General features: G+C 41.2%; 1 protein-coding gene and 3 long non-coding RNA genes across 15 annotated transcripts in view; 3 read left to right on the forward strand and 1 right to left on the reverse strand.

The window, feature by feature from the left end:
* Positions 1–758, forward strand: part of LOC147753440 (uncharacterized) — a 3173-nt gene extending 2415 nt beyond the window's left edge. Inside the window, exon 2 of the long non-coding RNA XR_015311244.1 lies at positions 1–758. This exon is cut by the window's left edge and continues 1132 nt beyond it. This is a non-coding gene — a long non-coding RNA (uncharacterized LOC147753440).
* An 18685-nt stretch (positions 759–19443) lies between these two features.
* LOC111260886 (uncharacterized) lies at positions 19444–112972 on the forward strand. 11 transcript variants are annotated; one of them, XR_015311245.1, is made up of 4 exons: positions 19483–21998; positions 27576–27825; positions 28152–28213; positions 112839–112972. It is a non-coding gene; the product is annotated as an uncharacterized LOC111260886 (long non-coding RNA). The 11 variants fall into 11 exon arrangements; XR_015311252.1 differs by lacking the exons at positions 27576–27825; positions 28152–28213 and adding an exon at positions 44264–44841 and having other exon boundaries at positions 19482–21998; XR_015311251.1 differs by lacking the exons at positions 27576–27825; positions 28152–28213 and adding an exon at positions 105691–105738 and having other exon boundaries at positions 19487–21998.
* LOC111260887 (uncharacterized) lies at positions 75368–78248 on the reverse strand. 2 transcript variants are annotated; one of them, XR_015311255.1, is made up of 2 exons: positions 77462–78248; positions 75368–75832 (listed from the first exon to the last, which is right to left on the reverse strand). It is a non-coding gene; the product is annotated as an uncharacterized LOC111260887 (long non-coding RNA). The 2 variants fall into 2 exon arrangements; XR_002680601.2 differs by lacking the exon at positions 77462–78248 and adding an exon at positions 77361–77449.
* Positions 98818–103997, forward strand: Set8 (SET domain containing 8). Its single transcript, XM_022833965.2, has 3 exons — positions 98818–99868; positions 100046–101449; positions 102284–103997. The coding sequence occupies exons 2-3, from the start codon at positions 100407–100409 to the stop codon at positions 102561–102563; spliced, it is 1323 nt and encodes a 440-aa protein (XP_022689700.1). The 5' UTR covers positions 98818–99868; positions 100046–100406; the 3' UTR covers positions 102564–103997.
* Positions 112973–138943: the final 25971 nt, after the last annotated feature.

The following is a 138943-nucleotide window of genomic DNA, read 5'->3' on the forward strand; positions in this document are numbered from 1 at the left end:
ATCTCAATTAGTACTTTTGTTAGTCTAAGAACAATCGAAAAACTTTTTTCTGCCCCACGGAATATAGAACCCCGTTAGAACCATTCGACATTTCGTGCATAAATTTTGCGCTATTAGAAATACGACTTGCTGGAGTTAGCCTAATCTCTTAGGTCGTCAGAGCCTAGAGAATAGCACAGAAGGTTCAATGCATAATGAACTGGATAAGCAAGGGTATTCAGCTTTTATATTAGGACAACGCCAATGCGCAATTCGTAAAGTTTGCAGATCGAATATTGTAGTATATTAATTAATCTACTATCCTATTGTATTTTTTTCAAATGTAATTATTATTAATTCAATTTAATAACACAATAAAATAATTAAATTTAATTAAGATTTAAATATATTAAAATACAATTTAGAAGTCTTATTTAAACTGCCCGTCTCTGTGCGGTGTCATTGGAGCAAGGTAAACCTACCACCTCACGTCATAGCCGTCTCAGTCCGGTGTTCACGAACTTACAATGCCTGCATTTATAAGTAATGCACCAGTAACATTTCACTCGGTACTTTATTTTGTTATTACGGAAGTCGTACCTTAACGCTCAGAAGTAGACTGTTGACAAACGGATATCGGTATTACTACGGTGTTACGGTAAAAGAGTAAAGGCAGGCTACAACAATTGAATTTGCGTGCTAATTTGATGATTATGTAGATTTAGCCACTATAGATGATACGGTCCTCTGGTAAATATATATTTCGTGTGTTTGAATAAGTCTAACGGATCGTTTTTTGCGAGTGCTTTGCTTGAAACGCAAAGCTTTTTTAAAAACAATATGTTAATTATGATTAATAGTATGTAAGCATTATGTAGTAGAGTAGCAGTATTATGTATGATAAACATGATTGTTAATGACTGATAATTATAAGTTAGTTTTTCGTTTTCAATCAGGCTAGAGGATACGATTTATAAACGCCTTTTGCTGTTGAAGCCTGATCCGGCTTACCGTATTAACATGTGGCTGACGCAAAGTGGAGAGGCGATTATATTCGCGAGTATTTTCGAGTTTGCAGATCTACGGACTCCTCACCGAGAAGAGGGAGTCGAGAAGTAAAAAAAAAATCAGCTAACACCTGATTTGCATATGCCACAATGCAGTCCCAGGAGCTTTTGCTGGATATAATTAATAACGTTATTAGGAAAACTCTTGAATGTAACATCGTTTTCATTTATTTTCTGTTGAAGATCAATTATGCGCTTCCCTCAGATGGAACAGTGATACTATACAGTTTTCTAGTTACCTACGAGGCTAATAAAGGCCAACAGATGGTACGAAGTGAAGCGCTAGTTTGTGTTTTGAAGTTGTATGACAAGGGACTACGTTTGTATGCATAGTTATATCCGGCTTTAAATTATCCGTAATATTTATTGTGATTATAAGAACACGTCACGTCTGGTTTCCGGAACAACGCTAGCGCAAACCTAAATGTGTTTAAAGTGTGAATTACGGTGCCCATCCGTTCAACAAAAATCGATGGGTCGTTTATATGCTAGGGATAGTCGACAAGCCGCGGCTTTCCATGCCCACAAAATAGACCTCGATCAACTCGTAACTTAATATATGCAGTTCCAAATATGGACAGTTCAGTTGCCTTTCAAGTGTTCTTGAACACTTTCGGAGTAAATTACGACGATGCCCCTTTATCCAAGACTAAGATAGCAGCTTTATTTAAGAGGCCTGTGGTATTTTTTTCACGCAGTATCTACAAAAGCCTGTGTTGTTTCACATCGTAAGCTCTATTATCTGGTAGCTTATGATAATTCCCTAGAGACCAATCATTTTAGTCTAGTTAAAAAATCGGGCATTGCTAAGATCACCCAACTACATAGAGCACACGACAAGTGCGACTAAATAGAGCTACGAACTTCAGTAATGCCTAAACACGTAAGGGACCCCACCAAACCTGTTGATTGCTTTTTTACTCGAGGGGACGATTTTTTAGAAATCGATGTCCTCGTTTTCTCCAGTTTATAATTTCATTGCAAAACTTTGCTACCGTACCGTATGAGATGATCCACACAAGCTGCACTATCTAAAACCAAGAAATAGTTATATTTACCCATACGAATTTAACGAATATGTCACATGTTATCTTGCTCGAATATCAGCCTTGCGGATTTAATTTGTCGGCAGCTAAAGATCACAGTCGAACATTTCCCAAAAGTATATGTTGGCAGATAGGTGTATAGGTAAGTGAAATACTTTCGTAGTTGGCCCTATTCGAATTTCAATTTTTACGCGCCCAATCAGATGTTTACTTACAGAACTCATCAGGCATATCAGAAAGAAAATGTTGTTCAAAAAGTACACTAAAACGAGTATTGCAGAAGCCGGCGAAAATAATATCAATTATTATTATTATTAAGACCACCCCTTATAACGAACTTTATGCAACAAGCGATTTTCAAGCAGATGTTATAGGAACAACTAAACAGCGTTAGCTATTCTATTTCAAAACGGCATCGAGCGTGACCGTCGTGTGTCTACGTTGGTTATTAAAAAGCCGTCCATTTGCGCCGCTCTTAATATCATCAAACGTAACGCAGAGGTAGTTCAAGGAAGTTGCGTATTTAATTAACAACGCTCAATACACTCAGTTTTTACATTTTTCACTGCCCTCACTAATATTCATCAGGCTCAGCTATAGACTAAACAAAATAACCAGCAAATTTCGAAACGCTATTTGAACAAGTGAATTGCATTAAAAGTACGTACAAGGGAAAAAGAAAGAAGATTCAGGATCACAACGTTACGTGACGTTAAAGCCAAGGTCCGCGGAGAATCGGATATTGATCAAATGAGTAGAAAGTTGAACCAGTGCGTAGTAGAGCACAAAGCGAAAATAGGAGACAGAACTATTCCAAATCATTGTAAAAAGCACAACGCGTCTCAACCTATATTTAAGGAAACGAAAACAATTAATTGACATCCTAACGAACGTAAGAAACGATACATTCGAAACTTGCTACGTCAGGCCAGCATCCCATTGGTCATTATTTAGCATGAAAGAATTAACGAGTGGGCGGGCATGGTACATACGCTAAGTTTTCAACGGGAAGCAAGAAAATGCGGCCGAGTAGGTAACCGGCTGTCGGTGAAGGGGATGAAGTGTTCTGAGCAGACTATTGGCGTAGATGGACGATAGGAACTGTCGATATAACCGCGTCCTAAGCCGGGAACCGTCTGTTAAGCGGTTGAGGGGTGAAAAGGCTTGTCCATATCCGGAATGTGGCAGAAGTTCGTTCGGCTTTAAAATAATACTACGTTATATGGTACAGTTAATTTTTCGTGGATGAAATTTCTCCTGCGGTTTACGATACATTGAAGCATACCTTCATTAATGAGTTACACGCATTATGGTGAATAGAGTAGTCACCGCAGCTTCTATTCACAAAGCTGAAAGATGACTGTGTATCACAGGAAGCATCGATCTATATATAATTTGACAGTAGAGTCTGAAGATTTCCCGCAGGAAGCTGTCGGAGAATTTTATTTGCATCTTCTCAGAACTTCGAGATAGGCAGTTCTGATTCATTGAAGAAGCATGAGTCAGCTCCCTAACAGGAAAGAAGCAAGACGAAGATAAGTGAACATGGTCGAGGATGCTTTACGATATCTGATAATTAATGTAATTTTCATTCGATTTATCTGTAGTTCGAGTAACTATATTGATAACAGGAATGGCGTAACTTGTTAGATATCACTAAAACTGTGTAAAAATGGGGTAAACATTTGTGATCAAAAAATGTGTTAATTTATATCGACAACTTGTGATTGATTCCTTTTCAGATTCTGGATTAACCTGCACCTTAAAAATACCCTAAAGAGAAATTATTTTTTATAGATATATTTACTAGTTTTAGGAGCACCTAGTATGTAATGATAAACATGAATATATTGAAACATATTATGATATATGTAATAATAAATAAATGGAAAGTAGGGCGCGGCAATCAGTGATTTTGAAATATGGCGGGAACAGTGCTTGCTTGTTTCTCTTATTTCCGTATTTGAATAATTAAGTCATTTCATATTGCTGAAATCATATTTGCAATAGGTTTCCAGAACCATAACCGTCTAAAGCACTTCCCCACAGCGTGCAGTGGAAGTCTAGCCGAAAGTTCTAGCCGAAATAAAAATGGCGAATCCCAAAAATATTAATGCCATGATGACCGTCTAAAGTTTCTACAAACAACTATAGTAGATTTAAATGAGAATCCGACATAAATATAAACACATAAGAGCTAGCGATTGAGTTGGCTTGCCATATTAAGCGAAAATCGACTACATAAGGTGTTTGCTTTTTTTTGAGTGTTCGATAGTATATCATCTCTCTATATCCAATACCCTTGTTTTGTTTGGTTTCCGGCGTTACGGCTGATTTGATGCCTAGAATGAAAACACGGATAGCCTATACATGGATATGCATGCTGCAGTATTTATTAGCAGACGTCTTAATTGAATAACATGAAAACTACGTAGATTGACAGCATATAAAAACCACTACTTCGTTTTGATGATACAGGTTAATAGGAAGATGGCAATCTTGACGGGAATACCTTGAAAATGATACCAGCAAAAATAACTCGTGTGTAATCTCCGTACAGTCTTGGGAGCTTTAAGCAATTAAAAGCTCGCAGTACATTGCGCTTTTAAGTACCCCCACAAAAAAATTCCAGCGGAGTAATGTCAACGTGATAATCTAAGGGGCCATTCGGCGTCACAACACCTTGAGCAGATTAATCCTCTAATAATGCGACTACACTAATAATTAGGTGAAGAGCTGTACCGTCCTATTACAACTACACCTCTTGCAAACATTTTTCATTTTATAAACAATTTGGTGAGTATGAACATCTTAGATCATCTCCTGCTATCGAACAAGATTCACAGTTTCTCCAAAGGAAAGACAAAATAATGCCTTTGGCCCACAGGCCGCATCAGACGTAAACTTTTTTGTGAATGGCGAGAGGGATCTTCGGTCTACGGACAGTGGACAATTTTAAGGGAAGTATCTGTGCCATAATTTCAGAGGTAGGACTACATGTACACAAAAAAAACGGCTAAAAATTGAACGAAACAAAATATTGCCATAAAGAGAGTTAAATAAATATAAAATACGTAATAATAGATTAATAGATAGAAAATAGGCAGGAATAAAATAGATAAATAAAGAAAAAAAGTTATTAATGCGGTATTTAAGTAAAATTTCAAATACATATAATATGAATATATATAATCTTTAACTCAAAAACATACCATGCATCTGCGTTCACCGCTTGTGTGATTTGGGTCGTCACGGCTTGTTTTTCAAATGAAAATTTTATTTCTACTTCCCATTTTGTCAGTCATTTTCCAACCTACCCATCTCTCTTAACCTTTTATAACTACGTCTTTCCAGCCCTTCTCAGTTCTATTTCGAGATCTGATCACTGAGCCTCAGTTTCCCTCAATTCACCATCAACACCGAAATCGTTGATACTATGCCATTGCCATTGTCGCTATTAAAACATTTGCTGAAGCCGTGAAAGCTACGTATAGTCATCGGCAGAGGTTCTACTGTAGCCATAAATACAGCAGTAGCGACAACAGAACGGTCACTACATTATTAGTGCTGGTGTCGGCATGAGCTACAAACATTCATTCGTTTGAGCTAGTCGTGACGTCTGTGGTAATAATATTTTGTCACCGGTACGGCTGCTGCGACAGGAGCGCTCGCAGTGACGACGTCTCTGACTTACGAGACATGAAAACCTTTATAACTCTTCCATTGCAGCCCCTGATTGATTCCGATGATAACGCTTGTTACCTCAGCTCACTCTAATAAACGGGAAAAAAGCTCCGAAGTAAAGTGTTGGTGTAATTCCCGTAAATATACATTCAGTTAGAATCTTGAGTGTCAGCGCAGAAACGAAAGCATCTATAAGTACTTGTTTCAGACTAGACTAAAACTTTATTGAAATCTTGAACGATGATGACATTTGAAAAAGTATGCCATCTTTAGTAAAGGGTATTTGCGGATTTTTGCCTCCGTTTCATTGAAAACTAAAATATCTAATTGTATATGAAGAAAAACTGTAAAGTAACATATCGAGCGAAAAGCCACCTTTGGAAAAGGCAAACTCTGATTTTGTCGCTCTGTTCTGTTCATGAATCCTACCAAAAACTGCTGAATCAATAAGATGATCGAGGTTTGCTCTGCATATCCGGTGCAGTATGTTGATCTCTACATTGTTTAGACCGTGGCACCGTTTCTCAGTGCTCTCCATATTTTGACGCTCGTTCTTCACAGGAAAAAGTACGGTTATGGCGAAGATCTTCTCTTTAAAGGTATGAGGTAATACATTTACGCATGACCGGTATCTTGTTTTCAAATCGATTTGATAGGGCCCGAATATGGAGAGAGTTGAAACCGCCTTTTGGTGGTATAGAGCACGCTAGGACCCACCAAACCTCTACACTCTTTTTTATTATTCCAAAAGTCTGGAACCGTTTTGAAACATTACTTCAGACTCGAAAGTAGGAAAGCGGTGCTTCTATTAATTCACTTTTTGCGTCTTGCACCTCTTGGTGCTTTTCTTCAAGCCTATCCTTGATCTTTCAAGTTATTAATTCTTTGGCAGCTCCTGTGTAAATTGAACGTCCTTAACTATAATCGAAGATGAGCCTCACAGCACTTCTCGGCGCTTTTCTTAAAAGGCTTCACAAGGCAAATGGTGTGGTGCGCTCCACGTATTTCATCTGACGTGTACGCATACGTTATGCTGCATTTTTTTTTTTATCTCTACGATATCTAGGTCTGGTATTATATATGTCCAGTTAATACCCGCGTGGCATAGTAGGTAGTGTCACCATTGTGTAGCGTTGTACCATTGTAGTGTCACCATTGCAGGCTCACAGGTCCGAGACTAGGATCCTACTCCAGTTCTCCTGCTTACTTATCATTGTTTGTTATGACCAATTTTCTTGCTAGTTTAGTTACTATTCTGGCCGTCGATAGATATTGTTATGCTTTTTTTTCTGTCAGAATATCCTGGAGTAACATCTTAGCTCACAGCGTAGATCATAGTAAAGGTACCCACGGCAGTTTCAGGACGCACATAATCTTTGTGGTCCACCTATATTTTAACTTAGCCTTCATTGCAGTACACTGTTTTAGCTTTCGCGATTTAATACTCTGCGTACGGCGTGCCCTTAGCTGTTATAAAAAAAATATTGCATTCCGTTTATATATATTTCAAGCATATGTCCACTCAACCTACTTATATTTGATCTACTATACTCGAGCTATTGATTAGTTCAACAATGACAAAACTCGGTGACTGAAGAGTCAACGAACATCAATCAGTCCACTCTATCGCAACACAAATTATTTGCGATCTGGATCTGGAGGTTGACAGGTGCGGTGAAAACAGTGTTAGAAGAATCACTATGCATAGGGCAATTATTATTATTACTGTCGAGCATATTCAAAACCAAGCGAACCCCTTAAATAAAGTAATTTACTTTGTTACTCGTAAAAAAATGTACGTAGAGCTCGCCTCATTAGGCAACTGCGAAAGAAAACGCGAGATATCTTAAATGATCTAACCGGTTTCATTAATTATAATAACCTACACATACGATACTGTCCATTATTGTCCACGGCGGAGTTTGAAAAGAAGGCATACTTATTATGGCAAACTGGAGACGAAGTACGATCGCCATGGCGGTTTAAGTAAATCTACTAGCTCTCCTTCAAATGAAATGTTTGTTTGCATTGATGGTGCTTACCTTTACGAGTGACTATTAGTCTCTATAGAGGTTTCGCCGCTGTCATGTGAATGGTACCGGACGAGATTGAGCTCGTTCATCTATACCACCTCGTCTGAGCTCTTGCTCAGTTTCGTCAATTTCCGTACCGCGTTCCAACCAATACAGTACTGCGCCTCGTCTGCTATTTTGCCCATCATCTTTTTTCTTATTTCTCTCCAATTTTATAGGTGATAGATCTAAGCAACCATTTCTTGTTAGTGGACCATCGGCGTTCTTGAGCCAGACTTTTGTTTGTGGGACCATTGTCCCATGTCGCTTTATCGCTTAAAGGTCGCTTATGGGATTCACCGCTTTCGGTACGATAATCTAGGACAATCTGAATGTTTCATTGTGAGAATAGTGCTGACTTGCTTGTAATATCTGGGGCTGATCTGCAAATTATAATACCATATTGTTTGCCATGACGAATTTCTTGACTACTAAAATTTTCGATAACTTCATTCAAAAGGTATCAACAAATCTCTGAGCTAGATCGCTTGACTAGAAATGGAATTGTCTGATGCTTATAGGTTCACAACGGATTACGATAAACAAAAAGGTATTCTGTGAAGCCTTGGTAGTTTTCATATTGGCAGCCGGATTCATAAATTGTCTGGCCGCTAGGATAATGCCTTCACTCGATAATGCAGACATAGCATATGTTGACTCATAGTTTCTAATTGGAAAGCATTAGCTGATTGTCTAATATGCAATACCTTAAGCCTAAGGAACACGTTTGCTTCGGATCTGATTAAGCTGCTTCACATCAATGTGTTATTACTGGCAATTTCATCTGTAGCATTGACATTGTCCATTAGTGCTGTCATCGTACCAGTATAGCTTCTACGTCCGCTGACTACTGAAAGGTGTTACCGGATAATCTAACATCTAAGGACGAATGTGTAAGAAGGGACTTGAAGGTAATCAGGAAAAAGGACCCTCACTCCTGCGTTGCGTAAGCCGACAAAAAGGTTAACGGTTTACAGAAGCTTGTTTCACACCGCCTGAGCTACCGTTTTGTTTTTATATACACGAGCAAATGCCTTAAAGGAAATGTGATTGTCGTAGCCCTAACCAGCTCGAAACCGGTAAACACAAAGTAACCGAAATAATTGTGACTTCGTTTGTGATAGACTTCAGCATAAAGGTATCTGTCGTTCGCTAACCATAACACAATTCCAAAAATTGAATAGCTTTTCGATGATTTTTGCTTAATGTCGGATGCGGTTCCGTTATTGTTTTAGTTTGGAATTACACAAATAATGTCGGAACCTCTTTATTTAATATACTTTCAATTTTTTATAGACGATAGACGATCAAGACATTATAGAAAGCTCACAGTTGTTCCACTTATAAAAAAATATGTCCAGTGTAGATAAAGGACCTAATCTTGCGTTGCGTGTAATTATGCTTATGAAGCCATTCATGAGCGTAAAGTTAATCATCTCTTATTTAAAATCCATACTATTTTTGCCCGTTAATTAGATTTTTCGTGGCCAACTTATGAACACGTTTTATCCTATTGGTATTTCCAACAGCTCTTAGCAGGGAAATTGTCTGGAGTTTTTTGTCTTTCTTTATTGCGTAAGTTATTGCAGATTTTCTATATCTCTATTACCTTTACATATATACCTGTGGTTCCAAAGCTCCTTGGCCATACCGAAAAACCCAGTCGTTTCAGCCTATAGCGTTTCAATTTGACTCTTTCTTAGGATCGATAATGCTGTATAACATCAGGCACTTATTTTGGAATTAAATTTTCGCTGCAGTTCATAAGAGAAGTGGTTTCACCATTTATATAAGTATCTGGACGGTTTTTCACTAGTATGCCCCGTTACTACCTGGGAAAGTAACTTCAGCTGCTACAAATCCCGTTTGATAGATGCTGGCAGCGTTCCCTTTACCAAAAAAAGGGGCGAAACAAATAGATGGTTTTTGTTCGTTTGAACGTGTCATTCGTTGAGGGCTATTTTTACCCGCAAAACGGCAAGTATAGATGACGGTGTTGCAGTACCGGCATCGGGTATAACTTCTTTTCCTTATAAATAGAGATAATATGAAGTTTTTATACCTGGCCCTGATGGCAGCGGCACGAGGCAGACGACTCGTGAAGCAGTTAGCGATAATCAATTTACGCCGGGTACGGGAGGAAGCTATCATCTTATGTGAAGCATAAACATCATTTAGGCGTCTGGATCATACGATTCAATATGACTAGACACTTTCCAACAAGCTACTGGACGAAAAACGGGTAGATAGACGGAAATTATTACGCAACTAACTCACATAATTGGATATAACTGTTGGATAATTATATAACCATAAGGTAGGCGTTATTTTCTTGTGCGACTGGAGTTTCTTAGGCAATGCGCGAGTACCGACCACTCAATAAATGCCTATAATAATACAAACTAATATAAATTCGAAGTGAGTCGTTAAATTTTTTGATACGAACCGGTATTTCTTAATAAATTTGTAGAAATGACACACTCTGTAAGATCGTTTCATTGTTACAGATATTACAAATAAGGTTATCTTTAATCTTTTATAGTAGCGTGTCTTATAGCTTTGAAGAGCAAAATCATAGGAGCGGCTTGTGTGCAATCCACCTTTTTTCCAATTTTTTTGTAGACCCAAAAAGTTTATAAAAGACAGTTATTCTAACAAAATACATCTGTTTTTAGGATTCTTATCATCGTGACAATCTTGTCTACATAATCGCACCGGAATCGGTCAACAAATATATATGTTACAGTGGGTAAGATTGGCCAAAAACAGAGTCTGCTTAGGAAGTCTAACCTATTTATTACACAAGCTGGTACCCCATGTGGCTTCGTCTTGGTGAAATTCTCATTTGAAGATCCAGTTGGCCAGGTGTGCCGTTTTCAGAAGCAAATGATTCTGATCCCAATGGAGTGGAAAGTAGCTGTTATTATAGTTACTACTATGATGATACATACGTATATATATGTGTGTGTGTATGTTAGTTGAATGTTTTTTTGTACAGGAAGTCTTTGGTTGATTTCAATATCAAAAAGGGGTACGCCAGTAATCTGCTGTAGATGTTTTCTATCAGTATCTAAACCGCTTTCTTATTTCGCTCTGGTACCCTTAAGACCTTATTCTAATAACAACAACAACTATTATTATCAAATAGTGTAGCATATTGGCAGATTGTTCTAAACGTACCAGTATATGGTCGATTTCAACGTATCAATATATTTTCGATCAATCTATGAACAAAAAAACACAAAGATAGTGCTAGCGGAAGAAAAGGAATTAAGTTTGGATTATTTAGCGTAGTACGTTTGTACAAGGCTTTGTACATCGTGAACTGCCGTCACAAAAAAGCGAAACGTCTCATGCTGCAATGAGGTCCCGCCACGAAAATTTGAAATTAGGCTAACGCATTTCAGCTGTTGCCAATAGTTTTGGATGTGCAGTTAATCGAAAAAGCGTTTATTACGTTTTGTGGCTATATGTGATAGGTATGAACGTTTTCTCAGATCCTGTTATACAGGCTAACACGACCGATCGTGGAAATTACGTCGGCTGGTAGACCAACTGTATAGCGTCCACTGAATGCTTACCTTATTGCTACATACACTTGTTTCAACTGAAATGGCATAAGTAGATAATAAGCATTACAGGTAGCAGCGATGCAGTGATAGAGGTACATACAGAATATTTGTTAAGAGCGATTCGTTCACTGAACTAGAGAAGCAGTTATTTGCAAATGACAAAAAAAAACATACAACAATATCATGATTAGGCATATAGATCCGTTCAATTGTTTCTGATGGCTACATGTCGGACAAAAAGCAATAATAATAGATTTGAACGGTAAGTTCTAAGTTGACAAGTCTACGAATTTCGATTTGGATAGTTGATAGATACATTATTTTAAATGTATTCAAAGGCCAATAGGTGTGCATACGTGTGAAACATCACCACTTGTTGTCTGGTCAGGTTTTTAGGGACATTACCTCTATTGTTGTGGTTGTTGCGACTTGCGGCATGTTACAAAAACGGAATCGTCATGATCATTATACTAAAATTATCAGCTTTTAGATTTCAATCGTAAAAATATAGCGCGTATGATAAAATCAAGTGAGTGATTTTCCAAAATTGCCTTTTGTTAGAATAATGTAAGTCCGTGTTAATATTCCAGGTTTCAGTGCATCACCAAATTCGCTCGTTTGACATTGGTGACAAAGGAACGAAGATCTCAACACGTTTCAACGTAAGTATGGTCTACAACAAATATGTCTACTTGTTGCAGACCATACTGGCCAGTCAGATCGTAGTCATCCGAAATTTCAACACACGTTAAATTTCAATTGAAAGTATATAAACCACTAACATAACCAAGATACAAAACTTCCGCACTCAGTAATTTTGCTACGTCATAATTAAATGGCCATGGCACGTGTCATGTATTAGAACATCTTTTTTATGCTTATATCAATCACCCATGCTATAACATTGGCCTAAGTTGAAAACTTTCGAAAGTAATAGAGGTAAATTTTAAATGGATCCACTTGAATACGGGTGCTTTAAATACTAACACAGATCATTACAAAATTAAATTCAATTAGGTTCTAAACCGTGAACTTTGAATGACGAGTGGCGTTTGGTGTTACCACTAGTTGTATTGCGTTTCTTTAGTATCGTTATAAATACGTTCAACATTTATTGAGTAATGCTAAAATCAAACTGTAAGAATTTTTGTTCCCAGTCATAACTGGAGGAAAAGTTGCTATTGTTTGAGCAGAAAAAGGTGGGGACGCTGATGATATCTATGCGGAACTTGAAAGCATTGCTTCTCTTGACGTTGATTTGCACAAGTTGGCAAGCCGGAAGAAGCTAACATCTACCTCTATATATATATATATATATATATTAGTGCAGTGTATTTACTCATCTGTTTATAATATTTTTTTACAACTCGGGCACGTTTATCCGGCCGTATATTCTTATCCTGCGGCCAGTGTTCTGTAGCATCCAGTGGCTCCAACTTCACGCTGAGCTGTACAAACTTCTTCTCGATCTCCTCGTGTGCGTGTCGGGTAAAGTTACTTTGGTTCTAAAGGCGACTGGCGGATTCTTAATCTTTGGCGTCCGATGCCATCGGGACCGTACCAGACCTCTCGCCATTTCAAAACACATCCTTTTAACCTAGTTGTGCTCGCTGTCATCGCAATTCTGCTCGATAAGGTCGATCCTCACCCTCCTACAGCGATAGGTTGCAGATCCTTGTTGACGGAGCAAGAACGGGCTCACTTCGAGGCTTTCTCGCGCAAGTCGGCATACATTACAGCCATGTACGTACTCACGTTTTCTAATCCATATCTGCCTACCTCGAAGATAGCACTCTGTCGGCCGTCATATGATTTGGTCAACCTCCGGGTGGCCCCGACGACACGTTAGAACCCATCAAAGTTTCAGCTAATTTCAACAGGAGTGATCGTGATCTCCTCAGACTGGGGAGAGAAATAATGTCATCGTTGAAGGTGAACCCATTGCCGCTATATTACCGCCGCCTACCTACCAAGGACTCACTAGCTCATGCGTGATGATCAGTGTACTGACGGTGTTTTTTTATGTCAAGCACATGCGGCAGAGAATCCGTATGTTGGCCATCAAGTTTCACAGGGTTAACACATCTAAGGCATGTTATTGTGGTTCGTCTGGCCTTAACAGCCGCGACCGGTGGGGACCGCGGGTGAATTTGCCCCTCTCGAAAAAGCGGCAGATGTTTTCTCAGTTTTTCTTGGCGTATAGTCTTAAGCCATTCAAATTAAGTCAACGTAGAAATTACCTCTAGCTGTTCGCGAAAGTAGTCAATTTTGCATTTCTTCGAAAGTTAGCCAGAGATACAAATAACTCAAATTTCGTACCGACTTATCCGGCAGTATTTGTTTAGTACACACGAATCACTCGAATGCCTTTTCGTTCATCCTATAGCAGAAAACGAAGTCAAAACGCTCGAGCAACTCTATGTTCTTTGGAAGAAAGTAGTTGTAGAGCCATTTATTGAAGTCGTCCCATATTGTCTCATCCCAGGCACGCAAGTCAAACTACACGCGATATGGTCACGCTTTCCGTATCATCTGATTAGTCGACGAACTGCAGCATTCACTTTGGCTTTTCAACACCCTTGATCAATTCCTTGGCCTGGCCTTGTCGAACGGTTAAACGAATTTCGGATTATTTTGGAGGAGAGCTTTCGAGAAATTTTGCTTTGAGAACCTACCTTGTGTTATTACCCACGATCTCAAAATTATAGCATACGCAGGCTCTCTTGTTTAGATACATCATACAGCCCGATCGCTTAGTCATCTTTGCATTTAATACTTTACAATCACCCCTTTCGCCCCGGATTCCTCGCACGTCTGTATTACCAGTTTAGCCGACTGTTGCGGGCATTCGATTGTCGCCTTTTTCAGCTCGTCCGCATGTCGGCCTTATCTCCCAAAGCCGCTATGAAATTGAAGCGCATCAATAACAACTTCGTTATGGCCAGCCGCTTACTGTAAACCTATGTGCATGTCTTTGATCTATACTATACTCTACTTCGTTCATTGTAACTCAACCAAACTTGTCAGGTCATAATTTTATTCCAAGTGGCTTTATGTCCTGTAGATGAAATGTTGAGCATTGTTTTGGGGAAGGTGCTTGCGTTTTGCACCCGTCTATTACCGATACAACGCCAGACGGGGGCTTCAACACATCTTCAAATGCTACCCGAGAAAAGTACCTACGGAAACTTTTGATATGCCGAGTTGTTAGCGGTAATAATAAATAAGCTTGGGTCTTTGCTTTACGTTCTGTCCAGTTTCAGTGTCAAGCAGCCCCAGACCCTGAACAATACTGGTGAGCTCCGCGTAGAACGTTTCATGAGCTGCAGTAACAAATTTGACGTAATTTACTGATTTAGCTGAAGTTATTAATTCAGCTACCCTTTGACATTGTTGACGATAAACATAACCATATGTTTATCATTGTTTTTCGTTGTATTAAGTTCTGGTGTGGTACTACACTATTCAAACATCTGCACGTTGTTTCAGAGGCCGAGTCTGTCTGCTTCGGAAGGAACCACTCAATAAGTCTGTTCTTGAAATTGAAAAATCCCAGACTTCGGTACTTGCCAACTCATGTCATACGTGAATCGATACGCTGCCTGGAAACTACCTGATTGGATGGCTACCATCACTGTTTAAAACCTGCACCTGAGCTGTTCAAATTCTGCGAACTATTAGGCCGACATAGCTTGACCTCCGACAGCTTTTTCCAATCCGACAGGGGTTCAAGGGCTCAAGGGTCGCTACACCCAAAAAATGAAAGCGGAAGTTTACACTGGAGCGTTCTAAAGCCACTGGCTTTACGGTTGCATAGCTGCAGATGTCTTTTAATTGTAAAATACATAGAATATTCCGTTCATATGCACATCTTAGGCTGTTGAAAATGAATCATGCACACATTGAAATTGAACAGCTTTTAAACTAACAGAGTAAATTTGGCTGGTAAGCACCTTCCGGCGATTTCTTATTGAAAGGCGGTCGAGTTTAGCCCAGGAGAAATTAGTCCAGAAGGGAAACAGAGTCTTCAAGACGCTCACTTTTGCCCCATTGTTACGAGGTATGACTAATTAGATTTTACCCGAAACATTAATTCTAGATGAGGACACATGTATATAACACTTTTACTCGATATTCATCGATTGTTAACAAAACGTATCCCTATTATATTAAACACCATGCGGAGTTTTTACCTTTAAAACCGCATGCCTCACTCGAAATTGAAAATTAGATATATGATCCATTGCGTTTCGATTAAGCTCATTGAGAGAGCTCGATTGGAATCCAGAAATACTGTTACATAGATGTCTTTGATTTTCATTATCAGATAGGCATACATAAATAGGCATCATCAGCTTAGACATACATTGATATTAGATATAGATATTTTCATGCAGAAAATTGTTATTCCAGTGTTATGTAAGTGAAACAGTTAACATATTCAGCTGTTTTGGCCTGAAAAACCCAACACAATTGTTGCTTTCCTTCAGGCCGGAATATCTCTTGCAGCTTGAAGAATACCTATAGCATTTTGCTCAGCTTATCGAAGTTTACCCATAGGTATAAAAAATTGACCCCAACAAAATGGTGCTTCGCAAAGAGGGTACATTTTAAATATTCTGCTATGCTTCTCACTAAGTTTTATAAAAAATATGTACACAAAAAGAGTGTAATCGAAACGTTCGTCTGCTACGAATTTGCAATTAACATTTATTAGAAGTTCGCTCGAAAATGCACTCAAAGATAGCTTGAGAGACATGTTCACTGCACCTTCACATTGGCAAAACGACCCCCTTCCTCCCCCCTCAATGCTTTTAACCACTTCCACGCAGTAATAACATGTTTATATGTAGGGGTATTATTGTAGTGTCGAATGTTCACTGAGCTCGTCGTAATCCATCGATTGGCGTCAAGAAAGAAAGAAAAGTTTTCACTCTTCGAGGAGAGTACCTTTCAGCTTAAAAAGTAGGGCTTGAGCATATCAACATATATAGCATTCTTATTCAAATTTAGGCTGGTATTTAAAATCTACATGTAAACATTCGACCATTACTTTCTTAGTGAAAAAAATTATTTGTCGAAAATTTCACCGAACTACAGCTCGGCTCAATTGCAGCACCTTCTCACAGGCCTGTCGAAGAGAGAGAGAAAAAAACGAACAATTTTCCCAAATTAACATTACGCTCAGTGGGACGCAACCCTCCCCCCCACTTCCCAAGAAAAAGTATTCATTCAATTAGCCCTATCTCAGGCACGGCTCTTCTCAAAATGCACTCTCGCGACCCAGAAAGTTAGACCAATCCGACTACTCCAAGGATCCAACAGATGCGTAGTTCTACTACTACGACCTAGTAGATATACGGTCAGATAGATAGGTAGATATGTAAGCAGATCAACCGAATTAGGTATAATTGTTTACCTTAATTATCTGCGCCGCGAGCGCGTAAAACGGTATAATGCCGTATGTGTCAAACAGGGAACTTTTTTCTTTGAAGGAAATAAAGGTATCGGCTTTACATAAGAATAACGAAAAACTTCTTATGATACCTGCCGTTGGATATGCGTTGACTATCAACTCTTATTTTCCGTATGCAGTCCCTCCAAATAAGCGAATATTTACATGCCATTTTGCAACGCAAAGCTCGAAAAATAAAAGTAAAAATCTAGCTGGCTCTACTATATTCAGTTCATCGAGAGATCTTACATAATTATACGCCTGCCGCAGTCAAGATGGACATCTAGGTGCATGTCGGTGCTGGCATTACAACAGACAGATATCCTCATCTAGTTGTCCCTCCGCAGGTCAAATGGAGGTCAATTTTTAAGTGAGTAAACCGTAACTAATTATCCGACATAGTAACTATTATATTTCAGACGTAAATCAATAGTGTCTTTTCAGCTTGTACACAAAGCTCTGTGTGGGGAATTTCGAATAGACTTACTTTTATAATATACAAGCAAACACTGCTCGCAGCAGAAACACAAAGTTTGAATGTGTTATACCCTTGTTGTTGTTAAGGCTTCGTATGCGTTGCTTTAAAGAAACGAAATCAAGGTTATTTTTCGATTCGTGAAGCCTTTTAGGAAAAATCGAGAATTATTTATTGATTCGAGGATGAATTGGCATAGTAAAGTATAAATGTGAGGGAATGCATTACCAGTTTCAGAGCAATAACAAAGATTAGCCTTTTTGAGTCAAAGGCTTACATAGGCATGATCTACTCTCCAAATAAAGTTCAACATATTGCGGCAGCTTTATGCAATGATGTGCCTTTGAACAGGGCACACCGCGTTAAAATATTCCACAGGGTATTCCGCACCGACTCGTCACTGTGTTTTAGGCCGATTGAAAAAAACAAAGCGTCTTTAATCTCTCGTCGTTAGGTTCTGTTATATACTCCGTTATCGAAAGGATCATTATAGTTGTGAAATCGTTGAGATATCTTTTAGACTTAAACTAGGACACTCATTGCTTAACTAGTGCTTAATAATATTTCAATTACGTCAGGCATAATTTCGCCTATTACTTCCCAGATATCTGTTACAAGCTGTTAAACTGGCTCAAAATGGAAACAAACAACAGAACGTGTATTTGGTCCTTCGTCAGTTCCCTATTATACAAACATAGTCTAAGAGGTCTGAATATCTACCGATGCATGCTACCTTGTTTAACACTCTACATTATTAAATATTATACGCCAACAGAACGCGTTCACAGTCTCCAAATGTTTAACAAGGGATGAAAACCGGACGAAGGAACAATGTCATATCAGAATGGCTTTCATATATGGGGCCGGTTCTATATAGCATTTATCGAAAGAGCACAGTCTGTGCCCTCTATGTGAATCAGGCCAAGATACGTACTGATAAATGCTGTCTCACGATATTCAGGTATTATTTTGAGCAACGAATTAAGAAAAAAGCGGGAGCAGACAGTGCGACCAAGAAGCTGTTTAGAAATAGAACAGGTCGATTTTAGGTTTTACACTTTACCAGGAACCTACGTGTGCGGGTCGATTCTGGCAGTCATCGAAATCGAACTGTATGTATACACAAACTTGAATACGCTGCCCTCTTTTTCCTCTGTTTGGCTTCTCCCTCTTCCCGCCGTTTTCTTTGAACAAGGTTCTTAAAAGCCTTGTGACATTTCTTTTCCGTCCGTCTGGTGGCCTGGTCACCAGATATCCTCTTCTAGGCGGCAGTGCATCGCTGCTGCCATGATCATCTACACTTCTCTCAGCTGATTTTTTCAGCTTCGTTTTTACTTTCTGCCTTGATCTTTTAGGGCTGAAGTTTCCCTTCCGCTTCATTTACCTCTACGCCAGCCTTAGTCTCGACGATGCCCGAACACGCTCACGTCTAGCAGCCTCACTATTTCCTTGTCTATATGTACGCTCGTCTGCACGTTGTCTGCTTCCTCATTCTCCTCAACACCCGTTCATGTCCCGTTTCTTAGTTGCCGTTTTCCGTTTCCGCGCGTTACTGCTATCAACGTTCTGCAGCTGCCCCGTCCGCTTCCAGCTCGACTTCCACTTCCCTGCGTCGTTTCTGTCAGGCCCCTCACCCTCGCTGACCATCGAACGGGCTACCGAAGCGCTAGCATGGGCGTCGCAAATGACCAGGCCCCCCTAGTCATGTCTGCCTGTTTCCAGCTTTTCCTATTTTCTCTCTTTCTATATCCCTCGCTGTTTCGGGCTTTCTCCGCGCGGGGTATGGTAGGGCCATAGGACGGCAGCGACGACTGCGACGGCGCGATAGTTAAGGGTTTCCCTAGCAGCAGCAACCGCCCTAGCTGCCGACAATTGACCGCCCTCGCCCGTTTTGAGGGCCCGTACCTCTGCAACCAGCATTATGTGCCGTCACCGACTGACGCCAACAACGCCGATTTACCGTCATTTACTCGTCTAACTAATTCATCTTGACTAACATGCCCAGGGGGCGCCACCGTACGTGCCGGTATAACAGCGCGCTGGTCGCGGCGAGGGGACGGAGGCCTTGGATGAAGCCTATCTTTCCCCGCCAGTGTCTACTCTTTCCCTTTCTCCCTCTTCCCCTCATACTCTTTCTGTTTCGGCCTCAGCGACGTCGTCATCGGCGACTGCTGCCGCCGCTCCCGCCTGACTGGCTGATGGCTGGTTGGTGGTCGGTGTCCGGTGCATTTCGTGTCTGGCCTAGCTAGCCTGGCCGACTGCGTTGTCCTGCTCCTGCCCCGTGCTGGAGCAGCTGATTAATACTGCTGAAGGCCCGCGCCGGTATGTTGCTGTTGATTCGCAGCTGGCCGCGCGCTGTCGTTTAGGTGCAGTCGCTATTGACAATCGTTATTGAGTAGGCATTGTTAACTTTGGTTGATTCGCTGGTGGGTCGGTCGGCTGCTGCTCACGACGCGGACGTTTGCCGTCGTCGTAATAGCCGTGTCGTCGTTGTAGCGCGCTGTGGGCAGCTTCCCTCTGCTGCGGCGTCTCTCCTCTTCCCGGTATGTTGCCAACGGGATGACTTACTGCTGCCGGCAATTGACCAAACTATAAACGAGACAGGGCAACAACAACAGTAGTAAGACCAGCAGCAGCGTTAGAGCAGCGCGACGAACAAAAAGGCAAACAACAGCGCCGCCGCCGCCGCCGCTGCCGCCTTTGGCGATGACGACGGTGAACGTCCATGGCGTCTTTTTCACCATTGCTATTGCATATACGATCGTATCGTTCAGCGTCGTCCGTAACTATTCATGTGGACGAGTGAGGAGTACCTCGTTGGTATGTGGGTTCACTCCGCACAACAGCGCGATCATCGCTACTATCACGCCGGCTGTTGATGCAAAGCGAGAAATACAGTGAACTAGACCAGAGTGGTAAGTGAGTGAGCGAGCGACGGTTTGCTGTTGTCGTCTGTCGTTCCGTCTATTGGCAACGACAACGGCAACGCTACTGCCGCCGGCACCGTCATCCTGTGTCGTCTGTGTTTGCTCTTAGATTCGTCTGTTCGTCGCCTGTGTCCGTCTGCCTGTTCCCTCCTGTGAGAGGCAGATAACCGCCGGCGACTGTTATCATCACCATCATCAGGGCCGTAGCGCTACCGCTGTCGCCGGTGTCAGAGCTAGCGACATCAATAGCCGTCGCCGATGCCATCATCGCGCTGGACTCAAATGAACTGAGAATAATAATAAAAACAACAACGGCAGCGGCTCGCCGCCGGATAATCGGTATCTACATTGATGAAGGTGGCAGTCTCGTATCAAAAAATCTGGAAATAAACACAAGAACAGCAGGAGGATCAACTGAGAGAGAAATAGAGGGCAGGCAAGTGAATCAATAAGGGCAACTTACCGCTGTAGCGGCAACAGAAACACGAATTGCTATTACCGCTACGAAGGCGACTTGTAAGCAACCACTGCTATCTTCGCACAGATGAGGCAACAGTTGCAGACTGCGCGGCCGAGCCCGCGATCGTCACCGTAGGGACGACACTGCCGCAATAGGCTTCATTGTTGCCGTTATACCGCAGCGTATCGTCGTCACAGCGTTAATAGGAGGTTACCGGCACTGTAGTGACGGTGCTGCCGCCGCAGCCACTTGGGGTGCTACAAGTGGTGGCAGCAGCAGCAGCAGCATCGATTGGAATATTAAGAATAGTCCTCTAACAGCATTTCACAGCAATCAGCGGTCAGTCGCTGATGGCGTAGCGACACCCAACGGTAAACGCGGTGATAGTTACGACGTGCGAGGCGAAAACGCATAAGGGAAAAGTGGTGCTTTACTACCAACAACAATAACAAATTTTAATAATAACCAAAAAAAAGAATGGTTGGTCAGTCGATGTTGTTGGTAACGTGACATATGAAAGGATTGCCATGGGCGCCGGTTAGAGTTGCGAGCAAACAAGAGACGTGCTCCGTTCGACAGATTTGCGTGTGAGACAAAAGGGCTTTAGCAGTGTTTCATGATAGCGGTTCAAGCTGAAGATTGAAGCATAGAAGAATAGAGCTTACTTGACATCGCGTGTTTACCATCGCTGTACCGTTAGTAGTAGTCAAGCATGCGCACCTATAGAAAAGCATGAGCGTTTACGTGAACGGGACTGCGACTTACGGACGACACGAGGCCCGATATCAACAACAAAAACAGCCTAGATTGTTACTTATTAAGCTAGCTTACTCTCTAGTTGTTCTCATTGAAAGTGCATGCGCGTTCGCGTCGGTCCGCTTGGCGCGCGGCCGACACCCCGCGAAATCTTCGGTCGAGCCTGCTCGATCGATGGAAGAAACCACATAATCGTCGTCATATGGTGACCATTAGTTATTGTCATCGTCGTCGTTGCTGTTGTTGCAACGGGTGAATGACACAGGTAGACAGAAATATTATTCTCGCCACGATTAGCAGCTCCGGATACTACTCACAGATGGGATGAAAGCCCTGCGTTCTATTGATTGATTAGTGATTGGAAGAACGATACTCGTTATTGTGTTGGTAATTATGTCATAATTAGATGCAACACGTTTCGCTGTGCTTGTGGATGTGTGGGATTGTTCGATTGCAGCTTGAATAGCGCGCGTATCCAGATATTTTTCGGCGGCGCTCCAACAAGGTGAGTTGGACAGTGAAAACTATCATATCAACTGAGTTAAATATCTGTGCATTTATTCTGTACATCACGGAACGATGAGCGTCACACGGTTTATATGTGTACATATATAACCGAAGGGCATCTAATAAAGGAGAGAAGGGCAAAGCTATATATGATCACTATGAAAAATTACGATGCTTTTTTCTTGTCTTATTGAAAGTTATCACGATTAGTTAGATGGATAATGACTTGTGGAACAATGCAAGTAAGATGCGTGTCCCATTACTTTGTCTGTGGTCCAACGACATCTGGGGCCATCGTATACGTGCTTCGGACAGATGCTATATATAAATTGATACGGTGTATCAACGTGCTCGTTTTTCCCACTAGGGGGGTGCCCTTCCCCTGTGATTGGCCAGTTAAGTGACTATCGCAGCGCCCAGTGATCGCCGCTACATGCATCTGCATACATGTATAAGTTCAAAAATGGCGAGCTTTTGCTCTTGTGCGACTTCGTTTGTGTGCATACCTCAATCATATGGATACATAGACACGATCACAAATCCCTTCTCGCCGATTTAGTCTGGGGGGATGGTTGTGAACGGTCTTGCCTCTACTGGAGTCGTCAGCGACACCGTCGTCGGCCCACTGTGACGTCAGAGCGGCTTGACGGTCGCGCGGAATGTCATCGTTTTTGTCGTCGTCATCGTCGTCGAATGAATCCATCCGTTATCGGCGAATTACGAAGCAAAGGCAACATAAATGCAATGTCGATTAGCCAATCGACCAAGCGCTGCACTGTTTACGGTGCTGCACTAGGCGAGAGCGACATGTGGCGGCCGCATGACTTACGTACTACCGTGGCGATGGCGGCAGCGGTAACTGGTATTGCACGCTGTGGAGGTTGACTACGAGAATCGGAGGTGTTGGACGGACGTGGCTTCTCTTTGCCAGCCGTTAGCCCTTTCTTTTGGGGTGATGACGCAACGTAACTTGCAAATAGTGAAACGCTAGAACAGAAGATAAAACTGGTATGCAACATTTTCTCCTATGGAAGGGATGTCGAAAAGCGGAAATGGCCTGTGGTTTAGCGGAGATAGAAAGCTCAGGTAGCTAGCTAATATGGCGCGCTTTTTCGGACAGACCTGATTTTGATATTTGGTCGAAGCAAAACTGAAAAGCAGGAAAAGCTCCTTAAAACTAACTGAAGCCTTTTTTGTTTCTTCTTTAGGAGCTATATGTCTATTTATTTATGGATTTAATGAGGTCTGAAGTACAGCTCTGGTCGAAAGTTTGACTTTTTCATATTTGTATTTACATTACGGCGGCGGCAATGATGGCGGCACATTAGAGATATGGACCGTTCGCTGTCCCGGCGAATATTGAGACCCTCGTTACAAAATTTAGCCAAGCGATAAGTTCTGCCTAAGCGATGATGGTGAGGAAACAGTACATTTTGTAACCTTGAGATAGATTGATGAAGAAAATCTATGGCCATATAGGTAGTTCGATTAGTATAATTTATCATTGATTGAGAGACACGTTCGGTAGTTTGTTCACAACAGCACCGCTGGCCCGTAATTGAATTAGCAAATATAAACGGAATATAAAAGTCTCCGACTTTCATCTTTTAACCAGGCCAACAGAAAGGGAAAAATAACCTTGAATATTTTCGAAAACATTCGAATGGAGGAGCTGCAATTCATTCAAGAGGCAAGGAGGACAAAAATAACGAGGAATTCCGAAGCCTTATGGTTCTTTAGGCCATTCTAGGTGTACGTATACGAACTAATACGATCTGTATGCTATTGATATCAGTTGGTGATGTTAGCATGCCATTATGTTGGCTAATCTGTTTGCGTGTATATGTATATATTCGTATGTCAATGAATTGATGATATGAGGCGCTGTTGCTACTGATCCGTTTTTCGGTGACTAAAACGATGAAAAAGGCCACGTTCAAGCATGAGCTTATGCTTTTTTCAACCCGTTTATCTCGAGTAAACGGCCATTCCCAGAACGCTGCCATCTACGATATCAGAAACACTAGTAAAAATTGCAGGTGCTGCCGAACTCAACGGAGGCGTGCAGCAGAAGCGATTGCTCTCAATGCACTTGGGCCTCATTAAGGACCTTCGAGGTCAGTGTCCTGATCATGGCCCGTTTAAGGGCGTCGTTGACAGGACAGTGCACAGGAAGGAAGGGCAGTGCAACAGTCCACGAGACCATGCAAGTACCAGCAATAACAACAATGGCCATTGCTATGATGGTAACAGTGTTCCTATATAATGGGCTGAGCGTGGTGAAGTAATTAAAAAACGAGTGCCTTAGCCTATTTTTATGTTACAATGATGATAATACCAATAGAATTAACATCCGGATAGGTGAAATCGTTGTCAAGAAGGCGTGGCTATGACAAGAGAGCAAAGGCACCAGTGGCCGAGAGGAAGGAGTGCAGCGTCCACTGTGTCCATGCGATCAAAGATCGACAATGTTCTATCCAAAACTACATCCGCTAAGCACCTCTGTAAACGTCGTCGCAGAAAACTCGTGTATTCGTTTCTCGTCGCATATTTCATCGCGATAGCTGTCTTTCCCTCATATGTCTTTCTTAGCTCTTGCATTTCTCGTTAGAGAAACCAGAAAGCGGTGTGTGTCGTCCGGCTGCCTGATCGATCTAACTAGCTGGTTATTATGCTTTACCTCTCCCCCTAGATCTTCTTCTCGATTTGCGTTCCTGTCTCTCCGTACGGTTCCCTGTACAATTGGCAATGTCTGTTGCGTGCGAAAAACAAGAGAAACTGCATACGTTTATTTGTTCGCAGCATGGAAAGGCGACCTTGGACGGTAGTTGTCGCAGCTGTAGCTCTGCTGGCGGTTACACGTACAAGGATGAGTAAGGCGGCTGACGACTAGATTGTTGCTGGGCGCGAGTCGGAAGCTTCATGTGCTCCCCCGCTATTCCGAGCTCTTGTTTTCTTCCCGAGCTTCCTTGTGGACCGATGCAATAATGCTAATGACAGTAAGGATGGTGCTAGCAAGAGTGCGCCTGCCGCTACCGCTAACAGCCGCAATAATATAAGTAGTAGTCAACCGTTGTCAAAGACTCCGGTTTGTTTCCTTTGGGTGGTTAGGTTTCGACGCGCCCGTCGCTCGGCTGGCAAGCATCGTTAGCCGTGGTTCCCCGTGAACCCACAGTTCGTACGTCTACAGTCACGACTACTATTACGGCAATAGTCGTTTAGTCTCTACGGTGCATAGCGACAGCCGACCGAGAAAAAACGCTGAACGTAGCTGATCAAGGCGAGCGCCAGAAGACTTAGTACGGCCATCCGGGCCATTCAGTGGCGCCGCTTTAGTCGTGTCGTAGGCCGCGACTGATAGTTGACGGCAGCGACGCCTATAGCAGTGGAGGAAGCGACGATGCCAATGAGTCTGCGGCAATTAAGGAAACCTAAGGACTGACTAGTATCATCTAGAGCAGATATCAAGGCCAATACTCAACAAACAAACGAGCGTCTTTGCCATCAGCACCAGTCGCCCCCAGAAACGATACAAGTGCGACAACTACCCAGGAGCGACGATTTAAGAACACAGTCAGCGCAAGGTGCAATAACAAACAGCAGTCCATATTCGCTCATGCATGCACATGAAGATGCACCCGAAGACAAACGCGTACGATAGCCAAACCAGAATAGTTAGTAGGCCATTGGGCCGAACGTAGGCCTTAGAGACACAAACTGGCGTGACCGAGCATACGGACTACAGTAACGCCTTTCTGGCGAATGGCCAATTGAGCGGCGGCGGATGACGCCGATGCTTTCCGGACGTTGCATATGCTCCTGTGGCTACGTCTTCTTTAACAGAGATGAGCAAATAGAAGAGGGAAGCAAGGGTACCTGCTATCAGAAGACGTAGCATCATATAGATACAACATCGAAACTAACGATAAGCATGGAGCAAGCAGTGGGACTCATAATAATAAAAATAGCAGCACAAGTAGTATTTCGTTCACTTGTCGTTGCGGCTTGATCTTGCTCTTCTTATTTTTCTAAGATATTCAAGATGGTAACATGGGCAATTATATTGTGTGTACTTGTACTACACACTTCTATTATGTTTCGACCAAACTATCTTGAAAGGCGAATTTAGTAAAGGGGTGTATTATAAATAAATATTTCAGCTTGGTTTCAATTTGACATGAATCTTTTATTGATAGTATCATGCCTTTGTAATCCTGAGTCAAACGGACGCATATAAAAATTGGAATGTGCCTTTGACAGATGCAGTGGGGCAAGCCAAGTAGTTAACGGTGATTTGGACCGTAAACGTTTTTATCATGCAATTATCTTAAAATGCCGGAACGGGCAAATGACGACATCGTATTAGGTTAGAGTATAATAATATGACCTAAAATATGTTCATCCTAGATTTTCTCGAGAAAGGTATCGTGTGAACTTCGTGTAGAGATGCTTCTCGGTATTAGTTTTTATAATGCGTTTATTCAGGACACCTTCGCTTGTATAAACAATGACTTGCTGCTATAAACACAGCTTCACTCTTCTAGTTCTAGATTTTCTGCGTTAAAAAGAGAGCGAAAGTTGCAGATCCATTGACACTCTCTTCTAGAGTCAATCTAGATCCGAAGGATCGCTCCTGTCCGGTATCCTTACTAGCGTCAGCATCCAAATGACATGCTTCTTAATCAACCGGTAGCATGGCGTCGAAAATCCGAAACGTTACATCAAAGCTGCCAATAACTCAGCAAATGGGACACTTGAAGATATGTATATATTCATCCATTAGATACGCAAAACGAGTCCAACGAAGCCGTTGAAAAGTCACGGCCGAATCTGGGTTTTTGGGAGTCTTACCCAAAATCGCTGCCCTATCAAACGTTTGTGTCAACTAACACAGTCCCTCATAGTAAACAACCCTCTAAACACCTAGGTCGACTTATGGCTTTAGACACATATCGGATATCTGCCGTAAAGCCTTCTTTCTTAAGCAGATTCACACTGGCTGTATTAATGGATTCGCTATACAACAACGTCATGTTTTCCTTTTTGTATCGTAGCAGTAAAAATTATTTTAAGTTAAGAAATTATTTTAAGTGCCAAACACCAGCATATGACAGCCAATATTGTACTGATTCGACGCACGGCGCTGTCAAGGCAATACCGACTCACGATTACCGAAAGTAAATTAAATGTTTTGTATCATGGACATTAACGTGATAGTGATGACCCTGCCACCATAATGTATTTATAATGAAAAAAAAAATTATCATTTGTAACTGCTAATCAAAATTTAGAATTTTTTGTTTTTTGTAGCTCAGTACAAGCACTATTCACCAACTCTCTTTTGTTAGGCCTTAGAACGAAATGTCTTGATTTATTGTTACCTCGTCTCGCCCTATTTCGGTCTGTATCAACGTGACTGTTCCTATGGCATCCGTAACAGAATAGAAGAGGGACAGTTCAATAGAATCGATCATGACTAGGTCATTTGGTCCATAAGTGATTTGGTGGCGCGTCATTGAAGCGTAAGACAAATTACAATTTCTGCTGCTATAATTATTTGATCGCTTTGCAATAGGGCGTCCAGTCGTATTGGTTTTGACACGGGGAACGCCCCAATGTAGCGGAGTTTCGACACGTGTAGTTCCAGCTAAGTGGACAATAGGGATTGAATAATGATCAATTAACGACGATCATATGTATATAATGGGTGTGACGGGAGTCAAGCTGCACGCAGGTCTCCATCCGATTGGCCAGCTAGTATCAGACCCATTGGACTTGCTTAAGTTTGATCGAGTGATACGATCAGCGGATGGGAACAGATTATGGTAAGAGATGAACTGATCAATTATCGTTTGCGTCAATGTTCATAAAATAATATACTACAGATATTATTCGGTAGATCCGTCTGGCTGTTGAAGTTTATGAGGTCTGTGTCGCTATGAAGAGACCAATGCAATTGATATGGACACGTAAATACAACCGAGTAATAATTACTAATGTGTATAGCAACGATATAGCAAGATCGAACTGGGTCAATCACATACGTTTCTGTTTTGAAAAAAAATTACTAGTGGGTCTCGGTGACGAGTTGTACATGGATCCTAGTCTTGGTATTGCCGTGCATTTGTAACTATGAATCCTCCTTTTTCAGGTCTCTGTGCACCCATTTACATAACATCAGACAGACTGTTGTCGTTTACTGCTATTTTAGAGGTAAAAGCCCAGTACGTTTTGTATCACATGAGAGTTAGTTTTCGTTTGTGTTTTTCCATTCCTCTATGAGGATTACACGTTAAAGCTAACTAGTTTATTTAACAACGAGGAAAATAATTGGGTACAAATGCTTCATAGCTCGGAACAGACTGCTCTGGATTCGGATACAAAATAGTCGTTCGAAAGTTGTTGAGGTATGCTGTTATTACGGAGCATAAAAACGAATCTATGTAAAAGCAACATAGAGAATCTTCTGATATATAACGCCATTATTAGGGAATGAAATGCACTTTGTCTCCATAGCAACTAGTATTATTATATTTTTACGTACGTAATAAGGTGCTCATATATATAGGCTTATATATATATGTATATATATATAGCTGATTCATTATGCGACAATACTGGTTGGTGGAGATACTGGTTACGTCATGAATGATTGTTTGGTTCTAAATTGTACGAGCTCAGACTGAAATGAACACAGCTTAGTGAACCCTCCATGACTGAACTTCGCTAGAGATGTAAGTACTATATACGCATTTACCCTTGGGTGAAGAAACTTCAACTTGCGCGCCGACATTTATTTCAAATGTGTGAGAGAAGGAAATATGCTATAGGGAAGGTACCTTTGCCGTACACAGCATAAATAGCAGGCCACTTCGATATGTCTGAATGCCTGCTCTTTCCCGGTTTACTCAATGTCGGAAGGCTCAACGGATAATGGACAGAAGCTTACGATCGCTGTGGGGCGGGGCAATGCTGGTAGCTCGACAGATAGGATCAAGTTGCATTATACCGGACGTAAGCAGCAAGTTTAGTGGGGCGTCGCAACAGCACTCGCCGGACCAGACGTAGGACTTGCCCCTTCTTCTGTGACCTACTACTCGGCACTTGGACATATAAACAGTTTAGGTATAACGATGTCTTTCAGCCTCTCGAGATGGAGCCGATTCCATAGACAGAACGAGACCAAAGAAGAAAAAGCGAAAGGATGAGAAAGAGAAAACAATAAGCGCATGAGGCGTTAATTAATTAACGTCTCAATACGTTGAAATCGATTAGTCTTGGGTACTGGCGGTAACGATCGGGGCAGATAAGAGGATGAAAGATCGATCGGCTGAACGTTAGTTGCAAAGCGTGCAAAAGTATTAAGGGCACGATGGCAAACCCCTTCTACCTTGGCAATATCTCATCTGAGGGAACAGCCTAAATGGAAGGTGTCGATGAAATGTCAGAAAAATCGGCCCCAGAAGAAAATTCTAATAGCATTCTGTAACTACTCTTCTGTAGGGGTAGCACATGGAAGGATCTCTCATAGCGCATCAATGATGCTATAAGAACGGAAAACGACTGAAAAGCTACAGGCCATGTGTAAATAGTTTGATGTGAGTACCAATCAAAGAGAAGAGTACCGCAAACGAAGGAAACTTTGGCAAGAAATGTCTATACACAAAGAGAACTTGTGCCGTGGTTCGCCAGTTCATTGGATTCGTCTATGGCACCTCTTAATATTAGCTTTGCCGCGCCGTACTATACAGCAACGCTGTTGTTTGGTGCGTTTCAGGAACCGTTTTACAGCCAAGGCATTTTTTCAAATGGTGTTGTGCGCTCGGGCCCATTTGAGCTCCAAAGTACAACAACGAGCATGTAGGGATTGAGCGTGTCCAATATATATGTATATATATATATATATATATATATATATATAATACATTAGAAACAAACATTTTTTTTGTTTTTCATCTACGCACCTCATTACATCCTATTCTGGCCGAGCGAATCAGTCGCGTCCCATTTTTGAATTATCTCTTTCTATAAAGTAGCGACCCAGTGCTTAAAAACATTTTTAGCAAAGGCGTACAAATAAAAGCTATGTAGCCCACATATATATCCCTGCATTTATGTTACTCTACTCCTCTTTCAAGTTATCCTACATTACCACAACAAAAAGCGAAATTCCGCCATTTTGTAACAATAATAGCGGTCTATTATCATATTTACACCGCCGCCCTGACCCATTGATATTGACATATTCTATAGAATGATTGTCGGTAAGCGGAGCTGACATAAGCAGACAATGATACGCGTTGGGGCAAAACGGACAGACAGCCCGTAGACATCCTATATAAACGATCACGATAGACGGTGGTCCGCTTCACGTCGATACAACGCTATGATCTCAGTAGCGCAATGATTCCTATTTTAGGTGTTGTCCTGACATGTTACTAACTAAATAACCTGCGAGAGAGTTTTCCTTTGCCTGATTATTCAGGTGTTTCCTATGTTCAGTATGTTTCCTTTTGATTCAACATATTTTTGCCTCGTTTTTACAATCGACCACTAGCTCGTTCGGTCGACTGTCTACAACGTTACCGCTAACTAGTGCAATGCTCACTATCGGCCTTTAGCTTACGTTGCGTTTGTAGATTTGCGAAAGACCGCCTCCTCGGACCATGCGAGCGATCACAAATCGCAGGAGACTCATTCAGTATTTACGATACGCATGTAGTTTCCTACAAGGTCCGCGATAGCGTTGGCGAAGGTGAGGTTTAACAGAGTGGCACAGGCGTACAGACTGAATTGAACGGGCAGAAAATGTAAATGAGAGCAAATTGTGACCCTTGTACGATTATGATAGCCAAAAAACGGCACATAACGGTAATCACCCATCAAATTTTGGACTAGATCTTTTTCTTCTTCTTAGAGATAATTTACTGTCACCTCAGATTCACCTTAATCAATCGCTCACCAGCTATTCATGAACGCAGCCACTCCATATTGACTATGCGGCGAATAGTTTGTATGGGAATTTCAAAAAACAAAATTAAAAAAGAACATTTAAAATTACGAGCAAAAAACGGTCGCTCGATGCGGAACGATATTTCTATTCTACAATAGTTGAAGGAGCTCGGTACAAACTATGCACACACATACACACTTTGGGTTGTTCACAAAGCTACACTTTTGGTAATTCTTAAGCTATAGTAAGAACAATAATAATTTTAACTTTCATAGTTATTAAAGTGCTGTTACAGTTATCAGTCAATAGCATTATGTTAACAAAGGAGGTTCTGCACAAACAAATCAGCACTGACACTGAGCCATAATGAAATCTGTAAAAAAAAAATAATTGAATTAGGCAGGTTTATGGACCATCGTGTGCGCGCTGAACTGACCTTAGAACGCGGTGCGCACCGTATAAAACAGGAAATCAATTATTTAGATAAAAATGAACAAACAACGTCAGCCATTACGAAATAGAGTCGCTAACAAGCGCCTTCGGAGACAAGAGACATCAACTGTGCTATTATCCTGCAACCTGCCATATTGGAAGTTGTTGTTCTTCTAAGAAGCGTATTTTTAGAAACAAGCTGAGAACAACTCTGTCTCACAGTAAAAAAGAATCTTTACTATAAACTTGAGACAATTTTTAAGTCAACTTCTACGATTTGTATGTCTGATTTGTTATCGTTTAGAATCTTCCCGTATTTCAAGAGAGCCTCAACTAAAATGTGGGCCTGATGGGTTTATAATCGTGGCTTCGCGACACTGGGCTATAGATGTCTATATATAGCGCGATAGCGAATCTGATGCGGCAATTGAGGCCTTGAAAATAAAAGCTAAACCGCTCACATGAGGTGCACAAGTGTGGCGCGGTACAAAGGAAGGAAGATTATAAAGTATTTAAAATTACATTGTATCTAAGATTTTTGAGCGTGACTACAAACTTATATTTTATTTACGTTTTTTATTGTTCATTATCGGTAAGGATAAACTTAAGATGAAACTGCGGCACGTGTCTACAACGTTATTTCTCAACATACCCTTCATTGGAACCTGAGATAAGCATATTTGCTAATTTAAATGAAGCAATGACGATTTCTTTATCGTCGAGTAATGGAAAAATCTTCTCACAGGATCAAGTAGCACAGAACAAATTACAGAAGCACACAATGTACGAAAATCGTCATTGGTTTTGCATTAATTGCACGAGTTTATATATATATATATATCTATCTATTGCCGCTGCTAATGTTGAACAGTAAATCTGCGGACAAGTGTATAAATTTTTGCCCGACGTTATCTTTGTGAGTACCTATATATTTAGTATAGCAGCAGACCAGCTGATACAAGTGAACGCAGAGGCACAAGTGGATTATCGTTGTTAAGATCCAGAAGAACAATTCTCCTTGAATGGTTCGTCTTTACTTGGTCGGGGGTCATCTTTCTATCGGTATTAAACTTCTTTTTCCTGTCTAGTTTCCCGCGTAAAAACATGATCCCTATCAATAAGCAATAGCATGTTACAGATGCAGAAGCATCTCGTTCTCTTGTGTGTCGTTTTGAGCCACTCTCCCGCAGATGAGCTGGAATATATCGAACATCTATGGCCACAGTTTACCGACGGTGAAATGACATATACGGGTGGCTGATATACATACCCATAGCCATGCCGATACTTCATTATCATAACTAATATTTACAGGGAAAATACTGCCATCACTAGCAAAGCTACCGCTGGCGTAATCGTCGAATCGTGTAAATAAAAATCCGTCGATTCCTTCTACTACTTCTACCATTGCCGTTCCTCGGGATGCTTCTGTTTTTGCTTTCTTCAATTTTCCGCTCGGCTCATTTCTGCCGTTCTCAATGGCCGCGTTCCTACTGCTATCATCTCCTTAACCATTGTGTTTTGGCCTTTATCGTATGCAACTAAGCGGAGCGAAACGATAGCGCAGTTAACGCTAAAATCTTTCGCTGATCAGCCTCGAAATGTCTACAACGACAACAATGGCTGCTAATAGTCGTGGATTCTAGCAGGATTTCAACATAGGATAAAAATTCGTTTAGTGCGAAGATAGTAATAGAAAAAAAGTAAAAGGAAAACAACAGATGAAGGCGGAGCGATGAAGTATCATGGCAAGCGAAGTAGGTGCATGTTACCATGCACGTGTCTATCGCGTCTGTATAAATAGTGGAAAGGGAGGTTAATATACGTTCGAACACAGTTGTCGCTGTTGGCTAGTGTTAAATGCGATCTATAATAGGGCCTTGCAGGATATGATATGAGATACGTAACAGGAGAGTGCAAAACACATTTTCATAGACTTGCTTATAAACGCGAACTGAAGATTGGGAGTTCTGTCTCTTTCAAAACATCGTTGCTTTGTCGTTGATTTTTATATGCCGACCTCAAGATCACGCTCGGAAGCGTTAGAATTGGAATTCACGCAGAGATTGGCTTAATCTTCATTAGTACTGACAAGTTGACTTTGACTCCAATACGGTTGAACGTGCTCGATTATTCTAGGTACTACTGACCAGAAGCAATTACTGTTTAGGTATTAACGATGTTATAGATCCCCACTCAAGAAAACGTAGTACCTAGCATATATGTGTATGCATTCGTATACTATGTTATACGGTCTTGGACTCTGGGGTGAAATAGCAAAAATCATCGGTTCGCTGCTCGGTGAACGGTCCATTACTTTTAACTCTACCGGGATTGAACTTCAGCACAAGACCCGATTTGGGTTCCATCTCCATCCAGCATTAGCGGTTTGCTGTTAGATCTAGTTACAGCTTCAGCAAGTACGAGGTACGGATCGCGTCTCCTATACAATAAATAGTAACCGAACGCATATGCTATGGCTGAACCCGATACAGTCTATCGGAAGAAGGTTGGCTATAGAACCGAGCTGAGCTTCGTTTGACATGAGATTTTAGTCCTTGCCCAATAGAAACAACCAGATCCCAAAGACCGGAAACGTCGTCTGCGGTATCAACTGCGAGAATTGCGAGCGGGCTTGGAAGGGGAACGAAATTGAAAGAAGGGCGTGTAGGAAAGGTTGTTTACACGGCGGAGTTTGGCCTGTTACAAAGAACTACACCAAGACAATTTGGCCTAACAAGGCGGCTTGCGTGTGTTTGTATTCGATGCTGACATAGTTGCAAAGTAGCGTATGCATGTAGTTACACGTTATGAGAAACGTATGTTTGTAACATACAGTACACGCGGCCGAAATGTTCTGTAACGGAGCACACCGACGAAACATCCTAATACTGCGTTGCCATATGGCAACAACATCAGCGACTGCAATACTACCTAGTAATTCGCAGAAGTAACCGTCACGTAACGATATGCTGGGTACGCATAATCTTCAAAAACGCAGAAATATAGATAGACAAATGGTAGCATTATAAAAAGGACGTTGGAGCGTGAGACAGGACAGGGCAGGGCAGGGCAGGGATCCTGAAACCTTCTTAAATATGATTTGATAATGGCGTTTGGTGGTCTATTTACCTGGCGAGCGATCCTTTTAAAGGAAATAGCCATTAGAATCTACTTCTGAGATAAGGGACATATGGCTGTATGATAGAATCCTATCAAATCAATCTGCGAGGAGTAGTGCTTGTGTCGAATGTATATGGATATACACTCCACTGTTTGTTGCAGTTTTAAAAAACTATCACAATTGGCTCGTGTCATCCATATTGCTAGATCACACACTTCTGTGAATGCGTCCGCATGTTCTTGAAGCCAGCAGTCATCACGGTCGCAAATAATATAAGCCATTTAGCCGGTTTGCGTTATACGACCGAGAAGAAGAATTTAGGGGTTAAGAACTGTGGGCTCACAGAAGGCTGTTGTGCCGTTTGCCCCGTCCATTTGCCCTGAACGTGCTCGATGCGTTGCGAGTGTTGTTTCTCTACGACGTGACGTTGTCTCGTAAATGTTACGACAATGTTTTGACATGAACACGATCCATTTCACTGAGCGCCGGAGTGCAACTGATTGACGCAGCAGAATTTCAAAAATTTCTGAATTGAGCATTAGCGCGGGCAGTTAGTGACGATGCGGCCGATGATAATTCAGTTGTTACTATTGGCGTAAAGGGTTTGCTTTAACTAATGTACCGATGTTCTTACTAGAGAGGCGCTCGTTACACTTGATCATTTTTATGTTTTTAGAAAATTATTATTAAAACTATGCCGGCGAGATGAAGAATCTATAATTTTTGGGCATTGAGTACAACAAGCTCTATATATATATAGGGTGGATGACTAAATTTCTTTTACCTCTAGTCACGGTGCAATAATATGTACACTATTGAGATGACAAATAATCTTAACTGTGCTATCATTTCAACTGCACAAACTCTCGCTTGACAGCTTCCCCGGCCCATGTGCAGATTATGCCTCGACCCTAGTCCTCTGCACATATTACCAGCAGGTATCGACATAATTATGGAACAGTTACAACAGAGAAGCGAAATGCATTCTACTTTACCTATAGGGTATATATATAGCGTCGGTGTTGTTTCATGGCCTTTCTCGTTCAGGTTAAGGACTTCATTTGACCGTCATATGGCTATACTGTCCTTGCGGCCTATTTGCAAACTGCCTTAACTTAAATATACATCGAATCAATGCTGCAGCTCGTTTGCGAGCCTAATTCAGCCAAATGGTCTAACAAAGCAGCACGAAACGATACAGTAAGAGTAACCGACATGATTCAATATCTATCAATGATGGCAGCAGCACGAACTTACTGCTATCAGAGCATACGAAGATAATTTCGCACGATAACTTAGCGTGCACACCCGCTGCTCACATTTGCCAGCACACGACTTGAGACACATTACAAATACAGGGACCGATAATACTTTATTGCAAATAGTTGAAAGGGTGATTTGAAGGCTATCTGTTGGTTAATTGTTCGTTGATCGGTCGGTGGCCCGTCGGCCGACTAGTTGACATTTCGATGTTTTTACAGGTCTATATGGTCACTCGTGCAAACGTCTAAAAAACTTCCTCTCTCTCACCACTCTGTTTATAATTTCCCTCCCTTTCCGTTTGACAATAGCAAGCACGAGCGGTAGAATATGGATAGTTCTCTTTCGATTCGTATGTTGCTACTCGTATTGTTGCTATTGTTGTTAGTGGAAACGTTCCATTGTAGTCGCATTAGGTTTATGGTACGTGTCCTCCTCAAAGGCTTACCTAATCGTCTATTTGCGGCCTTTGTTTTTTGACAGGGTTCAAGCACGGAAGTTGCACTAGCAGCACGACGTTGTCAGGCGTCAACGCATGCATTGCTTGTATCCATATCTCTTGGTCAATCAAACGGTTTGCCCCTGATCATCATAGCGCGTAAACGCTAAGCGATACGCTTGGAACCGCCTCCCTGCATACGCACAATTTTCACACGAACTACTTGTAACAACATCTCTCGACGCTTCTATTTTACGTGTGTGTGCGTGAGGGCCCGAAAAGCATACTCGGTTTCCGTACGTCATTCAATAGAGCCCATCTGTGCTAGCCTCTTCGTCTGTGCCCTTTGCTGCACCACCGTAGCAGCGAATTTACGTGCTACCGAGCTAGCTGGCTAGCTAGCTATCATATACGGAGACGCAGATGTAGTCAAAGCGATACTTCGTTGTCGAATGGCAGCCACTCAATTGGTTCAATTCATTGTTGTGACATTTCGTGAGAAAAAAACGGGTTTCTTTTTCATAAAACTATGTTTATCCACTATTTTGCATTTTTTTTTTCGATTTTGTTTTTCTTCTTGTTTGTTTCTAATCTCACAAGGTTCGTTTGTTGCATGTTATTCTTTGTTTCCGTCCATTTGATCGATTACGACTTTCGTTACCTTCTTCAGAAAAAAGGCCTTGCTAGTAGCAGTGGCCAGATTGATATCAACCTGTATTTTTTCATGGGCATGCTAGTTTGTTGTCTCGCTGACGTCGAAGATTGTCCTTCATAGTGGCGAGTGTCTCGTCTCGACACAACATTGATCACTATTACCTATCCATCTGCTATGCATCAATAGCGGTGGCATTACGTTACGCATGACAACATTCACAGGCACACGGCTACTGTCGATCGGCACAGAAAAAATGTAGATAACCGAACAATGATCGCAATCGATATTGTAGCTTTGATAGATTATGTTCATTGAAGAAATGGATCCTTCTTTTCCATTGCGTTCCTGCCAGCAACGTTCGACCGATACCACACAGCCGTCGGCGTTAAATCGAACCACCGAGGGTTATAATGAGAACTAGAGTGAATGTACCAGGCAATGATAGGGGTGGGGCGGGCGGCTAGGGACAACTGCGACCGGCTATTAATGGTTGGGGATGGCAACGGCAGCAGTAAAAAAGAGCCGTCGCACTCGACCCAAAGGTGTAAAAAACAGGCCATGCATTGTTCCTATTCGTTACTTGTGTGAAGCTCTAATCGTATAAATATATGATAGGGGTTTCACACGTTATTGATCTTACGAATGGCTTTGTGATGGGCTATGTGCGGACGACACAATGTTAGGGAAACAAATACATTGTAACTTTCAGCGTTTCGAAAAAATCCTACTCAAATAAGGAGCTAACACTATGGCGGTTAAATAGGTGGACTCAGGTAAGATAAAGCCGAAATCTTGCAGGCTTCTTGCAGGCAGACTGAAAGTTCTTAGCTTATGGTACTTCTGATAATGTCCATTCTCGATAAGGTGGGTGTTTATGTATGTATACGGCTGAGAGGTTGCACGTATTGAGCGATTAATTGTTCGACATAGTGGCTTTGTGTGAGAGTTGCCAGGACAAAAAGTGTTTTATCTTAAAGGCTTACTTAGCTTATTATCCTAGAATCGGTATATTATAAGGTGAAGAGATCGTCCTAAGTCATGCTGCATTACAAGGTCACAAAGATAGCGCTAATCTAAAACGTATCTTATTTTGACGAGTTCATGAGCACTTGCACCTTTCATCCGTTTACATAAATATGTAAGACGCAAAAAGTTCCCTCTCGTTTCCCCGATCGGTTTGTTTGTCTACACCCTAATCAGTCCGTCCTATGAAAGGCAGATGGTAGTCCGATAGAGCGGCATCTCGTTTGAGATTGACGACTGCCAGTCACTCGACTGGCGCAGAGGATTCAAGAAGCCTTTTAGCATTTCAGTATCTATAACATTGTTGTCTCTCGGCATGCCTTTACCTAGCCCCATGCGTCTAGGAGGACAAAAAGGGTTATTTCCTTTCCCATTACGCATAATTTGTTATGTCTTTAATTAATTATACGTGCGTATAAACCAGTTATATTTAACGTAGATAACTGTGCCTATTCTTCCTCTCTTATTGCTCTGATCATTCCTTTCAGCGTCGATTATAGATCTATCTGTCTCCGGATACTTTTTATTACAGCTTGGATGTTTTGTTGCTTACCGTTGTGGTTACATGGTCTTTCAAGCGACAAAATTTAGCCGAGAAGGCGAACGGCAAAACGCTGCAATGCCTGTTAGATTAGCGAAGCCTTTTTTTGCATTGAAAATTCCCTCGGAATAATAGCAGTGGCATGACTGTGTTAGTGATGGCGTCCTCTATCTGCATCACCGTACGGGTTGTCGCTGTAAGGATTCTGCTGGTGCCTATTGCAGCGGTAGGCGCGAAAGTCGTAGAGGGTAGGCCAAAATGAAAGCTATAATCGTGTTTCTAGTACCAGAGATGATAGTTAAGCTGTCCTGACGCTACAGTGAGTACAAAGTGCCGTTTGTACTGTGTTTCTGCTAACCACTGCTTGTCGCTGCCTACAGTGCCGTCCGCCTGTATAGCATTGACGTTTTTCTCTATCGATGCCTACGCTACATCTCACTAAATCAGAGCTGACACTGGAAACAGCCCCACTAAAGGCCTCATTTCTGGGTGCTCAGCATAGAGACGTCGGATAGCTTTAACAGCAGCAAAAACCATTGATCTGTCATTTTGACTTCGGAACAGCTGCCTAATTAATTCCATTGCCAGCAACTGATGCGCGACTACGACGATGGCGGCAACAGCAGCGATTGAAGTTACTTTATAGGCAGTCCATTATCATTACTGCTGGCTATCGATCTTTGCTTTACCGCTACTGAACTTTTTCAACTAGCCGTCAAAAAAAAAGGAAGCACTGCGACGAGCGGACGATGGCAAAAAGATGAATCACTCTGACGCTTGAGTGCTTCTGACATTGTCCGGAGAGTAGGGCTGGCAGCAAGGGCAAGTCAAACGATTCTCGACCTTCAGTCAGTCAGTCACTCGGTGATGGCGACGACGACTCAACGATCGTACGAGTAGAAGTCAGGAATTAACTCCGGAATAAACCCAGACGCGTCACTGTCAAAAGATGGCGACCACTAACATGGTAAACACACGGACAGATATACTGCAGCAGCAGTTGTGGCAAACGACTGAAGACAGTGCGATATAGAAATGAAAAACAGGAAGTGGGATCATTTCATATCGCAGATAACGTAACCTTCGTCCTGAGTAAATCACCCACTCAAGACGTACTAGAGCCTTAAACGGCAAACTCGATCTTTGGAACGTATGCTTGTCCTATTACGTACACTAGGGAAAGAGAAACACAGTGTTACAAGAACGGTTGCAATTATTATATAACAATAACAATGATTATATAGAAAAGTGGTAATTGCGCAATGTATGATCGAGGTAACATATTGCACAGTACTATCAATGTGCGTTACAAAACGAGAGATAACGCAAAATCAATATTGGTAGTACGTCTACACTGGAGTGATACACTGGCCTTGTTACAATTGAGGGGACGTACTCTCTGGTTAATATGAATTGAAACGTTTTACATTCTACTAGAGTAGCTGAGCAAAACGGGTCCAAGAAGGTTTAGGTAAAGCTGAAATGCTCTAGTCTATTTCCATTTACTTATGGATAAGATCTCTACTATGTATATATTCAGCTAATTTCTTATCCTGAACTTTGTTTATATTCTGGCAGCCAGAGCCCATAACATCGCTGTAGTGGTACAATGGCAACGTGTTTGTGTGTTAGCCTAGAAATACGTAAGTCGGTCCAGCATCGAAAACGGGCGTAGACAAATTTTGCTAAAAGCCAGCCGTCTGAAACGATGCTAAACGGCAACACAAACCGCAAAGTTGAAGCACTGATGTTGCTGGTTGCCACGAGCTTGCCTGCTAACCACTAGAAAGGTCTAATCTTTGCTTTGGCGTCCTGATTTCTGACCAGACTGTTTTCTTTTCTACTGAACATGTCGCGAAGCTATCCATAGCTCTATAGCATGATACGGTGTCGGTTTCTGCGCATTTGCGTACACTCTTACTCCTAGTATGTGTATGATAGTAACCTTGTTGTCAGTCTTGGATGGAGAATCTCAAAATATGCTGGTAGGTTCGTTAGTGCCTTTCTTCTTTCGTCTCGGCCGATTCGTTAAGCTCCTTTTTGTCTGTCTAATGGCTTTATGCGGCGTCCAGTCGAGCAGAAAACGACAGTCCTTGTAGTGACAGATATTCCTGTTTTCAATATCTTCGTCGTTATGCTTGTTGACATTCTTCTCGTTTCCGAAGACAGGAATAAACTGGTCATCAGTCTATTTACCGCTTGCAGGAACTCTTCCTGCCATTTTGCTTTTCGACCGGGACTGAGGAGGCCGTCTCGTCGAAGCGTGCCTTTCCAACATTTTCGCACTGTTTTAGTAACTTGTCTTAGTTCCCTCAACCACCTATTTCTTCAGTCAGCGCACGAATACTACAAAATGCTACCTGACGAAACGGCGCAGGCAAAGCCCTATCGAGACTAGGAATTTTCGTGGGTGCCCGATATTAGCGGTCCGAGTCCTCGTCAATCTTTGTTAACCTTTTCGAATGTCTGAGAGGGAGATTTCCTGAAATAAAGAAGTGGATCCGCAGTCATCCGCTTTTAGGCTGTGTGTGCTCCTTCGCGTTTTTTGGACCCTTGAATTTTTACCACCCGTGTCGGCGACTTCAAATAAAAATTAGTGAATTCGCAATATTGTTTATGTTCGTAACTGTTAGTAAAATCCGCTTGCAAAATTAGAGAAGTAAGTTGAAAACACAATCTTCGAGTGATCTGCATCTCGATTTGAAGTCGGGATCAAAACCAATGGCTAGAACATTTAATCAAGACGTTCGTGAGCTGTGCCTTCGTCGAGGCATGCAGTAGGTACACCTCATACAAGTGCTGTCTTTAAGCAGATGAAGCTTCTGGACACGATATCAATTTTTCCAAAGTTATCTCAATTTATGAAGTTTTTTCATTAGAAACTCATATGTATATATATACATATATATATTTGGAGACAAATTTTGTGGGCCAGCCGATTGAAGTATAAAGATGAATAAAGTGAATCATATGGATTATAGTTGTCGGATCTTTGCAAGGGTCAGCATCAAGGTCCCTATGGCAGTCGAGCCTCTATTTATGCTTAAACCATATCAAATGCTGCAATTGTTGATCTGGTATTACATGGAAACGGAATACCTTAAGGTGGCGGTAATTGTGATCGTCGATGAGTGTATGGTACTTCTTTTTTGAATGGTCAATCTCGGCTGGTTGACGCCCCATCCTGCTTCTCTGTCTGTTTGCGATAGTTTTGTCAGTGTTTGAAAAAGGCTTTGCGGCCGCGGAAGCTTCACTCGATGACGATCTTTTATTGGGCGAAAGTTTTTCTACAGCATCTTAATTAACTAAAATCACTGTGAAAGCGTTCGCAACATGAAAATACTTTGTTGAATTATTATATTTAAATTAATAGCATCCTAATAGGATAAAATAAATGAAAAACTAAAGATAAGAGTTGTTGACTCGGCAGGTATTGCGTTTACTGTGGGCTCAGTAAACGTAACACCTATCGGGTCACACAGTAAAATACCGTTTTATGAGAAATTTTTTCGATGAAAGTAAATTTCGTTGTTGTCGCATTATATGACTAGATAAATGTGAGGCGAAACAAGAACGAATACGTTCCTTCGGCAATCAATTGCGATTGGTTAATGTTATAGAATATGTTATTTTAACATTTAACGTATATTATACGTGTATCAGCTTCATCATTCAAGCAAAGATCATAGATTGCTTATTACCCGTCACTCTCTGACGCCAGCAATATCGATATATAACCGAAAGCGGTCATCGGACCCAATTCGTTGACGCTCTGGATTCGTTAAGCAGCTGGCTAGTAGCTCAAGCTGGACTCCTTCACAACGTTCACAGACAACGAGGCTATATCGCTACTTTTCTTCACTATCGATTTTCCAGGCTTCTCATCACGCCGACTGCACTACGCTTTTCAACGCTGAAAAAATCAACAATAATAACAACAACAGCAGCAGCGTTAACGGCGGCATCCTTTCGTTTCCCTGCCGCAGCTTCTAAGGACTATAACTGAGCGAATCCAAGGATTCAAGCTGTAGTTGTAGTGGTAGCAATAATGGCCATTCACAGCCACCGACTGATAGAGCGCCATTATTATTTTTAGCCTCTGCTGATCTCCTGGTTCCGCTTTGGCCTGTTTTTGTATGACGCATGTTTGGTTCATTGAGAATTGAAGAAGGTAACGACATGCAGGACTATTTTCGGTTTAACCGTTTCTACATATATATATCGCATAGATGTAGTACTTATATGTACATATAGTTATCGTAATCATATGACTGGTGAGGTAATACGCGAACTAGGCACCTGTTATATTTCCGGATTTAAATATATCATTATAAAGGTTATTTCAGTCAAATGGACGGTACGTTTAGCCATACCGGCTATTGATTCTGTATATAATATATATCGATATGGATATAATATGTAATCGTGTTGATAAGCAATGTTGTTAAAAGGGCATATAAAGGTCTGCGCGATGGCCATTTTAGCTTCTTTCGTTGCCAGCTCCACGTGGTCATAATAAAAACCCATCGTCCGTCCTGACGACATTTCCTTTTCGTCTTATTCCCATCTCTCTTATTCCCTCTATTTGTTTTGCATCCTTTAAATCAACCTCATTATGCGACGAAACATTTTCGAAAGAGCTCTGTTATAAGACAGATTGAAATGTCATTAGTGAGATTCAAGCGTACGCATACGCGGGACGAGGAGCTTCACGGTGGCTGTTACGGTCGTGTAATTTAGCCGCCGGTAGAACTTATGCACAGGTTGACAAATAACTTGAGGATAAGAGGGCTAATCAACTAGAAGAACAAGTTAAATATGTATTTTTCTATTCTTAGCCGTTGAAGGGCGTTCGTTAGCTAAAGAGACTCAGGATCTCATCTGTAGCCGTTTTTGTCGTAGATGCCGGAGGCCGCATGTTCACGAAACAATTCTAGACCTCTCAGAGTCGAACCCGAGGCCACTTGCTTCAGCTACAGCTACCGCGGTCATTGCTACTATTATTATTGTGACCGCCATCTATCGCCACCAAATGTAATGGAAACCGGGACGCAAAACGCATAAAGTAGAATTTCCATTTGATTTCACCCAGTTTATGTTTTCAAAGTTGGGTTTGTTTTCCTCAAAAGATCCTCTAGCGGCAGTTCACGTCTCCCGTCCCCCTGTCACTTTCTATTTCTAAGGAAGTGTGGCCCTCTCTGGTGGGTTGCCGGCTTGCCGCTTACTAGCTTTCCCCGCTCGAGGGTCAGTCCACGCTAGCAATCAACGTATGCATGCAGGCAAGCAAAAAAGCTATCTCCGAGGCGAGGAGTGGCAGGTGCGCGCTCATTCGCATGTGGGCGTATACAAACCCGTTTTAAATAGGTTGTTTTACCACTCATTCACTAGACTTCGGTGCTACTTGAAAAGATACTTCTCTTTCCGCTTCAGTCTGTCTTCGATTCTCCTCGCCCATTCTTTTAGCTGCTCTAACTGCAATTACCTGTGTTGCTGACGCGGCTCCGCTTTTTGTCTGAAGGCTCTCTCGATACAGCTTCATCTTACCTTGGCATCGCAGCTGTCTGTATCTATATTATCTTACTGCTGGGCCTTTTTATCCGCCATGACTAGCTCATCTAAAGCCGTCCGTAACAACGAAAGTTTAAGTTGCCCGGCCTCTACGAACTCGTAGCCACGCTCCTTTCTATCCCTTTCCACAGCGTCCCTTTCATTGGCCTTTTACGTGCTGCTGCTGCTGCACTTCTTATGCCATTGTCGTGACTTCATTCCCTCGAAACTTTCAAATCGTCAATCGTTTGCTAACCATCCGCTCTCGTTTTGCAATTGGGTTTCACAGTTGGGCCGATTCTCGGACTCTAAATGAATAAGAGCTCTGATTAGGCGCAGTTAGTTGTGCGATTATGCCGTTACGCGTTAGCAAATCGAGTTGCGTCACGTGGGTGCGATTTCGACGACAACAAGAACATGGCATCGATATCAAAGAGCACAAAGAAGAAGCGCCCAGCGTCGTCAGGGGAGAATACGTATATGTTCGATGAGTATGAAAGCAGCCAACTACGATTCACAAGCACGCATCAACTAGAATAAGAATCGGGAGATGAGGTGCGGGAAATAAAGCGAAGCGGCAAGGGGCTGCGTGTGTCCCTGCTCTCCTGGATGTCTGTGCAACACATGTGTTCTTTCTTTGCCTCACAAAGCCTTTAGCAGATACATACATTAAGGTGTCCATAATAATTTACTGGTTTTCTTAATTTTCGTACCAGCGGTAAACGCTGTCCCTATTTTCGTCATTGGCGTCATCGTCATTGGCGAAGAACCGTAATGGAACGTGGAACGGAAACCAATCAAAGAGCACACTGATTTGTGTATCCTCATTTACTGCTGTGACACCCACCCATTCTAACACCTACGAAAGTAAGTAACAAACGAAAAAAATGGCCATTATAATTTTAACTCACATATACACAGCTGTACTTTATGGAATGAACCAATGCATCGAACTCACGACTAGTTTGGCTTTCAGCCTACGACCATTCATTTGGAAACACCTATTCAGTAATCTAAGCTTACTGTTGTATTGCTTCTGGTCTTAGAGGATATCGTTTCGATTTTTAGCGGTAATACGCGCGAGCTCAATACATCTTCGCCAGAAGCAGTAAATCTTCAATCGCCTGTTGGTGCTAGTAAAAGGTTTTCGCTCGAGAAAACGGCTGTACAAGATCCTTACGTATGATCTTTACGCGGCGTAAACCCTACAACGTAAACGTACAACAAAGCTGAAACTGGAGATTTTTTTTTTAATATTCTATTTATTCATTTACGGTTTGTCGTTATTGAGATCGACGAAAACCTTACCGGATCATTTGGTGGGGATGATCAGATCTGTAATACAATGGTTACGTCACGTGTTTTTATTATAATTTTATAGTAATACCTGCTATAATTGGAGGATTTAGAAATTGATTAGCTCCTTTGATAATTTCAGCGCCTTATATAGCGTTTGACTCGAAGACGACGTTTACAGTTGTCCCAATGCATTCGGTCGTGGGACGTATTGATGAAAAATACGTTGTGCTGCGTTCAGGAAATCGTCGTAAGGGTTAACACTGGATCGAAATAGAAATTTCTCAGCGAAAGCTTTGACGCGTCCAATTCTAATCGAACGAAGTTTATTGTTTGTTTTAACTGATAGATTGAAGCTGCGATCTGAGCATCTAATGCCGTATAAAGCGTTCGTTTTTAGCGTTCCTACCGTTAGTAGCGGTGTTATATAGTGTCGATTAGGTAGTCAACAGTCGTATCTCTTTAATAAGTATATAGTAAAGCCAATTGTGTTCAATGGATAATTTTTCTGGATTTCTATAGTAACCTCTTATAGTAGTAGTAAATAGGCTTGACGTAGCTGATTAAAATAAAACGTTCACGGGATAGTTTGCTACGTGTAGGTAATGTATGTATGTACGTATGTAAAGATGCACGGAAACCGCCGGAGTGATATTTACAATTAGATCATACTCGTGAGATCTGTTCCAACGTTGAGCGTTATCAGCTGGGCGTTAGCTATTTACATGTCTGCTGTACTATCCTCTAAGTGCTGTTGTTTTATGGGTGAAACCGCATGAACATAACTAAGAGGGCACCGCCATTGTTGCTGCTATTGCTACTGCAATAACAGCCAAACTGTCGACTTCTGGTGAACAATTGGGCCAGTTTGGGTTAAACATTCACACAGAACTCCGCTGTATTCTATACAAGTCGCCATAATAAAAGCTGCAACGTATATAGGATCGTTCGTGCCGCGGCGTCGGCCGCCTAGTTTTTTTCTTACCATTACTCTCTCGCTGAAGTAATCCATGAAAATGCGCGAATCACACCGTCCGTGCGAGAGTCTGAGTCGCTGTTGATACTGTGTTCGGTGCCAGGCGACGATGCCTTTTGCCTTCAACGTTTGCCTACTTGCTGTACCTTACGTGTGATCATACACAATAGCAAAGCTAAACTATACTCAACGACTTGTTGCGTTGCCGTACCGACTCGCGTTGTGCGTCCTGTGGATAATAGTACGTCCGGATCAACAGGGACGGTTATAACGGCAGCTCCTCATTGACTACCGGTAGCGTTACTTCACTCCGTAGTCGAGAACGACGGTTCAGTTCTGTGTATTGATTGTAGGCATTATGCTGCCCGTGTTTTGAGATCCACTCCCGTTCGTACTCTCAAAGCTGTGGCCTGTGAGCCTCCTTGTTCGGTTCTATATTTTCCTTACAGTAATAATACGCTACATCATTCACTGGACGTGTCGTTTCTATGGGAGATTTTTACGAGACGACCTCTATTCCGTGTCGATGGGACAAATTTAGAAAGCATCAAAAACACATCGCCTCAAGTTCGCACGTCTATCAACATTCTTAAGTGAATCGGTAGCATATATATATATATATATATATATATATTGCCACACGCGGATAGACAGGCAAAGAAGCGCAAACTTACGCGATCGATCTATTCTATACCGCCAGCATTAGTACTGCTTCGATTCTCAGTCAGGTCGTGCACTTATTTATTTAACACTGACCGTGTTGCTGTCGCGGCCTTACACATTTCTTGCCGAGTTTGAATCCACTGGCTGACTGTGACTGATTGATTCTATCACAGCGACAGAAACGAGAGAAAGTTGTCTTCCTGTTCGTCTTGTCCTTGAGACACGCGTACGCACACATCACGGACGATGATGCTTCAGAGATGCCGCTGCCCCCTCCGGCAGCATAGACAGCGGACCTCTATAATGAGAGCCGAAAACAAGCGGTGTAAACAACGAGAAATTTGTGTTGGATTTATGCCAACACGATTACTATACTTCTCACCGACAGCATGGGTAATAGGGCTATAACATCAGTCTGGATCAGTGCTAAAAGACGTTAAAAACGCGGAATCGGCCGACGGAAGAGGGTGTCCGGCCTGATTAACATGGCCGAATTTTGATAATGAGCTTTTTAATGATAATGATTTTGTAATGAGCTTGCAGGGTACGCGTTCAGTATATATTCTGACGGTGTGTTGGATGATTACATTGAAACTTCTTCTCATCGCTCTACATGTAGTATGCTAATGTATGCTTGATTGAGTTAAAAAGCATTAGAACTGTGTGGCCTGGTATTTTTATAGAGTCTGTATGTTGTTTTTGCACGTTTCTTCACAAACGGATTAGGTCGGGCTACTAGGATCGCACTACTTGAAAGTAAAATAAGAAGCCAGACAGTGCGCTTCAACAATAGAATAACAACAGAGTACAGGATCACTGATTTCAACGGACATATTTCTTACTGTATTATAGTTATTAGCGAAACCTAAAGGAAACCTACGCGAGCCGGCGATGAAGGTTCCGGACCGTTGACGCAGCCCGTGTAGGAATATATTATTAGTATAGTAGCTTTTACTTTACATACCCTCCTTTTGAACTAGGAGAGTTCGTCATGTCGACACTGAATCTATGTTGCATTCGTTGACACACAGGCGGACGCTTTGATATACGACGGGATGTCTGATAACGAAGTTTGTTGTTCCGCCCTCCGAAGGTCAGTCTCACTGCCCTTATCTGTATAAATTGATTCTATTCTCTACATTAACATAGCCTATACCGATGTCGCCATTCCGTGACTTGTTACTACAGTGACTTAATATTTGTACTTGAAGTTCACTGGAGAATAGCCTGCTCTTCAAGTCGATCGACTACTGAGTACCAGATGTTGCCATAACTAAACAATAATCGTTTATTAATCTCCAATAAAATTGGAGGGATCTTTTTTTCTAGCCTTGAACTTTCTAAATTGGGCTCATTTTGTAAATAGCAATTTCGTAGCTTGTAAAATTCAATACTAGTCTATTCTAAATAAAATAGGCTTCAGTCCAATCTGCCTCGAAATGATGTGCAGGATTCTGAGAACAATGAGGGATGGAATGATCTATGTAAATAGTTCAGACTTTCCTATCATTGCTCAACTATGATTTCGCCCTAGCATGAAATAAAAATGTGCTACAACGTCCTATTAATATTACTATTCATCTTTGCGCGAGTGCTTAACAAAATTGTAACAAAAAATGGTGATTCAAACGAGTACGTGCTACATCAGATGTTTATTGGTATATATGTGTTTTTTTTTTAATTCTACTTAATGGACTCATTATCTAGAAATGACTATGTAATCGAGCTGCAGAAGCCTTAAATTTATCGGCGAACGATAAATGCCTAATTGCTTTATTAAGCGTATATCTGATGTTTATTAGCTAGTTATGCTTGAAATGTAAAGCTTTAAATATCGTACGTAAGAAGAGCGCAAGAAAAAAGGCTTATTTTTTCACAAGCCAGAGTAAACTGTTGCCTGCTATGAACACGAATATCTTCTCCTCTCTGACGATTGTTTATCTCTGTATATTTACAACTATTTCCTTTCAAATAGTGTCTCTACGTTTGTCCACCTGCAAGGACTGGTCGTATATTTAGCTGCAATCAACTTCGCCATTACGTACTTATGTTTCGGAACTTAAAGGTCCGCAGCAAAATGCTATCAGTGTCATCCTTCGAATTTGCACAGTAGTTAAATCTGCTCGGCAGTTAGCCTATGCCTTTAACACCCAAAGACGTGAGACTATCCCTTCATTTTTCTTGCCCGCCATCGCACTCTCTGAACACGGGATCAGTTCCATTCTACAGACATGAAGTAGAGCCCATAGGCTCGTCTAGCAGTTCGACAAAACATATGAACCAGTAGTTAATTTCGTGCACACGATGAAACGAATTCGGGTAAGGAAAAATGTTCTCAATCTATAGTACACGTACGTATAAACGTAAGATTCCAAAACGAAATACGGAAAAGTTTACGGAAAACATTTCGGAAACATCCTGTTTAGGCTGCTAGTAGATTTTAGCAGATGATGACTGAGTATTCCAGGGATGTAGGGAAATGATTCTAGTGCATCGCAGTTCAATGGAACGTCAGTCAAGAAGGGTTGACACGGCGCAGGTCTAGCCTGACCGTTGTGTCAAGCAGCGAGCCTTCCATCATGACCTTTTTTCCAACATTATAGTACCGTATTAAAGCTTTGTGGATTAGTGCTAAACGTAAATGACGCTGGAAATGAGATAATAGGTTGAGTAGAATAGGTTAAAGGGTAGGTAGTTTCAGGACAATGATAATATACAATAACAACAGCAATAGCCAAATATTGCCTTTCTTTAGCCTTTTGTTTTTTTGTCAATTTACGGTCAGACGTATACAAGTGGTAATATATTCACGAGCTATTGCACCATTAATGAGCACTAAAGTTAACACAATTTTGCTAATTAAGAAATGACACTGAAAAGAAAAGTTTTCTATTCGGACAGACTCCTATAAATCCTAATTATAATACGACGCGTGGACACAAGTAGGCCCGTGTTTTTCCCGCGTCACCTTTCAAATAATTCCAATGTCGTTAGAGGACCAAGCACCCGTCAAAATGATGAAGTATACTGATACCAGCGTATTTCATTTTCAGATACACTTGACTTAGTTACAGTTTCCCGTACCTCATTTTCGCATGCCGGTCTTAAAGTCTTAAGTATTTTAGGTATGTCGGTTTTAAGTGTTTTCGGTTGGCCAAAGCTAAGACTTCTGCCGTGAACGGTTAATCACAAAAATTCTGCAGAGTAACAGTAAATAATAGTATTTATTTAAAATTTAGTAAATTCTCTACCTGGTCTTTCGTATTCATGGCAATATCTTCATTCGGCCAACTCCTGCAGGCGCAATTTATCAGGGGGCTAAAAAAGCAACAAAATCCAATGAAAAGATCGCAACGATCTTAAACAATAATGGAGTAGAAAACAAAGAGGAGAAAAACGTCCTGATAACGGTGACAACTTTCAGTGAGGGCAGGAGCAGCAGCAAAAAAAAAGGTACGTACATTGACAGACACACATATTAGGCCTGCATAATAAAGTGAAGCGCACTTAGTTGACTAGTTTTCACGATTCTATGGACTGCGTTAGTGAAGGAATCGGTCTAGCTTAACGCTTCTTCGTAATCCCGAAAAATAAAATGAGCGTGGGGCAAAAAATACTGTGAAGTAGATGAAGCACAATAGCGGGGAAAATATTGACACAGCCGACGATAGCCTCGTATCGACAGCAATAACATTATTTGGGATAATTTTTTTTTACCGCAATTATCTTAAAAGGCACATAACACCAACTGAGGTTGGTCAGTGAGGGGCGCTTCTGTGATTCTACGATCATCTCACTGTGCCATACAATTACTATAAATACAAGTATTGCTTTGTTGCAGATCAACGAGCAGCAACCCTAAGCTTTAGTAAACACTACTCAACCCCATAGATAAGTAAACGAAACAAACTAGATGGTCTGGCATAGACGTGTGTGCGTCCAGCGAAGGAATCAAAAGCTGAAATGGGCAGAAATGCTCGTCCAGATGGTACATGACGAACGTACACCAAAAGAAAACTGAATAAAGCAGCTACGCCTGCGTTACTATTGATCTTTCAGTTGTCCAGTTGGACCGACCTGTTTTTCCAATGTTTGTGTCGAAAGGCATCGAAATACTGCAACAGCGATATATAGACACGTACAGCAGCACCGATCGCATAAGGGCACGATTATACTACTGTTCTATGATGTTTCTTCAATGTTGCCAGTTTAGCCTTTGATATTTTGGCTTCGCAGTGTTTTTTGTTCTGCCCAGAATTTCGACTCGAAATACTCTCTCATTATTTGAATGATGTCCACCACAACTACTCACGTCTATAGTACGCAATCGTATCTTTTAGACAACCCCCATGTATATATATATACATGTTTTGACATTTCTATGTTGCGGGGAACTTGAACGAAAGGTTACGAATTTATTTTGACGACGTAGTACCAAATCAACATCGGGCGTCATAAAAAGTTCGAGCAGTATTGTCCCACTGAAGAAAGCTCACGTGTATGTTTGCAACATGCGTGGAAATGGTTTATCTGTGCATTGGTCAATCTCTGTATTTCACGTACCATAATGCTCTTATTTTCAACTATAGCTCTACCTGTATACGCACGTGTGAAGCGCAAACCGTGAGGTATGGGGGGTATCCGAGCGCCATTCAATTAAGCATTAGTCAAGCCAAAGACTTCTTCCTTGTCTAGTTGATTTCTTCGGGTATGATGAACAGGTTTAATGGAACAGGCTACTAATAACTGAGTTACGAACCACGACGCTTCACTGGTTGCTCCACGAAGGGCTCGACACTCAAACCTAACCTGGAAATAATCATACAACACCTTTGAATTAGAGGCTGCCGCTATATTTACACCTGCAGCGCCATGTACGCGTTCTTCGTGAAGTGAAATTTGGAAGCCACCTTCTTCGTCGACAATGGCCACGTTACTCATACGAAACCTGCCGGTTGGCCTCACGGTGTGCCTTGTAGACCTGGTACAACAGATATCTCGATCTAGAAACAATTTGCTTCATGATCAGGCTACATTGAAGCTCTCGTTTAGTTGCGAAATTGTCGCGGTACCACATATACTTTACTCTTAATAATAAAAGTCTATTGGTACATCTGACCCTCAAATGCAAAGAGTCTACCAGCAGATATAAGGGCGGGTTGCTTTCACATGCATCTTACGCCAGCTTCAGGCTGCATCTCCGCAATGCTTAAACGTCAACATTACATTTTTCCATCATTAGGCCAAAATACAAGGTAAATAAATGGAAGGCAAGGTCAGGTAAAGAGGCCGAGATTTACTGCATCGAATTTTTCGGGCCGATCCTCAATTTCAATTTGCTGAGAAAGCTCTTCTTGTCCTTAACGAGTGAACGGATCAAGTTAGTCATTTGTTACCGCTTTCGATCGAGACTGCTACTTCTGTTATGGTTCCGGCGAACACGTCACTTTCTTTCTGGGAAGTTTGTGGATGGGAGAAGTTTAACTTTCTGCAGAAAGATATGGTAGCATGAGGCGATTCACTAATTTATTGATAGAAATGCCTGGGCGGCGCAACAGCAGTATTTGCAAGGAAGAAAATTCACAGCCGAGTACACCCTTTAGATTACTGAGAATTACGACATAACAGTTAGTACGAGCACTCTTGTCTTTAAGTGAGAAGAGGTAGATCAAGTTCAAGTGACCAGGGCTTGTAAGATGTATTATATAGGAATATAAGTGCCAGTCACTTAATTAACTAAGTCAATATTTTATAGAGCTGCTACGTAAGGACACGTCGATATAACTGAACTCAACTCCACGAAACGAAAACAAGACTCAAATTCTAGGTATGCATCTTCAATAAATTTTGAACTTTATCGCAGTGTAGCATTGAAATTAACAGGATCTAATTAAATAATTGTGTAATTTTTTTACTAAGAGCAAATTAGACTCGGCCTGGAAGTTAATTGACGGTTTTATGTCGGAAATTTAAACAAATCTTATGTTTTTATGATAACTTGAACAGCGAAACGTTTACAGGCAAATCATCTTTTATTTATATATGTTATATTTGGGTAAATAGTCTTCGAAGCCTAACTTGCTTCAACTTCTTTTCACAGACTTATTTTTTCAATAACATATTTTCGTTTTATTAACAATGGTAAGGAAGCTATTACATCCAAACGCTAGAAAGAAAATACAAACTATTTTCTGTATAGCGGGTCAATCGGAGTCAGCTTCATGATTTACTATAGGGAATATTAATCAAAAGCTTTCTTTTCTTTTTTTTTTTTTTATTATAAAACCACCGTATTATGAGATTTCATAGTAAGTAACGAAACCATTTAAACTTTAATTCGAATATAACTAAACATATAGCCACCGCACAAAACTTTATTAAAAATTAATTAAACCTTTTATAATAACCTTTAAATAAAAAATTAACTCAATTAAAAAAAAATGAAAAATTTATAGTACCTATATTTTAAAATAAACCGTAGATATTAACAATAAAAATATGATACTAATCGTATCGCTAGGGTACAATGTGTTATATGACACTTTGATTATTTCTTTGTTATTAAAAAAAAAGTTTCATATTAATTATTTCATAGAGAAATACCTTTTTCTCGGATTTTACTTCTCACCAATTTCTCAAACTATTTTATATCAAAATAAATAAATATTCGTTGACATAAATAATGGTACACTGTGTAGAAAAAGGCGGTCCTTTCATTGCGCGCTTATCGTTGGCTGTACTGCATCTGCCCTGTATGCCCACTTCTCTTGCGCGTCTTATAACGAACGGTTTACCCCCGCCCATTTTGTTGCTGCCGTTGCTAATTTAGTGAGTGGTAACAAGCTAAGGGTCATTTCTGACTTCTCCTTTCTTATTGATCGTGATCATTTGTAGGAGAGCGCAGAGGAGACGTCGATGGGAAAGGAAAACGCTAGAAGTTCAATGATTACCTAATATATCTACTTGCACTAAATCGGCATTGAAAACGATTTGTCTATTTCCTGTTGTTGTTACTATTGCTGTGTAAAGGTCGCCGTCGGTTATTTGGCTTACTGCCCTCTAACGACTCTTTGCCCGCTAACGATTGCTGGTCGTTATTATGCTATAGCTTTTGTTGAGGTCAGCGACTGATTCTTTTGCGGTCCTCATCGCGGCGGCAGCTGTGAATACGGATGCAGCAGTCGCAGTAAATGAAGCTGATACTGAACGACTTCGGCTTTACTCTCTGCTACTGCTTCGATACAAATAACATTATTTGTCTACAGTAAAAGCGTCTTTCATTCTTAGTCCAAATAGCCTTTACTGTTATCGCCGTTGTTTTATCATAACGCGCACCAGATTGGTACGACCTCGTCTGTTCTTTCTGGTGTCATTGTCATCACTCTCGAATTGTTCTGTTGTTAGCATTGCACCGCTGGGTCGGCTGAAGATCTGGCCGAAGTCCTAGTCTTCACGTTGTTCCAACCCAACTTGTTCCCATGCCCTTCACTAGCTAACATCGCAGTGTTGCTCGAACTACACAGATATAAAGAGGTGGGTAGAACAAACGTGTCTGGAAGGGCGGAATCGATTTTGAAGCACGTCTTGACGTAAAGTTAACAACACAGAAAGTCTTAAAAATGCACAAAGGTTGTAGCTCCTTCTGCTGCAAACACGACGCGTTTCTGTATGTATCGATTATATGCTTTCAAGCATTTGCTGACCAACAGACGATAGGCTTTCGTCTTTGGCAAGCTGTATTGCGACGAGGATAAGACATGTAACGCAGCGAAAAAAAAAAAAAGCATTTATTTTAATGCGTATATTGCAAAGAAAACTGATTGATTTATTTTTATCGCTTACTGTCCTATCTGATGAGAAACTAGATGTTGTTATACAAGAAAATCCTAGTGTTTAAAAAGATATAGATCCAACGATGTTGACTACATTAGAAACTGAACGAAAGTATTTGAGTAGATCTGCCATATGTTGAATTTAAATAGGGGCAGCTAATCTGTTACATGCGCCGTCAACAATTTGTTATACGTTCTGAGTGCCGTATACGTTGATGAGGGTGGTAGTCGTGTATTGTAATACAATGTTTTAATTTAAAAATTTATTAATTTTAATATCTAAGTGGTTAGCTTGACGCGTAATATCTCGATAGTTCTCATATATATTTATATAGAAAAATTATCCGTGTGTATAAGCTATGTACCAGAATACTTTTTCTGATGATAATATATATATTTTTTATATAGTATGTTGTTCTTTTATTCTTTCTCGATTTCAAGTGAGAAAGAATTTCTTTGATGATCTTAGAAGTATCAATCACGGTCTGGCTTGTTAGTTAGACAGGTTAAATTGAAGGTCAATGAGGCTCTGAAGTGGCAAATATTTTTCCTAGGTGATCGCCTGTACGAATATTGAAGGTCGATTGCAAACGGTACGTTGACTTAGCTTTGTGCTGACATCAATAGGTTAGCCTATTGTAATACCCACTAGTAAGCCATTTTCCCACACAGACATCTTGAACTGTGATAATTAACTAGTTAATGTTAAAAACGTGACATTTATGTGTATATTTCGAAAGCAAAGTGTGTTTGTTTGAAACTTCCCAGCACTCCATCAACATACCAATCGTCCATGATACGACAGGCATAAAATCAAGCTTATTCGCAGGACGTCTTAACTTGCTATTTGGACAAAGGCCAGAGAGGGCTAGTGCTTCTCTTAGAATTGCGCCCAAAATGCTAGTTTCTGCATTGTAAGCTGTCGAGCCTTCGCGCCAGGAGTTTTTAGAGGTCCCTCCTTGAACCTATCCGTACGTTATTGTAATTCGAAGTGAAACATTCTCCTAGCGTTTAAGTATGGTAGTACGAATTGTCCAGCGTGATGCCATTTGCCGCTTGCACATCAAGTCTTCGTAATGAAGACACATCCTTGCTGTTTGATACAGTCCGTGTCTGCTGTCCGTTACAGATCAATGTACGTAACTGTCACAACCTCGACGGTCGTCAACCGGTCCTGTTAGGAATGGCCACAGGAAGTGGTTAAATCACGTGAACCACATGGTGATTTTGAGATTACACCTATCAGCACAGATATACTTGGAACTCTTTGCTACTCTATGTTCGTTGTAACAAACCTAAAAAAAGTATTCTCTTCGGGAAAGATTGATCGGCCATTCCGTGTAATAATGTGCTATTGACGCTATGCTAAGGTTGCCATCGGATTTTCGAATTGATATATCTGCTCAGGCTGATGCTGCCATAGGACTCGTATATTTGAATAAGGCTTGTTTGAAACTTGAATATGGTGCTTTTTATTTTCACTGCGTAGTGGTCACAGATGACAATCGGATTGTTTTAATTCTTCTTTCGACTTGAACATATCTCGGTAGTATCATCGTTATGTTACATTGATCGACAGCACACCGTCATTTTATTACCACCTAATCAGTGATCTATACCTATTATATGTAGCCCGGAAGTTCTCGGACATTGAAAGGCAAAGGTTGTTAAGAATCCAGAGCATTCTTTAGCCAATGAATTTGTACTCTTGGGTTTCCGTTGGGGCATGGCCTTCTATAGTCAAATGTAATGAATCGGACGAACTGCAATGGTATTCCAACAAAATGTCTTCCAGTAACCTTCCTTTAAAGGGATATTCGCGGAATTATATCCGGGTTTAATAGCTCAATAGAAATTTCAGCAGTATATATCGACTTCGTTGGTTTGTCATTAGTTTTTTTCTGATGAACAAACTGCCATTCCGTCTGGTCTTTCTATTCCATAAAAAGCTAGATCCAGCTCCTATTTGTTCGCATGGAGTACCAGCTTAAATAAAACTCATTCTAATTTTTCTTACTGGTAGATAAGCCGCAAAGATGCAGACCAGAGATAACTTTTTTTTCGTTTGAAGGAGGACAATAGTCGAAAGAAAAATATGCCCTAGATCCTTGATAAGTCGTCTTTAGGTATTCCTACTAGTGAATCCTTTGACTCCATATATCCGTCATGAACACATACTGTATAGAATTGCATAGAATAGAGACCTTTATCGAGCACACGCTTCAACGTGTAATCGTTTAGCTATAGATTTTACTGTGTTTTTTTTTTTTACTAGTTCGTAGCATGGGCATTAACTATTAAGGTAATTCTACGAATGTAATGTAGACACCACAATTAAGCAGTCTATGGCTTTCAAGCCGATCACTGTTGTTACTTCGTTATTGTTATATCGCACGGAAGCAAAACATAGCGGTTGTCACATTAACGCGAGCAACACCGTGCGTCTCTGCTTGTGGAAATCGTAACAAAAGCAGCAGAGAAAAAATTGTCACGCAGGTTCGTGTAGTTCGTTCGTCATTCGTAGCAGCCGTAGTAGTAGTAGTAGTTCACGTTGTGGTACATCTATTCTGTAATGAAGTCAGGCACCTCGTTTAGCCCTTGACTATCAATTCCTGGTCTGAACCTACTCGCTGTTATTGATGTTTACGTCGATGTTGGTAAATTCCGACGTCAGTCAAGAATACCATAACAACGGTTATTTCAGTGAAGGATTATCGTCTGTCGATTGCTCATCATTAACTTATGCTATGCTAGTAGAAGCAACAAGGACTGGCTACAGAAAGGTTGTTGGAAGAATGCATGGGACAGGTCTCAGAGATCGGGCCGGAAAGTGACAACTCAATTTTTCTTTTCGGTTGCCTATCTGTTTTCATGCTAGTGATGTCTCGCAATCATCCAGATCGTCTGGGTAAACTATGGCCACCGATTTGGCGGTGGCTACATTTTCTTTCACAACTTAGAGAACTGTCCTCTCTATAACGTGCACCCTCTGTTACGCGTTTAACGGTTAGCGCCCTGTTGGCTGCTGTTCATAATTCTTAAAGCGACGACTTCGTCGAAGTTGCGTGTCGCCGGTTTCGGCTGCTAATCGGCGCCTACAGGCGAAAGCCAGGGTCCGTCGGTTCGTTTGTCTATCTGCTAAATTCTAAAGGGATATGTTTGACGGTGCGAAAGAAGAACACGCGAACAAGACCGGGCGTCGTCTAGCGCAACGTAACCGCCCCGCTGTTTATCGCTCTGTGCCTACGAAGTGTGTTTTTGTACTCGTCATGCCATGTTTAATCGCAAGACGATGATCTCGTTTTTGTCCAATGAGGGTGTGTGGGGTGAATAAGAGTTATATTGTTTTATGTCTCATCTTCTTTATAATCAGTTGTCTAATTACATGTTTTTTGAAAAATCCTTTTCGTAAAACAGCAGTAAATTTCATGTATCAAATGGAACTAGTGGCTCTTAAATGCTCATATGGCTTGAGTGCTCCACCTTCCCTGCAACAGCAACGTCAGATCTCTAACAGATACCATCAGAGCGAGGAACAAAATTGGACGAAAGTCCCAGACCATAGATTCAATACAACATTTTACTGTTGGTTTGTAGATAGGGAAGCTAGAAAAATGGTTGTAAACAATATTGCTATATAATAATAAATTACTAGTAAGTAATATTAATATACGGTAACTTACTAATTGTAATTAAACTAATATATAACACGAGCCGAGTGTGTCTAAAAGTGTGCACAGATCTAAAACATGAGCTAACCTAAGGTTGATGTAAAAGGGTTTCATCAATAGCTCACGTTAAAAAAAACGCAAAGCGTGTATATTTACTTTTGTAGCCTGCGAAATTAAGTTACAATTTTCAGTGATAAGTATTCTGGGGGAAAAAAGCCACTTAAATCAGCCAAATTTAATTGAACAAATCTATTCTTAATTTCCGCTTAAACATTTAGAAAGTACGGATGAAGCACACTACATATATGTTCTTTTCAAATTATGCGCCTGGTTATATAGTGTATATCTTTGTGACATCGACTGCAGATACGGACCATGGCGGTTTGGAATCGACGATTTACAAAGCTAACTGCGTCACTGTTGAAACATGTACGAAATGCTACTACCGAGTCGAATGATATACTATATAAATGCTAGATTGACGTAATGGTAAACAGCCACACAGAATATCACCGCTGTAATGATTGGACCGCAAGCAGGACAGTTCCCTTGACCCTTTTTTAAGGTCTTCCAGCGTCGAGTATTATCTAGAACACGAAACGCGTTCCATAGAGCGAAGATTATCTTTACGTGCCCAGCATATTAACCCACATTAGTTATATGTAAGCTCTGCAAAACACAGATATTAAGACAAGTGCGCTCACTTTCGTCATTTTTTTCTTTTGATAGTGTCGACTACTTACATTTACTGTAATACTCTATTTTACCAGGCATTCGGCAGGCCTTGAGTGAGGACGGCAACTTTTATTTGCAACAGGATAGAGCATTTGCACACTATCATCGTAACGTAAGGGCGTAATGAGAAGTTTCTAAACGATAGGTTCGACGAACAGATTCTACAGACTACCGTGCTCGTCCTATACCAGACAAAAACCGCTAGGAGATTTAAAAGCCCTTATTGAGCAAAGAATCATCAAGTAATATTCGTTGAATTTTATAAATTAATAGAACATCGTTGTCTTTAGTTTATTGACTAAAATGGCAATAAGTTCTAACATCTATGGCTAGAGGGAAAGTGGTAGTTTTTATGTAGCTTCTTTCGTAATTTGTCATTGTCATTCATTCATGTAAACGTAAACGTAAACGTAAGTTGTAATCGTTCAAACTGAGATACCGTATATTGCATTAGAAGTATGCGCTTTTCTCTATGACGTTGCTGAGCCCCTTGCGAACCCGCGGGTGACAAGTGAGTTGGTCCATCGAAAAAGCTGATTCTTGAAGAAATTAGTCAACTCACAGTATTAAATCCCTGTCCGCACCCTATGTTAACGGCCGCATATTTCTGTGGCCTTAGCTACGTTTTCAAATGGTTAGGAATACTTTTTTCTCCTGAAAACGCTAGCTGTGTAATTAAGCCCTAATGCATCGTGCACTGCTGACAGTGGTCATGTGGTGCTAAAATAGCAGAGGCTAACGCTCTGTAAAAGCGAAGCGCAATTACGTGTCGTTTTGCCTGTGACGACCCTTACACGTATGTATATTCATAATAAAAGGAATACGAAGAGTAGAAAGGGAACTCGCTGTTTCATATCATACTCGACGAATTTCTTGTTCCCTTTGTGCTACCCCTCTGTGTTAACCCTTTGACTAGAAGTCTGAAGCCTCTACTTTCTCCACTTGCTAGACTCGTTCTTCGTAATGACGAGGGCGCTGCTCTTGTCATGCTCTCTATGATTTTGTTTGTCGGTGCGGCCGGCCCTGGCCATTTTGACTTTAGGCTCTGTTCATATTGGTGCATAGATAGTAATTCGATGGGCACGCAAGCTATATCAGTGCCGTTAACCGCGTTAAAATAGCTGAGCCAACGGTGATGGCATGATAAGCGATAGGGTTTCGGGTAAAATCAGCCCGGGCATCGATATTCAGATATATAGATAGTACAAAACCGAATAGTGTATGCTGTCAATTATACATTGCGTGGCAGGGTGGGACATTAAGTCGGCTAGCGAAGAAGACGTCTGCTACGACCTAACCAACTTCACTTTACTAACCGGGGGTGAGCGGAGAACAGAAAGCAGTCAGGTCTAAAAGTGCTAAGTTCCTTAAGAGTAAAGAGAAACAAGTGGGTCGGCAGCCAAACCAACAAACACTATATCCCTAAGTGAAAAATAGAAAGCATCAGTCAGACAATTCTTTTCAAGTGAAAATTATAACAGTAACAGAAGACGGTAGCGAAGTATCCGTACGATTAAAAGCTTCGAACGGCATACATACCGTTTGCTCTTTGTTTTATTTAATGTGGTAAACTTTTCCTTCACACTTCTGTGTGTTCGGCGAAGTCCTCTATCACAGAATAGCTAGCACCGATGCTGCCTATAGCATAGGACGCGCGGGTGCGCGAACAACGGCCTAACGTAGCAATGGCTTCAAAGTAACCTTGTGGAATTTCTGTCTATCAATAAGATTGATTATTGTCTGTTCCCACTGCGAGGTAGTACGATTTTTAATGGGTGGAAACGATCGACTGACCCCGAAGGCTTAGTCAAGATAACCCAATCTTAACAGGGCCGAGCTCTATCATTATTGTGAGTGCCTGGTAATTTCCCTTAAACGATGGAAATGCGCCACTGGCAATCAAATTCGCATCATTTACGTCTATGCAGCACGTTGGGCCAGCGAATCGAGGTTCACTTTCATCATTGCACAGGTCGTCATATGGAGGAACGACTCCCACACGTATTTAACTAAGCAATTCGACCCTTAACAGGCTCATGGTGTCCGGACAGAATTCACTACAAATGTGAAAAGATTTTTGTACGACCAGATTTGAGCTAGCAGTATCGGCAAATATCGTACCGACGTTCCGGTGTTTGCACTATTTCGAAAATAACAGCTACTGTAACTAGCTAATCCGTTGTTTTTTTCGAGAAAAAAATAGTTTACTCACGTAGCAAACTCAACGAGACGCTAGACAGATATCTCTTTACGTCTTACTAATTAACTCATATTGTATGCACGAGCTATGATCGGAGAGGTTCTGCATGAAGGAATACAACTGCATGAAGACGTTGTCTCAATGCTGTTGAAAGTTAGCCTAGTATTTTTTTTTTTATATAGCTATTAGTTATGTAATCTTCTCGTTAGTCGTAGTGATATAATGCGAATTATAATTTCAATAGTAGCTATTATATATCATTTATTATCTTTATGCTCATAGTTTCAGACTATTCCGTAATTTATTGTTATTACCATCATCGTGATTATCATTTCCGAGCTAGCTGATTGAGCTTCAGGGAGCTAAGGATATATTAGATGCGACTCATACCAATTACTGGGCTGACTTCTTTTTATACTGGGGGATATCTAGATCATCATATTGTTACTATCCTGTAAAATAAAACGTAGAAAAAAATCGACATTTCACCAACTGCACGATAATTAAGCCACTATGCACAGGAAATTACACTCTATTTCAGTATTATTTGAGAAGAATCCTAATTTCTGTAAAAAGACGCATTTTTATCTCTGAAGGGTAATTCTAAAATGCAATGAACAATCCTTGCTAAGAAAGGACATGCTTCAGTTTTTTTTGTGTTTATTGCACTTTTAAGTAAGTAAGCAGCAAGTTGCTAATGAAGCCATATGACGGGGTCTTCTAGCTAGCTCTAAATAACATCAGCGAGTAGTCGAGACGTAAAATAGCTGAGCCAGTTAGCGCAGAAGATCACAGATGCGGGATCTAGTTGCGTAAACATCTTAATAATTTGTACATAACTATGGCAATATCACCGTTCCGGAATAGAGTCATCAGCGTGCATATGGTCTTAAATTTTAGCGTAAATATATATATATATGTATAAATACCTTTCATATGATGTCATCATCAGCATTTTTCTTTTCGCTTGTCCCTGGTACCATAAACAGCGCTTCCTTTAAACAATACTTCGAAGACTTTGCCAAGTCTACACTTGATGCGCAGTTATAAAGTCTTCAAAGAAAACGTTGGCTTTGATTTGTTTGGCTCTTACTATTATTATTATTATGGAAAGCTACCCTGGGCTGGGGTTTGCGATCCCATAAGCATTGCAAACGCTCCAAAAGTCATCTACGATTAAATAATAATCATTTGACTTTGAGCAGAGTAGTTAGCTTTGCATATTGTTTCAGCTAACTCTAGGAAGGTTTGGAAATATATCTCGAAAATAATATCATGATAAAGTGTGCGCCTAAAAGTAACATTCTAGTGCCTTACGTCCGGTACTTAAGCCGTTGGGCATCACTTCGGACGACCGACTTTGTTGACCTACGAATAGCCCAGTCTCAATAATGTATACTAGTTACTGAAAATCCGTTCTGATTAACATTCAAGTAAGTTTTTTTTTTGCCTAAAAATATTCTTGTTGGTAACTTATTATTGCTTAGCGTCGCAATATGCGTCGAGATATGTAACGCGATTATAGGCAGTCTCGACAGCTAAACGAAATCTGGTTCGTCATTTCTGGCCAAGTTGAAGGTAGTGAAAGGATACTTACTTTTATATTGAATTGCGTCTGCAATTTTAATATGGCCATCGCGATATGATCTATTGCATACAGAATGATGAAGACGCTCTGTTTCGCTGGCGTTTCAAATATAATTCGTTTGCCACTCGTCGTGCCCATTTTACCTTGCCACATAAATGAACTCGAATGTTTTCGATTTCAGCGTCCAGTGTAGCACTACGTATGAACGTTACATTGAATCGTTTAGTTAATAAGCTGTGCGTGCATGAATGAGCACGACTGACGCAATACGTCTACGGTATTTTGAGCATTACGTGGACAATATAAGATCAATGCCCTTTGAATATCCGTGAATTTTAAATCTGCTCTAAAGTGACCAGAAGAGCACGCGTCACAGTTGACACTCGTGCGAAGGTAGCAGTAAACATCTTGTCCAAATTTATCTAGAAATAGTAAGTTGGTTATAAAATAATTACCGCCGCCTATTTAAAATTTGTCGGCTGTTGACGGCCAAGTACTGTTAAAGGACTTTTTATAAAGGCCCACTTTGGGCTTGGACGACAAGGCTTGATATGTCGGGTATTCTCGACACTTACTTCCTTTCTAGCAGAGTCAACGAAACTTTTAAGAGCACATAGAATAAACGTGGCGTGTACGATAAAGAGTCAAAGCCTGACCGTACTACTGTGGCCTGCGAACTTCAAAAGAAGCCATCGCAGCCGATTTTTCAGGCTCGAGAATATTCGAAATAGTTATTAGATAAGCCTGTATAAAGCCTCGCTGTACAGAGGGGAACTTGGTGCATTGTCTCCACAGCCCTTTGACATCGACGTTGCTATTAAGTTCCTTTTTAATTCAACTTGAGACTCTGGACGCAAAGTAACATATCGTGATTGAGCTGACTCAATATACATTGGAGATGGAATCGTATTGTGTCACTTGTTAAGCCTGTGTTCGGCCAACATGTCGTGCGCTTTTTCAGCAAAAAGCTGACCATCCTATTGCTTCTTTTTACCTAGCGGTTAGAACGCGCACACTATTGCATAAGCCATTATTATTCTATTGTAGAGCTATTTTCAAAGATATCGATTGTTTTTTTAAAATTTTTATTTTATCTAGTCATGAATTAACTAGTCTTAATACTTTTTGTTACCATTGAACTCGCTCAAAATTGTTCAGCGGGTCGACAAAAATTTTGCACCTACTCAAAGTAATACGTTTCGTGTCATTCTTCGACGGACGGGATTCCATTAGCAAATGGTGATCTATGAATGAAACAGGTGTGGCTACCTGCCTATCATGATATCGTCCCCTGCTCTAGGAACACGTACTTGCATAAGTAGTTACATGAACGCGCTCGAACGACAGGGTCGTATGCATATTAATTAGATAGAAATTGTGCTGGCAAATGAGCATCTAAAATATCTACCTAGCTAAAGGGTACGAGCGAGGTGCTGCCTTACTATACGTTGACAGTGATTTTATAGAGGAAAAAAACAAAGCTGAAAAGATGACGTTTTTGCAAGCATCTCAAATTTAGTTGGCTAGCGATAATTCTCATATAGTCCTTGTGTTGAGGAGAAAGAAAGGTAGACAATCCAAGAGAACCTATTCCGGTCAACTTCCAACTTTGGCAGTATTTGTCACAGCCATAAATACTTGATTACCTCATCGTTAGTATTTAGAAGAAATCTAAGCACAGGATAAGCAGGTCGTAATACTATTGCCATGTTGAAATGTTACTTTGTATACTCTGTCCTGCGGATGATCCATCGCATTAATAATTTCGAAGCGTAAATGTGATGATTTCCGGTCCGCTGTAACTTAAACTCAGTATTTCAGACGTCAAAAATAGGACGTGTTCTAGTTAAGGCTTCTTAAGGCTTAGATGACTGAGCGTGATCTGTCTATCCAGGTTGTCTTCTCGTGTGAAATAACTGATGTGATACGTCGTCCAATATAAATGGTAAGTTATGGCTTTTCGGGTTCAAAGTATGAGTTAGATGTTTGATAAAGGCAAGGTAAACCTGTCGATTTTGGTACTTTTGACGCACTTTCCTGACGTCGCCGAAGTGAATGACTGCCTTCGAAGGCCTCACAAAAAGAGGAGGTTTTTTCGACTTTAGAAAGCACTTCTTCGTTCTTTGCCGTCCATAAACGCGCACATATCCAACATATAACAACAATAACAGTCAGCGTCCCGCTCGTGATAACGCTTATCAGGTCATTCGGACGTAAACTCACTCACATGCCCAAAGACTGACAGGTTCTCGCTTGAACCTTTGTGTTGTAACAATTGTGCTAAAAGACGGACCTAGGACTCGTACAGTGCACCAACATAGGCCAGCCTAAAAGGAGAAATTGATCTTCAAGCAAAATTTACGAAGCGGTTTTTGGAAATGGATGTTCCGAGCTGTCGCACTGTTGTCTGGCCTGTACAGTCCTGATTTAAAGATTATAGATAACGTACATCGTGCCCTATAAATGCTTTAGCCAATAGTCAACAGACCGAGCTTATGTGACTATTGCTAAACCATTACGATGGCTTCATATAGCGTTGTTGTTTCTTTGAAATCACGCCTTTCTTAGTACAGGGCTTTTCAAATGATATGTACAAATAGATTGCACGTCTCGTTCGAACACCTTTTGTTGAATGTAAATACTGTCCGCTGTGCTAGCAATTTTCACTGAAATCGAGCCATTTGTTATAGTTATTGTATAGATGCGGTAGCTTGTTGTCCATAGACGTGTACAATGGATGATATGAATATGCTGTGGTACAAGGTTGCTATTTTGCCATTGTATAAAAAAGCTCCATGTCCAGGCAGCTTTTTTTGGCAGCCTTACCAAACGTAACAGCACAACGTTTCAAACAAACCTAGCAAAAGCAGACGTCAACCTCGAAAGAATCCTTAGCGCTATATGGTCAACGTCTCAGTGTGATCCTCGAGGACCCACCAATAACCCCCCGATTATTAGGATTGAGCCGTAGTAACAATTTAGCCATGCGAAAGGTAGTGACAAAGTCACCTACTTATGCTATTTTATTTAATTTTCCAGTAGAATCTTGTCGAGAACGAAACATCAGCTTATAGATCCTTACCCCCCGTTTACCCCCCTGATAGCGACAGGTTGCTCAGATTGTCATAGCCTGACATTTCGTGTTGTCGTTCCGCTCGAGATCTGACCGACTTGTTCGACGGCTAATATCGCCTTCGACATAATATAAATACGATCACTTTATACATGTGTATAGATACAGACACTACAAGTATCAAATAAGCATAATGCTATCAGCCGCTACACTTGGGACTCTGGGGGGCGAAAAAATCGGCACTGTCTTTCACATTTTCGCAGTTGTCCGCTGACAAACTATGTGTTGTCGGGCGTGTATCCAAACACGGAAAAGCGACCTATCGGAATAAGCGGTGTTTTCCTAGTAGACAATCAGAGCAACGAAATTTCATTGCCACTCAACCAAGTTTGCACCTTCGAGAAGGTTGCCGGCTAACCCTCGCTAGAACGTCGAATGTTCGGTATGACGACGTTTGACAACTCTAAATCACCAATACCAGACAATAAGTACACCGTTTATGTACCCATTGTGACCATTCCATGACGCAAGTCACACGTCCTATAATTCAGCTTCACATGGAACGTCATAGAATCAGTAACAGTTGGTTGTTTTTGCTCGTATCATATGTTAAGTGAACGTGGATTGCTCGTTTATGGAAAAGCCGTCATGTTTGAATGCTTTCGATCAAATTCGGTAAAAATAATATAGGACAATAGCGTAAAGTCCTTATTTCGGTAAGTTTTTACGTGATTATTTAAAAAGTTCCGCCTCTGCGCTGATCCTGACAAATGCAACACTGTAACATATTGAGCCGACGCTAATAAATGACAACCTAACAAATGAGCAATTATAATGTAAACAAATAGTAAACAAATCCTCGGGCTGCCCGACAAAGAAAAACTTGACATCAGTCTCTCTCTCTTGAAAGAGGAATTGACATCAATCCACATGCTTCTCTCTCACAGACGATCTCTGTAGATCTATTTTTTCATTTCTAGAGTGCATCTCTAGATTATCTGGCGGATCGATAAGCCCGTGCCAGGACGAGGACGACACAAATTGTTCTGGTCGACCCTCCGACTTGTACTGGCGACTGTTATTGTCGGCAGATGAGAGAAATCGGAATTCATTATTAAACAGTAGGAAAAGGTTTCTACGCAAAAATTTCGCTCTGGTGCCGTAGAAGTGGCTGGTGAACGAAGGTCTCTAGTGAAATGGACTAGAGGAGTGAACGAATGATCTGACTAGCTGTATATAAAAAAAGCTCCCATGTACGTTTTGCTGATTTATGACGAGATTATTGAAAGCCCGCGTGAGATAATTCTCGCTAAAAGCATCCACACATCGATGTTTAGTTTTCCTTGTTTTCAAAGGCCTAAAATGACCACAAACAATGTATAACGATACAATACGAGAATGTATACGTTGCACCTTCCATTTCCACCAGTGTCGTCTGTCTGACTGACTGCCGCAAAGCGGCATTGGCTCACTTAGCGTCCACATGTTTTGCTTATTTTCACCAAATACTTTTATAGTTTCCTAAAATAATTAAAGAAATAACAGATATGGCAGCCGCCCGATGACGGTTCTATAGAATCTGGCTGAATTCATTGAAATCAAAGGAAATTAATAATATCTGCTCGTTAGACAACTATGCCGCCGTTCTTGCTGTGAATTCTATTGCGAAGTCCGTTCTATTCATGTGTATTTTTTATAACAAGCTTTGTATTAAAATAAGTCAAAATACCGTTATGCAAAGGACTATATAGGGTATTGGCATAGATATACATAGTCTGCCAAAGAAAATTTATGCATTTTTATTTGTGTATATCTTCATTATTATGGCAATTTTTTGACATTTTGCCTAAAATTTTCAATAATTTGCAGACTCCTTATAGATTATCTATCTCGCCTTCACTTGCCTGGGATTCCCCTATTTTTATCATAATCTTGCTGTTGTTATGATAGTGGATCCGCTTCTCAGTTCGTTTTTCTGTCTACACCGATAAAATAAGCCTAGATAGGCCTGGAAACAGGACATATGGTTTTGTCAATATGCAGCAGCAAAAATACAACAACAGCAGCAGCAGCAGCTGCTGCTGTTGTTGTTGTTGTTGTTATAGGATCAGCGTAATCGTGTTGTTACCATACAGATCTCAGGGTCCCAGTGACGACCGCTACCCCATCTCTGCCGCCATCTCTTCGAACGAAATTTGCGTTACGGAAGCAACTGTGGCACCGATCCGGCTATTGCAGGCTTAGCAGAAGCAGCCAATTAAATAGAGAGTGTGGATTACAACAACATGGAAGCACAGCTTATGCTAAACAAAACACAATGGTGTGAGACATAGCACAGACGCGAGATATGGCCTATCTAGCAGGGTAGACAGGTGTGGCGGTACAGGAAGACAAAGGCTGAGTCTAACCGACCACAGAGATGCGGCAAGCGAAAGAAAGGGACCCAAAGCAAACTGAACGATATAATAAGCGGTACTGCTTTCTTCAATCCAAGCATAGTCATGGGACGAACGACACTTGCGGATGTTGCTACAGTGCCGTCTAAGATGTTACGGCCTCACCAAAAATACTTCGCCTAGAGGTCAGTGTTATAAAAAAAGAAAAAAAAAACACCTAGGCTATGCGTTGTACCGCAGTGGCCGAGTGTGTTGTAAAAGACTGCAAATTTGCCTGCGTTTTTCGCGCTGCCTTCCTCCCTCCGTATTTTTATAACAGTAACAATAACAACAGTGGTACTACCACAGAAAACAACGAGGTCTACAACAACGTCAACGTAAATCTACGGACCTAGATAATGGCTATTGATATTTTTCATTAGCTGTTAAGAGTGGTTGACCTTCAAATGAAGACGCCACCTGAACGGAACGGGAAGAGCGCTGTCGACCGAGCTACACAACGAGGGCAAATCATACTTCTACAGGCATCACAATCACATATTACGCCTAAATCTAATGGAAACGTTGCCACTGGATGGCTTAACAATTAATAGATTTCCATCTGTTAACGTTCAAATTGGTACTGCCTTTTTTATTAGCGTAGTTCGGAGCGATGTTTTGACTGGTTGTGACAATGATGATGTTAAATTGAATCATCTGTCGGGAGATGGCGGCGCGACACGAGTGAGTGCCGACTTAGATAATGCCTGATGGTTTAACCACCGGACGTAAAATATAAAAACATTTCTAGCAAAGATAAGTAGTGGCTGTAATATCTCCTTCCTGTCGCACAGCGACTTTTTTTTTCGCGAGAAAAAAGAAATGAAGAACGGCAGGGAATGGAGAGTGCGCGATGGCCGGTTCCACCGTATGCCTATATTTTATGCACAATAGTTTGGAGAAAAATAGACGAAGGCCGCAAAAATCAAATGCTTTTTGGATAGGTCGTGTGGCGTTGAGCGTCGGATTGCTGATGATAACTTCTGAATGACGTATTGTTTTTATCGTAAAAATCGATACTGGGGATATTATCAATTATAATATTTACTCATACAAACATTCATGCATAGAAAAAAATCGCAGGAGTTTATTAGAGAATTGATGGTTTTATTAAGCAACGACAGATTTTTACAGGACCTTTTTGGGGATGATGGCATACTTCGTATGTCGTCACTTGTAGTCAAGTACTTACCGACTTACTTACTGGATGTGTACTGTATTTTTCATGGCGGATAAGAACACCGCATTATAGACTGTTTACTCGGGTAAACTACTATGGTTTGATTAAATTTTGGTTTGTTAACAAAAAAAATGCAATTACGCTCTGGTAATAGCTATTCGAAGAAAGACATTATCTAGTTATTATTAGTTACTAATCAAGTACTGATATAACTTGATTATTTTCTGTCAACTTACGTCATCTAATAAAAAACGATACTGGACAAGTACCTAATACTGCCGTAGACATACATGTTCCGTTCCGTTCCTCTCCTTTACGAGTTAAGCGTTTTACACTATGCAGAGTAAACAATTAGCGGTCTATGTAGGCGTCAGTCACTGGTAGGAAAGCAAGAGTAGTGTTTGTGGGGTAAAAGAGGTCACCTGAAGACGGCTATAATCCACTAAGAAGTACCTAAGGTTCATCATCATCAGATTCTCTTAGCACTAGCAGCAGTACGCGCTATCATCCTGTGCCAGTCTAATATTGGGCCACACTTTGCCGTACTAAGCGATCCTAAGCGAAACTGTTTACTGAAACAAGTCCGTTCGGTTATGTCCTAAAATGGATTATACATCCGAGACTATAGAGATAGAACTGTACTCAAATAGCACGGCCAATTGACAGATAATCACCTAGCAGGTCATTGTTCTACGGCTGCAAAGGCCGCTGTCGCTCCTGCTGCTGAAATTTTTACTTTCGTCTATCTATTATAGGAACATTATTAATGGCTCTCCGTGCCTGCTCTATCAGTTCGTTGCATACTTTTCTTTAAGCTATTTTTACCTTGCAGTGGACAAGGCCGCCGGAAAAACTCAACCTCAGCTCAGCGGGCAGAATCAACCCTTCATCGGTTTTAATGCTAAACAGGTTTTATTTAACGGTCCTAAATCATAGGTGATATTTTTCCTGACCTCGGTTGTGCGTAAAGCTACCTTGTCTTGTTTATCGCTTGGTGTGGCAGACCTGGCTTTCAGGTTTGGCAACAAGCAGAATAGGTTTTGTCCGACTTCTAAGCGTGTCATCATACAGGTAGGCACTTATATAGCTTCACTGAAAGACACGTGACTTCCACCCGAGAGTCTAGTATCCCTGCAGGTTTTAGTAAATAGGCCGATTTGCGTGGTCAGTATTCACTTTACAAGGTTTGTTTAGCTACCCTCAATTATATATAAATAGCCGCCAGATACTAATCCAATGTTACCCAACATGGCCTACGGGTAATATGTATATTCACATCCATTTTAAATGGGGCGTGATGAGAAACAAAAGTTATGTTAGTGGTTTAAGAACTTCGTCGCATCCCATAAGTATCGTGCCAGTACATAGCGGTGTATATAGTTAACTGTGGACTACATTTAATTTAAATACTAGGAATAAAATACTAAGCAACTTAGCAGTAAGGTAGCCCGAGATTACTGCTATCTTTTCAAAAGTCTAGCCTGTCCTTCTCCGATGCTCACCTCCTTTCGATAGACTAAGCTCTGAATCAGCGGCCACTCTTGATATATTGCTACTTTTATCTTTGAGCATGTCATATACGTTATCTAAGCTGCAGCATGATAATGCAATTGATCTTTTGATTTATTTACATACGAGACGCTACAATATATCAATTAGACTATATACAGTATGACAGGCAAAAGAAACCCATTTTCGAAATGTACATGTATTGTACATCTTTATAGTTTGGATTAGTATCCCAACTTCGGACCATATCACCTAGCAGTGTTATTGCTGACTTCATTTTAGCGAAATCACCTTAATCCGAATTCAGTGATTCCTAAGAAGCTACGAAGCCCCAGATAGCTTACGGACAGAAGCTTCTAAAGGAGTATATAGACAATCCACGATTAATTTAATTTCTGTTAAGCTTTTATTCCTCTGAAATTCGCGCTCTTCGCGAGCGTGGAATCATTTCAAGATTGCCTCCAAGCTTGCTGTTTCCAGACTTACTGTTATGTTTAAAAAAAAAAAAAAAAAAAAAAAGCATTTTCCCTTGTACTGTGTCTTTGATTTTAATTTTCTGTGAACAATCACAACATAACAGTTGTTCTCTAAGATATATAGTAGCACCTGTTTGCAGTACCCTATACACTTGTATGGCTAACCCCTCAGAATAACCCTCTTGGTCGGTTAATAACGGACTAAATCCAAGAGTTTGGTATCCATCATATTAAAAAAAAAAACAAAGCTTTGTCATTCATACTGCTTGAAGTTATTCTGTATGAATGTTATACTTTAACTGCAAGTTGCCACCGTGAAAGGGACCATCATTCGTGTAAATCATATTCCTATCCGCGTGGAGAAGTTGTCTCGTCTTGTAACCGGTGGAGTTCGTTTCCAATTCAAGGATTGGCAAAAAATCACTCTATTTGATTTAGAATCTGTTAGTTAACTAGACCACCCGACAAATTAAAGCTACCGAGTATAAGTTTTCATAAGGATAATCCATAGAACCGTGTGCGTCCTAAATGCGGTCCGTTTCGTCGACAATAGTATTTGCATTAGTCACATATACATATGCGATAAATTCTGATTAAAAAAAAAATTAAGATTTCATTATGTAGGGCAAGCGTGATAGCCTCCGCAGCGCAAAAAGTGTGCTTTAACACATATTAAATGACGACCATCAAGTGCACGAACAGTGCAGTCTTGGGTGCCACGGTTATACTAGTATATTTTAAACTGCGCATTAGAATATAGTTATTATATAATTATATTTAGAAAGTACTTGTCTAGCTAGCCGCTGTGTTATCGCTTAGAGCATACAGTATTGATGTAAGATCTGCAGTCAGTGACAAATACGCTGCCCATGATGAGAACGACAAAAGTCAACATGGCCTCCTGAAAGCAAACAAAGAAAATAAATGTTCCGATAGCGCTATCAAATGGCGACGGTCCACATATGATTATATTAGCGTGATCTTTTCGCCAGCTACGAGTTTTAGGCGCTAAGCGAGATAAAATTTATCGAATATTGTTACTATCGCTACTAGTATATTATAAGCGTAATTGAAAAAAAAAATTAAAAAAAGTACCATGAAATCGACTATTTTGTCGAATATTGGTTCATCTCATAGACACGTACCACGGTAACTATCAAGAGAAAGAGAATTCAGGTTTTTTTAAATAGTGCCTATGTGTGTCTGTGTGTGTGTGTTCGTGTCTGTCTGTGTCTGCGAGTGTGTGTGTTTGTGTGTCTCTGTCGGTGTAAGTGTCAGTGGGTGTGTGTGCGTGTGGGCGGGTGTGTGGATGCGATAGTTCCTGTCACATGCGCAAATCAGTCCCCCGATTCGATATGAGTGTTTATGACGATATTGAGATAATAATAGAAAATAAGAGCAAGGTTTGCATGTGTCTATATAAAGGTCACTGCAATCATCTCTATCGTACCTTCCTTTCTTTTTAACTGACTGGCTGCTGGACATACGTAGGATATATTATGTAGATATATACTTTGACCAAAGTAAATTGGGTCCTCTTTTGAAGTGCCTTACATTAAGTATGTAAGTTACCTCGAGCTAAGGACAATGTTCTTTATTATGCTTCTCATTTCTTCATTTTGTTGGGCTGGTGGCGTCTCGTAGGTATCAAGTTTGAGACAACTGCGGTATTGTCGCACAGATCCGCTATCGCCAGATACATACATGATGAGTCAATTATGACGGAGATAAATTGTTTTGATTCGAAAACAATTACAGGTGTTTATTTATAACCCAAGTTTTAAACTAAAATCTCCGTTTTCTGAACGAAGTCGTATGAAATCGCTCGATGTATAAATGACATCGTGGAACCGAAGGATTGGCTGTTCGTATGAGGTACTCGTAAACAAATGCTTTTTCTGCTCTGAGCTTAGCTGACTCGAAATCTCAGCTGCGTACTAAGATAATGTAATTAATATTGTGAAGATTCCTTTATTATTAAGCAATTATTTGAATAATCGACAAACTTCTATCGTTACGTTGGGAACAATGTCGGGTTTGAAAAGACTGAATATCACACCTTCAAATGAATAACAGTGCGTTACATTTACAAAGAGAATTCTGATCATTATCCACAATATTGTTATTTCTGTCATAATCCGATGTTTATTTCAGCTGAAAGGCGTGTAGACGTGCACGTCATAGAAACATCATACATATCTGCGGTCAAAAGGAAAATCGTTGTTAGATATCGACCTCTTGCCTCTGTTAAGCTCAATAATGGCTTGCTACCAATCTTCAAAACTGTGTTTTGCTATGAACACTACATGCAAAGAGTCAGTGAGCTGATACTAACCATAGAGAGGCAGAGAATGAAAAGCTCGGACGATCCGTTAAGGAAATCCACCGCTACGATATCTGAAAACAAGTTTCCGTTTAATAAGTTACCGAAGTTACGCTTTTGTTTTATAGGTAACATTACTTACATATGCGTTTCGTTTTAAAATTATTTATTTTATGAAATATTGCCGCTTTTATAGACTTTTTACTGATCATTTCAACTTTCTCTTGCTCAAATTTGCTTCTATCATTTTCTTGCGCTCCGTATAGTACAGATGAACGGTAGGCCCCGTCCGGGAGCAAGTTATGGATATAAACCTCAGAGTTTTTATTGCCCTCGAAACAGTTATGGCTTCGAATTGCGAATAGCAGAACGAGCAGACTTATGACCGATGATTTTATCCTAGCTTATCTGGCTTGCATTTGCTCCTGTCGATAAATTTGCCTTTTGGGTTGGTGTAACTGCTGCTTTAAGGGGGCAGCGGCGCTACTGGCAATGGTAGCAGCGTAGTAATTCATAACCTATGAATAGTCGACATACCTATATAAATATATCAAAATACCCCCTGACTTGAAAATACTCCACGGATTCCATGGGGGATACGCAAATGATATTCTGTTTCTATTCGTTTCGGAACGTCTGTCGTTTCTTATTCCAGGAAAGTTGCAAGATCATTGTTTTTTGCCCAGCAAGAACTCGCTTTAAATTAACATTTTGATATCAGGGTTAGTCAGGTCGACTTCTTCATAACGCGTCCTCACAGAAACCAGATACTTACGGGAAAAAAAACTGGAAGAATAAGCCCAAACAGAGTAAAGTACACAGCAAACCCGGTATGAAAAAATGGTAGAAGCACTATTTTGTAATTTGCGCTCTCACTGTGCCTGCTGCGTATCGATAGCACGACACATCTGTCGTGAGTGTAAAATATACCGTGGAATACAAGCGTGTCATTTCTCCTCCTATTTTCAGGTGGTCAGAATCTGCATTTTTTTTTTTTTTGCTACTTTTGTCCATCTGCTAGCAAACAAATGTTACTAATTGTTAATACGTGTGTCCGTATGTGTGATTACCGTGACGTGCTACAATACAATTCCTAGACTACTATTATAAATTTGCTTTCAGGCAAACATTTGATGAAAATACGCGATCCTTAAAAAGCGTGAAACGAAGCGATACCACAACTAGTAACTGACCACTAGCCGGTACTTTCAGTGGGTATCTATTGTACTGCTGGTCGATACAAGTCTATACAGTGGGTATCTATTGTACTGCTGGTCGATACAAGTCTATAGAGTCTTTCTGACGAGATTCGATTGAAATAAGTTACTGAATGAAAGTGTGCGTCAATCATTCATCGGTCGTCCCACACGTATCTATGCTATCGCAGAAGTTCCTTTATAAAAGGTAACGAAGACAAGTTCCCGAAAAGCTCTCCATACCGTCACACAAGAAAGCCGTTTTTATTTTTTTTTTTATTAAGCAACTGACAGATAATGCTAACAAATGCATACATCGGCATCGTAAAATAGTCTTTGTGTTCGGTAGGCCCAGATAGTAGAATCTAGTTATGGCAAGGAAAACATCGCACGGGCGGGCCCACATTCACATAATATACCCAAGTGTTGATATGTGAAACGTCGATACCCCCTAGCAGCTTTCGCAGCATCTCTGCTTGTATCTCTCGTTCAAGAATGTCTCCCATGGCTCATTGCCGTCCCCTTAATTTTTTGCCGTCGTCGACAACAAGTACTGATGGCCCTCTGTTGACAAGTATGCAATTTATGCTTGCACCTTCTTTCCTGATCTTCTTCCTGAGACTTCGATGAAGACGACACATACCTTCACTGTTCGCCCAATTTTTCGACGGAGGTCTGTCGTAATCGGTCCTCATGTGCGTGCCCCTGCGTGTAAGGCATATTTGTAATAATCGATGAAAACTAACAGCTATATTTTTGACAATACAGTTTTCTGATTGAAAGATTACTAAAAGAAAGGTTGAGCGACAAGAAATATAGTTAATTAATCTAAAAATTTATGACTAGGGCTGGTAGGTAGACGTGCGCACAGCCCGTAGTGATTGTTATGACGAGCAAGGATGGGAAGAATAATAGAAAGCTGAAGCAAGAACCAAGATAATTAATAGAAAAAGAAAACTGACGCCGTAAAAATGCTGTAATATACTTTCTTTCGCCTGTTACCCGTAGAGTTGAAGTTGTTATTGTTCTATGTTGGGCGGTTGGAGCTAGCTGAGCAGTCGCAGCCATCGCTGCACTAAACGAAGTTGCAACTCTCTGCTTATGCAAAAATTTCTTCTGTTGTTTTATCTCTGCAAGACTTTTCTCTATGATTCGGGTTATCCTGGTCGCATGTCTACCTCAATGGCATTACATGGCGTTTCACCTCACTTTGACGATCGATCAATGAGCGAGCGCTATGTGTCAGATCATCCGAATTTCAGCCGATAATGCGCAGTAGGGCCGTACTAGCAACGGCGATTGTGAAACTATTCTGAACGGTGATTATGTCAATTCATGACGAACCAACGATCTCATGATAGTGCGGTAGGGATGCGGTGTAATTGAGATAAGGGCTATTCCTGTAGCGGTGAGCGCCTCGCTGGCTAGCTGTTCATGGGCGACATCTTCATCCACTACTTAAACGCAACTCTAGGCAATTATATCCAGGCGTCGGAGTTTGTTTATTTGGTCGAGATCATCAACTATAATAAGTAGCAGTGATTTTCTCTGGGGCGTACATACAGACCGGCGCTGCCCTGCAACTTCACAGCCTACAGCTAGCTGAACCGGCAACAACCTGACCGGCAAGTATAAAGACATTTACTTCTTCAAAATAATGTCCCGTGAATTAAGGAGTCTTAGTTGCTCTTCCTTCGACCGCCAGTCGTTGCATTTCTTATCAGCTTCATTTTTACTAGTACTGCTGTCACTCCTTGAACGCTGATTCCTTACTAACTTCAATAGCTATTTTTACATTGCTACTGTTACAGACTGCGCATAGATCGACCAACATTTTTGTGGGCCGCTATGTTGATCCCTGGCCGCACGATGTAAGGGAATGTAATTCTAGCTAGTATTGAATACGGGCTCAGACATAACATGCGAACGCAGAGAAATTCGGCAACCGTAGACTTTACGCACGACAAACAAAAGAACTGGACGAAGAGCTATCGAGACAGATCCGGTACAACTCTGCATGAGCCTATTTCTGGCAAGCACAAAGAAAAGGGACGAGGTAAACCCAGAGGGCTTTCGAATATATTGGTGTTATATTATAATAGTGTGCTCTTCCGCCAGATACGAACGCGCTGGCTACAGTCAGTGTTACCTTGTTTCACTGAAGTACTACAAAGAAACGCTTGTAAGGAAGAACGAAAGCGCTGAAAAAACAAAAGGGGGAAAAGGTACTTACTGCTTGTACTACCTTTAGCTTTCATATTTATGTGTATGCTTGTGCGCACATTTACTGATGTCGTCCATGTTCTACTTGTATCAACCTGTGATAATACTTACTGTCCCTTTATATTCATCCGCGCTCCACTGGCCCATCATTCGATCTCACAGGTCTGTCAGCCGTCTGTCAGCGTATGTATATAGGTAATATGCGAAGAACTGTGCGATGTTAGCGTCAGCAGCTGCTGTGGCCGCAGTTTTCAAGCCTTACCGCGTCCCACTTTCTTTTTGTCTCAATCCCTTCCTTTTTAACGAGAGATTACTCCCTCTCACTTTCTCGGATATTTTTATCGACATGACTTCTTGACAATCACTTCTGCTGTCTTTGCGGTCGTTCTTACTATAGACTTTCTCTAACTGTTAGAAAGAACACCAAGATGGTTGTTTGGCCATCTTTTTTCGGTAGTAGTAGCCGTCGGTGGTGACATACGCTTGCAGGAACCTGGACTCGCAGAACAGCATCTTCTCTGTTATCGTTAGTTAATTTGTTTATTTATCTCTCAAGTGAAATACATTAAACTGACATTCAAGCAGGGGAACAGAAGTTGTTACGGACAGTGCAAGCTCCCGATAAAGACGTCGGAGCAAGTGCGCGCAAGAAATCCGAGCGATCGCTGTTTACTGTCTCTAGCTAACTCTCTCTCTCTCTATATATAAATGCGTCTATTCGCTTATCCCAGTTCAGGTCTTGCAGGCACTGACGCTATCGTAGGTGGATGGTAATTGCTCTGAGAGCTACTCCGTTTAGCGGGTCTACTTCTGTCGCTGGATCCCTATCATCTGGACACTGTAAGTGATGGTGTTTATTTGTACAAAGGATTGTGAGCGTTTGCTTTGCCATTGGCAAGCACCCACCATGAACAACAGCAGCAGCGTGTCGATGCTTTTTCCCTCGACGACAGGCCGATGTGTTAGCATTGTGGAGACGCCTGGTCTATACAGGCAACATACAATAGATTTGATCGAAAAGAATCAAGCAAGCAATAGAAGAAACAACACAAGAACTAAACCGAACGAAATTTCGAAAGTCCCAGCAGGACGAAAATTAGGTCGAACATAAACGGGTTAGGGTGGCTAGTGAAGCATCGGTGAAGTTCGTTGATTTGTGAATGAAAGCTGATGACGCGGACAGCTACTTCTATCACAAATACGATTAGTGGCTACAATCGAGAGTCAGGAGGCAGAGCATGGGGAAAAACAACAGAGAACAATGCGAACCCGCACGGATCTGCTGTTTCACTAAACAATCAAACAAATCGATTCAAATTCGGACATCGTTTTCGCAGAAATACGAACGGCTAACGTGACTGCCATTCCGCTCTTTTTTTGAGAGTGCGGAAACTAGGACGGTTAGAAACCAGCCAGAGGTCGGTGGTTTAAGCTCCACCAACAATATATACCTTACGACAAGTATAATTTGGATAATCTGAACTTCAGGGTAACCTAATTCAATAGTTGAAGTGAAATTATACACAGCGTCATCGAGCTTTTTAAATATTTTATCGATTCGGTCACTAAACACTGAGAACAAATATACGATAGTACCCTTTCTGGAGAAATATAGCCATTGAAACTTCTATGCACTTCGATTTCTGCAAATATTTACCATGATGATGATGTGACACCATATTGTTTAATAGATTGCCGGCAGTTGTTTAGTAAGTCGAAAAATCCGACTTAATAAACAGTGCGTCACCCGACAATGCGTTTTTGGGCAGAGATATCGTTCAGCGCTAAGAGACAACACTCGATGATCCTGTTTGGTAGAAATTATTGGACATTGATGGCAATACCGGCCAGAAAGGCCTAGAACGGAATAGCAGTTTGTTGTTAGTGCATTGATCTTCAGAACGTAAAGCAAACGGCTGAAAACCAGAGTAGATGACTATATTTCAGGATTCCAAACGGAAGAACGAGTTCCCGTGTGTAAAGAAAATTACATGAGGGAAACTGTGCATTGACTTGCACTGACAGGTCAACGTACTTCCTGCAGTGCTGAATGGAGTCATGCGTAAGCTGGGGCTCTTAGTTGCCAGATATATTAGTTATAACAAGATATTGCCCGAAAAGCGAAGAGTTAATGCCATTGCATTTCGAGCTCCTGAAGAACCTGGCTTGGCACACGGCGTAGTTGCCCCGACTATAAAGCACGACCTCATTGTTGAGCTTCAACCAAAACTTAGATCGAGACAGCGTTGAATTATGTCTTCAAGTACATTTTCGTTAAATCCGAATGATTTCAATTGCTTTCGCGCTTTAGAAAAGATGATAAACGGTGTTTCACTACCTGAATCACGGCATGATTTGTTCTATATAAGGCAGCATGGGTCAGCTAAGTAAAAAGCATATGTTCAACACTTCTGTTAAGCAGTTCACTGCGAGCGAGGTGTAGTTATGCTGTACCCAGACATGGATAGGTTTAAACTTGTTCTGCTGATATATGTATTTAGTCAATGAATAATTTTTTGTTCTGCGTTTGGAGAAGATATACAATGAAAAAACGTGACACTCGTTATAAATGCCAGGCTCACAGTGTTCTCATAATGTCATTCAGGGAGTATTGGCCATTTTTTCCCTGACGTTTAGTCAATTTACCAAAGCGTTCATGTATCGAGATAGGTGTTTGAGCCTAGAGCAACCATTATCCTAAATAAACTCCCTTTAGAACTAAATTTAGTCTTCGCCGTATACTCATCAACACTTAGTCTAAAGGTTTTTCTAAATCTAGGAACGAATTTTCATCCTTGTTCTAGCTATTCAAGATAAACTAATTGTTTTTTTCGGAGAGTGAAGGCTGCGAAAACGCCTACGTATATTACAAAACACGTTAGATAATTTAGCTCTTTTTCTCATGCTCACTATTTTTTTATAATTTGAGATCACCTGTTGCTGTAGCAGCGTGCTTCATGAAGTTAGCTATTCAATTTCAACTTAAATAGGAAAACAGAAACCAAAGTTGCGAAAGGGTTTCGTGTCTTCGAAGGCAAAGATTTTACCAGGGAGCAAAGGAATCACAAACTGGGTTTAAAGCGCACAGTCGAGAGCAATATCTGGCTGTGAGAGCCTAAAAGTCGTTTTACTCTGCTGCTGCTGCTGTGTCCAAAGACAGAATCACGTATGGTTATTGCGTGTTATTAATACAGTAAATCACAATGTACCCATCAGACTGCTAGGCCTACGCGACAAAAACAACGAAGTGGACGCAGGCTGTGTCCTACCAACGTTTGCTGCTAATCGATTAAACAACTGCGGCAATTTTTTCCCCACTTGCAGACACCCAGAGAAACAATACTAGTTTTAGAACGGCTTGCGTTACACACGCATACACACAAATGTTTCGCGCTATTTAGTGCTATAATAAACTGGACTTCTATTCTGTTGTTCGGCTTGCAATCGTTTCGCTCTGAAAAGCTCGCCCATCTAAAAAAAAAGAAATATCTCATCAAAAAAATAGCACGGGCTTCGAGACGGTTCGCAGATGGACAGTGTTTGTATATTATCGCAGAGGTACCAATTTTATTTTTTGGCCTCGGTGTGACGAGGCATTTAAGAACGCTGCGCCATTATGGTTCAAAAAGCATAGAGTGGGTAGCATTGACTACATTAAATGGTGATAGTGATTAAGTTTTTACATCCTCTGAATACTTTACGATACGGTTTGTGTGAGGCGAGATGGTAGTAATCTTGGTAACGCGCATTCGGATTCTATCAAAGCTGTATGTGTTCGATGTCTGCAAAATATTGGTGTGACCTTCATGTATTTACGATTTGTTGGGCTTTAAATGCAAAAGGTGTTTTTTTGTGCGGAACTATGTTGCAGGCTCTTTTGCGAAGAACTTCTGCGCCATATAGTATTGATACCAACATGACAGTAACTTATTGGCGAACAGCATGTCATGTACTTTTTATTTCGTATTGAAGAATTATGCCTGGATATATATCTTATGCAGTTATTTACCAACTTACGAGTGGTATACATTCTTTATGTACACTGATCTGCTATGATGATACGATGAATCTGACACCGCCTGCGCCAGACCTATACCTAATCCGGTCTTGATCAAAGGCTAAACCGGACCCTCGCGTTCCCCGTAAAACGAAATCCGTTGGAACTACGACACGTCTATATAATGTCAACATGTATATGTGCTGACTTTATATATACATATTCGGCGGAATTATAATATGATACGTCCCGGCAAATATATATTGAAGCGGGTTGGTTTATCATTGCGGTTGACCGGCAGAAACAAACACTTTATAACCACCGGCTCTGTGCTTTTCCAATGCACGTAACTCCATCACGTTGGCGCTGTTTAGACTTTCTTTTGATTTCTGCGGGCAAGTCTGATGGAACCCACGTAACATGAAGATAGTCCAGTGTGTGCGCGATGCTCCTACTAGCATGTACGATACGATTCTAGCATAAGGTCTTGCGTTACCCTGGTGTAGCGTAGCATAGAATACTGTAAGGAAGCTAGGTAGCTAAGGGTACTGATCTCGCCGTCCGAATATTACACAACACCCAAGAATACACTTGACACTCATATTTAACTCAACAACTAGTGGTTGTTAGGCACTCTGGAACTTACTAAAAGTATTTTCAGCATCCCTGTACATCCCTGGGCGAACTAGGCCGGCAAGTCGTCTTCTTTCGGGTAAGGAAGCTTGTGCAGCGTTCGTTTGAAGCTTTCATGTCCTCTTTGCACCAATTTTGAAGTAGAATCAAGCATAGGCCACTTTTGGCAAAATGTATTTCTATTGGCTCATTTTTTAAGCAAGTGGGCTCTTTCCAACAAGCCGCTTATACTTCCCAGTCTATCGCTTAAGCCGGATTCAGCCCCAGTCAGCGATCCTAATTAACCAACCGCTTAAGCAATCTTTCGACCATATCGTCACCCATTTCAACCCTGCCTCGAAAATAGATAAACTGGTTTAGCTTTATCATTTGCTGGTAAAAAAGAGCATTTTGTTTTCGTTTATTAATATATCTCTACTAAAGTATTTGACATAGCCCGGCCACGTTTATTCAACGCTATTTTCTAGGATTAAGCGGACCTAGTTTCCCCAGATCTAAAGAGCGAGATTTAAAATTAAATCTTACGTTATATTGTCAAGCATATAAGTCCCGAGGGATTTATGCATTTCCTGGCGCGGCTGTCGAGTGGGATTTCGTTGTGTGACTGGCGGGCTGCACGGCTTACGATGCCCAATGATATGGGCAGCACTTTACAACATTACTCCGTCACAGAAGGCCTACACAGTCAGGCCTCCTGCCACTTCGAAGTACGAGCTCTTGTTGTGGCACTACTCGTAATTACGACTGTGCACTTTCCTCTACTTAAGTGACCTCTGTTAATGTCAGTTTGTACATCGGTTGTCGTTGAAGTGGGAAGATACTTTTCTAGTTCTAGGTTTCACCCCAACCCACATATCACAGCCGCGTTTCACCCACGTGCTATATTGCATATTCCCCCCATACCGGAGAATAGCGCACCACTAGCCGTCGTACAATTTCGTCCATTCTTCCCTCTTTGACCGTTCATCCTTCCCTCCCTAAGCGTAATATCGTCGCCCACCAAAGACTGGTCAGTTGTGCATTGATTGAGGGTGGTATGTTCAACAGCCGTGCCCTTATAACCGCAACGTGCGGGGGTTGCGAATTTATATACCGCTTTTCCGAACCCATATAGGTGCTGGGTACGCCCTTGGGAGTTGGTGGCGGATGTTTCCGGCGTTTGTACCAAGAATACGCTGAAATGCAGTTTCGCGCTCGGCTCATTCAACACACACACAAACTGTCATGCCCCTAGTAAATGTCGTCTGGTATCGTCTGATCGGCCGACCATTCGCGATTCCCGCCCAAACACGCAAATTGTTTGTTTGATCCCTTCGGTAGGGTCTCGTCGAACTCTAATAATTGCGACGCCGTCGCGTCACCCATTAAACAAGTCTGGTTAGCAGCGTACCTCTTTCGCCAGTCATCCTACCGTTATAGTAGAACGAGCTGGGTTAGCTTAATCATCGGCCGGCAGGAACGAGCGTTTCGCCCTACGCATATATAGCCGTAGAGGTATATATATATATCATCCTGCCGTATCCTACAGGCATATGCAGCGAGACAAGCAATACAGTTTCAAACTTCTTGCATACAACAAACATCATGACCCAGTCCATAGTTTCAACGTTCGCCCACCCTGTTGGACATGTGTCAGAAACGCTGAAGCGTCTCTCACGGTTCAGAAGCTTTCTACGAAATTACAGTGAGACCATTTGTCGACTGAACGATGGTTTTCGACAGCATCCTGAGATTAATCGACGCCTATTGACACCACCTAACATAGTGGCGATGGCTGGCTTTCTCGGCTATTTTAGACGAGTTCACCTATCCATGCATGCGGCACGCATCCGGATTCGGCGACTTAAGCGGCTCTACACACAACACAGAGTTATTTATAGCGTGCTCACTACAACTTGATAGAGAAGCAGTTGAAAAAACATAAAAAAAAAAGGAATAGTACTAAGGTACATAGGACGATCTACCTGGTGGCTTACCACAATTTGCGACTTCGGCAAAATTTCTGATGCTGAGCGGCCATAGTAATTTCAGATTGTATCAACCGCGCTGCTTAGTGGCGTACGGTGAATGCTGGGCTATTGTTTAGGAAAGACCCAACTTCAAGCAATGACCATGGCGTGCATTCAGTGCTCGTTAATGGCTAACAGGCACTTCTGAGTTTTGCTTTACTTTTAACAATCTTATGTGTTTATGCATACATAATTTCCATCATTATATGCAATGGAAGAACGAATAACGGACCGACCGCTGTTATGGCATTGTGTCGTTTACGTGTAAACGTCTCTAATCGACCAGTGATATGAGGTGTATATAAACCGAGGTATATGAAGATTTTTAGGCTGAGTTATTAATCACGAAGCGATAGTATTGATACATACGTATATTATATTATAGGGGACATATTGGACATAATTTGAATTATAAGCATTGTCGCAGGTGCGGCCATATCTATACAGTGAAGGGGAAAGTCGCTGAAGAATTAACAGTCACCATAGTGTTGGCATGAAATATGGAACACTGTAATATATATAGAAAACGAAACTGGGTTTTCTTTTCAATTTTTGACGAATTTACTGCGGGGGCGAGATTACGTCCGACATAACTGACAGTTAGACTATTCACAAACAGGCACATAACACATGCATCAGAAACATATAGTTATTTTACGCGGGATTTGTCTCGGTGCGAAGAAACAAGGCCAAATTGACAATTTGAGCTTGGACTAGTCAGAATTAAATGGCTAAATACTTGGACACAGGAAGCTTACAATCCTTTGGCAATGTTTTTCTAAGCCTTCATCTAGTATGAATATTACCTAGCCGTTATTGACGCTATGATATCGAAACACGTATACGTGCAGCTGCGATAATATGTCGATTTTGCATATATCGACTCGGGTTTCGTTGCTCTGTAATAGCATCAGCAGCATCAGCTCGTACAATGTCTATTCGCAACGTTCTCCGAGCGGGGTAAATGCGCCTTCAAGATCGCGCTAGCTGTGGACCACACTGACAGGTCATGGGTCTCGACGCTCTATCTGCTACCCCTCCGTATGAGTCGCGCACTGTTGCCCGCATTGCTATTCGCTTGAGAAGTAACCACTGACTAGCGTGCTAGAAAGACACCCTAAAAGAAGCCGTCCCACGACTATCGGTCACTGAAACCGAATGCGAGCGAACCGGCAAATGGAAGTAAACGTCTAAAATTTAAATCGTCACCAAGTAGTCCTTACAATATATGATAGGATAGTACTTGACAAGTCGACCGACAGACATGTTTCGAGCGTAACAGATAGTTTCAATCCGCTACTGCAGTTAGTCAGGATTGGTCATATTGACGACGGTTCCGTCGAGACGCAACGAAATCTCATAGATGCATATGCATTTTCATTACTGTCCCTTGCAACGAGTGACGAAATGGCTAGAGTGTCTAAAAATATAAACCAAGAATGGACTTAAATCTGGCGTCCAGACCATGAAACACTTCCTGCAGCATTCGACCATGCCGATCCTGAACGGTTCCCTCTTCCGTTCTATCGGCTCCTGTTGGCTACGCGATGCGGTGTCACCACAGAGAGCATAACTGACCTGTCAGATTTCATATTTCGAGTAAGATGCTGACTCATTCAAAGCTTAGACTATAGCATACAGCACAGGGGGCACAAAAAGTTCAGCCAGCGACAAAGCGCATTTATTTAATTCGGATGAGATGTTTGATTTATTTTACAACACCCGTCCTTTTCTTTTTCTGTCTCTTAGGTTGAACGTAACGAACTTTTCTTGTTACCGATGGATCTTGTGGCTAACCAGCATCGCACAACTGTATTTCAATGGTTAGCTGCACATATCTATACATAGTTGGCATAAGCGATGGTCAGTGTCAAATTCTATTGGTTTAAACCGTAACGCTACCGCCGATGGTATCGTCTCATCTTCCTGCAAGTAGAACTCATTCCCTCTTCGTCTTTAACGGCCTGCGCCAGTTCGAACCAATTCTCTATGATAAAACGATAGATTGTCGTCTCCTGCGTCTTTTAGTCGATATTACAGCCAAACGCCTACCCGAACATCTGCACGAGATTGTCGATTTCGCTCACTCTGATTAGATTGAACTTCCTGCGAAGGCTATACAGGACGAAGGAAGAATATAGATACGAACGGAGGGAGACTCAGCGGTCTTTTTCTGCCCCGGTGCGCAACGAGCGATCTTACCTTAAAAGATTTAGACAATTAGTCACTGAGTATTTTGTTGCTTGTTCGAAATATTTGTTCTGCTTTGTTATGGACATCGTGCCATTTAACAGTCCGCTCTAACAATTGGTTTACTTTGAAGCCATCCAATCCGCTCTTGAAATGGATTCGCAGGTACGACCGCTATGCCAGGAAGAAAAGGGTACGTCTTCGACGAACGTGCACAGGAAAACAAATTACAAGCCATTTACCAAGCAAGATGCAGAAGCGAAAAACTGGCTCCTTACAGCCAATTACATAACCATATCCAAATTAGCGAACAAATTTGACACTAGCCTCCAACAACAGTTTCAGCCTTTTTCCTCCGCAACTCGACGATAGAGAGGAGAAATGAGAATTAAGACGCGAGAATTTACAGCAAAAAAAAAAACACCCAGGTATGAAATATAGCCGACTGGAAATCATGCTGCTAAAATGTACTAAAAATACTTTCCTAGACCTTAACGTGTTTATATTGCATATAGATGCCTTCATACGTGATCCTTGGTATCATAATTTTCTCAACATTACAGAAAAAGGTGCGTCGTTCTCGCAATTGAAAAAAATAATATTTTTTGCGAAAATTAGCTGTTATCCAGCCCAGCCGTTTTGCGCTCTGTAAGCCTCGCTAAAATTAAAGACTTCCTTTTTGCTCGAACTCGACGGGCTATGATACTGCTAATTTTTCTATAGTTCATGAAAAATCCAAACAAGTGTTTCAAAAGGTAAATCGGACGGTCGTTGATAGGTTTTAGGTTTAAGAAGCTTAAAAATTAATAAAACTAGCCTAAAATTATTTTTAATATGGGTAAATTTTTGATACAGAAATAAACAACTGGAAAGCAAAATAGAAACTAACTGTTAACTGTCGTCCACATATGCTTCAACAGTTAACCCTTCTGAGGCTTTTCGTTTCTCGGTGCCTTGCACGTTTAGGACTTCTTTCTGCTATTGCCTCAAAATGTCATTTTGTCGAAATTTGTTGTATGTAACGTACTTGAGCAACGCCTACTTGAATAAGGGGTTTAGGTTCTGAATTTAAGCTGTAACAGCGGTGAGTGACGGCTATCTTGAATAAACACAACACGAATATTCACAAATTACATTTTTCGCATATAGAAAAATTAATTGAGACATCTGTTTTTATCTAGAAACAATCTCATAAATGAGGCATCAGAGAGTCTCACCCTACTTACCCGTAAGACCCTTCTTTTTCTACTTGGGGTCGGGTCTGGTCTTGTCAATTGCACTTTTGTCATTGGAAAACTTAACTCATATCGGCATTATGTTATTACACTGCAGTAGCGTATTATTAACGCTATTTAAATACGTTTATATATCGTTGAGAATATGCTCTTACTTATTTAGCTGTGTCGTGGAGACTACTTTGTTTCCTGTTTTTGGAATAGCCGGCTTCCATGTGACACGTACGCATATGATCACTATACGAAGGACATAAATGTTATCTTCACTTTGGTTACGTTATACGTATTCATATTCACGTTGTATCTTATTTTTATTATCCCTATGTCTAAAAGAAAGAAGACCGGATGCGTCTAGGAAATCTACGCATTTACGATGTTAAAATTAGATAAAACGAAGATTCGATATACGCCACGATTATCTTAAATAAAACGCCGAGAGAGTGTATCTCGCCAAATTTACTTATTATTTCATCAAGACGTACGTGCGGTTGCGTTTGCATCGTCAAGCAATACCTTCACCTGACAAGTATTAACGATTACAAAGGGCTTAGTCAAATCTTTTCTGCTCCACAGGCGCTGCGCCCTTGTCACCTTTCGGACATTTGACGTAACGTTAAGATGACACCATTTCAAATGGAGTCCTTCTCTCAATATCTCCGTCCCTGGTAATCATCTTGATGCTGCCTCCTATAACAGTTACGCTCACGTATGTATTCTCAGCGTGGCGCCAGTATTCCGGATTACACGTTATTAGGCCGAATGTCCCAGCACGTTTGAATATCTCCTAGATATATATGTATGGAGTGGTCTCGAATAATCAGACCTGGACTGTAATACGGTTGTCTCTATTATGTTCTGTTGGGTTCTTCAGTACTGCGGTCACTGCGGGCAGTGAGCAGAGTTGACAGAAGCACAGTCGTCGAATGCATGCATTTATTTCTGGGACGTCTGCTCTTTTATCTAGGTTTGTACATATGTTTAAATATATGGCGGGCATTTTTCTCAAACTGCCTACCGATACCTTGACAGTGATAGACGACAACGATGATGGCAACAATAATAGAGAAGGACGGGAAGAACGAGAAACTGTGTCGACGGCCGGAAGCAGTTGTCACCAGTAATACTATTTACGTTATACAGTTTTATGTGTAGAAATAGTAACATAGGTATTATGTATGTGAGACCACTTTGCTTTAGGCGAGCCAGAATCATTATCGTGCCCGCCGCATTTCGCGATGCGATGGCCCTGCCAGCAATCAGCCGACGCGAGAATAAACGGCAGCCAGACTACGAGTGCTATGAGATCAAGGGAATTACAGTAAACTGTAGTTTCCGCTGTCATGAGGACCGTCACGTACCTCAATGAGTCTATGAAACGAGACTATTCTAGGCGACGACTTGTTCTCACTGTGAAATCTGGGCCGTAACGGCTCTGGCATTGTATACTGGTTATTCTACTCTGCTGTGCTGACGCGCTGTTTTGGTTTGACCTTTTCCTCTCTATGTCTGTGAGCCTAAGGAAAATCTGACCATGCGCGTAATTTCGCTAAGTTCATAGTGTATAACGATGCATGCCTGTATTTGCCAGCCCTGTATGTATCATTATATAGCATTTATGCTGCCTCTGCGCCAACTAAGTACGCCCCTGAGTCCGCTCTGTCTACTAAGAAGCGCAGTAGTATCAATACCATATATTGTATAACGTAACATGTAAGGGTGTAAGTTAAGAAATGGTCAGCCACTTAGGTGTACCCACATCCTGCTACGTTATGATTGGGTGCTTCCAAAGCGTATGGTGGACGAGAGTCGCCTAGGCGTAGCCGGCGCGTCAGGCTTTCAAAGTAGAATAGAACGCACTGATTAATTGATTGAGTGGCTTCACTTGGCCCGTTCGACCAATGCTAGTATCGACAGTAACACCAACAACAATACTATAAACTAAAATTATATTAGCTAGCGTGCAGGCCAACAACGGTAACTATATTATGTAAAATAAACCTTATCATCAGCAGCCAGTACGCTGACAATCAAAGGAGCGTCATTAGTAGTTCATTCAGAAGTTACTATTAGACTGTTTCGCTCTTTTGCCTTTTATTTCTTTCGCTTTTCCCCGTACATTTTCGCTCTGTTGCTTTCTTTATTTTCCTTTTCCGCTGCTTTCTTCATCATTGCTTCGCCGTTAACTCTATTGATTGAAGTCGACACCCCTGGTCGACTCGCATAGATCTCGGACCTCGCAGTCTATTCAGTACGACGGCCAGTGCTATAACAACTTCTTTACTATAGCTGTGAGCCGTACGGCCTTAACAGGTAACAGATAGAGCGAATATCAAGTACCATCAACAAGCAGATCTTAGGGGGGATGTATTGCGGCCACTAGCTGCTTAGCTCGGCTAGATTATTTATTACTACCCTGTGTCTACTAGTCCGGGTTGTACCTAGTAAAAGGTAGGCATCGCCGTCACAGCTTACCAAGGCCATACCTATTGATGGGCTGCCTAGCAACATGTTCGACTCGCTTTCACCGTATTAGAACAGTTTAACTGCACTATCAACAAGAGCTTCCTTGCAACTGTCGCAGAGACGTCAAGGTCGGCGTATCGTTAAGCTCTCAGTCTTGGGCAGCAGCTAACGATGGTAAAGGCGCTGGCACTAGTCACGATGGCAGCTGGCAATGGTCACCGACCGCGGAGGGTCGGATTGTTGAGCGGGCAAAGGCTAGCAAGCGTAGTGAGAGCATGAATGTCTAATGACGTATTCTGATTGCCACAGACCCTCAGCGAACCTCAACGGCTTCCATACATTCTGCGAGGGGGAGAAATTATACGTGGGCCGAAATAGAGACGGACAGACAAATATAGATGGGCGGCCGCAAAAGCAAAATGACGGGTACGCTAGCGTCAAACAGTTAACATGTGAAGATCGGCTAAAAACGTAGCGATAGCGCCACAGCAGGGCGTGTTATTGGGCAAGGACTTTGGAAGAAGAAAGCAGAAACCGGCAAATACGAAATGCACGACATATAAGCTCGCATACAAATGTCCATTTAAAAGTGAAAGAAGAAACACACCGACACACAAACGTGTTTTATTTCTAAACAATCGAGAATGAACGATTACAAAAGAAAATAGAAATAAACAAAGATCAAGATTGAAGCAGCGCGTCGGTGTATCTGATCGACTATGTTCTCAGTAAGTTGCAATGGCAGCAGTTAATGCTGCAGTGACTGAAGTGACTGCTCTCTGCTTTCGTGTTTACCCCTTTTAATTGTAGCGTTAAAAGTCGAAGATTCGCTACGGTCGGCGTGGTACGACTATGGCGGCTAAAGTCTAACCGATGAAGAGAAAGCCATCGAAACGGGAGAAAAGCGAAATGTGTGAAAAAAAAATCATATTATACAAAATAACACCTATATATTACACGGAAAATCGGATATTAGAGGGACATTAGATAGAAATAATTTTATATATCGTGGTAATTACTGACCAACAGGTAACGCGAACCGAGTTATTGTATCAATAAAAATTCCGAGTCTGTAATGCTTCCGAAGACCTCATCATATGAGATGGAAATCAGCCGGGCGGCTTTAAATAGTGCGACATGAAAATAAAAAAATTCGTTTGCATTGGTATATATATATGAAAACATTAAAAAAGATCGATGAATAACCATCGTGCACAAGCCCCCAACTGACTGCTGATCTAATTGTACAATTGGCTAAAAACTAGTTACTTCCAAGTTTTACGTTCGGTACCCCCGTTAGGCGTTCCATCGGATAAGGTATAATTGGCTAGAAGCTGCCTCTGCTTATGACAAGCACAGCGGATCTCGGCCAACAACATGGTGATAAGGTGTATATCTTTCTTAACTATTCCTTTTATTTAGAATAACCACGACCGGAATACTCTTTTAACTTGCATTTATTTGACACTTTTACGTCTCCGGCATTAAATGATTCGCCTCTGTTTCTCTTGTCTACTGTCTATTTACACATTCAAACCGAAAAGCTGCAAGTGTTTTGGGCTTGTCAAGATACAACCAAGGCCAACGACGATAGACACCTAATTATCAGATGCGGTGGAAAGTTAATTTTACATTACACAAAGTTCAATATAAACAGAGAACTTATACATCGTTTAGATATAAAAATGAGCATCAAAGCATAAGCATCTGTCTGGCTGACGAGACCACACAGCCGAACGGCGCGCTACATGCAAGCTTATTGAAAAAAAGAAAAGAGAAAAATAAACTAAAACTTTAATTAGAAATTGCGGAAGACGGTCGCTTTATACTGTACGGCCATTTTAAGGAACTTTCAAGCGACTGAGTAAAAGGTCGAATGCGTCTTCCAGTAGTAAAGATAACTCTTGAAGAAGTTGATTTCGGTCACACACTTTCTTTAAGATCTTGAAACGCTTTCTGGTTTGTGCATTTGTGCACTTTTGATAGACCTATCATACCCTCTGGATATTTACCTATCAGCAGCGGCTGTATCACCTTCAATATATCGGTTTAGTCCCGCACAGTAATTTGCAGCGTAGCGTTCGCCTGATAAATGTAGTGCCGGAAAAGGAGCGTCGAACTATCGCAGTCGCCGATGAAGCGATAGTACGGACGCTGTTTCTAACAGGAAATGAATGAGCTGCACTATGTACAATGGCTCTTACGTTGATAATAGATCATCAAACAGAAATGTGTTAGTTTATATATGGACTGATTTTGCTCAACGACTGTTCGGAGCATATGCAGACGTTGTATTGTTTTGACTAAACCACTGTCTGAAGGAGATAACGTGAATGTACACTGACTATATATTGACTTAAAAAATCGTCCATGGCATGGCGCTAGAACTATATCATTGTCTTGCTTATAAACGTGCATTAATGCCACGAGCAAAACGGGCTGTACGGATAAAATGATTAATTTTCGTCATAGTTCTCTGGAAATATACTTTATAGTCGCACAAATTGCATATGACGATTCGTTATGTCATTTTTACTTGCCGAGCAGGAACTACGGCAAGTCATTCTTACGAGAGTTAAGATACGCTTCACAAGACCCGCACATAACTTTCTGCACATAAAGCATTGGAATAGAAGTCTGACTAGGTATCATCCCGATATATGTTTAGCTTGTAACAAGAATCTATTGAGACAGAAACAAAGTTGGCATAGAGAAGTCTGGGCAACGAAAAAGAGAAGTGTGCTTCTAGCATATACAACTATACAGAACAGCACATACGCGATACAGGTCCTCTTGAAAAAGCCATTGTGCATGCACGATAGTGGTATTCAGCTCATGTATAGCTTATCTTGAGCAAAGCTAAAGAAAAATGGATACCGTTGGTCACTTTGAATAGAAGCGAATCGCCACCAGTTCGAGGGCTTTCTTATGCCCCGAAGGTACTCCGTTGGCAAATTTGAACGGCACAAACATGTTTTGCGCAAGAAAACACAGCACCCTTTAGCCTTATTATAATCACAAAGACGACATATAATCCTTACAATATCTGATATAACCATTTGGATCTGATTTATTTTTTCTTTTCGTAACGTGTCGTTATTTAAGTGGTCCGTTTTTAGACATCCGAATATAATGGAGTATACGATAATGTAAGAGTAGCCGAAACATTCTCTCAGTACGATGTGACTTAATTGTGTCGTTGACTGTTCAGTTACCGTGTATGATTAGGTAACGCATCTCTAACAAAATTCTGATGAGCTTTACTTAAGTTCACTTATATTATTAATCATCAATTGTCCGCCAGGCCAGAAAAAATGCACAGAGTTTTTAATTGCCACAACAAATCACTGCGTCACATTTCTATTATTCGATAAGTAACATTGGCCCCTGTGCTCTACGTCCGGTGTCTCCCTTGGGCATTTCATCAGACGGACAACTGGCTTTCAGTACGAAACGGATATTGTCTATGCCCGGGTTCGCACACAATGTGTTCCTATGATTAGCAGGCAAATACGGTACCCACGAAGCTATCACGAGGACACGTCAGAAAAATCAGAAGACCTATCGCGGCTAATTCGTTTGATAATAACTGGTCAAAGAGATTTTACATATTTCATAAAAGGTAAACGACAATAAATAGAAACACGCTTGGAAGGAAAAATAGTGGATTTGAAAGCATCTGGCTAATATGGACGTGGAGACGGCAAACTGACGCGAAGGCAAGTTTATCATATGGCCTTTGACATCAAAAGGTGACATCGTATACTCAACGATGATCTTCATCGTAGTTGAAAGGCAGCCTATCTTCTACATATGAATACTTATTAATTTATTGATATGAATGGTTGAAATCTATCGAAAAATAAGACGTAGAGGGCAACAGTAATCTGAGAAATACGTACCACCTTATTTTCTAACAATGCCAAATACACAGAAGCCTTTAATTCAATCCAATTGCTACTAAATTACACTATAAAAAAAGTACTATAATTCGTACAAGTAGTTGCTCAAACGATTGAATCTGCATGAACTAACCTGACCCTAATGTAAGCCTGTATCGTAGAGAAGGTCCATTGTATCCGAGATACAAACAGATAAGCAAGTTGCAACAAGGTGTTAACGAAGAGATTGCCACCTCGATCGCCTATTATGTCGAAACTATCGATAACATCAAATAATAAGTTATTATTGGTATGTTCGATAATTATGAACAGCATGAGCAGGTTAACATGACTCGGACAACTACTTATTAACCTTTATTCTAGATGCTCAATTGAGGTTTATGGCGCCTTTGACCGGCTTCACATGTCGTTAGTAATTTGCTACACGGCATTTGCACGGACTCACCGACGCAATGGGAAACCGAACACAAAATTGTCAAATCGAAAAATAGCGCCTATGATCACTAGAGAGGTGCTTCAATGAGCTGATAGAATCTGATAGCTCTTGTTACCGCTAATGAACGGATCTCGTTTGTCAGGATTGACTGCCTTGTCCACCGAAAGTAAGCCTTTTTATATCGATGTAACTGGTTGTTTACCGGACGCTGCTTCAAATCGGCTTCGTCTATGAATGGTCGATGTGATTACATTAAACGAGACTAGCATCACACCGATCTCGGCCCTAATTCGAAAACTATCATTCATTGTCGACAAGGGTTCAGGTCAGGTGAATTATTAGTATTTGCTCAAAAATCAGAATTGCTGCTTTCATCTTAATTCTTTCTCTTTTATACGATTTATTCAGTGACGTTCAGAAAGAGTCTTGTTTTATAAGCGAGCTGTCCGCGTCCGGACTAGCAGCGTAAAGGGGGTAAGTTTTTTGCGCCCATTTAGCCCTATGTAAGTAGAAATACGGTACAATGGATGTAAATACCGAGATCCGACTATTTTGATGCGCTCAGTAACGCATGCACTGTCACGGTATAGGTTATATAACCGGACAAAGCCGTAAGGCAATCGCTTAAGCAAAAGCACTCTTGGACGCTGTCAAATAAATAAGGGAGTACTTTGGTGAAAAACGATTCTACCTCACAGAAGAATAAACAATATATTAACAAAATAATCCTACAAATAAATTTCACTCAATCAAAAGGAACAATAATAAGTGAACCATACGTTGACACCTCTAAAAATACCGAAGACTGCCCTACTGATCAAAGGCACTTTCATTCAATAATATTCAATACATTTGAGATCGGTGAACTTGTTTACTGAGGTGTGTTTCGGCGATAGAAAGACTCATACATGCTTTTTAGAAAGAAGCTCCCTAGTTTTATGTGCAGACGCCATTCGCTTTTAATGATATCTGGTTGAAACATTGTACGCTGGTGTAGGCGTATAGATAGTGGAATTCGGTAGTATTTGTGGGCCCCCGTGATAAATTAATGGGTAACGCATTTGCATGCTAATTTTACGGACACATTGTGGTTTGGGTTTGAACTTGGGCGTCGACTGTATGATGGAACGTTTAACGACGACATCGAGCTCAAAATATAGAGAATTCGTTTTTAATAGAAGTGGGTTGGTAGAACGTTATTCATAGAAAAGAAGATTCCGTGGGGGAAAACGGCACACTTTTGCACTGAATCGCACACATCTATTAAACAATCGAACTTCTAATGTAGAATGATCGAGAGAACATTTAGCTTTGTTATTATGGTAGTAACGACTAGCGAGAAAAACTGGTGAGAACTAGTATAGATCCCTAGCATTTATTGACTGTGTTACTAAATTTTTGAAATAACTATTGTAATTATTATAATGATAATTTTGAAAGAATAGTTTTGGTCATTAGAAAAATTCGTCTACCGATATCTGTTGAACAATTTTCACAGGTAAAAAAAACTAGGCGTTGATGCTACGCAGTTTATTCAGAAACGCTCGCACAGAAATTTGCTTTTTTGTTCCATATGTAAAGGTATACACGTACTCTAACGACGTTGATTATAAATTGTATTATTTATGTATTATATAGATCCACACAGCTCAATAAGGCGTAAGGCGCGGTAATCGATTTGAATGTTATTAATAAGAGAACTACATCTGCTTCGGAGTCTTAATTTAGTAGATCATAACGCTGTCGTCTGTTACGTTCATCTTTCATACAGCATATATCATATCAAGAGCTGAAGCAAGTATATTAGTACGACTGTACTTAACACGAGGGTTCACCGGAGCACTCGATCGTCGAAGGACAGCGCTGAGGAACTTTAGTCCCTTCTCAACGCCAGGTAGAATCTCACCCATCAGAATTGCTTAAGAACCTCTAATGGCTTTGTTCTTATGCCTCAAGGCTAGAAGAACATAAGTCGGCGCAAGTTAGGACAGAAAAAAGAAAAAGTTACGAAGTCAACGCATGTAGATGTTTATAAAGCATTATCATGAAAGGAAAAAATAGTTAAGAACAGTGGTTGAAGTCGCATTGGGACTGACGAAGATTACGCGCAGCGCAGAAACATCTGAGAATATGCTAAACATATGAATATAAATGACTAAATTAGCTTTGCTCCCTAGTTCAAATCGGTCCTGCGCTGACGTCTTCAGGGCTTTAACCGTTTGAGTTGGCTATCGGCCAACCAATCCACCCTGTCGTGCACGCCCGTTTCGCAGAGTAACAATCAAGTAGACACGCGTAGATCAGAAACGCGACCCCGGGTGGACGGGCATGCATGACAAGCAAGAAGTCATACGGGAGACGAGAAAATACAAAATTGAAGTTGTTATGTCACGTCCATTTCAACACTGCAACGTATTGTGCCCAATGAGATATACTAAACATTAATTCAACCTTATAAAAGGTTATCCTTGTTTGCTGAAACAACCTCGGCGTTTAGCGTTCATCTGATTTAGATTTGAAGTTGTCGACTGCTGTCCTCCAATCTGACTATTATGAGCGGTCCAAGTATGCGCAGAACTATAACTACTGAGCACTGTATAATATATCTACAAGAAAGCTAGATTACATCTTTGTAGAGTGTGAACATGTTAGGAGAGCGGTAAAATTTTAATAATAGATCCCGAATACTAGTGTTATCGACCATACGGCCCTTCCTAGCGGTTCGCGTTAATGTCCGCATAGCATGTCGGCAGTTCGGTGTAAACTGCTTGTCGACCTTCCGGTTCACTTGTAAGTCGAAAAGCCTAGGAGGCCACTGGGGTCGTGAGTTTCCAAATCCCCACGTGTGCCCCCACCTGTACATATATCTGTAGCTGTAGCTATGTGTTAGAGTACGGGTACTAGCGATAATAGTAAAAATAGTAATTATGTAGGTTACAGATGTTGTAGTCAAATAGCACGCGACCGCCACCTGGTTCAGCTCGACTCAACTAATAGAATCGAGAGCTGACGCACTAGTGCGACGCCAGTGAGTGCAGGGTTTCTTAGTCACATATTGCTCTTATTGCTTGCACGTCGTCGACTCGACAGATACGCGCGGACCTCTAACAATGACAGAAAATCTGGAAGACAAATCTGTACTGGGGCACGTCATATTTGCTGTTTTTGCGTTCTATTGACCACTGCTATCACTATAGTTCCCGCTCTTGTGTCTGTTGTCGCTGCTTGCTCTCAGAATATGTTACCACCTTTGAAGCGTGAGCAGCAATCATTACCACGCATATGTACCAATGTTTCCGTCTGTCACTATCTGAAATGTTTGTATCCTAAAGTTGAAACATCTATCCAGTCCCCGGTATTCGGACCTTAATGACGAGTTGCGTGACTCGCCTTAACTGGGTTAGAAGATAAGGGAGAGAAAAACTAAGCATGTATTCGCTGGAATGAAGAGTGGGGTTAAAGCCACAATGGAGTCAACATTTTGCTCCTCCCGTACTTTCGATGACCCCACTCCGACTCATTCCCAGAAAGCAAAAGGGAACTCATCCCGTTGTCTCTGCTATACCAAATGCATATTGCACTTCGACTCTGTAATCAGCAGACACAGCGTTACTTCTTGCTAGTTTTCCCTGCTGCCATCTTGCGATCGCTGTTGTTGTTGTCTACGCTCGGATTGACGGACCTAAAACCGTGCTCGCCATCTGACTTCAGCAGAGTGTATGGTCGTTGAATAACGGCGAGAAGCGCTCCAGATAGAACGAGCGAAAGATTACGAGACAGCTGAAGCTTGACACACACACTGATTGTACAATCTTTTTGAATAAGGATCTATGTGTGCGTGAGTTTACAGAAAATTTGGCTGTAGCCCTTTAAATCGTAAGATAAATATCGACATCATTGTTACTTCTTTCTGTTCCGTCGCCTCAAAGTAGCTATTATATTGTACAATTGACGTTTGTTACGAGACCTGCTCAAGCCTTTTTTCACAATGTCATACACAGCTGAATCCATCACCCTTTTGGTCCCTTACTCTTTTTCCGTAAAGAAGGTAGAAAAGCGAAGACAAGGCGTACCCCCGACAGATACTTGCTATCTGAAACAAACTGATGTTATCAATATATTGTGGTACTGTTCGTTGTAAGAGTGCTACGCTCTGCATGAGGCCACTGGTGGTTTTAGAGCGTTTAAGTTGCCTCCAGCTCAGCGATTTCAACGCCAACGGATAGCCAGTCAAAGCAATGAACAGGTAAGAAAGCCACAGCGCAATCCTAGTGGCAACGGCCTATAACAGCCGTATCGTAGTGCGCGGTAACTGCTGCGTAAAAAGAAGCGACTTATGGCAAAATCATTTCTCTCCTTACGTCGATAGACAGACAGATATTGTATAATAGATACACCATGTCTGTTGATCAAGTTGAACGAAGCAGACGATATTGCTAGCGATGTCACATTCAGCGTACACGGAATACAGACAGGGCTAGCAGTAATAGTATAAACTGCTATTGTTAAGTAGCATCAAAAAACTAAGCAACACATTTACGTATAAATCTGAGTGTAAACAAACGACCGAACATTTATTAACATCAGATATAAGAATACATCGTATAACAAAATTCAATTGAGAATCATAATAACTAGGCCCTAATAAAAAACAGACAATAGACAAGTCATTTTATTTAAATGCGCATGCATAAACGAAACGCGCTATTATATATTTGACAGAGATTTAGCGTTAATAGTGAAAGTGGTATTTAAATACACCTCAAATACGTTATCCGTTTTTTTAACATGTGTGTTCTCGTCTATCGCGTATTATGCACATGCTTGACCGACCAATGCTCTATAGAAAATGTACTTATAATGATCTGATGTCATTCATGTTTATTTTGGCGCCTGTGTATTCATATACAATAGACACACTCGACATACATCTAACGCAGCATGTGGAACGAAGACACACCCTTCTAGGATTCTGTAACTTTATTCAGTCAAGTTATCGGGTACAAAACGTCGCCCATAGACCCATCTGCTACACCTGTTCGTTCGCGTTGGTTACTGCCGCTCCACAGTGAGGACAAGCGACGACGCACTCATCCCTCTGTTGCCATTGGGTCCTGTCTCTGTGGCGTCAGAGAGTCGCCGTTCATCTGGCCTTGTAGCCACTTACAGTCGGCTTCATCACGGCCGCAATTGTAGCACTAAACCAGGGCGCCACCAGAATGTCGTCTGCTCTGAACGGACCGTTACGCATGCGCAGACGACTAAGCGCAGACCCCCAAACTCTGATTGGCTGGTGGCACAGCAGCGACCACAACAGACGACACCGGCGGCGGTTGTTTGTTTGCTGTGTGCGGCCGTGCGGCCGCCTCCTAACAGCGGTAACTGTCTCTCTTCCCCTAGCGAGCAGCCGCAGCAGATATTGCTGATGCTGTTGTCGTTGTTGTTGTGTAGAAGCGTAGTTCTTGTTTGCTGCTTTTGCCATTTCAGGGACGAATAAAGCTAGCTAGTACTACTGTGAGTGCTTGACTATTAGTCCAAGTTCGCGAGTTGTGTCACACCTTTAGCTATCTGGCTCGGTGAAGGTGGGAGCCACTACTTGATAGAGGGGAAATTATTTTCTTTATCGTCGTCGAGACGGTGGCGACCTGTGGCGGTGCGTATCCTAGTGGTAATAGTGAGCGAACGAGCTGTTGTTTGTTGTTCATGGTTCGTCCAGCTGCTGCTGCTGATGTTACTGGCAGTCTGACCTGCTGTTTTTTTTTTATGTTGACGACGAAGCCTATGCTGTTGTATTTAGTCGACCTGCATTTCTTCCCGTTTGTGCTGATAGGTGGCCGTCAAGTCTGTTCCTGTCATAAGCTGTTCGCAGCTTGATCTATGCCTTCTAGCGTTGATTTTGTTGCGGTGGATCGGCGACACGTTAAGTTGATTAGAGAAGAACTCGCTGGACAGCTATGACAGTTATGACTAACAAGCAAATGCTGAGTCGACATTCTATGCAACGAGTTGCTAATAAAAGCACAACATTCAGTGGAGCATATAGTGGCTTTAGCACTGACTCTACGGAAAATTTATAAGTGGGTACGGCGGTTTCGGTGCGGTCGGCATTCGCACAGTCTGAAATAGAGACAGTCAGACCGACGTACATAGGGTCAGCCCGCCAACCTCGTTGTCCCTTTACGTTTTGACGAATGGCACTTCGCAGCATAGCAACAAAGACTCCTCCACCTGTTTTTGTATTGGAAATCCCACAGACACCGAAAAAGCGGCCTGGCGGTGCAGTTCACCAGAGTCAGCATCAGCCTCCAAACCCGAAAAGTGTCAGTGTAGTTATCACAAAAATGACAGCAGATAGTATCGAACCCAACAGCAGCGGAGATGGGATGAACCTACAGAGAGACAGTGCTGATACTGCAAGTATGACTCCTACAGCTGCTGCCTGTGATAGTGACGTGAGTAGCCCACATCGGCAACAACAACCTTATGTACAGCACAACATTGACCGGTATTTTACACCACAACCGGCGTCCCCGACGCTCCCAAACCAATCGTTACCAGCCCAGACGTTGCCACAGCAGACACAATCCTTCCAGTCCGATCAGTTGGTATTAAACCCGCCTGTAGATAGCAAAGATAGCAACCACAGCGTGAGTGAATATGACAGCAGCGTCAGCGGTAGCAACAATAACAACGACCACAAACCACAAAAAGAGAATGTACCTAATACAACGACGCTGCTGCCATCGTCGAAAAACGGTCAACAGCGGAGCAGCGGAGGCAACAGCAGGCAGAATTCGACGGCACGCAAGGGGACCAGCAGCCGGCCGACGGCCCGTCGCAACACAGGTAAATCTCAAACGACCCGCACTCAACGGAAACAGCCGTCAGGACAGAAATCATCACAACAAAAGCTGACCTCCGACGTTGACGGCGGTGTAGTGAAGACGCAAAGTAACAACGACAACCAGGATGAAGACAAGGATGTAAAACGCATCACCGATTTTTTCCAACTTCGGCGAAGTCATCGGAGAACGAAGGGCGAGATGATCAAGTGTAAACAGATGCTTATGGAGGAAAAGGTGCTACATGCTGATGAAACAGGATTCCAGATTGTTAAGTTTGAGGATAAAGGGCGAGGTGTTATATCGAACGCCAATCTGAAAGCTGGTGATTTCGTTCTCGAGTATGCAGGCGATCTCATTGATTTAAAAGAAGCACGACGTCGTGAAGAATTGTAAGTATGCAATAATTATCTTACATTTAGCTTACAATTAACTGTAATTATGATAACTTGTTTGTATTATATTTGTTTTTGCATATAAAAATATTTTCATACATTTTTTCTGTGCAGTTGACTGTGCAAGTGCTTTAAACTTCCTACAGGATGCACGTGCACACTACTAAGTTTTTACGGGTTTTTCATAAAAAGCAAAGCTTTCCTTACGCTCATATCGGAGTTGTTTTTCAGCGGTGTCATTATACAAATCAGATTGAGTATTGTTCTATCACGTACGTTAATGGGCGCTATGAACGGTTTTAGACATGCAACTTTATCGTATTTCTAATTGCTTGTATCGTCCACGCTCATCTGTAGCCCTTGCCAGACCAGAAAAATAGTTCGATTCATATTCGCCTTTAAACATGCTTTTATTTTTATATATAATGCTAATGGTTTGAACGATCGTTAGCTCGCTTTGCGGCCCCAAATATCTAAACTGAACGTTTTTTTCAAATAGACGCTATCTTTGAAGCGTGCCCACCGGAAGTTACTTGAATTAGCTACTTGTTGACATCGTTTCTAAAGCGTGTTGCATCTAAATTCTACCCATGGGCTAGTGTGAGTCAATCACTAAAGCTCCCCGTCATTTAAAACGGCGACGTTTCGTCCAACACACTGACCTATTGACACGAGTCAATCACGAAAGCCATGACGTATAGCCCCACAATTGAAGTGAGCTGATAGTATGACTCAGATCCTATGATTTGTTGGCCTAATACACATTATTTCATTTATGAAATAAATTAAAGAAACCGAGATAGTAATGGGCTGTTTTCTCCTTGATTGCAGGTATGTACGGGACGCAGCTGTGGGGTGCTATATGTACTATTTTCAACATGAGAATACGAACCACTGTATCGATGCTACCCTTGAGAGTGACCGCCTTGGTCGACTGATCAATCATTCAATTCGGAGCGCGAATCTAAAGACAAAATCTGTTACAATCGGTGGTATCCCGCGGCTAATATTTGTCGCTAAGCGAGATATTATCGCCGGTGAAGAACTTCTTTATGACTACGGTGACCGTAGTAAAACGTCGCTTCAAAGCCATCCTTGGTTGAAAAATTAAATTTCCAAAACTAACACCAAACTGTTTCATCACGTTTGCATTAGCCTTTGAGCCTGCCCATACGTGGCGAACTTCGTTGGATTTAGTAAAGTAAGCAAGCTTTACAATCCAAACGTTAATGCATACGTCTCGCTTCAAGATGATACGACGACCGTACGGCGTTTGACTTAAAGAGACAGCTTGTTTTTCAAGAAATTCGTGCGATGTACACGAATACATGTTTACTATCTGCTGTTACCGAGATACTTGGTTGGTGGCGGAGCGTGCCTCATCGCTTCGATGTCAAAGTGCCAGTATCTTCACTTTGAAATGGTTTCAAATGTGTCAAATCATAGATTACTAAACGAGCACAATCCCCGTCAAACCCACCGAACATAATGTATTCACACGACGAGAATAGACACAACACATTATTCAGAACATAGAATTTATAATGCTTTATCAATTCGACGAGATTAATTTATTAGATTTTAATCACATACGTGTTAACGACGAATTTGTTAGCTGTACAAAGGGTTCTTCTACCTATCTATAGTCGCTTTGCAGAAAAAAAAAAACGCGGAGTAAGTACGCTACGCCGACGGGCATGAAAGACGCGGCGCCACTCGTTCTTATATCTTGCGTTTTCTCTTGCGTTTTTTACAACCTAATGAGCAACCTGCGAATGTACATATCGCGCTACCCACGCCACGGCAAAAGAGTGGTGAAGTTGACAATAAAATAAAAGAGATAAGTCTATTATAGCAATTACAAGTAAGTGTATCTTGAATAAGCCATTGCAGCGTGTTCATACGATGCCAGCAGGCAAACAGTTTGTACATAAGTTTGTAGCACATGCCTATATATATACGACCATTACAGCAAGATATAATAGCAACAATAATGTTTAATATTAATGATGAAGATAAAGTGTATTAATGATTTCATGGAATACGAATAGCTGGTAGCTTCAACGGCAACGGACGACGTATTGTACAGAAGAGGCTGCCGTTCGTCACCTGCTTTACGCCGCATACCAGTTCAACGTAACCGTTGTATAGAAACAAACTGATAAAAATATCATGAAACAGGAACAAATAAAACGATATCTGAATGACCCATACATTGGGTTTTATTCTGTACATTTGGCTGTCAGCAACCGTTTATGGCTTGATCTTCATTTCGACAAAATGATAGAAGCTCAAAGGATTAAGACATCGCCTAATCAGATTTTTGGTCATTTATTACACACCAGCTGTTGATTTTTAAGTAGATGCAAGTGGTTTACGGGTATATCGCAGTGCTTGTGCCGGCTTGGTTTCATGAAGTAGAAACCTGAAATTGTAAACGACAGCGCTTTCCCTAAAATTTACAAAGAGTTACAAAAGCTCTCTATAAATTATTAGATCCTTCGAAAACACTCTGCCTTATGTAAATAAATGAAATATGGTCTTATGAAGGTTTGTCACTTTGTAAGTAGCGATTGTTTAAGTTACAGAATCTACTGGGATACGGTCCTCGCCCAGTGATCCCACACAATATCATTACGTAGAAAATAAAGGACGAGAAACAATAATGGTAGAAGCACAAATCATGTGTGCATAAGGGAATATTTGTGAGCTTCTGCGAAATTCCTATTAAAAACCGCATGGCAACTAGGGGGGAAAACTACATTCGAACCGCCCTTATGCTCCTGCCTACTTTGCATATATTTCAGGTAGCATTGGATTTGAAATTATGCCGTAACGATTGCGGAAAGCGCTGACAACACTCAAAAAAAAAAGAGGTAGAAAAATACGTTTTAGGAACATAATGACCAGATTGTTAATCTTTGGATCTTAATGTATCATATTTCTATCAATGATCATTATTGCCATGCAGAACATGACGACCTGGGAAAAAGACAACCTGTTTTCTCTTATTGAAAGCGTACTATCCTAATTTGTAGCTGCAAGACGCAGTTTAAATTTTCGTTGTTTCTTTCGGCACCTTTACATCTTTCGACCCTGATATTTTCACCATCAGGGTCATCCCTTTAATGTGAGATGTTTATTCCGAACCATATATGCCTGTGTATGATAGGCATACCTGCGAGAGGACTATAAAAGGTAACGCAGGAGAAGAAGACAAATGTTGAGGGGCATATAATTGTACCCGAAGAAATTTTTGGAGGCAACTTACCTTCGCTAATATAGCATATTAGAACTGATAGTCGTAAGATGTATGCTATTCTCTTTTTGCTTTGTCGTATTTCGCTATTTTTCTCTTCTATTCTACGAAATTTTGACTTTAAAAGTCAACCAAGTCCAGATTCTTTTTCTCTTGTGATGTTTTTTTACACAATATAAAAGTAGGCTATGTGAGCGCCCACTTTCGCATCGGGCAGTTGCCACTACTCAGGTACAATATTTGCGTGACGCTGCTGAATAATTATGATTGACCGAAGTAGCTCGCTTGGTTTGCCATGATTGGGGACAAAGAATCGATATGAATAAATGTTTGACACTATAAAACACTGTCGAAATTAGAAATGTTCGCGTATACTCTATCATCTTCAGACGAAAGCCGCGACAGTCGCGGCAGTAACAACAATCCGGACACGTTTGGACGTGCAATTTGTTTCTACAATTCCTGTTGTTGTTGTTGTTGCCTTATGAAATTGTAGAAGTGAGAAAGGTAGAGTATGGAAAGAGTATCGAGACTGAGCGCGAACAAACATCGAAGTCAGGTATATGTGTAATAACAATGTAGTCTTAGAAGAAGGGGAGGACGACGAAGAGAGACATATTCTGTTACTGTATATCGGTGGACAGATCGAAAAAAGGAAGACAAACCAAAAAATCGACTTGGTCTATTCTAGTGTTGTTGCTGTTTTTTGACAGCGGACGAGGGTCGAATCCGAGATGAAACGAGACGATGGTGTGTTTACCTGACTCTCAGAGGAGTTCGGTCGTGTTCGTGTTTTTCTTAGAAACGGCGTACGTTTTTTTCATTGCATCTTTGTACTAATTATATTCTCATTTCTGCGGCTGATGATAACGCCGATTTTCGTAGTTGCGGCAAGGGCTATACCCAGCGTGGCTACGTTCGTTCGCGCACTTTAAATGTTTAGTCAAAGGTTAAACTGCTGTTGCTGATTTTGTTACAGTCGCTGTCGACCTTGCCGCGGTGGTCGTTGTCGATTTAAGCTATAGAGGTGAGTGTTGCAACAGTTGCATGACAATCGCAAATAGGATTTCGTGCAAGTGATGGCGCACAGCAACAGCAGGAAGCAGAGAAAAACACACAGGCCAACTACCACTTGGTTTGCGCGCTTGTCCAGTTGGAGCTAGACTTAACCGATCTGCTGCTACGGGGCTGGCCGGTCGGCCGGCAGGTACATAAGCAGACGACATAGCAAAAGTTACGGCAACCTCGCTGACGACACGGGGAGGCGTAAGTAACTATAAACGCTGTGGATTATCGCTAGAGAGAATCGAACAGCCAACCAGTCCTTTATACGCCGTTTTGATGTTTGTTTGGGAGCAGCAAGAGCCTAATAGTTGTAGCAGAAGATACTGGAGATTACTGCTGTTGCCGTTGCCAATTGAGCTTGATCTTAAATGGGAAGAGGAAGTAGGAAAAACGAAACATTTCAGCAGGACACAATTAAAATACCAGTGAAACTTATATAAGGATACGAAAACAGCATAATTTTATGTTGCCGTAGCGATTGATGATGACGATGGCCTCGATAGTAACGTTACTGCGGTCGCTGCTTTTCGTTGTTGTTCCGCACCGAATTGACCCGTGACGGGTCTGTCTGTGTGTTCTTTAGCACAGCGTTGTTATTACTGGACTAAAAGGATGGCGGCTGTACTCGCATGAAAGTAATCATTGCTATAGAATTGTAACGTTAAAGTAATCCAACAATGCATGGTCCTGCGTGGCGTTCTGAGACTAATTGTTATATCAACTTTGGCTGCTGTTGCTGGTCCTGTTATTAATGTGCCAGTGGTGGGCGACCCGAAATAAACTAATCCTTTGTACTATTACTACTTATATACGTACAGTTTCTCGGCGCACTGACCGGACATCAATGAAACATCAATAGCAGCAGGGGTCGATTTCTGAAAGAGAACTGGAAGCCGAGCAAACCGCAGGCAGCAACAGACAGCCAGCGACAACCAGGCTAACACTACGGTTATCGCTCGCTGACTGAGCGCCTGCCGCGTGATGACGTTCGTTCCGGTCAGGCAGACTGCAATGACGATGGCGACCATGATGGCTAAGTATCATAGTGGAGGTCGAGTTGAAAAGACGCCGTAGCTACATGTAAGCGGCGGCTGAAAAGCTGCCAGAAACCTGATTGCCGCTACGATAACGAGAGACTGACTGCTAGTGGAAAACAGATGAGCTGAACTGCGATGATACAGGGTGTGATAACCGTGGTGAGAGTCACCACGGTGACGACAAAAATGATCATTATCAATGAGGTTTCTCACCTCTGTGACGGCCACATAGTTATTTACTTATTTACTCGTGAGAGTAAGACAACGCGGGAGTATAAACAGAGAGAAACGAACCGGGTCGGAGAGAATCGAAATGATTAAAAAATAAAGTTTCCCGTAATGGCCAAGCTCAACGTTGTAGCTCTTTGCTTTGTATTCTCAGCTCAATGAAAAACGTGTGTCCGTTTCGGTCTGCTGTGAAATACTAAGGATACTGTCATTATAACTATGATCTATATGACTGCCGTTAATACATAATAGCATAATTGTTACCACCGAATTGGTCAACGACTGTTAAAGATTTCGCGTTTTTTTCATGCATTGGCTTTGACGAGTTAGCATTGCGGAGAAGATCTTACGAGCGAAGTTGATTACTGTTATTCTAATCGCTTGTGACAGTTACCGTTTTGTTCCCATACTTTTGCCATCGTTGACTCTGACGAGCTATGGAGAAATTCGGTGCTTTCTGAATGCCTCTCGAGGAGCGAGAATGGCCGAAGTGGGCAGTAAAGTTGATAAAATAGGCAGAAAGATAATTCTTTAGCAACTACGTTTGCCGGCAAGATCCTTATCTAACTATTGTTATTCAATTGTCCAACGCTAAATAGTCTTCTCTAAACCTATCCTCGTCTCTCGCTATATTCGTGTCTTGCCGTCTTTTCAGTATTTTACTTTTATTATCATCTTCCAGAAGCAAAAACGATACTCAAATTCGACAACGGTGACGACAACAATGGCAAAACGCAACGAAATCGACTCGAGTGAGAAAGCAAAGGAGATTAGACTCTGACGCAGAAAAGATTAGCGCAAATATTAGGAACTCATCCATTAACTGATGTCCGAGGTTAGCTATCGGTATAACGACAATGTCATTGGATTGGTGAATCATCCGGTCAGTTGTTTGGGTCTGCTGCTGTCCATCGATCGCTTTGCTGATAGCATTTATCTGCTAGTGTCTTACGCTAAAGACAGTCGTCTATGGAAGCTACGAATTAAGCAGCGAGCAACGAGGCAATGGCAAGAGATGTACACCGGCAACACTACGTAGTAACCACGACATCTGACTGTTGCTCGTTGTTCTCTCTATCGACTCATCTTAATTTGTATGGGTGCTTGTGAGTGCATGTCTTCATCTGCCTGTCGTTCGATCGGTGTATACCTCGATTCACTCATTGGTCGCCCTTTTCTGCCATTGATGCAGATTCTGCTCGATAACCGTAACTGCAGAACTGCTCAACTGCCCACTGCTGCAATTGCAGCTAATTCCAGAAACACTGTTGCATAAGCGGCATTCATAGCAATTTCTGAGCAACGCGCCGGTGCGCGTTTTTGCTATTACTTTTATTGCCGTTGTTGTTGCTGCTGGGATGGCTCACCACTGCCATACTTGATACTGCTGATACTTTGCGCATGGACAGCTGTTGCTGATTCTGATGGCGCTCCTTTTCGCCGTCGTCGCCACCGTCAATGGAGCGCCAATGGGTGAGCAGAAGGAGACAGAGCCAAAAGAACACAGCAAACAACATTGCAACAAAGGAATGAAGGCATGTAAAGAAAAAAAAAAAGAAAACAGAGACACAGACATCGACGCAAATCGAGATGCGAAGAGCCACTAAGAGAGAGTTACCGAATGGCTGTAAGTTCGTTTACTCGATGACGATAGCAGCTAGATTGGGCAAAGGCAGTACGCCGCCCGCGACGCTTAGCTAAGACAGACAAACAAATGGAGAAGTTCGTCGGTAAGCAACCGTTACATTAGTGGCTGTATTGGCCATGAAATAACAAATTATAGTATCTCTCCCTTAGGGACGAGAACAAAAACATATCGATCGTAGGATAAAGTTTTAAAACACACCGTAGTATTCGCCAGGGTAGATGGCTGTAACGACATGGAGGGGCTCTAGCAGACGACAAGAAAGACGCTGATCGTGCTTAATAATAATAATTACTTTAAAATTCTGCAAAAGCTAAATCGGAAAGAAGACGCGCCATTCAGCATGTTAGAAACAGTGAGCCAATATGCCAAATTTAAATTTTAATGCAGTGTGCTATGATGCTAGCCTGATCCGCATAGATCAGTTATCAACATAAAGAGATTTCTTATTGAATTAAGGCTCTATATAGTTCAGCACCAATGGAACACGAAAGTAACTTGAAAGTTTTGAAGTGAGTTTAGACAGTCAGCATTGATTACAGTGCGAACTTTTTTCAGCCAAAGCTTTTTTATACACGAGGAGCTATTAAATGATGCCGATTTTTGTTGTATGTTGCATTTTTGTTTATCGATAAGACATAACCGCAGCTTACGTACACATCAAGTCACAGCAGTGACACATGCATCGGCAGTTACTCATGTGTTTCGAAGCACTGCCCGTGTTGTCATGGATCGATTCACATCATTTAAAAACATTCCAGCTATAAGCGATTTTGTGGTAATTGCATGCTGGCTAATTTAAAGCCAACATCGTTAGGTAGCAAATACTTTACAGTTCCGCGTGTATTCCCACCAGCTTATCGTCTGTGTTTTAGTCCCGCCATCCGTATGGCTCGCGTCTTGTCCGTTCCGACAAGCGTGAACACAAGATCTAGAAGCCAATAAAACTATGTTTTTTTTTTTAAAAAGAAACACCGACTGATTTGATTTTTTTAGTGAAGACCATGCTCTTCTTATTTGAATACCTTAAAAAGTGAAATTATTCGCTAACAGCCCAGCTAACCTTGAAGTGGTCAGTAAATATGCTATCTACACTAGTCATCGAAATAGTTTAAACAGAGAGTTCCTTAGAATGCCTGGTGCATCTACTATCCGCCATAAGATATGGAATCCGGCATTATGGCCAATCAAAAATTCCGCTAAGTATACTGGCTGATTGGGTCAATAGTCTAGAAATTATGCGAGTATTGTAATGGAAAGATTCAACAGGTAGATCAACAGTTTACTCAATGGAACGCGAAAGGAAATGTAACGTTGATTAAGAGAGAAACTTAGTTATTTTGTTAGGTTATTGCATAAGTAATGCTTATTTCGTCAGTTATCTTCTTTGTTGCTTGTGTTGCTTATGGTTCGTAATCGTATTTCATTAAAATCAGAGACTTCCTGAAACGATCCGTCTCAGATGCGGCGTACCCAACCAGATCTTTTATGGCTGACAATGCCACTCAGACGAGGCGTACGAGCTTTATGGCTTAAATGGCTTCTTCAGCCCATAGAATGCACTCCACTCGAATTTGCTTTGCTCGCTTTCTAACTTTGGCCGATCTACCGTACAGTGTTGTTTCACGAATCGAAGTATGGCTAAACACTGGGGATTGCAGTACGGCACTAGTAAGCCCTTAGTCGTTTAGTGCTCCCTCTGTTTTTCTTCATGAGGCAAAAAGCATAGTTTTTCTTCTAGCTGCAGCCAGGTGGGTTGCAGGGGCAAAGCGCTCCATTACGCGCTTGCTTTGCGAGCTGGTAACCCGCAAAAGATTCTGCCATCATCGAAGCTATGTATCTGCATGCTTTTTCCTGGTATGAGAAAAGGTAAAGTGATACTTCTTTCGCTTGTTTTAATCTATGCTCGTAGTACAAGCATATAGGTATATATAAGTACAATAGGACAAGGCAGTCAGTTCCAAGAATATCTACGTATCCGTACATTATGCTTTACTATCTCGCCTTACCCGCTCAAGGTGTTACAGCTAGGTCGGCATAATTGCGTCACAAATATACATATATATATATCCCGAGAGAAACCTTCCCGCTTGCAATCCGCTTTCCCGTCGTGTCATATACCTGCCATTATGTAGTTTCGAGCTGACTCTCAGACTTTCATCGCTTTCAAAATAGCCAGAAGAGATTGTGCTGAACTGCATACTTCATTGGGAGCATCGCTTGGCGTGGGTCAGCCAGCAGCGTAATAGACGTTACAGGTACCGGTAAGTGCAGTGTGTGGGGCGTCCTTTGCCCGGAGGGAAAAAGTCGGAAGGATGGGTTAACGCTGTAATGGTCTTTGAAGGCCAAGCAAATGCTTATGTTTTCGTTCATAGGAACCTTTCGTTTATGATGAGTACTGTGACAACCACTACAACCGGCAGCAGCTCAGATTACGCTTTCGGGGGAAACAGGAGTACGTTTCGGGGGAAAGCTTGGCACCGGCTCGTTTTCCGGTTCAGCTCTGCTATCTGAAGTGTATCATTTAGTAGACATATTGAGTAGCCAAGGATGTCGCGAGCGGTGTTGCACAGCAGAAGGTAGCGGAGAGTTGGGAGAAGCTTTTTTATTCTTACAATTGAGCTCAGGTTTCTGTCGTCTCCATAAAAGGCCATAAAGCCTGCACCGCGGTAAGGGTCTTTTCCGCCATGTTTCGTTACGCGACTCGATTGCAGGCGAGGGCTGCACGCCATTGATGAGGTGAGGGTGTGTAATAGCCTTCTTATGAGCTTCTGAAGGAACTGACACCCAAGCCATGCCAATGGGGACTAGAGTATTATGCGGGATTAAGTTATGTGTTGTGCTTGCTGGCTATAAGGTGGGAGAACTCATAAAGGGTCTACAGCAAGTACTACGCGTGCCGTCAGTACGATTGACGCCGTTACCTACTAGGTTCTGTGCATCTATCTCTGATATTCGTTTCCGATAGGACTACACTATATAGTTTTGATTGTAAACTTGCTTTTTTTGGTGTGTTTGCTTACCGCACTGAACGTAGCGAAAGATGAAGTGAATCAATGGGCTTAATAGGAAGGTTGCGTATTGACTGCGTATCACAGTCGTAAGTCTTCAAACATTTTAGTTGCTACACGCTTTGGCAACCTGTGTTATTCTTAAATAAAACCACAATGCGAACATACAAGAATCAGTGTCGAGATATTGCTTCTCGTGCGTACCAATGCTATGATTATCATTATCGGCATACTGACAACTTGTATGTGTTGGGTACGAGGTTTAAAGGAAAAAGGAAAACCACAAGTGTACTCATTAGAGATTTGCAGTCTCAAAGAAAAACACTCCAAATAGTTCTCCCTTTATCCCAAATATAAGATTTTTTTTTCAAATATCTTTTCAATGAAAGGACTATTTGCAGTTCAGAACAGCTACAGCCGTCCATTGAGGCACTGTGCAGACCATGTCTCGCTACGATTTTACAAACTTGGCGCTTGGTAAACGGTACAGGTGCAGTGGTTACAGGATATGCTTCATTTTCTGATACGGTAATATGGCATTATAGAGCAGAGGTCACAGGGGATTCAAGTGCGAGATTATTAAAGTGCAGCAAAATAAACATTTACTAGGCACTTAAGATACTCAATAATCGAGCTCTCACCGGCTAACAAGTTGAATATTCGTAAGTGGGGTCTTTAGGGGGAAATACCAAACGCATTACTATTACGTATGCTTGGGATGTGCTTAAATTGCATTGCCCAGTCAACACTAATACATTGACAGGATCTATTCCACTCTCGTTGCAGCATATACAGGCGTTTGTCGGATACGCATTGTTGTGCTCCGAGTGCTGGCGTTAAGTGTGTCAGCTCCTATGGAAAAAGAAGAGAAGCAATTTCAGTATTGATGCACGCTCTGCATCATAAGTGAAGACTGCAGTTGGCTAACACGTCTATTATTTAGCGCACGCTCGTTAGTATCAGGTGGCGCCGAATCATAATAGAGACCCTCGTGTGAGGCAAATACACGCTTCAGTCACTAATATCTCACCGTTAGAAAAACGCTAGCTAATCCGAGAAAAAAATGTAATCATAATGTGTTTTCTCTTTATAGCATATTTGAGATGTAACGTATATATGTTGTTTTCATTTTCATTTCCAGGTGCGTATACGATGCCATCTCTTGATCGCCACCTACTCTACAATTTGTTGTTATCCTACGGAATATCATAATCAGTATGATAAGGTGTTCTATGACCTCATTTAATAAAGAGAGCACTAAGATCGGCAGGGTTATAGGCTAATCGTCATTTTTCGCTTTATTACACTGTAGTGCCTGACCGGCCTATCCGTTACCGATTCGTAAAGTTTTTTTTTTTGGCATTTCTAAGCGACGCCGTTAAATTTGCTTCTGAAAAATGCCTTTCCATACAATTACAAAATCGATTATCATCAATCCCTATATTAATCAATCCAGTGTTTTCGCAGTCTGATGATTACGCAGGCTCCTCCACCTTTTCTTATATACAAAATAAAGTGTAAACATATTAGTCAGTAATCTTTATCACAATCCGCATTAATAGAAAGTCAACAGAGCGCATTGAACAGCTCTGGAAATAAAAGCGTCGTAGCTGGTAAGCCGAAATTATAAAGCACTAGTTCGTGAAGTCAATTATCATGGACATGTGTATATATATATATATATATAGATTTTTCACTGTAACATAATAATAGCTTCAAACAGTACGTATAACACCGCCCTTTTCATAGACGTCACCAAGACCTGATTGAGTTTCGCAGCAATTCTTTTCCCTTATTCCTTGCAAAAAATCTCCCTGGACTAGAATATGTTATGTCTGTAGATGCGCGGGTACATTATTTATTACACAAAATACACCCAATATATTAATATTGAAAGCCTTTATTTAAGTGTCATAATAAAAAGTAAATAAAAAAAAATAAGGTTTTGCTAAGGGTTGGCATTTTCAAGCTGAACCTTTCTCTCTATAGGTGAAAAACAGTCTCGGCTCAATGGTATCCCCATAATGGTACTTACGGACGGCATGACAAACCGTCATGGCAGATTTACGTTAAGCGAATCCAAGTGTACGAAACTAAGATTTTTTTGAAGGTAAAGTAGCTTTCATTTGTTTGCTTTTGGTTTCAAACGGAAGAAGATTTTATGAAAGACGCTTTCATTACATGAATTAGTAACCATATGACCGGCTCTTGTGATAGGAGTTGTCCACGAACGTGATTCGTTCAGTTACCGTGAACCACTCTATGCTGAAACAAACTTCAGTCGTCGAACTTCGGACCGCCAGCAAAGTCATGGCGTCCTGCGCTTGCTATATAAGCTTTTCATTTAATCAAACAAATTAAGGCTCGGCTAAGAATAAGGGCTCGATAAGGTGAAACAGTTCGTATCTATATGAAGTTGCTCGATATCAGTGCACCACATTTTAAGGAATGCAGTAATAGCGCGTAGAACAACAGCTCAGCTAGTACCTTTAGCATAATGAATAAGTTCTACGTACCATTCGATGCGCGTACAATTCGGAACTGATTCATAATATTGAAGAGTTGCTGAAGACTAGCGGCCGACCAGCATCACTTTCAGGTAGTACATAGTAAATGAAAGGCGAATACTACGAGAGGTACATCATTTATACGCAGACCTATTGAAGAAAATCTATATAGACCCTATAAGAGTCTCCTAGTGGCCTTCGAAGCAATATTAAAAGATGATTTTGAGCATTTGTTTTGGGAAAGAATAGTTCAGGGTGAAGAATGCCATCTGAGTCACACATATATATTAAGTCTAAGTAAAATATAAAATGTGACGCAACTTTTCGAACTTTTAACAGCTTAGTTCTTTTACTTTCAATCGAAAAGGGCATCATTATTATCTATGACATTTTGCCATTTGGAAAATGACTTATTTTTCCCGCTGCTGTAGAGGTTTAAAATGCGTAAGTTTGTGAAATCTTGAATGGCCAATTTCGCCGTGTTGTTACAGTTTAAATAATTTTCCTATTAAATTGTAAACATATTGACAAAGATGGTTATCTGTGGTAGCAATGTTTGCTGCGTATAGTGAATGACAGAGAGCCTTCAATTATGACCGTTGCATTTTTTTCCACCATGAATCTTGCGGTGTTCGTTCGAGCGTTGTCGTATAGTACGAGTGGCCTATTTCTAACCTTGTTTACGAATTTTGGCTGTTAAATACGAAGTTTTTCATCACGTTTTTCAACTGCTGACACTACATCTCAGCCATAATCGATGAACCAGAACTCATGAAGCTGTGCTGGATAATACTTATATTAGACTATTAAACAAACACCATAAACTTAATTTAAAGTTGCACATTTGCTTTAGGATGATGTCCCGTCAACTCAGTTGAATCTACATTAATGAAACCGTTGTGATTTTCGTAGAGAATTAATTCGCCGTCACAATTCGGTGCAAAAGTTAGCTCCTGTCGCAACATAAGAACAAAAAAAAAGAAGCAAGCGTTCTTCAGTTCCTATTTTTGATTCTTTCTCAGTTCATGTGGCAGCCATTTGTTTAATTTTTCTACCTTACCACTTCAATTACTATAAAAGGCGAAAAGGGGGGTATTTTTGTGTACATCAAACCTATGCTAAAACTCGTGCATTTTGGGACGGATCAGTGACCACCAGAGTATTAAATTCTTACCTCTGCAGGGTGTCTTTCACAGGAGTAATTTTTGAGTTCAAAATTTCCTTGCTGTCCTTTTTCGATCCGGAGTATTCTAGATAGTAGAATCTTCACTGAGACTTCACAAGGTTTTGGGGTTTTTTTCCGTTATAGTTGCAATATGGAACTCATATATGCAAACCACTCGAATGTCTTAATTTTTCGTGACCCGCTACGAATGACCTAAGCGAGTAAATCTGACTGAGGGTTCTCAGATTTTTAATAGCACTTGTGCATCTCGAATGCAGAACAAAAGAAATATAAGAATAATATTTGCCACATTTCAAACTGAACGAGCGAATGCTCATGCTATTACATTTGCCTACTGCGATTAGGCTTATTGCAGAAGTAAATGCTGCAAGATGAGTTAAGGGAAAAGGCCGAGTGTAATTAGAAGTGACAGTGAAAGAGAGCAGAAACAGTTGTTTTTCCGTTCACCCAAATCCGTTTTGGGGGCAGGCCTTATTCGTTCCCGTATCTCGTGTGGTAACAGTTAAAATTGCTCAACACGACCTGTCGCCTGTATACAAGATAGTGCAATTGTGATTCTGGCTGTTGTGGGCTCTAACGTAGAAAGTTCTGTTATTTTCACTGCACAGTAAAGCTCTTCTGCCGCATGGCGGTCGTAGAACTCATGGCGCTTGTCCTTCGGAAGCAGCCAAACGGACCCGAAAACATGACCTGACTTAATTCTATTCTACATACGAATCGTAATTCTGTTCTAAAGATGCTGTAGGTAGTTTATCTTCTAGTTGACCTCTTCCAGTCTCTATCTATTAATAAACATAGAGAGCATAAGATACGTTGGATACCTTATGTGATGATTGCCATAGAAGAGCGTACTATGATCTTGTAGTTTTGGTGACTAATTTGGGGGTAATGCATGTTCTTGCAGGCGATAGGCGGAATAAATTCCATCGCTCGTTAATGATAAAAAGAGGGTATGTTGCATATATATATATATATATATATATATCGATCTGCAGTGTTGTTTTGCTGTTTGCGTAATATGACCGTGTATCGTAGTCCTATTATTATTGGATATGGAATAATGCGTGTTAGCGAGGCTGGGCATTGTAATTACAGGTGGTGCAAAGTAAGAGTAGCTATACCTCTCAAGGATTGGGGGCACTTGAAGCAAGATCCATTTGAGTTATGGTCACCTCGTTCATTGATCTGTTATACTTTTGTGATGATGGCCTAATACTGATAACGTTCATTTGCTAAATACTGGCCGTGGAGCAATCTAATTCGGTCGGCTTTTCAAGACAATTGCACAGGGCGTGGATCACTGGGCAAAGAAAGTTCCATTGGCGAGAGGCACAACTCATCGTATTATTATAACACTATTTACAAAAAAAAAAAATGGGTGACCAATAAGTTTAGCTATTCGGAACAGTGCGATGATCAATCTTCAATAGATTAATTTTCGACAGATATATTGTGAACATATATAACACACATATAATGAACGACTTGGGAAGTCAAACTATTCTCAACCCCGTAGCCGCCCACACTCACACAACGTCTCGTTTAAATAGTCTTGCTCCTTTTTAATGATCCTATGCTCTTCAGCAGCGCGAACGTAATCCTCGACACTTCACTGGCACGTATCAGTGGGTAATTCTCAGTCCAAGGCGCTATCACACATGCAGCGAATGGATTAGTATTACTTTCATTATCAATGCAGATGCGCTAGTATAGATAACAGACCGTCTAGGCACAGCTCAGAACGTGTACGCAAAAATCACAAGATATGTTGAAGCCGACTGACACAGTATCAGTACGTATTCTAAAATTATGAATTATCCGAAAGTATTTGCCAATAATCATAGCGACTTAATATTGAATATTTAATTGTTCGCGTTTCGCCTAAGTATCACTTATTGTCTTAGAACCTGAGCTAACATTGAGGCGTACGTTATTTTTGCTGCGGATACTGTTATCGTCACCACCTCTACGATTACTAAAGCTATCTACTAACAATAGGAATATAGGGTACCCAAAAAAATTGCATAACGGGTCATAACTTTTCGACTCTTTCCATTTTAGAACTGAAAATTAAGTTTTGAATGAAGAAAATTTATTTTAAACTGCTATTGCAGGTCTGAAAGCGTAGCACAAGTACAAAGGTAATAGAGCAAGCAGTTTCAGGCAAATTCACCTAAGCGACTGCAATTAGTGGGATAAAGAAAATAAGTTTGAAACAGAAAAAGCTGTTTATAGACGACTGGCCGGACGACTGAGAATATCAACGAGCACTTGTCAATCAAAAAAGTGTACAAGAGAGTCATCGAAAAGCATCCCCAAAGCCTGTAGGATAATCAGGCCATAAAGTAACAGTGTAGCACGGCATTCAAATCAGACCATTCTTTTTGACAGTATACTGACTGGAATTTATATTCAACGGAACGGAGTACCCGCACTATTTTGCTATAAAAGCATCTCTTGATGGGAATATTTTCAACAGACGTATTCGAAGGAAAACTTCCGTGGGCTACCCAGCCCGCTTCTAGGAATCGATGCCAATGGATTGATACCTGAAAGATAAGGTCGAGGCTGGAAAACAGACGATACCAGAAGGTAAAAAAGCTGCAATTGAATGGCAACAATCTGCAGCAACCATATTAAGTGTTTGTTTAAGTTTGTGAATTATCAGCAGTAAGCCAGAAGAAGGGTGATAACGTTAAAAGCTACGTTAGGAAGAGAAATTAGACATTTTAAAATAAATATCGATTAAAATTAATAAATATTGATTATACGTAAATAACAATAAAGCTATAATTAACGCCCCATATGCGTATAACGCTTAGTGATGAAGGTTATACTATATGATGATATTCTTAGAGTTGCATTTAGATCAATGACTTTTTTCACGGAAGTAATTAAAACAGGTGATGACAGTTGCACAATGATCTAGTTTTTTATACTTTTTTAAGACTATACATAAGCATTGCTCATGTCAGCTGTAAATCTCAAAGTCTTATCGTGATGTCGCACAAATGGCTTAATCTACGGTAGACGAGGTTGAGCTGCGACTCGTATTAAACATTGCTATCATCCTATATGGAATACGACGTTTGTCTTAGAAGAGGCTCTATATTTTTTAAATATATATATATAATACATTTAGATATATTCATTTAATTGATATTTAACTTCCTATCGGCACGAAATTGGGCTGCATTTACTATCCTTAGTACTAGTTTCCAGTTGTTCGTCAGTATAGCAAAAACGACACGACACCTGAACTTATAAAGACAGAGTCTTGAGAGAGGTCACCTATTTGTTGTAATGTAGTCCAGAGTCTAAAGTTAAGCAGTTCCATGTAACGAGGATGTGTGATTCTTCCGATAGACTGAGATACCCATTAACCTATGGGCCGTTGACGTCACTTATTTACGAACGACTTCAACAATCTTTGCGACGCCGTAACATAGTCCTCATAGTCGTGCTTTCTGTATAACATTGAGGATTTGCCTTCATTAGAAGATCTAGTCGAGGTGGGTCTCACTGAATTCGATACCTGGAACTTCTGCAATGAAACTTCTGTGAAACTATATGCTAACTATATGTAATAATAACCCTTTTCGGATACTACATTTGAATTAGTAAGGCCCGCATATTCATGGCTACTGTGACAACGCACGTGTGCACTGATCAACCAGACCACGGCACGTTCTTACGCAGTAAAGGTATTATCTTGTCGTTCAAGTTTCTTTTCCTTTGTAATTCGCTCATCATCTAGGCATAATAGATGTTTGCTCTGAACTAAAAAAGGTTTATAATTCATTCTTGATACTTCTATATAATGTATAGGTACTCATATTCACTCTAGATAGCTTTTTCTCCCGTGAGCTAACTGCAAAGAAACAGGATAGAATTCACTACGTTAGAGATGATCAGCTCCGAAGTAGTAGAAAAGTAAAGGCGCCGAATGTACTGATACTTCGCTGTTGCATTCAAAGAATAGATTATATTTCGCTGTTAAACACGATTAGGCTGTTAAGCATTAAATTGCTAGGCATTTTAACAGACGAGCGAGGGGATTAGAATGTTTTTGAACCTAAGTATGAAGGTAATGAACACTTTTGTGAATATTCTCGGGTATCTGAACTTCCTTTGAGTCAACACGTTCCTGGTTAGTGTAGTCCGTTTACTCTTATGTAACAATCCTTTCTCGTAAAATGCATATCGCTTGTATATACTCGCCGTTTCAGAGAACTTTGCTGTTCCTCTGATCTAGCTGCTAGAACTTGTACAACCCAAGGATCAAGTAGTTACGCGCAAGTGATTCATCTGCGACTGCTGTGGCAGAAAGGTTACATGAAATCATCCCAGCGTCTAGGATTTGACCCTAGGCGTGGGGGCGATAAAACAAATGTTATTAGGGAATCAGCAGCTGTCTAAAGTTAGCGCGAGGATAATTTTTTCGTGTGCTAAACGCGTCTTGTATACGGTGTTTTAAAATTGACTATATGATATATACAGCAAAGAAGAATGTGAGATAATGTGAGCAGACAAAATGTAAATACTGTGGTGAAGCAAGGCTATAAAAACGACGTTTTATTCCAATTAGTTACCCCTAGAGGCCTTAGTATGTCCCTAGCCGGCCTCAGAAACATTTCGTAGTATAATACAATCACATCGATGGTATAGGTTCGTATCTTAAGTGTGTCTGAGAGGTGTTTCCTCAGCAATTGAAAACGGTCAACAATACAGGGAAAAAGTACAAATCAAGCAGCTGGCAGCAGTGCACAGTTATCTGTTTCTAAAGTGACTAAAAATAGGTTTACTTATTAAATAATCTTTATCGTTTTGTACAGATGATAACGTATAGCTATTAGCGTATTTTGCCTCTGAATAAGGCGGACATAATTGAACGGCTACAAGCGAAAGAGCCAAAGTATAAGGTATATAGCTTTATGTTACTATGCAAATAGTTAATTAGATTTGCGTGTCGTAACTGTAACAGTCGTAAGCAATGTTTAGATAGTGGAAGTGCATACAAAAGGGAAGTACATATAGTATGAACAATCGTGTTATGGTCGGAATTTACGAATTACTTACAATTGCTACAGTATATTGTTTACATGTTCTCTCGGACAGCGCCACCACAAGAGTGAAATATACTGTTATGGATCGATGAAGATCTTACCAGGTATTACCAGGAAGAAGGTCAGACTCTTCAACTTCTTTTCTATGTAGGTGAGATCTTCCTTTAGTCTCGACCGGGCCTTGCGCAGCAGAACCTAGCTATGATTTAGGTAGCGTTTTATGTTAGCAGAGAATGTTTAGAGGTTCACATAGTCTCCTTCCGAGTTCAGAAGGGTACTACACCGATACCATGTAACGGTGGAAACGATAGGTGAGATGATTTCACAAGAAGTCCGAAGTACGCCATAGTAAAGCCTCTGGTGGATCCCGAAATCTAGCCACTTTATCTTTATTTACCTACCTTTACTTCAAAACCTACTCTAGATACGTACCGCGGCCACGTCTATCGATTACTCGTCCTTGTACTGTTGTAATAGGACAGCGATTGGGCGACCGGCTGATCGGGTCTTCGACAAACAGTTGTAGATTTCTCTGGTGAAAGCTAAAGGCGAGAGAAATCGAACAGAGTGAAAATGCCCCGAAATATATATGCCACAGCGTGTTGGGAACGCGCGTCAAGAGGCAATCTAACAAGCGGTGGGACGAATAAGTAGTTGGATAAGGGCGAAAAAAAAAAAGAGCAAGAGAGGCGAACGATCAAAGATTTTGTAATCTTTCCCAGTTTGCTTTGCTCTTCCGTGTTTCAAGAGGCATCACGATGGATAGAAAAGCCTAATCCGGGAAAACATGTTGGCGACATTTGGGGTTTGCTCCGAAGCAGAGATCTATACGAGCGAAAAGGAAAACACCAGACAGAGAGAACGGACAGTGAAAAAGATATGGGAACGATGGCTAGCTATTTTGTCTTAGTTGTTTATGACATGTGTGATTAGCTAGGCGTTGTCGGGGATGTACCATTTGCTGGTATAAACAAGAGTGGCAATTATCAATATACTTGGCATACTTCTTTTCAGTTCTCTTTTGAGTTATTTTTTCCAAAGACGCATGCACGACAAAGGCCTGAAACTACATATGACATTTATATATCCATCATTTGCAGGGTAAATGGAAAATTCGCGCAAACAACAGCATTCGTAGCCATGCAAGGTGCTCAATCTGTAATGAAATCCATTGTTTTTATACTACGCACCTAGCGAATAATAACACCTATGCCAGGTTCATTTGTTGCGTCGCTTTTTAACTATCGGTTCGAAAAACCATAAAGGCTGGATTTAAGAGGGTCCATCTTTTTCAACAATGCCTCAACGCAACCTCGCATCGCTCTTTAAATATTGTCCATTTCCACATCTCTTTCTAGGCCGCCCTTCTAGTGCACACCATCACCTTTCTCTAGCTAACCCGTAGGGAAAATAACAATTGGCAACGCTTCCAATTAGCTCTCTGCGATGACCAAGTTCTGTAAAGACCCTCATTAGTTTTGATGATGTCTGAAGGAATCGTTATGAGATAAATCCTTAAGTTATCCCCTTAATGCATAGAAGAACAGTGGCGAGCAGACAAAGAAAAGGCCATGAAAAGCTTTGGGTTCCATGAGCTGTATGATGCAGTGATAACTCGACGCGATCGGGCGTATGACTTCACTTAGGAAATGAGCACACGAAAATATAGCAGCTGCATTTCCATCTAATAATATATGCATGCACATATATAGTATGTTATGCCGACTGAGACAGAGAGCCATTGTTGAGCTTCGTGACCACGTAGAAACCTATAGAATCTGTACTAAATACGTAACTATGCAAGATAGAAAACAGACAAAACTTAAAACTGGCTAAGCCTGAATAGTTTCTGTATTGCTTCGTGCCGATCGCTTGAATAACCTCGAAACAATCTCTTAAAGGAATCGTCGTCACTAACAGTTAGACACGAGGACGTCATTGCGGATTTTACTGAAGAGCCATATTGCAATGCCTCCTATATAGTACATGCATTATTATACATTCGTACATTCATCTATGTTTGCCGTCAAAATCTATGTTTAAGCGATAACAATATAAAAGGCCTCTTATTTGGCGCTGCTTATTTGCCGCCGTCACTAGACTCAGTGTGTGAGCTATTGAAAATATTTATCGATGGCATCGAGCTCAAATAGTCTCCGTTTCTTTCGTCACGCCGGCATCGACGCCAGATGGAACATTATTACAATTTGTACTTCTATTCGTATATTTTCTTCTCATGTCGGACTGCCACTGACCGAAGCCTTAATATACATAAGCTTAACGCGGAATAAGCTGACGTTTAACTTCACAGAAGGTGATCTGTTTCAAGGGCATTCAGTATATATCAGGGCGGCTCTGACCAATTTTACTTGAAAGATCTCACAGTTTGTCTCTTCGTGTCTGCTCAGGGCAAGCGAAAGCATGTGTCGTTTTTTTGAGTTCCACAAACGATGAATGTCCGATTCGCCAAAGTCACTGATACGACCAGTCTGAAGAACTGTATGTTTGTAAATAGGTAGACAAAATCAAGCCCCGAAACTCACTGATATGGTCAACAGCTTTTCCACATCATACAGAAATTCAATAATCTAGATTTGCCATTTTCTACGGCTATTCGCGCTTATTTCAGCGAATTTTTAGGATTAATATTTAATATTTTTGGTTCGAAAAAAACAATGTACTAAATATTCTACTTATAGTACCATTTACGCTCTGGGTAGTGTTCAACGTTATCACTGATAACCGTTCCGTTTACATGTAGGGTATGCGTTCATAATAACAAACAAATTGCACCACTTTTATGATGAGTCTATAAAACGAGGCGTCAAGGGTACAGTTCATCTGCGTCGTCTACTGGACAGTAAAAATTACGGAATATGATATCCTACATAGACGCAGCTTGTTGAGTTCCTATGCAAATATACTTTTTCCGTACTGCTTGCATTCTCGGCTCATCCGAAGATCATGCAGGACAAATTCTGGTAAGAAAGGTCATGGGTTCTGCGTCGTATTTTGGTCGACGACAAGTCATTAAAACGTTAAAGTTAAGAATGGCGGCGAGGATCGTCTGTGGCACCTAACATTGTTCCACGGCATCATTCCATAGCTAATGCTAAGAAGGAACGAAATGGCAAGACGTCTCCAGTGGTGGTAAGCTGTAAGTGTCTTGTAGTACCATTTGAAACGAGTCTCATTCATTTTCAGTTGTTTTCAATACAGAAATTAGAACACACAGGGAGGGAGACTACTTAGGATAATTACATATAGGTTGTAAATATTGATAAAGACTAAACTCACATTCAGTAGAATATAATGTACGTGAAAAACCCTATCCTTGTGGTGCCCAATCCTAATAAAATCCATAGTACTAAAAGATACCGGCAGTAAATTTTTTAAACCGAAGAAAGTGTTCAGTAGTAAGATTTGCTGAAGTAACAGGAACTATTTGTTAACAACAATTAATGAGTATTATCGTTGTACGTATGCACAAATGAACCGCCAAGCCAAGTTAGTATACATATCGAGAGCCTATTTAGCGGCGATTCACAAATGTGCCACTCTAGGCGCTTTCGGCCTGTCTAAAACTATGTATCGAAAAGATGTGGTAATGAAAGAAGGTGCGCACAACGTATTTTAAAATAGCATGATCTCACTGAACAAACTAAAAGTGCATAAACACGATATCTGACTGAGGACAACAGGTAAAATGGCGATACCAGCCAAATTATGATACGGGACCGGAGGGTAGAAACGAACGATTGAACCCTAAAGTGAGTGTAAGTAAACTTGTACTAAACCAGTAATTGAAAACGTTAATAAGTTTGTGATGCATGGTACCAAGGTACTAAGAATAGATATATTACTATGAATACCAGTTGTACTTGCTACACACAAAATGCCTTAGATGCACGTAAACCGTCTGATCTGCCATAGGCAAGTAGCACGTAACCTTAATAAGACCAGATCGGGAGGAATTACGGTCATCCTAGCTCCAGATAAAGCGTATTTAGGTAAGTGAGATGAGCTTCTTGAGTTGAAACTTGAAATCGGCGAGAAGTTTCCTCATCGGTATCATGCAAGGCGCTTTTCAAACTTCGATGACCACTCGGTTACTATGCTATCTATTACTACATTTAAAGGTAACTTGAACTACACGCTAATAATCAGCGATTTTTATCATCGATTATTACGACTTTTATTTCCGATCAGGGACGCTGGACCTACGTAACAAACTTTACAAAGGAGGTCTTTTAGATACAAATAAGCTAACGAAAGCGAAGAACACCTGTTCTGCCGCGGGCAAAGCCAGGGCTCCTCGTGGTTCCCTTAGCCACGATAAGAATGGTGGTGTTCGCGATTTTACAGCAGACCAAGGAACGATGAATCTTAAACACAACTATGTTTTGTGCTGCCTGATGCACTAACGCGGTGTCAGACGTAAACTTTAAAACGCTTCTTGGATAAGGTCAGGGTGAAATAAGCCGGAACAATCCAAACTGGTTTTGGGTTGGGTAGTTCCTTCGAACATGGACTGCGGAATATCAAGGTAGTGCACAGTGTACTGTTCCGTTCAAGATTATGCCTGAATAGTACCTTGCTGAGTAGTAAGCGAATCTAGTCAAAACTTGTTGGCAGACCTACATGCAGGCCATGATGCATCAGTATCTTATATATGTAAAATATAGTTTTTACGTCATATTGGTGTAGGCGACAATATTTGTTCATAATAATGAAGGTATTGATTAAAATGCATATCATAGAACGTCTCGTCTTTCTTCGTTAGGAAAAAAAGAGGCCCAGTCGGGCCTACAGCTTTCGACTAATGGAACAAATGAGTAACGGTGACACCTCACAGGCATGTCTTGGGCTACCAGCAGTAGCGTGGTATTCAAATCTGAGAGACACGCTTCTCTCAGAAACTTGTGGTTCGCTAATAATCGTTGCTTCCGAAATGATCCGTCGAGCGAGCGCTCGCCAACGACGTGATAAATATACAAGTAACTCGGCGCCAAACAAAAAATTAGAAGAAACGTGAACGCAACAGGGTTGTAGGGTTATTTTTTTGCTGGTAATTAAAGCGTTTCGGTTTAGACGGTCATCAGGATTACCGACTATGTGGTATTTAGAAGCTACGCAGTCCGCAATGCAAAATCAATGAAAAGGCGTTGCGAATACCAATATCCTAATTATAAGGGGAGATAAAATCACATCGTGGTTTGGGTGAATCCCATGAAACCCTAGCAGCGATGGGCTGAGTGCAAAATAAATTAGTCTGCTGCCTAACTTAAAAATTGCTAAATCAAAATAAAATATCGACTATAAGTTAACTTTTGTTTTTTAATTTTTTTTTGTTTTCATGCATTTAGAAAACAACGTTAAGGATCGCATTACCTCTCCTTTACCTAAGGTATCCGTTGAAAATATCATGCTATTTTTATTGGCGAATTTCAAGGTATTAGCAACAATTACTGATATCCTTCCTTTCAAATTTTCGACATCACTGCTTTATGCTTGTTTTTCTTACGCTCTTTGTTTGTTTTTGTTTGAAAAACGACGACACTGTCGGCCATTGGCCTTGTTTCGTCCTAAACACAGCAGATGCATCTCCACGAAAACGACCTCAACTTTTCTAAGGGTACGAGTGATATGAAGGTCCGCAGAAAACATTTATTATTTGGTTGTTATACTGTCAAGCTGTCACCGTATTAACCTTGCGCGTCGTTCATAAAAACAGGCTTGCTTGCCACTCTGTGTGGCGCCAATGTAACGTTCAATAAAACGACTAGAGAGATAGCCAGATAGATTCCGGGAAGGAACTCTGTAACTATTCCAGGAATAGCTTCCGCCAAAATTTTCTTCCGGACTGGGCACCTTGCGCACTTCGTCCATAGACGCACCAGGCCCCGCCGGGAGTCTATTAGCTGAATGGGGGCTGCAGGGGTTGAAGAGACAGGGCGACTCCCGAATCCCAGATACCCCCGGCTCAGTACAAGCTGGATAGTTCCGCTCCTGGAAGCTCAAGCAGAAACAGTAACGGAGACCTTCTCAGGCACCCCGATTGCCAAATACTGAAGTCAGGCAAGAAGCAGAGCAAAATCCCTTACAGCTTGACCATGGATTGGGATCAGACGACGGTGGCGCCAGCGCCCGCACACGTCGTCCGCCCACGCATGATCCATCTCATATAGAGGAGTTGCTACTTCTATAGATGAGAGGTGGTGGAGGATCGCCACCGAAGTTTCCGGAGTTGTTGTCGCTGCCTTTGCCTTCAATAACTAGTACAGTTGTCTTTTTACTTTTTTTTTTAATCGCATAATTTTCCCTCTGCTGAAAAAGAAACAGGCAGAAACGAAGACGATAAATATCGACAGTGCATCTAAGTGAAAGATACCTCGTCCAGAACGGGAGTACTGCAGGAAAGCAATAATGACCAAGTGGGGACTCGTTATAAGCGAATGGATGATAGTGATTAGAGACGGTGGCGCAGTGGCGATAAAAGTCCACGACAAAATGTGGCCTTGAATATTTGGAGAGGGGATTAAGGGGTAGCTTCATTCTTCCCCAATCCGCTTTCCAAAGCTTCAATAGTGACAGCTCCGCCGGTTTCGTTGCTCACGGTCTTTCTCACCCACCTCAACCGCCGATGCTGCCATCACCACTAGCGCCGTCCTTATTGCCGATACGCATCATTGTAGTCGTCAGTGTAGTATTTAAGCTGCGGGAGAAACGGGCGAGAGTGACTGGTAACCGCCTCCAACCAGCCGCCGGTTAGGTGGCCTGCACTGAAGTGAATTGGGGTAGCCACACAGCGGAAGCCGTGCGATAGTAAAGAGAGGCATCGATACGAAGCAAATAGTGGGCATGTGGGCTAGAGGAGAAGAGGAAATGATGGAGCAGCGGACGGCCCATGGAAATGAGCCCTGCGGGGCGAGAGGGTGACTTGCTTCGTCGGATACTGAGTTTATACTGTGACAGCTAGAGTCAGCCGAGGTTCGCTAGCGACCTTGTGATGGGGGTGGACGAGTTGGTGCCACAGCCGTCGCTGCTGCTACTAATACCGGTGGCAGCTTTTAGAGCAGGTGGATGGCAATGTAAATATTCAAAATTCAGTGCCCACATCAACTTTTCCCATCGCTCATCAGAGCTGTGCGTCAGCGAGCGAAGTATCCGCTGAGATGCATTTACGCCTGTGTATGCGCGTGACCGAGTACATGGCTGTGCTGAAGTTCGTCTCTGTGAGCAAGTAGATTCGCTTATCAGTCAGTGTATATGTCTGTGCCCTCGTCTGTGGCGTGTACCCTACAGCTGGGTTAGTCGGTCTGTCGGGCAGGCAGGGGTAAGCCGTTTGCAAGACGTGCACAGTTAGCATAGACGGCCCCTAGAGCATGCCAGCAGACCCACGGAGCACGATCAGAGAGGCGAGAAGTGTAGCAAGACAACAATGCCTGGCTGGCTGCCGGCTGTCGTTTGTTGTGTTACACTGTATATATATATATATATATATATATATATATATATGTATATATATATACAGTGTATATATACAGCCAGAGAGCCTAGCGTATATATATATATATATATATATACGATAGGCTTTCTGGCTGACTCTGTGCTTAGCTATCTATAGAGCAAGCGTTAGGTCGAGGGGAGGAAGATATTATCAGAAATATCGAAAGAAAGAACGATGGGTGAATAGACGAATTGATGTCGGCGAGAGACATGAACGTGGACCACAGGCATATATTTATTCTGCAGTGTTTGCTTATTGTAGTAGACGAGCTGATTTCGATGATCTCTGGTGCCACGGTACTGTTTATGCTGGCTTCTCGCTCTTCTCCTATTTTTTTTGTATTTACATATCTGTGCGCCATTCGCTTGCTTGAGAATTCTAATAGAAGCTAGGTTACAGGCTTCAGAGCCCTGATTTCTTCATATGAAGTAGCTATAAGCAACAGAGCAGGTGCAGGTAACCATCCGCAGTTATAGTATATAACTGCATAATAATAAGTATATAATAGGTATAATAAATAAAAAATAAGTATATAATATATAGTATAATAGGGACATAGATATAGTATATATCTATGTTCCACATCGGCTGGCAGTCTATTTGTACTGAGACAGATAATAACCAGATCGTGTCTGCTCGTATGTAGCATAATGTGATCGTGTATTATCAGCCTGGACTGTGCAGATCGAGATCAAGCAACGCTACACCGGCCGGCCGAAAAAGGTCGCTGGAGATAAGTTACGCGGAGTTAAGAATGGACATGAACGAATATCGACAGCAATTCCCAGGGGGAAGGCTCGACCAAGTCTTAGTGAATTACAAGTGGTCCTTATGATAGGCTTCGCAACTTTAGAATGAAGCGGCAGCAGGCTACACGGTAGATACATAGTAGTGAATACTGGCTATAAAAACGGTAACCGTGATTAGTTACAATATCGGTATAAACGATGATAACATGGCAGCATCACCGATAGTTGTCGTAGGTTTTACGATAGTCGACGACGTAGGACGTCGGTCGATCGGCATCAAAAGCGAGGGTACTGCAGAATGACAAACATAAAGGCATTTCGAATTTACGAGTCTTGGGGGGTAAACCTACTCGTCTGTCGTTGTGGGCAGGTACAGCTTTGAAAGGCACCGGTTCGTTAGCTAGGATCGTTGCAACCTGACTACAGTTGCCCTACAGGGTTTACAAAACAAACGTCTAATATTCAACTGACCGTTCTGGATTGCCTACTACCCTTTGTTACCAGCATGAAGACATTCAGTGCAGTAGTGATAATATTTTTCTTTCGTTAATGCCGCTCTCAGACTTTCATCAAAACCAGTCTGCTTTAAAATCGAATAAAAGTACACAAAAAACACATTCATAAAACGTGACATATAACGTGTAAAGTGGCAGTAAAAAGATGCAGATCCAGTTTACACACTAATCTATAATTAGGCCTGTAATGTTCCTTAAGCTGGTAGATTTAGCTGATTCCTTGCAGTGCGTTAACTTTTGCTATTGCTACTTCACCAGTCCACGAACTGACGCGGTTCTATTTTTGCCTAGATTTTATGTTATCTAGCTACATTTGAAGTACTTACCAGACGTCAACAGCCGAACTTTTTATGCGTAAGACAGATCGAAGGAGCGAGGAAAACGGTTGACCCCTATAAATTGCTAAAGATTACGCCTCACAATTTCCCTCGCAGCCCCTTTCGGGGCTGATCCCGTGAGGTTTGCTAGCCACTACGATGCGTCTGTTTTTGTTTTCTGATTGGTTCATTCCATTCGATCCCTTGCGACTTCTTGTAGCGTCCGACCGAAACTCTTCGGGACAAAAAGTCCTGTGCTCGAAATACACTGCGTCTAACAGCTGGATAGAAGCGTGACGAAGGCTCCTTTTTCATCCGACTACGACACAGAAGAAAGTCTCTCGTCTGGGAAGGATTTGGCATGGTTTTGTCGCTGGCTTTGAAACACTAGTTGATTTGTTTCTGTCAGAATTTCGGACTCACATATAGCTCAAATAATAATGTACAAAATATACAACTAGTAAGAGCCAGGTGTTCTATACTCTGTGCTCTAAACACTCGCAAAGCTTCGAGCTCTCGAAGTGTAAGATCGAGGTCGTTACCGTTTTTCTCTACTACTAGGGTATTTATTATAATGAACAAATGGTTTTCTCTGTTCTGAGCGGCTAACGGCGCTCATAACTCGACTCGACCATGTTAACCTATCGACGCATTTTCAGTAAGCACGCGGACATGCCGTAGGCCTTCTGCCGACACAAAAAACACTAAAAACAACAATGGGCCGAAATCTCGCATAAGCGGAAGAACGTCGTCAGCCATTACCAACGTCGTATCCAAGCACAAAGTAGCAATATGACATTATTATGATATTAAAGAACATTTTAGATAAATACATGTATATCAGCATAGAAATAACTGTTCTAAATGAAATTTTTATTTAGAAATGGCTATACCTACCGTAATGATGGCCACAGTCAATTTTCCGTGGGTATGGGACCGCACGCTAAGCACTAGAAGACGTATCAGTTAATACCGCTTCCTAGCTAAGCTATTATTTCTCGTAATGAGTTACACAACTCACCCAGCTTCCCCTTTACTGCCTTCTAAATAAAGGTAATTACTTTGGACGTGGTTCTTATGAAACTCTTATCAAGTAAAAGATGTATAAACTGGCAAAAATTAAAAAACGTCTAATGTATTTTTTTTATTATTACAACGAAAATGTATCAGATCGATTGGTCAAAGCTAGGAACGCTATAAATTATCTCAACTCGACAGAGAAGAGAGCAATGGGCTAATCAGTTCACAGCTGTTAAGAAAACAATATAATGAAAAAAAATAATAACACTATTATATTGAAATCGGTCGTTTCGCTTTACGAACGACGATATATTCATTATATAATAACATGTACCAATATACCAACAATAGTTATGTATTAGCACGCTTTTGCTGATATCAAATCTTGGTTTCGCGATCTTTATTTATTTTATGAGAACTCTACAGTTGCGAGCAGAAGTCCGCTTGAAACATTCCAGTCGTACCCCTACACGCAGGCGCCGTTGATGTTGTCTGGAAACACTTAGCAGCAATACTGTACAGTATGTTAGCCGTTACTTTTGGCACTTATCGCTCATTCAAGCTGCAGATTTTAAACGAGGCCGGTTTTTTTAAGCTATAGCGTTGGCCGTTCGCTCGGACGTATATTAAGATAACTATGATAACGACTAGCCGGCTTAAATCTGGCCAACAGTGATTCAAGCGGATCGATAGGCGTCCGCAGAGAACGCAAGCCGCGAAAAAAGGCGGTGATACATACTAAAGTCTACGTATCGGCCTACGCTGGGAAACAGCTCCCGACCTACTGCAATTATTGAATATGATGTATTTTCTTACAGTAGGTCGTCGTATCTATATATACAACGAGCACTCACTGTGTGCGCCCGGACAGCGGGCTGGGCAGACCAGCCAGGAACTTAGAAAGGCAAAGTGGCATAATTTATCCAAATTTATTTTTCCGATGCCGCCATTTGCGTGTTAGCCTCTTCTGTTGCTCTCCAATCGACCAGCAGACTACGAAATTGACTGCTCGTACACTCATCGCAAACATGCAGACGTGCAATGGTTCGTTTGGCCGGTAAACGACCACGTGTGGATTTTTCCTGTCGTTTGACTGCCGTTCGTTTGCTTCGGTACTCGGTGAATGGAACTGACGCAGTAAATAACTAAGCAGCGCAGCCTAGGTACAACGAGAGGTCGGATTGTTTGCGCATTAGGGAGGCATGCATATATGTAATTCGTTTACGAGGAACAGGACCGGGGTGAAGGTATACGACGACATAGATATTTCCTATCCTAAACCCAGTTATATACGGGTTAGATTATATGTACAAATGATATTACGTTGAAACGACGATCGAAACAAAACTGGAATAAGGTACCGAACTGATGAGTAGAGCTGGAACACTGGAAGAATAGAATGATTTTGCTAGACCCACTTTAGCATCAACATAATTCAAATTATTAATCAACTAGTGCTCTCTATTTGACTAATGGCAATGCTGTTATTGATTAATTAGGAATTTATTTGCTTGCTTTATTACTGGGCAGCCTATTCTTCGTTAGCTTATCATGATTGCGGCCATATGCCATTATATATTACTGTCATATAATATTCTTGTGTCGACTTTTATGCATGACCTCTAAACTGGCCTCTCTTTAAACAGATTAGCTATACATAGAATTAAAAAGTACATGCATTATTAGCGCTCTCATTGTAATACTTATATAGATTGGAACATGCTTTTTTGACGGGTATACGCCGATCATGAACAAACCGTACTTCCAGGCCCAAACCGAAATCAGATAGTAGGCTTACTCGTTGGCATTGGGCAGAATGAGACGGAAGTATCGTCTAGTGGATGAGATCGAAGGGGTCTCGGGTTGCCTCTAGGACACTTACGTTCGCAGATCGTAGGTTTTCTTCGACGTTCCTTCAGGCCTTCGTCTCAGAAGTGCATGGATTGCTATAGCGCTTAAATTTGCATGCAATTTCTGTTATCCGAAATTTGAGGCACGCTCCAAGCGATTTCGTGCAAAGTGCACTCTATACATTTTTATCATGAGTCAATGGGACAGCTTAATGGTTATGTTGTTCTGTGGCTATATAAATAGAGACTATTAGTAAAAGTATATTTGTTAAACTTCCAGTACGTACTATAACGCTATTTTCCAAATGGAAAAAAACACTTGACTATTATTACTCGGCCTGTTCAACCCACAACGGAAACACTCTCAGAGCTTTTGTACTAGATGACACTAGAGAAACATATATATATATATTCATGAAATGTGATAATTGTACTCACATGTTCTTTTCTCATGTGATGATATGGGTATTCGTATGCCTTTTCTTATAAAAAGTAGTTAGTCCCTATACAGCAGTGAGCCTGTATGAGATGACCGAAATTTGTTTGAAACCTGTTTGAAACTTAATTGAACTTTGTAGCATATGTTTGCCAATAAAGTAATCTAGTAACAGGTCGTGTGCACTGCCATTGTCAGGTCTTGATTTCTGTCTTTTCGTCATGTCATCATCTGCTATCCGTTGTAGCTTTTTTGCTATAACAAACTCTCCCTTATGGCTGAGCGGTTTATATCTGATTTGCTTTTGTTATTACTAGGAAAAGCAGGGAAAGGAGAGATAGACGGTATCATAGTGGAAACAAATCACGTCCCAGAGATTGTGGTGCACTTAAGACTCAAGAAAGTCGGCCATAATTTGTTTTCCTTCCTGCTTTGAAAAACAGCTGACGATAAGCCAACGATGGAGTATAATCATTGTGGAGTCCACTGCTCGGTCCTCGAACACAGAAAGCTCGTTTCGATCCTGCAAAGTCATTCTGTCGGGTCCTACTTGTACATGTACATTCGATCTGAACTATTAGATCGTCTTATTTTAGGCATACACTTTAAAACAAACTAATTTTTTTTTGTTTTTGGGAACTTGTGTTTCGAAACCACAGTTTCGAAACACAAGTTCCCAACAAACAAAAGTCGAAACAATCTTTGTACGATCAAGATGATGACCCGACTTTAGAAAAGTTGTTTTTGACATTGTCTGTTCATCTGCGGGCAAGTGCTTCTTAGAAAGAGAGTAAATACTTGAAAAAAATCGTATTTTAGTCAATACACACATATGTTTAGTACAGGCACCTATGGCGTTCCAGCAGGATACGACAGTGATAGAGTATACCGCAGTATACGTTGAACGTATTGGCAACCAACTAAATAAGTGAATGCCCCACGATGATTCGAAAGTATTGATGAATGCCTCTTGCAGTTTCCGCCGCGCTACAGCTGAAGGGATACGAATAGGCTGATGTACTATGATATCTATTCTCGTTTCGGTGTCAACGGCTGTAATAGCGTGCGGATTACGTTACCGATGTCTAGTACCATATATTCATGATCCACATTGAGCTATTGCTATGTTGCCGGAACGAATCATTAATCAAGTAAAAATAACAATAAGCAAAACGGAGCGATTCTACATGCTGACTGTACATGAGCACGTTGGCACTTCCGGCAGGGGACCCAGAATTGTCTTTGGCTCAGTACGTGACTGATTCAGTAGTAACGTGCTTCTCAATTACTAGAAGACAAATGCAGCTATTGCGATATCAATGAATCCTGCTTAACTTTACGTGTACAGTTGTCGTAGATGACGTGGAAAAATAGCATCGAGTCGCGTGCAATGGCAATAGTCGTACATACCTATAACCAGGCTGACGTCAGGTAGACCGAGTAAGACATTGCAGTTTCTTTTACAGTAACATACCATAATAATAATGGCAATACTACATGTGATATTGTTTCACCCTTCCTTTTGTTCCTGGGGTTTTGTGTCCCTATATCTATCTAGTGTGGTTAGCTGTGGCGGTTTCGGATGCTGATGACTAATCTGTCCTTCTACTTTTCACTAATTTTCAATTGAAAACATTCTAATATATATGTACAATAAGGTCATATATGTGTAATATATATGACCTTATTGTACGGTTCAGTCTAACGCTTCTATCCGCATGAGTTGAGAAATGTCAGCAGCAGTAACAGGATTCGTGGAAATACGTATAGCCACCGATAAGGCGCCATTAGTAACGATAATGAAAGCGTCAGAAACAACAACTGCCACAATACGATATATGCAAAGTCTTCCTATTAAGCCTACACTGAACACTCTCTGCCGAGCTTGACGCTACTGATCCTCTAGCGACGATTCCCAACTAGCCCCACAAAAAACTCTTGCAGGACTGATCCTGTCGAATCAGTTAAGGGTACGTCGAAGCGGCAACTCTGGCGTTGTCATTAATATTAGCAGCAATATCAATTAAGCGTGTCTCGAAATCAGACAGTCTCGCTCCTTCATAAACTCACTGTCCCATGTTTGTCCATCTATATTTTGCTATCTCCAGCGTAATAATTTATCAATGCTAACGGCAGCCAGCGTTATTACTACAGTCGCTGCATCAGAGCTCGCCTATCGACTGGATGTTCCGTCATTTTGGCCATCGTACACTGAAGTACGATGCTAGTCAGCGATATCAGCTGGCAAGCCAAAGCGACAACAGAAGGTGCCATGTGGCTCGATGACGGCCTAGCTAATGGGGCAGATATAGTACGACGACAGCAAATGTAATTCCACTATTATAACCAACGTTAATAGAAGAACGCTCGAAGAAATGGGAGACGACCACAGCTACGCCGAGAAGCTTCTCTCAGTCAACGGCGGAAATCTATAACAACAACAAACTTGAACTACGGTGATGCATTTGTTAGCGTGACTTGTACAGCCACCGAACGGAACAATGGAGCGTCCATGGAGAAGAGCACTGTCTACGTGTGATATATAATACGATAATAGTTTTGTCTTGTGCACGAAAGTTGTCACCCGCCTACCGATCTGTCCAGTCGAAAGAATGACAGAAATGGTTCCTGTTATCCGTAGCGAGATCATGATTTATTGTCCAGCAGACGGCGCCAGTTGGGTGAGCGAACGAAGCACGCGCTATGCATGTATCTGCGTGCTCGCTTTAGATTATGGTTCAAACTGTGCATCTATTGGTTGGATCGCGCAGATAGTCCAGAGCCCGTAAACGGGGTACATATTGTATGCACACCGTATAATTTTTTACACGAACGTTTCGCAAATTCAGTAAAGGCTAATTAAAAGAGACGCAAAAAGGTTTTTGACGATGTCGTTTACGCCAAATCATACCGGCATGCGGCGGCCCACACAAAGTGAGCTGCCTAAGCAATGTTCATTGCAGGCGACTAAATACACACACATACATACAAAGATATATTTGTTCCACTTCTTGCGGGATCTGTAGTCCAGTTAATGCTAGACAGTTGATTTAAGGAACAAAATGCCACTGAATGTTAGTGGATGACAGAAATACCGTGAACGCACATAAGCCCATATATATAGACACATATGATCGCTATCAGTTTGCGAATAGCAGCTATATTTTATGTCAGCCCCATGCGTAAAAAAGTGCTTCTCTGGTCTCAAAGTTATCAGTACGGTGCTAACTTCAACGTTATTCACTGAAGTCGCAGAGATCTATCGAAGGTCGTTATTCTAGCTGCAATATAAAAATAGAAAAACGTTTGTTTTTAATTAATTTGTCGTTTATGCGTGTTGCTGGTCTCTCCGATGTCTGGAGCCTTACAAGATTAACTTAGTAGTTAGCCGATATATTCAGATTAAATTAACAGATACGTTTGGCCATGACATCTATTAGCGAACTTCAGACGTGACACAAATTTTTCTATTCGGAATTGCTAATTCGTTATCACTTTTAAACGAAAAAAAAAAACACATTACTATACTCCAAATCAAACCAAATATCACAAATCAGAAACATATTTAAGTTTTTTTTTTTTTTTCTTTTTTAATATTTTCGGCACCGAAGCAGGCTAGAGCAGATGCGGCCACTAAATCATAGAGCTACGTTTTCATGGGCAAATACCGGCCAAATACGTTGTAGTCACTTATTACTTCTAGTTTTACAGTTAGAATTGGGTTGAATTAGAAAAGCGACTTAGTTACACATCTTATGCTATCACGTTCTATTTGCGACTATAAACTCAAATGTTTTTTATAAAAAAAAAAAAATATATATATATATATATAATGGAACTGCAGCTCCAACTTTGTATTGGTATTCATTGAAATAGCTTCCGTTTTAAATACACTACTGAAAAAAGTGGAAATAATACGATTCTCATGAAGAGTTGTCTATGATACCAGAACCTCTGACATGACACCTCAGCTAGTCTCAGGTTTAGTGGTGGGTTTAATTTCATTGAAGAAAATTACTACGCCCAGTTTATCATACACTGAGGTACTATCGGTGAGGCCATTTGTTTTCCCTAGAATGTTTTCGTTTGAGTAAGGGAAAGGGTCGGATTCGTCGTAAACAACTGTTCGACTTTGGCAGGTAAATAAATAAACGGGTTCAACTGCGTGCTTCTTCCGAGACAAAAGGTAGTGCGCATTTGACAATATATGCTGTGTTTCGTTTTGACGCGGCACCAGGGGGTTGACTTGTCCACCAGGTGAAATATATGCCCAGGAAAACTTCGCTTTGATTGTGATTATTGCGCAGTTACCCTACGGATAGCAGTTTTTTTTTACTTTATTTCGTGATCCGACTGGGCTGATTCAGGATTACGAAGAAGTTGATCAGCTTTTATCATTTATTTTTCTTCTTATGCTGGATTTGTCTGGCTGCACCAAAGAACTGATCGATCACCTGCGTGTCATACTACTTAGACGGTGTTTGTTTTTTTACTGAAAAATAGTCTCGCGGATACTAGATTTCTGAATAATAACTGCACAGCATTCTAACAAGCTGCCATTACGTGTCTGGTTGATTGCGATGCAACCTAGGGGACTAATGCTGGGTCCTCTACGATAAATACTCTAATGACCCATTTGGTCTTGGGTAGATGCTGGTCTTACGTACAAACTATCAGCTGGATGATCATTTTTATGTTGATTACTGACTACTATTGAATGATCTAATTAGATTATCTGAACAAGCAATATAGATGTTATGGACGAACTTAGTCCTACAACTTTTGCCTACCATAAGCCAAGTTCTACTCTCGTCCATTTCAACAGGTTTGTACCAATGTCTTAGCGCTGCCAAAAACCGTACAAGCTTTTAAGGTCATCGTAACTGATTTACTGGAGGTTTACCACAACTTCTCGATGCTTTCTGCTGATGTCAGCCCATTCTAACATGACCACAATATTAATACATACAGTGTATGAAAATATAGAAGTTGAACCGAGATTTGGAATTTTGTTCCTGCTGTTGAATAATTAAACAGGTAATCAAGTTTGGTTTTTAAACACATAAACACTAGGTTATTGGTTACTCATCGCAGTTGTTTATATATGGCATCTATAAATTGTAAGGGTGAAGATTGTTGAGTTCGCTCACTTCTACAAACTATCATCATTTGTAGCCATCGTCATAATGTCTATAACGTTACTCATGCATATATACGCAGTGAACGAAAACGACTTTAGCAGCCGCTTCGTTAGCTCTCTTGTTCGCTCGTAGAACGTATTAAATTGCTTTGCTACTATAACTAGAAGTTACGGCTTGCCATTGATCATAGGCCTGTTGCTCTTTATAGGGTAGTGCAAACTTTACATTGGGTCGGTAGGAAAAGCTGTAAACGTACGTGCGCCCACTCGAGGATTAAATGTTGCTAATGCTATTAATAGTTAACTGCCCTTTCAATCTTTCCCTTCTACAATTAGTGTATTCTATTCAGCGTCGTTGAGATGAGAAAGCTTTCGTTTGTTCCCGTATTGTCTCGTTCTCTTGTTTTGGCCAGCCGCTGCTGCCGCTGGCGTTCGGTGTTGCCAAGGGCATTCGTCTAAGAGTGCCGCGACCGTTCGTTTGCTTCCTTCAAAAACCGCCGTCTCCTAGCGATCCTCTCTCCGGCATCGACTGCTGAAGCAGCGACCATCCTTGATTTCCTTGGTAATCCTTCATTTGCGATTTTTTGTCTACACGAAACGATTGATGATAGAGTTCCATGCGCTGTTTTTGTGAACAACAAGATTTCCCGTCTTTCCTGTTTGGTCTATTAACCCTGGCATTGTTTCGTTTATGCGGTACAGCTCGGTTCACTTATTGCTAGGTTGGACAATGGCAATCCACCAGCGGCGGCGGAGATAGTAGCGATCGACTACGACCATCGCCAAAAGGAGACACCGACCGAATTCTAGTGACAAGCGCACTAGCATACTCATCCAACCACCGAAGATAGGAGCGTACCAGCGGCAAAAAAGACGACTGCTGAGTCGCCCGTGAGGAACGATAGGCCCGCAAAGACGCTTTAAATGTAGGCCAGTCAATTGCACAACAC

This window comes from Varroa jacobsoni, unplaced genomic scaffold (genome assembly GCF_002532875.2).
Source record: "Varroa jacobsoni isolate VJ856 unplaced genomic scaffold, vjacob_1.0 scaffold_487, whole genome shotgun sequence".
NCBI lineage: Eukaryota > Metazoa > Arthropoda > Arachnida > Mesostigmata > Varroidae > Varroa > Varroa jacobsoni.

What these genes read in the sequence shown, in the direction of transcription:
- Set8 (XM_022833965.2), top strand. Translation starts at nt 100,407, where the DNA reads ATGGCACTTCGCAGCATAGCAACAAAGACTCCTCCACCTGTTTTTGTA. An exon ending in GCACGACGTCGTGAAGAATT is followed by an intron (nt 101,450 to 102,283) that starts GTAAGTATGCAA and finishes CCTTGATTGCAG; the next exon opens with GTATGTACGGGACGCAGCTG.